This window comes from Ranitomeya variabilis, chromosome 3 (genome assembly GCF_051348905.1).
Source record: "Ranitomeya variabilis isolate aRanVar5 chromosome 3, aRanVar5.hap1, whole genome shotgun sequence".
Taxonomy (NCBI): Eukaryota; Metazoa; Chordata; class Amphibia; order Anura; family Dendrobatidae; genus Ranitomeya; species Ranitomeya variabilis.
This window is the reverse complement of record NC_135234.1, coordinates 233,299,486-233,443,664: the sequence shown is the minus strand read 5'-3', so window position 1 is coordinate 233,443,664 and position 144,179 is coordinate 233,299,486. Positions and strand designations below refer to the sequence as shown.

General features: G+C 44.2%; 1 protein-coding gene and 1 long non-coding RNA gene across 3 annotated transcripts; one reads left to right on the top strand and one right to left on the bottom strand.

Annotated features, from left to right (window-relative positions):
• Positions 1 to 22,808: 22,808 nt before the first annotated feature.
• AMIGO1 (adhesion molecule with Ig like domain 1) lies at positions 22,809 to 30,011 on the bottom strand. Of its 2 annotated transcripts, XM_077295262.1 has the most exons (3): positions 29,827 to 30,011; positions 29,477 to 29,625; positions 22,809 to 24,954 (listed from the first exon to the last, which is right to left on the bottom strand). In XM_077295262.1, the coding sequence occupies exon 3, from the start codon at positions 24,663 to 24,665 to the stop codon at positions 23,145 to 23,147; it is 1,521 nt and encodes a 506-aa protein (XP_077151377.1). In that variant the 5' UTR covers positions 24,666 to 24,954; positions 29,477 to 29,625; positions 29,827 to 30,011; the 3' UTR covers positions 22,809 to 23,144. The 2 variants fall into 2 exon arrangements, with proteins under 2 accessions (XP_077151377.1, XP_077151375.1); XM_077295260.1 differs by lacking the exon at positions 29,827 to 30,011 and having other exon boundaries at positions 29,477 to 29,794.
• Positions 29,122 to 130,537, top strand: LOC143815721 (uncharacterized). The gene is made up of 3 exons (XR_013223788.1): positions 29,122 to 29,167; positions 50,941 to 51,062; positions 130,454 to 130,537. It is a non-coding gene; the product is annotated as an uncharacterized LOC143815721 (long non-coding RNA).
• The last annotated feature ends 13,642 nt before the right edge of the window (positions 130,538 to 144,179 follow it).

Here is a 144,179-nt window from a genome sequence, read left to right as displayed (position 1 = left end):
ACGGCCGCCTTGTCAGTGCACAGTCTAACGTACACACGGCCATGTCAGTGTACAGTCTTAACGTACATACGGCCGCCATGTCAGTGCACAGTCTAATGTACACATGGCCGCCATGTCAGTGCACAGTCTAGTGTACACACGGCCACCATGTCAGTGCACATTCTAATATACACACGGCCGCCATGTCAGTGCACAGTCTAACGTACACACGGCCACCATGTCAGTGCACAGTCTAATGTACACACGGCCACCATGTCAGTGCACATTCTAACGTACACACGGCCACCATGTCAGTGCACAGTCCAACGTACACACGGCCGCCATGTCAGTGCACAGTCTAATGTACACACGGCCGCCATGTCAGTGCACAGTCTAACGTACACACGGCCGCCATGTCAGTGCACAGTCTAATGTACACACGACCACCATGTCAGTGCACAGTCTAACGTACACACGGCCGCCATGTCAGTCTAACGTACACACGGCCGCCATGTCAGTGCACAATCTAACGTACACACGGCCGCCATGTCAGTGCACAGTCTAATGTACACATGGCCGCCATGTCAGTGCACAGTCTAGTGTACACACGGCCACCATGTCAGAGCACAGTCTAACGTACACACGGCCACCATGTCAGTGTACAGTCTAATGTACACACGGCCGCCATGTCAGTGCACAGTCTAACGTACACACGGCTGCCATGTCAGTGCACAGTCTAATGTACACACGGCCGCCATGTCAGTGCACAATCTAATGTACATACGGCCGCCACATCAGTGCACAGTCTAACGTACACACGGCCGCCATGTCAGTGCACAGTCTAACGTACACACGGCCGCCATGTCAGCGAACAGTCTAATGTACACACGACTACCATGTCAGTGCACAGTCTAACGTACACACGGCCGCCATGTCAGTGCACAGTCTAACGTACACACGGCCGCCATGTCAGCGAACAGTCTAATGTACACAGGGCCGCTATGTCAGTGCACAGTCTAACGTACACACGGCCGCCATGTCAGCGAACAGTCTAACGTACACACGGCCACCATGTCAGCGAACAGTCTAATGTACACACGGCCGTCATGTCAGTGCACAGTCTAACGTACACACGGCCGCCATGTCAGTGCACAGTCTAATGTACACACGGCCGCCATGTCAGTGCACAGTCTAACGTACACACGGCCGCCATGTCAGCGAACAGTCTAATGTACACACGGCCGTCATGTCAGTGCACAGTCTAACGTACACACGGCCGCCATGTCAGTGCACAGTCTAACGTACACACGGCCGCCATGTCAGTGCACAGTCTAACGTACACACGGCCACCATGTCACCGAACAGTCTAATGTACACACGGCCGCCATGTCAGTGCACAGTCTAACGTACACACGGCCACCATGTCAGTGCACAGTCTAACGTACATACGGCCGCCATGTCAGCGAACAGTCTAATGTACACACGGCCGCCATGTCAGTGCACAGTCTAACGTACATACGGCCGCCATGTCAGCGAACAGTCTAATGTACACACGGCCGCCATGTCAGTGCACAGTCTAACGTACACACGGCCACCATGTCAGTGCAAAGTGTAACGTACATACGGCCGCCACGTCAGTGCACAGTCTAATGTACACACGGCCGCCATGTCAGTGCACAGTCTAACGTACACACGGCCGCCATGTCAGTGCACAGTCTAACGTACACACGGCCGCCATGTCAGCGAACAGTCTAACGTACACACGACCTCCATGTCAGCGAACAGTCTAACGTACACACGGCCGCCATGTCAGCACACAGTCTAACGTACACATGGCCGCCATGTCAGCGAACAGTCTAACGTACACAGGGCCGCGATGTCAGCGCACAGTCTAACGTACACAAGGCCACCATGTCAGTGCACAGTTTAACGTACACACGGCCGCCGTGTCAGTGCACAGTCTAATGTACACACGGCCACCATGTCAGTGCACAGTCTAATGTACACACGGCCACCATGTCAGTGCACAATCTAACGTACACACGGCCGCCATGTCAGTGCACAGTCTAACGTACACACGGCCGCCATGTCAGTGCACAATCTAACGTACACACGGCCGCCATGTCAGTGCACAGTCTAACGTACATACGGCCGCCATGTCAGCGAACAGTCTAATGTACACACGGCCGCCATGTCAGTGCACAGTCTAACGTACATACGGCCGCCATGTCAGCGAACAGTCTAATGTACACACGGCCGCCATGTCAGTGCACAGTCTAACGTACACACGGCCACCATGTCAGTGCAAAGTGTAACGTACATACGGCCGCCACGTCAGTGCACAGTCTAATGTACACACGGCCGCCATGTCAGTGCACAGTCTAACGTACACACGGCCGCCATGTCAGTGCACAGTCTAACGTACACACGGCCGCCATGTCAGCGAACAGTCTAACGTACACACGACCTCCATGTCAGCGAACAGTCTAACGTACACACGGCCGCCATGTCAGCACACAGTCTAACGTACACATGGCCGCCATGTCAGCGAACAGTCTAACGTACACAGGGCCGCGATGTCAGCGCACAGTCTAACGTACACACGGCCACCATGTCAGTGCACAGTTTAACGTACACACGGCCGCCGTGTCAGTGCACAGTCTAATGTACACACGGCCACCATGTCAGTGCACAGTCTAATGTACACACGGCCACCATGTCAGTGCACAATCTAACGTACACACGGCCGCCATGTCAGTGCACAGTCTAACGTACACACGGCCGCCATGTCAGTGCACAATCTAACGTACACACGGCCGCCATGTCAGTGCACAGTCTAATGTACACATGGCCGCCATGTCAGTGCACAGTCTAACGTACACACGGCCGCCATGTCAGTGCACAGTCTAATGTACACACGGCCACCATGTCAGTCCACATTCTAACGTACACACGGCCACCATGTCAGTGCACAGTCTAACGTACACACGGCCGCCATGTCAGTGCACAGTCTAATGTACACACGACCACCATGTCAGTGCACAGTCTAACGTACACACGACCACCATGTCAGTGCACAGTCTAACGTACACACGGCCGCCATGTCAGTGCACAATCTAACGTACACACGGCCGCCATGTCAGTGCACAGTCTAATGTACACATGGCCGCCATGTCAGTGCACAGTCTAGTGTACACACGGCCACCATGTCAGAGCACAGTCTAACGTACACACGGCCACCATGTCAGTGTACAGTCTAATGTACACACGGCCACCATGTCAGTGCACAGTCTAACGTACACACGGCTGCCATGTCAGTGCACAGTCTAATGTACACACGGCCGCCATGTCAGTGCACAATCTAATGTACACACGGCCGCCACATCAGTGCACAATCTAATGTACATACGGCCGCCACATCAGTGCACAGCCTAACGTACACACGGCCGCCATGTCAGTGCACAGTCTAACGTACACACGGCCGCCATGTCAGTGCACAGTCTAACGTACACACGGCCGCCATGTCAGCGAACAGTCTAATGTACACAGGGCCGCTATGTCAGTGCACAGTCTAACGTACACACGGCCGCCATGTCAGCGAACAGTCTAACGTACACACGGCCACCATGTCAGCGAACAGTCTAATGTACACACGGCCGTCATGTCAGCGAACAGTCTAATGTACACACGGCCGTCATGTCAGTGCACAGTCTAACGTACACACGGCCGCCATGTCAGTGCACAGTCTAATGTACACACGGCCGCCATGTCAGTGCACAGTCTAACGTACACACGGCCGCCATGTCACCGAACAGTCTAATGTACACACGGCCGCCATGTCAGTGCACAGTCTAACGTACATACGGCCGCCATGTCAGCGAACAGTCTAATGTACACACGGCCGTCATGTCAGCGAACAGTCTAATGTACACACGGCCGTCATGTCAGTGCACAGTCTAACGTACACACGGCCGCCATGTCAGTGCACAGTCTAATGTACACACGGCCGCCATGTCAGTGCACAGTCTAACGTACACACGGCCACCATGTCACCGAACAGTCTAATGTACACACGGCCGCCATGTCAGTGCACAGTCTAACGTACACACGACCACCATGTCAGTGCACAGTCTAACGTACACACGACCACCATGTCAGTGCACAGTCTAACGTACACACGGCCGCCATGTCAGTGCACAATCTAACGTACACACGGCCGCCATGTCAGTGCACAGTCTAATGTACACATGGCCGCCATGTCAGTGCACAGTCTAGTGTACACACGGCCACCATGTCAGAGCACAGTCTAACGTACACACGGCCACCATGTCAGTGTACAGTCTAATGTACACACGGCCGCCATGTCAGTGCACAGTCTAACGTACACACGGCTGCCATGTCAGTGCACAGTCTAATGTACACACGGCCGCCATGTCAGTGCACAATCTAATGTACACACGGCCGCCACATCAGTGCACAATCTAATGTACATACGGCCGCCACATCAGTGCACAGTCTAACGTACACACGGCCGCCATGTCAGTGCACAGTCTAACGTACACACGGCCGCCATGTCAGTGCACAGTCTAACGTACACACGGCCGCCATGTCAGCGAACAGTCTAATGTACACAGGGCCGCTATGTCAGTGCACAGTCTAACGTACACACGGCCGCCATGTCAGCGAACAGTCTAATGTACACACGGCCACCATGTCAGCGAACAGTCTAATGTACACACGGCCGTCATGTCAGCGAACAGTCTAATGTACACACGGCCGTCATGTCAGTGCACAGTCTAACGTACACACGGCCGCCATGTCAGTGCACAGTCTAATGTACACACGGCCGCCATGTCAGTGCACAGTCTAACGTACACACGGCCGCCATGTCACCGAACAGTCTAATGTACACACGGCCGCCATGTCAGTGCACAGTCTAACGTACATACGGCCGCCATGTCAGCGAACAGTCTAATGTACACACGGCCGTCATGTCAGCGAACAGTCTAATGTACACACGGCCGTCATGTCAGTGCACAGTCTAACGTACACACGGCCGCCATGTCAGTGCACAGTCTAATGTACACACGGCCGCCATGTCAGTGCACAGTCTAACGTACACACGGCCACCATGTCACCGAACAGTCTAATGTACACACGGCCGCCATGTCAGTGCACAGTCTAACGTACATACGGCCGCCATGTCAGCGAACAGTCTAATGTACACACGGCCGCCATGTCAGTGCACAGTCTAACGTACACACGGCCGCCATGTCAGTGCACAGTCTAACGTACACACGGCCACCATGTCAGCAAACAGTCTAATGTACACACGGCCGTCATGTCAGCGAACAGTCTAATGTACACACGGCCGTCATGTCAGTGCACAGTCTAACGTACACACGGCCGCCATGTCAGTGCACAGTCTAATGTACACACGGCCGCCATGTCAGTGCACAGTCTAACGTACACACGGCCGCCATGTCAGCGAACAGTCTAACGTACACACGGCCACCATGTCAGCGAACAGTCTAATGTACACACGGCCGTCATGTCAGCGAACAGTCTAATGTACACACGGCCGTCATGTCAGTGCACAGTCTAATGTACACACGGCCGCCATGTCAGTGCACAGTCTAACGTACACACGGCCGCCATGTCACCGAACAGTCTAATGTACACACGGCCGCCATGTCAGTGCACAGTCTAACGTACATACGGCCGCCATGTCAGCGAACAGTCTAATGTACACACGGCCGTCATGTCAGCGAACAGTCTAATGTACACACGGCCGTCATGTCAGTGCACAGTCTAACGTACACACGGCCGCCATGTCAGTGCACAGTCTAATGTACACACGGCCGCCATGTCAGTGCACAGTCTAACGTACACACGGCCACCATGTCACCGAACAGTCTAATGTACACACGGCCGCCATGTCAGTGCACAGTCTAACGTACATACGGCCGCCATGTCAGTGCACAGTCTAATGTACACACGGCCGTCATGTCAGCGAACAGTCTAATGTACACACGGCCGTCATGTCAGTGCACAGTCTAATGTACACACGGCCGCCATGTCAGTGCACAGTCTAACGTACACACGGCCGCCACGTCAGTGCAAAGTGTAACGTACATACGGCCGCCACGTCAGTGCACAGTCTAATGTACACACGGCCGCCATGTCAGTGCACAGTCTAATGTACACACGGCCGCCATGTCAGTGCACAGTCTAACGTACACACGGCCGCCATGTCAGTGCACAGTCTAACGTACACACGGCCGCCATGTCAGCGAACAGTCTAACGTACACACGACCTCCATGTCAGCGAACAGTCTAACGTACACACGGCCGCCATGTCAGCGCACAGTCTAACGTACACACGGCCGCCATGTCAGTGCACAGTCTAACGTACACACGGCCGCCATGTCAGCGAACAGTCTAACGTACACACGACCTCCATGTCAGCGAACAGTCTAACGTACACACGGCCGCCATGTCAGCGCACAGTCTAACGTACACACGGCCGCCATGTCAGCGAACAGTCTAACGTACACAGGGCCGCTATGTCAGCGCACAGTCTAACGTACACACGGCCACCATGTCAGTGCACAGTTTAACGTACACACGGCCGCCATGTCAGTGCACAGTCTAATGTACACATGGCCACCATGTCATTGCACAGTCTAACGTACACACGGCCGCCATGTCAGTGCAGAGTCTAATGTACACAATGCCGCCATGTTTATTTTACAGTGCTGTCTGCCACCAAATTACTTTACAGTTGAGTGTAAATGTTGCGGCCAGGTTAGTCTACAATCTACCTTAGCTGTACATGCAGCCGAAACACGTTTTGTGCATATAGTTTTTATCAGTTTGAATAAAAAAAATTTTTACCTACAAGCATCCTGAAATTTCTGCACCTCGATTTCTCTCGGTGGCAAGGACAGAGCCATTCCCTGGTCCTCCTGTCTGGCATCTCAATAGTCTTTAGGATGATTGATTACAACCTTGTGGGTAGATAGTGTGGGACTGCAGTAGCCAGAGCCCACCACTGTAATCTATTCTAACGCCTGGCATCTACTTTGTGGGATACTCCTTTTTCAAGGTCCAATCCCTTCCCACCAGGTCGACAACAATCTCTTGCAAATATATCCATACCTCAAGCGGGAGTTGTGCCTCAGTTTGCATAACCGTATCCGGTGAGCAAATTCCTATAGATACTCAATAGATTATGTCTCACTACGCTTAGATAGCGCCACAGTTTTGTCACTTAGGAACTTCAACACTAAAGACTATGGAGGTGATGTTTACTGTAAAGCATCAAATCCAAACTCCAGACCCTTTGACCCCAATTCATCAAAGTGATTTCTGGTGTTAATCACTTTGAAAAGTTGCAAACTTTTTGTGCAAATTTCACTCAGCTGTGCTAAATTAGCGCAATGGAGGCGTGATGTCACAACTCATCTCATTGATGGTGAGCTGTGGCATACTTTACACCAGAACTCTTACCCCAGTCCCTGATTCATGGAGGCATACTTCGCTTTACAGACATGACTGATTCATTACGAGGCATGTGCACACTGTCCAGATTCCCCTGTATTCCCTGTGCAAGTAGGCAGTCACATGACCGCATGTATGCAGTTTGCAAGTTCTGAGATTCTCTCAACTCTCTTGTATTGCAACAAGGCAGATAAGTTGTAAAAGAAGACTATCAGTTACAGGGTGACAGTTCTTAAAATAGTCACAGGGGAAACTTTTCCTTCATCCTTTAACCCCTATATAGGGATATGAACTTATGCAGAGTTGCCTGGGTTGAGTCCTTGGAGTAGCTGCTGGCTGGTGGAGTGGGCTGGCAGATAATAGTCAGCATGCCAAGTCAGAGCCAGAAGGACAAGGATAGGATCATAAACTGATAGGCAGTCACGTTGTGACAATACAAACTGAGGGTAAGAAGTGGAATACTCAAGTCAGAGCTGCAAAGTATGATTGAACGAGAGTAAGTGTAACCCTTAACGGCAACTGGGGTATAAAATTGTGTGGTCCTGCCAAGGTTCAAAGTAGGAAGCTAATAAGATAACAATGCTCATGCATCAACCTACAAGCTCTGTACTTTGGCCCCACCACAAGTCCCAGAACTGCTCTAGTGTTGCCCCATGTCCGTAAAGAAGGTGCGGCACTGACTATCATCAGATACAGAAGTAAAAGGAGTGAAATCTGATATGGATGTTACATGAGTCTAGTCTGCATGTGAACGCAAATATACAAATTGCAACTGCCCACCCGCACCGTAAATACGAGGGAATCGTGACAAGTGTACTCATCACACACTATGCAAATTGCCTCTTCTGAGAAAAAGAGGACTTAACTCTATAGCGCCACCTGTTGGAAGTAGCGATCCTACAAGTCACAATCAATCCTTTAACGAGTCGTGCAATACGACTTAGGATAAAAGCCAAATCAGTATCTCAATTTGCAGACACGGTGTTTCGGGCTATTGGCCCTCGTCAGTGCGAAGCATGAGAACTGATTTGGCTAGGTGAGAGGCTCTGGACTGGGGTCTAAGGGGTAACGTTTCTCCTTATGGAGAGTGACATACCATCTGGCTTGTCAAGGTAAGGAGGCTTATTCGCCGTGCAATGCTCCTCTGGGAATTTAAATATGCAAATTCACACACTGTCATGATTTAGTAATCTGTAGACATATAGAGCAACCGCATACTTTCAATTTCAGCCTGGACAGTCCCTATAATTTCTTATATTAAAGCATCTTTTACTCCTTCACAACCGAATGATTTTCTGTTTTTTTTGTTTTCGTTTTTTTCTTGCCTTCTTCCCAGAGCCATAAGTTTTTTATTTCTCTGTCCACATAGCCGTGTAAGGGCTTGTTTTTTGTTGGGCAAGTTGTACATTTGAATGTCACCATTCATTTCATCTTGTGATGCACTAAAAAGTGGGTGGAAAATACAAATGCATTGAAATAGCAAAGAAAGTGCAATTTCACAATTGTTTTTTTTTTTTTTTTTTTTATTTGCATTTTTCACTACATGGTAATATGATTCTGCAGGTCAGTACAAGTACGCAAATATGACAGACAGGTGAGGGATATGGTCATTTTCTACTATTGTTTTAGTACAGGAGACCATGGCTTCAGTGGAATAGGTGATGATGTGAGTATGGTTTAAATTATATTCATTAAATGAGTCTGTGTCATTTTTTCAGTTAAAGGAATTTATTCTGGATGTATATTTATTTACAATACAACTATAGGATTAGTAATGGATAGGTGTCGTGTAGATGCCTCTCCATTACTAAGCCATGGGCTTGATGTCACCGGACAATACAAAGGTGACATCAACTGCACAAATATGTACCCCACTTGCCACCGCCACAGGGCAAGTGGGAAGAGCCAAGGAAAGTGCCAGAATTGGAGCATGTAATTGATGCACCTTTTCTGGGGTGACTGCGGGATGCTATTTTTAGGCTGTGGTGTCAATATCCATGGCCTCTTACCAGCCTGAGAATACCAACTCCCATCTGTCAGCTTTAGCTTGGCTGGTTGTCAAAAATGGGTTTGACCCAATGCTATTTTTTTCAAATATTTATATAAATAATTTAAAAAAATATGGCTTGAGGACCCCTCTATTGTTGATAACCAGCCTTGCTGGTGCTGACAGCTGTTAGTTTTGCCTGGCTGGTTATAAAAAAAAACAGGGGAACCCCAGGTGATTTTTGGGGGGAGATCCCCATTTTAATAACCAGAAAAGGCTAAGTATACAGCTGTGAGCTGATATTAATTACCTGGGAACCTTTATGAATATTGTCTCTTTCCCAGAATATTAACATCAGCCCCAAGCTGTTGTCTGTCCCTCTGCGGATTATGAAAATTATGTTTTTTTTCAATTTCTTTTTTAATTGTCAATAAGAAAGTAAGGTCACCTGAGTACATAGCAGCAGTTTCTCTTGCCAGTGCCGGACTGATGAGCGGCTGCGAGTCCGGAACTCGTCACTCCAGCATTCAACAGTCCGGGATTGGAGCTAACGTGAGACCCAGTGGCTTGTACTCAGGTAACCTTTCATGTTACCAGTGTTCAAAGCCACTGGGTCTCCTGGCAGCTGCGAGGCCCGGAAACCTCATATGAAACTTTGAGGGTCATTTTAAGATTACTGAAGTTTCCACCTGCTGGAGCACCTGAAAGCTGTAAACTAAGGTTGCCTTTGGTGTGTATTTTACTGCACATTTTAATAATTTAAAAAATAAATGAAAAAAATTAGTTGGGTCCCCAGTAATTTTCATAAACAGCTGCAGGAAAGCCGACAGCTGGGAGCTGATGTTAATATTCTGGGAAAGAGACAATATTTATAAAGGTTCCCAAGCTAATAATCTGAGCTCACAGATGTATACTTAGCCTTTCCTGGTTATTAAAATGGGGACCCCTGAAAAAATGGTGTAGGGTCCCCCTACATTTAATAACCAGCAAAGGCTAGGCAGACAGCTGTGGGCTGATATTAATAGCCTTGGATAGGGCCATGGATATTGGCCCCTGCCAGACTAAAAACATCAACTCCCAGCCACCCCAGCAAATGCGCATCCAGAAGATGCGCCAATTCTGGCACTCAGCTTCGCTCTTCCCACATTCCCTGGTGCGGTGGCAAGTGGGGTGATAGTTGGGGGGTTGATGTCACCTTTGTATTGTCAGGTGACATCAATCCCAGAGGTTAGTAATGAAGAGGTATCAATAAGACGCCCCCATTACTAACCCCATAGTCATATTTTATAAAAAAAACACACACCCTGAATAAAGTCCTTTAATTGAAAGAATGACACAGACTACTTTAATGAATCTAAATTGAACCATACTCATGCCATTGCCCAGTCCACAGAAGCCAATTTCTCCTGCAACAGAATTGAAATAATACATAACAATATTCCTCACCTGTCCGCAGAGAAGATAATAATCCATTTGTTCTATGATGGGTCTAGCTCTAGATGGCAGGCTGCATTCTGGCATGATGAGACTATACAGCCTGCTATCCAGCAGAGACACTGAGCAGCGTGTGCTAACACTGCTAAGTGTCTCACGGTGAACTTCTATGACCTGACTGATGTCACTGCGAGCGTGAGAAAGCTCCTCTCACGCTTGCGGTGCCATCAGAAAGTTCTTTTCCCACGGCGCATTTGCTCTTAACAGTTGAATAGAACTCTCAGCATTGTTCCCTGCTAGCCTCAAAAGAAGGGAGTTACAACCCAAAAATAAGGTAAAAGGAATTTTATTTTATTGATAACAATTTTTTAAAAAAAAACATATATTATTACAAAAGGGAGATTAATACACGGCAGAGTGAACTCACGGTAATCCATAAATGATTCTACATAGTAGGTTATAGAAAATAATTTTAGAAAGAACCAATATACTAAATATAAGGCAGAAGTGCACCAGCAAGCTCTGGATTGTAAAGAACGAGATTTTATAAACAGAGTGGGCACAAAGGCTGCCTAAACAATACGCAGGTGTCTAAAGATAGTTAGATAAATAGATGACACCCATACAAATAAATATATTTATACTCAATGTTAGGTACAATCTATACCAAAATAAATATTAATCAATAAAGTGCTGGTGCATCAATTTGAGCTAGATTAAGTATAGGTATACCAAAGGGGTGTACATTCTATGGTAGATGGATAGTAACATCATCTCATTACCTGCTGTTGAGTGGATCACCGCAAGAAAATAGGGGCCACTTTTTCTTGCGGTGATCCACTCAACAGCAGGTAATGAGATGATGTTACTATCCATCTACCATAGAATGAACACCCCTTTGGTATACCTATACTTAATCTAGCTCAAATTGATGCACCAGCACTTTATTGATTAATATTTATTTTGGTATAGATTGTACCTAACATTGAGTATAAATATATTTATTTGTATGGGTGTCATCTATTTATCTAACTATCTTTAGACACCTGCGTATTGTTTAGGCAGCCTTTGTGCCCACTCTGTTTATAAAATCTCGTTCTTTACAATCCAGAGCTTGCTGGTGCACTTCTGCCTTATATTTAGTATATTGGTTCTTTCTAAAATTATTTTCTATAACCTACTATGTAGAATCATTTATGGATTACCGTGAGTTCACTCTGCCGTGTATTAATCTCCCTTTTGTAATAATATATGTTTTTTTTTAAAAATTGTTATCAATAAAATAAAATTCCTTTTACCTTATTTTTGGGTTGTAACTCCCTTCTTTTGAGGCTAATGTTGATTTTGGAGATACACATTATACAAATATTGGTCTATGTTTTTGGATAATTGTTCCCTGCTAGCGCGAGCTGGGGACAATGATGTGAGCTGTCTTCTTCAGCATCCGGAACTGGGGAACAGCGCGAACAAGCACCTCTGATTCCCAGGCGCCGGTACGTGTCACACTGATGACACAGTCCTTATAGAAACCAAACAAAGAAAAAAAACACCTCCGCACCGCTGCAATACGTTAGACTCTGATATCTCAAACCCTTCTTATAATAGCCGTGATAACATTTCCCCGTATAACCTAAGGGTGCTGCATCCAAAAGAAAAATCCACAACAATCCATGGAAAAAGAGATAAAAGTGGAGCGCACTTACCCAGGTAAAGTTGTCACAATTTTATTAGGTCATATAAAAATACAGCAGGGAGGGATGTGAAAACCAGCGGACGACGGTTCTTTTACCTGTGCAGTCTAATAGACTCCTCCCACTTAACCTAGCGTCGCGGTGGATAACCACCCTTATCAGAATACAAGTGTGAATAACATACAACACATAAGTTAAAAACATTATAAATGAAGCACCGCATTACCCAGGAGCTATAAACCACCAGAAAACTTGTTATAGGAAGACGGACATATCAATCCTCTCATTGAGGCCGAGAGGTCCCAATGCGTCTGCGCGCAATATCCACCTCGCTTCTCTTTGCAATAGAAGACGGTGTAAGTCTCCTCCTTGTCGAGGTAAGGAGATCTTCTCTAATCCTGCAAAACGCAACATTTGAACATTACCTTCATGGTGATCTCTTATATGGTTAATCAACCTGGGAACCCCCTTGCCTGTCCGTACGGAGTTGAAATGCTCCCTTATCCTCACAAATAGGGGCCAGATCGTTTTGCCAATATAGAAAAAGCCGCACGGGCAAAAAAATTACATACACAATGTGTGTAGTCCTGCAAGTGATAAAATCATGTACCATGTGCCGAATTGGGCCAACTTTAATCTTATTACCTGTAAGATGGTATATACAAAAATTGCATTGGCCACACCTAAAATTCCCTTTGGGGACACCTCCACTCAACCAATTTTCTCGACCAGAGACAAACCGGTTACGCACCAGGTAATCTCGAATGTTTTTGCTCCGTCGACATGCGAATAACGGACCTCTTTCTACCATCTCTCTCAGGTCACTATCCTGTCCTAGAATCTGCCAATTTTTCCTAATGGCAGACCTAATGTGGGTATCCATGGGTCCAAACTTAAAACAGAACACAAATTTCTTATCCTCAGAAAAAAGGACACTCATGGAGAAAGAACAATAACAGAAAAGACTATCTCACAACTGATTCTGATTCAAGTGCAACCGAGGATCTACTGTAGGTGGTGCATCCGTGTCATCAGTTCCAGTACATTCTGCAGAGAAAACCGCATCCCCTTTAGACGCAGGACGCGTCGTGGGGGTAGGAGAAATGGCAGAAAGAAACAACCGGAAAAGGAAACAGGTCTCTTGGAGACCAATGCAATAGACAGTTCCTTGAATACAGTTGTGAATCTAACCGATCATGTCTTGGATGAAACGCATTTTTCTGTTCTATCAAAAGGGTTGAATTATTGCCTACCAGAGGAGTTCAATATAGTAGACTTTAGGATTGATTTATATAAAGCTGTCAGAAAAATTCATCTTTTTAAGTTATTTAAATCATCTAAAAGTACTGACGCATCGAAATCAGCTCCACTGGAGGTGTTTCCAGGAGAAGTGCCTTGCCAAGTGGGCCCTCTGGGTTTCATTATCACGGAGGACCCACTTGGTGATGTACAGGAGGATGCACAATTGCTCCTTAGTCTTACAAATCCCTTGCCGGTAACAACTACTCACAGGGATATGTCCATCGCACCTTTCATGGGGGGTATTAACTCCACATTCATGCCACCGGTGTCCCCTGGTAACCCCATCGATATTTTTGAAATCCAAGTGTTAAAAGATGTAGAAGCTTTGTTGTATAAAAAAGGGAACCTGTCACCTGAATTTGGCGGGACCAGTTTTGGGTCATATGGGCGGGGTTTTCAGGTGTTTGATTCACCCTTTCCTTACCCGCTGGCTGCATGCTGGCCGCAATATTGGATTTAAGTTCATTCTCTGTCCTCCGGAGTACACGCCCATATGACCCAAAACTGGTCCCGCCAAATTCAGGTGACAGGTTCCCTTTAAAGCACATTAAACTGTATGCTACATATGTGGACGACATATTCATGGTGTGGGACGGTCACCAGGAGACTTTCACACAGTTTGTGGAGCACCTGGGGATGTCCAATACCACGAATATGAGGTTGACTTCGCAATTTGGGGGTGATGATTTAGCTTTTCTGGACATTAGGTTAAAAGTAAATGAAGGCGTAATTCATACAGAGGTTTATCGAAAACCGTCCTCATCTAATTCTGTTACGTTTTAATAGTGCTCACCCTTTTTATACAAAACAGGCTTTGCCTTATAGCCAATTCTTAAGGGTTAAAAGGACAAATAGTAATATTACTGGATTTAGACAACAATCTAAAGAACTATATGACAGATTTACAAGGTGAGGTTATCCACAACCAATTTTAGATAGAGCATTTAACAAAGCTGCGGTTGCCGATGTTGGCAATACATCATCCAAAAAAGACTAAAAAAGAGGATAAGAAATTTGTGTTCTGTTTTAAGTTTGGACCCATGGATACCCACATTAGGTCTGCCATTTGGAAAAATTGGCAGATTCTAGGACAGGATAGTGATCTGAGAGAGATGGTAGAAAGAGGTCCGTTATTCGCATGTCGACGGAGCAAAAACATTCGAGATTACCTGGTGCGTAACCGGTTTGTCTCTGGTCGAGAAAATTGGTTGAGTGGAGGTGTCCCCAAAGGGAATTTTAGGTGTGGCCAATGCAATTTTTGTATATACCATCTTACAGGTAATAAGATTAAAGTTGGCCCAATTCAGCACATGGTACATGATTTTATCACTTGCAGGACTACACACATTGTGTATGTAATTTTTTGCCCGTGCGGCTTTTTCTATATTGGCAAAACGATCCGGCCCCTATTTGTGAAGATAAGGGAGCATTTCAACTCCGTACGGACAGGCAAGGGGGTTCCCAGGTTGATTAACCATATAAGAGATCACCATGAAGGTAATGTTCAAATGTTGCGTTTTGCAGGATTAGAGAAGATCTCCTTACCTCGACAAGGAGGAGACTTACACCGTCTTCTATTGCAAAGAGAAGCGAGGTGGATATTGCGCGCAGACGCATTGGGACCTCTCGGCCTCAGTGAGAGGATTGATATGTCCGTCTTCCTATAACAAGTTTTCTGGTGGTTTGTAGCTCCTGGGTAATGCGGTGCTTCATTTATAATGTTTTTAACTTATGTGTTGTATGTTATTCACACTTGTATTCTGATAAGGGTGGTTATCCACCGCGACGCTAGGTTAAGTGGGAGGAGTCTATTAGACTGCACAGGTAAAAGAACCCTCCCTGCTTCCTTTGGTCGTCAGGACCCGTTGAAGTGCTTTGGGCACGAAACGGCCATCGTCCGCTGGTTTTCACATCCCTCCCTGCTGTATTTTTATATGACCTAATAAAATTGTGACAACTTTACCTGGGTAAGTGCGCTCCACTTTTTTCTCTTTTTTTCTCTTTTTCCATGGACACTGATGACACAGTTGTCATGCGTGAGTCATCAGTGTGCACGTGTGCGAAACGTTTTACTGACATCTGACGTCTGAAAGATCCCTTAGTGAACTCGGTCATTTACCGAACTTTGACTGACTTTTGCTGATTTTTAGGAAAAAAACTCGGGAATCTGTACACAAATTTGTGCCGAATTTGAGATTGGAAAACATGTTCCATTCCATTCGCTTATCTCTTGTTATTACCATATAAATTGACACTGGTCAGATTTAAAAAAAATTTGGCCTGGTCATTAAGGTTACAATCGGCTCTGTCACTGAAGGGTTAAGTATCATGAGGCTGGATTACCCTTTTTAAATAGTATATTGACCAATCAACACATTTGCTTAAGAAAACAGGTTTTTCATGGAAAAAAAAAAAATCTCTTGATATGTAGACATGAACCTGCAGACAGGTCTCCTTGAAGTTGACTGTTTAAGTCACTTATGAAAATAAAAATCTTTCAGTTGTAATTTTGCATATTCCTTCCTGCATTTAGAAAAACATAGGGTACAGACAATGTAATCATATACTTAAATGTTTATTTCCAGAATCCAGACTATCATAACAATTCAGCCATGTGTTGGACTTAAATAAATAAAGTAAGATCTATATATATATATATTTATTTATATATGTATATATATATTCATATATATATTTCATACAGGGAGCAGATTTCACCTCTGCTTACAGGAGAAGACATACAATAAGACGAACAATAGTAAGGAGTAACAGAAAAGGCAGATTGTTGACATACAAGTCATATATTCTATATGGCATATTTCCAATTTTTAACATTAAAAACACACATCACTGTAAAGTGCCTGAATTCTCTAGTTGTGTTCATTTTTCACAACTGACAAACACGGTAAAAACGATGCATAAATTAATACTGTATATTTTTTAGGCTTTTTCTGCCGACGCAGCCACACAGAATATTTCACCCATATTTAATCATTATATCCAAATTAATCATATTAATGTGTAAATGAAAAACAAAAACACAGTATTCCAATAGTTATTTATGAATGTGGCCTTAGAAACTGCTCTGCCATGTTGGAGTTTCGTGATTTTCAGTACTCAAGTTTCTGTGATGAAATAATCATCAATTTTTGCAATGGAAAAATTAAAAAAAAAAAAATTCTGTGTGGCTTGCATCAATTTTAGGAGGCAATTTGGTCTTGATTGCATCATGCAACCAGACGAATGAAACAATGTGACACATAAGACATTTTTCTAGATAAACAGTATATAAAACTTCATTTGTAAGTTCTCCGACATCTAAGAAAACACAGAAGGCCCCAATTCTATAGGAAAATTAAAGTAATCAAATTTGTACCTGAAAACTAATTCTGAGACAAGCGAAGTGTGTCTGCCCTTCTAAAAATGACTTTATCGGTCAGTGTATGTTTTGCAATGGCTACACCATAGATTGATTTGGGAATACTGAAGATGAACTTAGTGCTTATATTGTGCTGTGTGACCTGAACGTAACACAAGTCGACAAGTCGCTGGATGTTTGTGCACCAGATGTACGGTATATCGGTTCTTGTGAGATGGCGTGTCTACCTTTCCTGAGTATATACAGTAAATATCATATTTATAGTTCCTTTTATTAAATATTTAGATCTAGAAGGTGGATTTATTACTATCATTCTCTAGATTTCTGTGCATTGATCTTTAGTTAAAGGTGATGGTCATTAAAGAGTAACTTATTTTTTATTTTTATTTTTTCATGAATCAATTGTACATGTGAAAATAAAAAAAAAACTATAATATATCACATCAGAGAAATCTGCTTCTTTCTCCTCCTGGACTGATCAATAATTTCTCAAAATTCTCAATCCATAGGTAAAATCTCTCTTGAGTGAATTCAGGATTTTCCCTCACTGAGATAGGAGATGACAGTTCGTGCTCATATAGTTCTCATATACAAAATCTGACTGCCTCCTTCTTCTAGGTCAGCCTTCCCTCACCTCTCCATGGAGCTGTAATCTCGAATCTCAGTAATGGGAAAATCTGTCTTCACTGAAAACAGATTTTGCACATGAAATAAGAGTTTTTTTTCTTAATTCGTCCAAGCTAGAATTAAAAACAAATGTCTTTGATAATATATATTTTAACGTTGTGTATTTTCATGTGTATTATTGATTCATGAAATAAAAATTAATCCTTTTTAAAGGATGTGCAAAAGTGTTCAATTTAATTCTTCTAAATACTTAAAAAAATGCTGAATAAGCTATAGCTTATTTCTTAGACCTCAGTAGGGCCTAAATAAGCAAAGGTGGCATGTCCATGTGTTTTAGCAATGTGTATCTAACCTACGCATTGCCAAATTAACCTTTCTCTCTCATGTGAACTTGTCATAAAGTCCCGCCTGTAATCCGTAAGGCTGCGGCCAAATGGTACAGCGGGTACATAACTGAAGTCCTGGGTACTTGGCTAATTGTTACACTATTTTGTTTCACAATTGTGTTGCCATTGACCACAGGTGTGTAGACCTCTAACCCACTTCATCGTTTGGCCATACCCTGAAGAAAGGAGCAATTATATTCCAAAACATATAAAGTGCTACAAGACTTATTGGCCAGATTACCCTCCATGAGAGACAATGCTCCTACTTTGGATTAATGTGAAATAATAGGTGCGATGCCCATCCAATCTAATCTTTTTTGGTGGAGGCCTCTCAACTGTCCCCGAACTGCAGGATGGAGCATTTTGGATTGTTGTCTGGAAGATAAAATCTGCTAAAAGTGTCTCACAGTTTGTCTTCCTGCCAATTCTCCCACTTTGTGTACCTATCTGAGGATGAGGAGATAGCTGTTGACGGGAAAAAATTTCGGCCTATTTAAGGTAACTTGCTACATAGAAGTATGGGATTTATGTCTAAAACATAAATCTTAAAATTAAGTATATTGTAGCGGCGCTAGTGCGAGTGCATGCGGTCAGCTGCAAGTATAATCCCCAACCACAGTGGGGAAAAAACTAAAGACAGAAGTATATATAAAGGTAATACCTGCGCTTGGATGTATGCACTTGTGAGAAGCCCCTCACTGCGAACAGTTAATGTGAATAATTACCTTTTTTGTTGTTGTGCAAATGAGCTGGCTGATGCTGTATGTTCAGGTAGGCAGTTTCAGGGGAATATCTATGAATACAACTAAGATAAAGCACAAGGAGTTCAATATAATCCCTTATTTATCGGAAAATATACAAAAGGACACAATTGGAATAAGAAACTTCTTTTTGCAAGTGTATGTGAAACTATGTATCATAAGCAATATGTGGAGCCACGGTGGTAGATCTATCTACCAAATCAGTGAAATAAACGCGGCAGGACTTATTAAAACAAAGTGGCAGGACTTATTAAAACAAAGTACCTGTGCTTAAGGTACACATTGTTTCCGGAAGCGAATGTCTTGGAGTGAGACAATTAGATGTTTACTTATCTCCTTATCTCCTTAATCCTGTGCTGGCGGCTTGCAGGAGAATTTCAGAGCACACTGTCCCGGCCGGTGACAGGCGCTCGAAGTTGCTTCACTAGTACTAGGCGGCAGATTGCAGCTTGCAGGACCTGCGTGAACATCTAATTGTCTCACTCCAAGACATTCGCTTCCGGAAACAATGTGTACCTTAAGCACAGGTACTTTGTTTTAATAAGTCCTGCCACTTTGTTTTAATAAGTCCTGCCGCGTTTATTTCACTGATTTGGTAGATAGATCTACCACCGTGGCTCCACATATTGCTTATGATACATAGTTTCACATACACTTGCAAAAAGAAGTTTCTTATTCCAATTGTGTCCTTTTGTATATTTTCCGATAAATAAGGGATTATATTGAACTCCTTGTGCTTTATCTTAGTTGTATTCATAGATATTCCCCTGAAACTGCCTACCTGAACATACAGCATCAGCCAGCTCATTTGCACAACAACAAAAAAGGTAATTATTCACATTAACTGTTCGCAGTGAGGGGCTTCTCACAAGTGCATACATCCAAGCGCAGGTATTACCTTTATATATACTTCTAAAACATAAATCTTACCTAATTTTCAGATGTTCACAACCATGTACAAGGCAGTAGATGAGCAGATTACTGAATCATTTATTTGCTTTGACAATTCAGAACCTAATTAAGTCTTATAATGAAGATCACTATCGGGCTCTCCAAACTCTCACCCAACTTATGGAGGCAGGTGACAAGGATTGGGCATGTTAAACTATAACATGCCAATCTTTGTTACTGCTGTTGCGACACTAGAAGGGTTCTGTGGTCGCTCATTCCTTTTTGTCCATTAAAAAGAGTCGGCTGTGAAGACCAGTCTATGGCTGCAAAGAAGTTCACGACTGTGGGGGACTTGGGAGCTGTAGCATCTAGAGTACATGGGCGGCTTAGAGTAACACTCGAAGAAATGTCTTTTCCCATATAATGCTGACTCACCAACAATATTCTAACAGTTTAGTTTGTTTCATCCCAGCTCAGTTACATCTACACATTTTTCACCGTTCAATTATAGAAATGTGGTGATGTGATCTCCAGTCTGACAACCAGGTTACTACCTAGTTTTCTGTGTGTAAACAGGAAGTCAGTCTCTGGATGACATCACGATGACATCACCACCTATCAAACCCCTTCCTGACAGCCCTCACTCTCCTCAGCTCCACACCCTGCACTAGTTTTCTCTCTGTATAATCCTCCATGCAGATAAAAAACAATTAGGGTACCGTTTTGAACCTGTCTAAAAGAAAAACTGTCATGGTTGCCCATAGCACACATTCATAAAGCACCTTTTATGTTTCAACAGCAGAATACACAAAAAAGCTGCACTGTGATTGTTACCAATACCAATGGTCACCAAAGACAGTTGTCCGTTTAGGCCACGTGCACACGTTGAATATTTTATGAGTTTTTTACCTCAGCATTTGTAAGCCAAAACCAGCAGTGGGTGATAAATACAGAAATGGTGACGTGTTTCTATTATACTTTTCCTCTGACTGTTCCACTCCTGGTTTTGGCTTACACATACTGAGGTAAAAAACTGACCGAATACTGAATACATGAACGTGGCCTTACAGTTTTACTACTCTGCTCAATCATTTCGGCTTTCTGTAAGGCCTCATTCAGATGTCAGTGAATTTTCATGTACTCAGATAACAGCATGAGTGCGCAATCAGTATTTTTGATCTACAGGGATCTAGTGGTATACACAAGGCATATACAAAAATGTCTACATTATTTTTTAACTGCTTCCTGTCCAGGCAGTTATCCATTTTTGCGCTTTCGTTTCTGAAATTCAGACAAATATTTTTTGCTTGTGTCGTCATATTCCAAGACTTGGAATGTTTTAATTTTTTTAATCAGTTTTGCTGTGTGAGGGCTTGTTTCTTGTGTGGCGGGCTCACATTTTTAATGATGCAATATTGGGATATAACGTTTTGATTGCTTCTTTTTGCTGTGTTGCAGTGCCTGTAATAATGCAATTCTAGCATTTGAATTTTTTATCTCTTCGCAGTTTTTACTGATCGGGTTAAATTAATTTTAGTTCTTAATAGACCTGACTTTTACTGATGCAGCAATACAAAATATGTTTATTTTTTATTATTTTCTTTATGTTTAATAAGGAAAATGGGGGTGACTTAAAATTGTATATTTGTTTATGCTTTTAAAAATATTTTTTTTAATTAATGTATTATTCCCTTTGGGGGACTTGAACCTGCACTCGTCTGATTGCTTATATTATATACTCCAATACTACAATAATGCATGTACAGTGGGGAAAATAAGTATTTGCAAGTTTTCCGACCAACAAAGAATGGAGAGGTCTGTAATTTGTAGGTGGGAAAACTTGCAAAATCGGCAGCGTATAAAATACTTCTTTTCCCCATTGTATATAGTAAAAGTCATTGTTTCCAATGAACACTAGCCACAGGCTGGTCTTCACAGGAGCACCTTCATGGCATTCTCATGCTTTAAATACTATTGTCATAGATTGACATTGGCATTTAGGGAATTAACAGCAGTGAGCGGAGCTTAACTCCACTCGCTGCTTTTAAAAATAGATGCCAGCTGTGTAGCACAGCCAGCGACTGCCAGATATGCTGCAGGCTCAGCTCAGCTACCAATATGTCCAACTTAGGAAAAGGTTTAATATGTATTAATGTACTGCACAATAGAGGTATGAAAAGATTTGTGTACTGGATTTCTTTTTTCAATAGTTCTAAGTCCTATGGAATAAAGTAAATAATTCTATATGATTCATCTTTTGGCAGATTTTTAAATTTTCAAACAGGAGGTGGGGAAATAAAGTAAAGAAGGAAACAATATAGACCATGGGTTGTAGTAATGATTCATCATCCAGCAGTGACTATTATCACTTTATATTAATAACAATGCATCTGGGGATATAGAGGGTATCACATATGTAGAGATAATGGAACGTGGCGGAGTGGTGGAGTGTGCTTATGCAGCTGCTTCACTTTACAGAACAGTCAACAGTTTTCAGTCAGTCCTACACCATTGACATCAAATTCCCAGAAACTACAAATTCTAAAGTACTACAGAATGTGACATATTGGGATTAAATGCATGATGGGCACGTTGGATACATACATGAAAGCGTGTGTTATATATGATAGTCACCATTAAGTGAACAGTGTATATGTAGCTTTCTATGACATCCACTCTACTCTAGAAACTTGTGCTTATCATTACTGACACCAACCATGGTCACTGATCGGTACTGATGCTGTGGTGTTCCTACACGTGTGGAGTGCCTCTTTGTGTCATCCGTACTTTACAGCTATAGGGTGTACTTTCATTAGTGTTTTAACATTGCAGTTATGGGAAAAAAATATTATCCCGATTTTTTTTAAAATTTTGGATCTAGTTTCTGCTCCTCTTTCTCCATTTCTTTAGAATGCTTTCAGCTAGAATAGATCTAACAGATGTATTCAAAAATATGTCTACCTTACCTCAAGGTTCTGGTGGTCCTTCTACTTTCTACTCGCTAAGTGTTTGGTACTTTTCTACTTTTTTCTATATAGCCTTACCATTCAATTCCTTTTTTTCGCTCCGTCTCATCTTTCTCCTGGTCTTTGAGCACTAACCTGACATGCACATGCGCTTTCAGGAGATTTTTTGGAATGAGTATTCTAGAGTTGGAGGTTACTAATGAGATCTTTGCAATCATTCTGATGATTTCCCCCCACCTCACACTACAATAGGGGTGTCAGAAAACACAGAGCTTATTGACCCAGGATCGGACAGCTTTCTTTGTGGAGATGATGGTTGTAGTGAGTTGTTTTTTATTCCAGGTGTATCCTGAGAACCATTTGGTTTAAGTTTTCCATTTTGGCCCCGAAGGTCTCCCGGGGGCTCCAGAAACGCCACATGACGACTGAGAGCTGCTTTGTCACTGGTAGTCTCATGGTTGGGTGTTGCACTGAGGACCGAGGAGCGAATACTGTCCCTGTCCTCTCCTTGGCCTCTATCGCCTGTCCTGCACCAGCAGCGGCATGGTGTCATGTATAGATAGATCAGGACTAGGATGACACTGGCAACACATCCCACAAGAGTAGTGTACGCGGTATTAAGTGTATCCGGGTGCACGTGTCTGGTCAGGTTAAAGACACTGAGGGTCACATAGAGGGTCTCATTGAGGACGTCGCTTTGAGCATAACACGTATATGTGCCCCTGTCCTCCAAACGTATGTGTCGTATTTGCAGACTGCCATTATTCAGAATGGATATGCTGCTGTTTGTTTCCTCGCCGTCATAATGTTTGTGTATTTCATTTCCAGGCGTCACCCACACCTGGCTCACATCTCGTTGTTTAGTGTCACAGTTTAAAATCACGTTATCCTCCAGATAAACTTCCATGCCACTCTCCCGCACGATGCTGCAGTTCATGTATTCACTATCGTTGAGGGAAAATACATTTATAGAAACAGTCCTTTGCTGGGAGGGGGGATAACATCGTAACTGTTCTCGGAAGTCCACAGTGGATGCCAGCTGGCGGACGTGCCAATTCCAGTACAGTCCATACAATTCACAGTTGCAGGTCAGTTGATTTCCATGTAAGTAGAGCCTGTTGGCCAGCCAGGCGGGCAGCACCCGGAGTTGTGGCACTGGGAGACTCTTGATTTGATTAAAAGAGAGATCGAGTAGTGACAACTCCGGCAGTTTTTCTCCATCTTTTACCAGTTCTACAGGGAAGCGTGTCACTAAATTGTAGCTCAGATACAGTTTCTGCAGATGCTTCATCTCATCAAAAGCACTGCGATCAATATCCATAATTGAATTTTTAAAGAGAACCAGAACCTCTAGGTTTTCCAACGCACTAAATGCATTCTCATCGAGGGCCCGCAGTTTATTACAGGACAGGTCCAGGTGACGTAGGTTTGGGGTCAGATCAAACGCCTCCGATGACACAAAAGTGATATGATTGTGTGATAGCAGTAAAGTGTGCAACTTATTAAGTGGAACTGGAGTCCATTCGGCCCTCAGACGTGTCAAGTTGTTATGTGTGACGTCCAGCATTGCTAAATACATTGGTAGACCACTAGGGATCACTGACAGGTTCTTTCTGGAGCAAGAGATGACATCGCTTGCACATACACAAGTACCTTGGCAGTTTAGTGGAGATGCTTCTAACACTGTCATCATTTCTCCAAGAAAGCAAAGACTGAAGGCCCAAAACAGCTGTGGCCAGAAGACGCAGGATAGCCACATAGTGAGAGATGGGTCACAGGTAGCAGACACTTAACTCTGTTGCATTGTACCAGACCGAGGATGGCAGCGCTTCACTGGCACAGAGCAGTAGAGACGCTTCAAACATACTTATATGTCTCTTACCCAGGGTATGATGGAGGTAAGTCTTCAGAAATGATGGGTTAGCCCATACTCTTTGGGTTCAAATAGGTTTTAAAATCTTTCCGTGTCCATCTCCATTATATCACATTAGGAATCAAAGGCAGATTAAAGGTGCCAGAGATTAAAGGCTAATAATTCCACAAAATTCCTGTTAGAGAAAAACACAGTAAAAAATGTAAAACGATTTGAATAATTACAATATGTCACAACACAACAAATAGTAATCGACGTTTTAACTATTTTTCATAAATCAATAGTATTCTTGAAAACAAGCAACTTTGGAATATATCGTATTGGAGAATTCGCTTATTTCCGCCCTACTAGCTAAAAAATAAAGCTTAATCATTGCATAAATGCAGTTTTATTGCATCCCTTTATAATTTATGACTCAATTCCTCGTCATTTTCAAGATATTAGATTGCTGGAAAATCAAGCACTGCTACAGTTACCGTAATCGAAAAAGACAATTTGTAGAGTCTGACCGATAAACTTCATCAAGAGTAAATCATTTTAAAAGACTCTTATTACAAGACTCATAGTACCGTCATTTTACACCCACCATTAAAAGGAATCTGTCACTAGGAAATCCCCACAAGAAAGCAGCATGATGTAGGGGTAGAGACCTGGATTTCAGTGAAGTATCACTTATTGGGCTGCTTGCTGTAATTTTGCAGTTTTATCTGCTGCAGATCTATCAGCTCTCTGAATCTTGAGCTCTGTTTACCCCCCACACCTCTGATTGAGAGATTTCCGTGTACATTATGCATAGGCATAAAGCTGTCAATCAGTGGTGGGGCGTGGTAATACAGAGCTCATGAATATGGAGGACTACATGAGAGCAGCTTTACTAGTCCTCGAGTGATAATCTGCTGATAAAACTATGATTTTATCAAAATTACAACAAGCAGCCCCGTAAGTGACACATCGCTGGAATCAGGGTCTATGTTTCTACAATATGCTGTTCTCAGATTATGCGGCCAAAACCTGGTGACATATTATCTTTAAGCAATTGAGAAACTTTTGAGTAACTCTCTCCAATGTATATATATATATATTTATATTTATAAGGAGCGATTTCACAATTTAGTAATCCCATTGGATGTCCCATTACACACCCTTTGGAAACAATGTGGGATCTTACTCCTGGGTCCACTACAGTCGGCTGTTATTTAAGAGAGTACTTTTCTGTAAGTGTTGATTTTTCTTTTTGTTCGTTGTCAGGAAAATAATAATAATGGGCATGAGTAAATGTGGGATGTAGCTAATTATAGGGGATCCCTAATTATTCAATATGACATTAATAGGGGCACCCTATTTTGAATAAAGTTAACACTTATATACTGTGATTTGATGTTTTTGTTGCGTTGTTCCCTTTTCTCTTGTAAATATAATTTTCTAAATTCTAGACGCAGAATAATTATTTATTCAATGAATATAAGCCACAATTTTGAACTGATAATAATAATAATATCACACTGTTCTATAATTTTTAGTAATACTATAATTAAGCTTTATTTATGTAAAACTGAACACCCCCCTTTAAGAATATATTTCCTATGGCATTGAAAAAAAGTCTTACCGACTGTTGGGGGCGCTCACCAGTTTCTTTAGGTCTCGCATGATTATATAACATTGTCGAATATTTTAATGTTTTTTAATCTAGCAGCATAAATACATCCTATTACATAACAAAATTGTGTCCCTAAAGAGGATATGGAGATTATGTTTAATGGACTTGATAAATTCTGAAGATTTCTTAGCAGATCCTGCATTATTTCTTCACTTATAAAGTCTAGTAGTAGTGCTTGATTTTCCATTTTTATTCTAGATTAGTATGTGACTGACAGCTCCAAGACTATTATCTGGAGAGATAATTGGTGCGTCAGTCACTGAGATGGGGGATGATCTGGTGATGTTGGGGCTGGCAATCACATAGGACTATTCTTTCTTGGACTGGAAACAGGGAGCTTCAGATAAGACTTTTTATGGGGTTTTCTGTGAACAAAAACTGAAATCCTATATTAAAGTAAATGTCCTTTTAATTCTGGGAGCAGAAATGTACCAGATAATGCAATAGCAAGGCCATTTCCAAATCCGAACAACATTTATTATTCTTCATAGCAAGTGACTCACCTAATTTGGCGTCAACCATATAACTGATGAGTATGACTAGAACGCTTTTGTTCTGACCATGTACCGGCAACTTTCCCATTTAGCAATAATATATTCAGTTTTATTGGAAATATTTTAATTTATCTAGGAAAAGTTCTAACATTCTGTACTATAGGTCACAGGCCATTTATTGCAAGGGTTGTCTTGTCCACCTTTCAGGAAAAATTTTTACTTACATGCACTTTGGGCTAAAAATCACTTTCGCAACTGGGCTTCATTAAAAATCTGCCACCGTTTGCCTTCCATAGCATCTGCTGGCTGCAGAATGAGTTAATGTCTATAATGGCTGCAGAATGAGTTAACTGAGAATCTGTCAGTCTGATAGGGAACTTTTAACTCTTTTATCTGTTTGTTTGTTTGTTTTTAGCTCCTCTCTGCTAATTTATGACCACAGACCAGATTAAAGTAGGATGCGGAAACAAAGAGTCAGTAAAAGCCAAATTTTCAACAAAACCCAATTGTAAAAATGTATTCATTTAATAAAAAAATAAAGAAAAATTTGCCCCCAAAGTATACATACCCTTTAAGCCACACAGTATATGAAAAGATAAAAAGCCTAATAAAAATATTACTTTAGTGGCTTTGTTTTAACGTAAGCACCAAGGGGATCCAAAAAAAAGATTCTTCTTTGGACGCAGTTCCTATTCTGGTAGCTTTGTTCTTGTATTACATGGACAGCCCTTTATATGAATAGCTGCCATGAAGTACTTTGCATGGCTGGTTGTGACGTCACCCAGCTAATCTATTCCACGTATTAAGGCTTGGGAACCTATATCTATGCACCTCCTCTTTTAGGCTGTGCTGAACATTTTCTATATCATCGTCACCCAGCTAATCGTCACCGCCATACCTGCATTTTGACAACCTGTCAGTGATATGGTCTTCACCCATGTAGTGCCACGTGTAGCATTGGTTGATCATAAATAACATTATGTACAACAGCTGTCAGGATTCTATAGAATTTCAGCTTTTAGTATAAACGGGGTCCATATCTTTTTCTACAATGCCAAAAAGTGACAAAAGTAACTTTTTTATAAAAGTTACCAACTTCTCGTGGCTGTGCATTCTAGAATACCCGATGCGTTAGAATCGGGCCACCATCTAGTGATGTAATAAACACCAAAATCCCATCCGGTAATACATGATTGTAAAAGGGATCTTCCATAATTACTGAGCGTAGGCTCCACGGACACTTATCGTCTCCACTACATTTCTTGCCATCTTTCAGGCGCATTGGTCACAAATGACAACACAGGGAGAATGATATAAAACAGTCGCTTGAACTTTTATTTCACCTATCTAGTCCACAGTGAAATGCATCGTTGGCAATTTTTTTGTTTCTTTTTGTTGGTACTTGTTTTTTTACCTAATATTACACATAGGTGGCAGCAGAGGGGAACATACACAGCCTATATGACCCAAGCACCTTCTAGTTAAGCTTTTATGGTATTATTATTATACATTTTTATACCGCCATTTATTCCATTATATGGGGCATGGTGAGTGTTTCGGCAAATAAATCAAATCGCCACTCGGTGGTGTCTATAAGCCGCAAACCCATTATGTAGACTGTACAGACTATACATACAGGCCCGGACTGGCCCACAGGTGAGCAGGTGAATCCACCGGTGGGCCTCTGTGAAAAAGTGATAATACATTTGATTTGGTATTTACAGCTAAAGGCATCATCTACTCATTAGTTCTACAAACTATTCAGCTTAAGATAAGTGTTATTTGAGGTGTGCGCTAGGGTCAGGTTATTTTTACATGTCGCTGAACATTGGCCCCCAGATTCAGTGCTACTGCTGGGCCCTTGCTACCTCAGTCCGAGGCACATGACAATGACCCATCCTGACTGCCGGATGGCTAGTCATGTATTTATAGAGCCTCAAAGCTCAAAACTCGACTCATTTGAGCAGATCCACCTGATTAATTCCATACGTCATGTCGTCATCTATAATGTGGCTTTTCTATTCTCGTTTGTAGTGCCATGTCGGCATCCATATGTGGTCCGCGTCCCCGCGGTCATACCTGGAGGGCTGCCTGTACTCTTGTCATATTCTGTGGGTGAGTAAGTGCAGCTTTTAGTCCTAGCCCTGATGGGAGGGGGTTGTATGTTTACGAGGATGATGCAGATAAACTGCAGGTCCTCGGGATGGATGGCATTGTGCTGCTGATGAGAGATGAAGGTGTGTTTGTGTCCAGTCATCTGCGTCTAGGGACAGTCTGACCTCTGCAATCAGACTGGTCATTATTCCGCCCTCTGTGTATGAGCAGCCTCATGTGTCTTTTTTCCCCATGTTGTCGGTGCATTACTATACCCGCATGAATGAATGAATGTCTGTTTTGGGGTCTGTAGATTTCCGCCTGTATGTCAGCATCCTATCAGTATGTGTAGTAGTGTTCTTCAGGACCACCCCATCGGCAGCACTCTTGGCATACCTTTGTCTCTTCGTGCACCTGTCTATACTATGTCAATGTCTTGTATTTCTCCGTACCTGTCTTTTTTTTGCTCCTGTGAGTTCCTTGCTTTTTCATGTCTCTCTGTGTCGCAGGCAAGATGCAGTTCTTCTGTGTCCTCCGCATGCAGAAAGCTTCGTCCGCTGCAGCCACTGCTGATCTCCCTCTTGTTATTGGTGCCAGCGAGCTGGGGGAGGAGAGAGAGAGTGAGAGAGAGAGTCAAAAGGAGGAAAAAAGAGAGAGGGAAGAGGGTGGAGAAAGAAAGGAGGGAGAAAAAGACAAAAGGAGGAGGGAGACAAGGGGGGTAAAGAGGATAAGGGAGGGAGAAATAGGGTAACAAAGGGAAGGCGGTTGTGTTCTGCTGCCGTCCTGGCTGATGCTCACTGACTCATTGCCCTTGTTGGGCTGGATTGGCTTCTTCATCAATACTTGGTGTAGATCTGCAGTAAATGTCGGCTGATTCTCATTCCTCCTTGCCTTTTATTATATTTACTCAGGCTCTTTCCCTTGACATTTCTATTACTGCTGCTTCTCATAACCTTTCAGTGATGTCCTTGAATCCTACACTCCTCTCAGTTATCCTCTGCACCCGGCCAGACTTATTCTTCTCTCCTGCACACCCAGCACTCTCACCCTGTTGATTTTGCATCATTAATTTCTCTGCCTGGGGGATCTCCGCTGCGCTGTATATTGCTTTTATCGAGGCATTAAAAAAATTAGTGTCATGAATTATTTGTTGCTATCTTTACCGACAGAGCAGACTTTTTCCAAAGTGCAGCATTATAGCGGTACTATGCTAGTGCACAATATCCAACTGTTTATATGCCACTCCTTATACAGTATGTACTAATTAACTCACAAGACTTCATACAGTATATATGAAGGATTTATTTTACCTCCTCTTTCCCCCTGCTGTTTCACTATTTACTCCTTTTAATAGTGGTTCAGGAACTTAAAGGGCTTGACCTCTATTGGACAGCTCCTTTTTAATGTGCTTAGTGTACTGAATCAAATAAAAATAAAGCATGCTCAGAGTGCTGTGTCCCCTGGAGATTTTGGGACATTGTTTGTCATGTGAGTGCTGCATCCCATCAATGGCCTCGGATAGGCTGCAGCACTTACAGTTCAGTCTACTGGAATAGAAGTAGAAAACCGCATAAAGAGAACCTTCAGTATATATTGCATTTTATTCATTGAAATCCCTGGTGTTTGTTTACATGAGTCCAGTGGGCGGTCCTACCAGCGATTGCATATAAGTCCAGTGGGCGGTCCCATTTCGTGATTGTATATGAGTCCAGTGGTTGGTCCTATTCCACAATTTACAGTCTTCCTTGTATGACTGCATGCAAAGATAACTGTCTATCACTAGTAGGACCGCTCACTGGACTCATATGAATACAAACACCACGGATTTCAATGTATAAAATACAAAATGTGTTGCATTGTAATGTGAATATCTTGCATCAATTGTATATACTGTGTCATGTGAATAGTGTTATAATGTATAGAGTGTGATAAGGTATTATAGTGACTGGCCCATAGTGGGAGGGGTAAGAGTTGGGAGAAAGAGATTGCCTACTGTTAGTTAGGCAGATAGGGTTTGGAGTGTATAGTAGCCATGCTGCAACTAAAGGGTGACCCTGAGTGAGAAGAGACAGAAAAAGGAGAGATAGTATCAACCTAAATAAAGTAATCAACGAGACAGAGTGGCCTTCCAGAAACAGGTCCTAGGGGAGGATGCCTAGCCACAAAACCTAGAGCTTGTCATGCAAAAGTAAATGCAAAAATGTGTCTATATAAATTTACAGAGCATGGGAAATAAACAAGGAGATTTGAAATTGCTACACAGGAAGAGAGTTATGATGTCACTAGATGGAGGCCCGATGCGCGGTAATGTCACGATGGGGGCAGGCTTTGCAGCGTTGAGAATCTCTCCCCCCATGTGCTCACCCACCTATCAACTCTCTCTTTCCCCATGTGCTGATTTCTCCCATCCTGTGCTCTCTTCTTTGACCTGACTACCCCATGTGCTATTCCCCTTGTCTGCTGTCTCTCTCCTTCCTGTGCTGTGTTCTCCCCTCAAAGGCAATACTGACATTACAGCAGGAGATCGCAGAGGATACATTTTGTGAGGTAAAATATTGTTTAAAAACAGTCAGTGAAATATTTTACCTGACATAAGAAATCCCCTGTGATCCCCTGCTGTAATGTCAGTATTGTCTTTTGCTTCCTCCCCTGCCCAGGAGATGTGGTATGCTCTGTACATGGTCAGACACAGTCAATTTTTAAAATGAACTTCCGTTCGTGGGAAAACCCTTTTAATGTGACCGGCTTCCTCTGCCTGTGGACACGTCGCGCATCTGCCGCCGGGATCAGCCGAATGATTCACTGCACCTGCGCGGAATTCATGCTGGCGCAGTAAATCAGATCGCTGCTATCTTTGTGCAGACAGATAGCAACGGTCACATTAAAACTCTGCATGCGCTCCTCCAGTACAAAGATGGCGGCGGTCAGTGAATCATTTGGCTGATCCCAGCGGTGGCGTGTTCGCGACGGTGTTCCGCTGGTGGTACCGTGCAAGAAGCTGCATACGGCATATACAGTGTGTGTGTGGTGCGTACGGCGTATACAGTGTGTGTGTGTGTGTGTGTGTGTGTGTGGTGCGTACGGCGTATACAGTGTGTGTGTGGTGCGTATGTGTTTGGTGCGAAGGTGTTCCGCTGGTGGTACTGCGCAAGAGGCTGGTACCACCAGCAGTTTCTATATTGAGACACGCATCACTTGGGTGTCCCAATATAGAGGTCTGTGAACTTCCGCTGCTTGGAATTCTGGGATCCGGACACATCTGGATAGAACAGGATGTGAAGACTGTTATGGTTCTCAATGGCAAGAGAACATAGCCCAGCATACATATGAACTAGCTCTTGGAAGGATGGAAACTTAAACTGACCATGAACTAAACCTGCCGCACAACTAACAGTAGCCGGGTAGCGTGCCTACGTTTTATCCCTAGACGCTCAGCGCCAGCCGGAGGACTAACTAATCCTGGCAGAGGAAAATACAGTCCTGGCTCACCTCTAGAGAAATTTCCCCGAAAGGCAGACAGAGGCCCCCACATATATTGGCGGTGATTTTAGATGAAAATGACAAACGTAGTATGAAAATAGGTTTAGCAAAATCGAGGTCCGCTTACTAGATAGCAGGAAGACTGAAAGGGCACTTTCATGGTCAGCTGAAAACCCTATCAAAATACCATCCTGAAATTACTTTAAGACTCTAGTATTAACTCATAACATCAGAGTGGCAATTTCAGATCACAAGAGCTTTCCAGACACAGAAACGAAACTGCAGCTGTGAACTGGAACAAAATGCAAAAAACAAACAAGGACAAAAGTCCGACTTAGCTGGGAGTTGTCTAGAAGCAGGAACATGCACAGAAAGGCTTCTGATTACACTGTTGACCGGCATGGAAGTGACAGAGGAGCAAGGTTAAATAGCGACTCCCACATCCTGATGGGAACAGGTGAACAGAGGGGATGATGCACACAAGTTCAATTCCACCAGTGGCCACCGGGGGAGCCCAAAATCCAATTTCACAACAGTACCCCCCCCTCAAGGAGGGGGCACCGAACCCTCACCAGAACCACCAGGGCGATCAGGATGAGCCCTATGAAAGGCACGGACCAGATCGGAGGCATGAACATCAGAGGCAGTCACCCAAGAATTATCCTCCTGACCGTATCCCTTCCATTTGACCAGATACTGGAGTTTCCGTCTGGAAACACGAGAGTCCAAGATTTTTTCCACAACGTACTCCAACTCGCCCTCAACCAACACCGGAGCAGGAGGCTCAACGGAAGGCACAACCGGTACCTCATACCTGCGCAATAATGACCGATGAAAAACATTATGAATAGAAAAAGATGCAGGGAGGTCCAAACGGAAGGACACAGGGTTAAGAATCTCCAATATCTTGTACGGGCCGATGAACCGAGGCTTAAACTTAGGAGAAGAAACCCTCATAGGGACAAAACGAGAAGACAACCACACCAAGTCCCCGACACAAAGCCGAGGACCAACCCGACGCCGGCGGTTGGCAAAAAGCTGAGTCTTCTCCTGGGACAACTTCAAATTGTCCACTACCTGCCCCCAAATCTGATGCAACCTCTCCACCACAGCATCCACTCCAGGACAATCCGAAGATTCCACCTGACCGGAGGAAAATCGAGGATGAAACCCCGAATTACAGAAAAAAGGAGACACCAAGGTGGCAGAGCTGGCCCGATTATTGAGGGCAAACTCCGCTAAAGGCAAAAAAGCAACCCAATCATCCTGATCTGCAGACACAAAACACCTCAAATATGTCTCCAAAGTCTGATTCGTCCGCTCGGTCTGGCCATTAGTCTGAGGATGGAAAGCAGACGAGAAAGACAAATCTATGCCCATCCTAGCACAGAATGCCCGCCAAAATCTAGACACGAATTGGGTTCCTCTGTCAGAAACGATATTCTCCGGAATGCCATGCAAACGAACCACATTTTGAAAAAACAGAGGAACCAACTCGGAAGAAGAAGGCAACTTAGGCAGGGGAACCAAATGGACCATCTTAGAGAAACGGTCACACACCACCCAGATGACAGACATCTTCTGAGAAACAGGAAGATCCGAAATAAAATCCATCGAGATGTGCATCCAAGGCCTCTTCGGGATAGGCAAGGGCAACAACAATCCACTAGCCCGAGAACAACAAGGCTTGGCCCGAGCACAAACGTCACAAGACTGCACAAAGCCTCGTACATCTCGTGACAGGGAAGGCCACCAGAAGGACCTTGCCACCAAATCCCTGGTACCAAAGATTCCAGGATGACCTGCCAACGCAGAAGAATGAACCTCAGAAATGACTTTACTGGTCCAATCATCAGGAACAAACAGTCTACCAGGTGGGCAACGATCAGGTCTATCCACCTGAAACTCCTGCAAGGCCCGCCGCAGGTCTGGAGAAACGGCAGACAATATCACTCCATCCTTAAGGATACCTGTAGGTTCAGAATTACCAGGGGAGTCAGGCTCAAAACTCCTAGAAAGGGCATCCACCTTAACATTCTTAGAACCCGGTAGGTATGACACCACAAAATTAAACCGAGAGAAAAACAACGACCAGCGCGCCTGTCTAGGATTCAGGCGTCTGGCGGACTCAAGATAAATTAAATTTTTGTGGTCGGTCAATACCACCACCTGATGTCTAGCCCCCTCAAGCCAATGACGCCACTCCTCAAAAGCCCACTTCATGGCCAAAAGCTCCCGATTCCCAATATCATAATTCCGCTCGGCGGGCGAAAATTTACGAGAAAAAAAAGCACAAGGTTTCATCACGGAGCAGTCGGAACTTCTCTGCGACAAAACCGCCCCAGCTCCGATTTCAGAAGCGTCGACCTCAACCTGAAAAGGAAGAGCAACATCAGGCTGACGCAACACAGGGGCGGAAGAAAAGCGGCGCTTAAGCTCCCGAAAGGCCTCCACAGCAGCAGGGGACCAATCAGCAACATCAGCACCCTTCTTAGTCAAATCAGTCAATGGTTTAACAACATCAGAAAAACCAGCAATAAATCGACGATAAAAGTTAGCAAAGCCCAAAAATTTCTGAAGACTCTTAAGAGAAGAGGGTTGCGTCCAATCACAAATAGCCTGAACCTTGACAGGATCCATCTTGATGGAAGAGGGGGAAAAAATGTATCCCAAGAAGGAAATCTTTTGAACCCCAAAAACGCACTTAGAACCCTTCACACACAAGGAATTAGACCGCAAAACCTGAAAAACCCTCCTGACCTGCTGGACATGAGAGTCCCAGTCATCCGAAAAAATCAGAATATCATCCAGATACACAATCATAAATTTATCCAAATAATCACGGAAAATGTCATGCATAAAGGACTGAAAGACTGAAGGGGCATTTGAAAGGCCAAAAGGCATCACCAAATACTCAAAGTGGCCCTCGGGCGTATTAAATGCGGTTTTCCACTCATCCCCCTGCTTAATTCGCACCAAATTATACGCCCCACGGAGATCTATCTTAGAGAACCACTTGGCCCCCTTTATGCGAGCAAACAAATCAGTCAGCAGTGGCAACGGATATTGATATTTAACCGTGATTTTATTCAAAAGCCGATAATCAATACACGGCCTCAAAGAGCCATCTTTCTTAGACACAAAGAAAAAACCGGCTCCTAAGGGAGATGACGAAGGACGAATATGTCCCTTTTCCAAGGACTCCTTTATATATTCTCGCATAGCAGCATGTTCAGGCACAGACAGATTAAATAAACGACCCTTAGGGTATTTACTACCCGGAATCAAATCTATGGCACAATCGCACTCCCGGTGCGGAGGTAATGAACCAAGCTTAGGTTCTTCAAAAACGTCACGATAGTCAGACAAGAATTCAGGAATCTCAGAGGGAATAGATGATGAAATGGAAACCAAAGGTACGTCCCCATGCATCCCCTTACATCCCCAGCTTAACACAGACATAGCTTTCCAGTCGAGGACTGGGTTATGAGATTGCAGCCATGGCAATCCAAGCACCAACACATCATGTAGATTATACAGCACAAGAAAGCGAATAATCTCCTGATGATCCGGATTAATTCGCATAGTTACTTGTGTCCAGTATTGTGGTTTATTACTAGCCAATGGGGTGGAGTCAATCCCCTTCAGAGGTATAGGAGTTTCAAGAGGCTCTAAATCATACCCACAGCGTTTGGCAAAGGACCAATCCATAAGACTCAAAGCGGCGCCAGAGTCGACATAGGCGTCCGCGGTAATAGATGATAAAGAACAAATCAGGGTCACAGATAGAATAAACTTAGACTGAAAAGTGCCAATTGAAACTGACTTATCAAGCTTCTTAGTGCGCTTAGAGCATGCTGATATAACATGAGTTGAATCACCACAATAAAAGCACAACCCATTTTTTCGTCTAAAATTCTGCCGTTCGCTTCTGGACAGAATTCTATCACATTGCATATTCTCTGGCGTCTTCTCAGTAGACACCGCCAAATGGTGCACAGGTTTGCGCTCCCGCAGACGTCTATCGATCTGGATAGCCATTGTCATGGACTCATTCAGACCCGCAGGCACAGGGAACCCCACCATAACATCCTTAATGGCATCAGAGAGACCCTCTCTGAAATTCGCCGCCAGGGCGCACACATTCCACTGAGTAAGCACAGACCATTTACGGAATTTTTGGCAGTATATTTCAACTTCATCTTGCCCCTGAGATAGGGACATCAAGGCTTTTTCCGCCTGAAGCTCTAAATGAGGTTCCTCATAAAGCAACCCCAAGGCCAGAAAAAACGCATCCACATTGAGCAACGCAGGATCCCCTGGAGCCAATGCAAAAGCCCAATCTTGAGGGTCGCCCCGGAGCAAGGAAATCACAATCCTGACCTGCTGTGCAGGATCTCCAGCAGAGCGAGATTTCAGGGACAAAAACAACTTGCAATTATTTTTGAAAGCAAGATCTATTCCCCGAGAAAAATTCAGGCAAAGGAATTCTAGGTTCAGATATAGGAACATGAACAACAAAATCTTGTAAATTTTGAACTTTCGTGGTGAGATTATTCAAACCTGCAGCTAAACTCTGAATATCCATTTTAAACAGGTGAACACAGAGCCATTCCAGGATTAGAAGGAGAGAGAGAGAGGAAGGCTGCAATATAGGCAGACTTGCAAGTGATTCAATTGAAAGCACACTCAGAACTGAAGGAAAAAAAAAAAAAAAAAAAAAAAAAATTTTCAGCAGACTTCTTTTTTCTCTCCTTTCTCTGCCAATTAATTTAACCCTTTGTGGGCTGGTCAAACTGTTATGGTTCTCAATGGCAAGAGAACATAGCCCAGCATACATATGAACTAGCTCTTGGAAGGATGGAAACTTAAACTGACCATGAACTAAACCTGCCGCACAACTAACAGTAGCCGGGTAGCGTGCCTACGTTTTATCCCTAGACGCTCAGCGCCAGCCGGAGGACTAACTAATCCTGGCAGAGGAAAATACAGTCCTGGCTCACCTCTAGAGAAATTTCCCCGAAAGGCAGACAGAGGCCCCCACATATATTGGCAGTGATTTTAGATGAAAATGACAAACGTAGTATGAAAATAGGTTTAGCAAAATCGAGGTCCGCTTACTAGATAGCAGGAAGACAGAAAGGGCACTTTCATGGTCAGCTGAAAACCCTATCAAAATACCATCCTGAAATTACTTTAAGACTCTAGTATTAACTCATAACATCAGAGTTGCAATTTCAGATCACAAGAGCTTTCCAGACACAGAAACGAAACTGCAGCTGTGAACTGGAACAAAATGCAAAAAACAAACAAGGACAAAAGTCCGACTTAGCTGGGAGTTGTCTAGAAGCAGGAACATGCACAGAAAGGCTTCTGATTACAATGTTGACCGGCATGGAAGTGACAGAGGAGCAAGGTTAAATAGCGACTCCCACATCCTGATGGGAACAGGTGAACAGAGGGGATGATGCACACAAGTTCAATTCCACCAGTGGCCACCGGGGGAGCCCAAAATCCAATTTCACAACAGAAGACATTACAAGGTAAGTATATATATATTAGAACAGAACTAGGCAACATGTTTGTATGGGAAATCTAAAACACAGAATCGTGCCAGAATAACCCAAAGTCCCAAGGACAAAGAAAACTCCATGAAAATGACAGAAACAAGGAGAAAAACAGAGAAAACAAGTACTATAAATAATTTTATTTAATCATACAAAAGTTAATACAAATAAGTATAATAGCAGTAAAGAATGGATGGTAAGAATAGAGTGAGTCCCCACCAGTATAATCCACCACCTAAAAGATACAGTTAAATTGCTAATAGTAGGAAGGCAGCCGCCCATATGCATAAGGTTAGCCCTAGGAGACGCAAATCCATCCCCCTATACCAAGAATATTGGCAACCAAAACGGGTGCTTACCGACAAACTATAGAGGTGGTGTATACCGGGTGGGATTCAGTCCAGCGGGACCCGCTGGACTGAATCCCACCCGGTATACACCACCTCTATAGTTTGTCGGTAAGCACCCGTTTTGGTTGCCAATATTCTTGGTATAGGGGGATGGATTTGCGTCTCCTAGGGCTAACCTTATGCATATGGGCGGCTGCCTTCCTACTATTAGCAATTTAACTGTATCTTTTAGGTGGTGGATTATACTGGTGGGGACTCACTCTATTCTTACCATCCATTCTTTACTGCTATTATACTTATTTGTATTAACTTTTGTATGATTAAATAAAATTATTTATAGTACTTGTTTTCTCCGTTTTTCTCCTTGTTTCTGTCAAGTATATATATATATAGATATGCATCACTGAACCTTATTGGGATGATGCTATGCTTGCGCAAGGATCATGGATCTATTGTGCCATGGACCTAGGAGAGCATGGAGGGGCGTCGCTAAGCGAACACCAAACTCTTTGCTAGAGCCCCTTATCATGCGGCTAGACTTGGCTCCTGATGGACATCAGGTGCTACTCCAGTACAGACCTCGGACGCACGGCAGCTGAACCCCAAAGGGACAAGAATCTGTAATAACAGATAATGGCAAGAACAGCAGGGATACAGGCAAGAACAGCAGGGATACAGGCAAGCACAGCAGGTACAGGCATGGTGCAGTTATACTGACTGGCACGGCTGATTCACAGGCAGACAGGTACTGGCAAACACAGCTGATATACACATCGGTAGGTGCTGGTGGTCACGGCTGATATACAGACAGGCATGTACTGGAAGACAAAGTTGGTATACAGGCAGGCAGGTACTGGCGGGTACAGCTGAAATACAGGCAGACAGGTGCTGGTGGGCATGGCTGATGTACAATCATGCTAAAGCATGTCAATGTGAAATACATAAATATATAAATAGCAATACGGCTTTTGAATATTAGGAAATAATGAATGAGACGCTTTACACAAAATTTGGCCAAATAATATCTGCCCATCAACCAATGTCAAGGTGGTCTCAAAGACTGATGGGTCACTAACGAATGTGAACACCTCTCAAAGGCTACTTTCACACTAGCGTCGGTACGGGCCCGTCGCAGTGCGTCGGGCCGACGTACCGACGCATGCTCTCATAGGGGTGGAGCCGCATATTCATCACTGTAATGAGCGGTACCACGTGACCGCTCACACAGGACAAGCTGCCGGCGCTGAGAGGAGGCATCGCGGGAGCTGGGAGAGTATTTTAATGCAAGCGGGCAGGCGCACAGGGGGTGGGAGGCGGGAGGTGACCACAAACTTTATTTTAAACACAAATAAAATTAAAAAACCTTGATTTTTCATTCCTTCTCTCCAGCGAACACTGCTGGGGAGAAGGAATGAATGCCGGCTTCAGCACCAAATGCAGGGGACAGCGCTTAACTCTAGCGCTGTTTCTCCTGCGGCGGTAGGTGCACACGGAGGAGAGTGCACACTGTTCTCCGTGTGCACGTGTGCGGGACGCTTTGCGGACCGTGCTGCCAGAGAAACGTAGACATGTCTCTGTGTTTTGCACACGGACACACGGTCCGTGAAAAATCACTGACATGTGCAGAGACACATTGATTTTAATGTGTCTACGTGTGTCAGTGTCTCCGGTACGTGAGGAAACTGTCACCACACGTACCGGAGCCACTGACGTGTGAAACAGGCCTTAGTAAGCTAACATAGAAACAACAAAAAACTGACTGGCATATCCAAGCTATTCTGAATAGGTGCATTCAGAGAGTAGCTAACTCCATATACAATATACAAAAAAAGGTTGTACAATCGTGATAAATCATGTCAATGTGAAATACAAGGATATATGAATAGCAATATGGCTTTTGAATATTAGGAAATAATGAATGAGACGCTTTGCACAAAATTTGGCCAAATAATGTCTGCCCATCAACCAACGACAAGGTGGTCTCAAAGACTGATGGGTCCCTAACCGATGTGAACACCTCTCTTAGGCCGGAGTCACACTAGACCGTAATACGGATGAGTGCAATGCGATAAAAAATCGCATAGCAATCGGCCCAATGTTAATCTATGGGGCAGCTCCTATTATCCGTTGTTTTCTCAGCCATATTCAGGATCCAAGTGAAATCACAGCATGCTGCGATTGTCAGCGTATCTCGGCCGAGAATGGGTGCGAGAAAAAAAGGGATTACACACGGACCATCAGTGTGACTTGCGAGAAATACGCACCGGTGTTCTATAGAAAAGCCGTCAATTCAGTGCGGTGTACAGTAAAATCACACTGAAAGGTTAGAATAGAACAGATAAAATTAATGTCTGCACATAGTAAGTCTACGATGCTACGTTCCCCTGCATTCCATTAATTCCCCACTTTTTACAGGCAGGGGTAACAGCTGCATTAGCAGGCTCCTGCTTGTAAAATTATTTAACCCCTTCTGATGGATTTACAGCGTGGGACTTGACTGTAACGCCGGAGAGGTATGGGATATTGTTGTTTTTTTATTTTAACTTTGTTTCAGGTGACAAGGGTCTTCAATTAGATTGAGCGTTTAATAAACTATTACAACACCCTGTGTCTTTATTTCATTAAAATACTTGTTTCCTAATGTGTGTGTGTTTTTTTAACCCTTTAAGAATATAGGATTAATAATGGATAGGTGTCTTATTGACATCTCTCCATTATTAACCTGGCTTAATGTCACCTTACAATAGCAAGGTGACATTAACCCTTTATTACCCCATATCCCACCATTACAGGGAGGTGGGAAGAGAGAGGCTATAGGTGCATCTTACAGATGTGCCTTTTCTGGGGTGGCTGGGGGCAGATGTTTTTAGCCAGGGGGGGCAATAACCATTGTCCCTCTCTAGGCTATTAATATCTGCCCTCAGTCACCGGCTTTCCCACTCTGGCGGAGAAAATTGCGTGGGAGCCCACGCCAGTTTTTTCCGTGATTTAACCCTTTATTTTAACAGCTAGAACTCCCAAATTTTGCACACATACACTTCTAACATTACTAGTGAGGAATATGTAAAAAAAATAAGGGATATGAAATGGCTTACTGTATGTAAACCATGTCTCATATCCTGTCGGGTTTGATAAGGAGATAGCAAAAGCCGGCAATTGAATTACCGGCTTTTATGCTATCTCGCGCTATATGAAATATAAATATATGTATATATATGTGTCTCACTGACATATATATATATATATATGTATAGAGTGTATATATATTTTTATGAATATTTGAGGCCATGGATCCATTCTATGTCCATTTTGCAAGCCAGTGAGAAAATCTCGCCGTACGGATGCCATACGGATGACACACGAATAATTTTTGGAGAAAAAATCGTATCCTCGCATTGAATACGGATCACTGTTCAGGAAAATTTCTGCGTATCTCGGCCATCAAAACCGGACCGTATTTTTATACGTTGTGTGTGACTCCGGCCTTAGGCTGATGTCTGAATTTCTGGGTGAATGTGGACACCTCTCTCAGCACAGCCTGCATTTATGGGTAGGTAGGAACCTGCTGCAATTAAAATCACCACATGGTGAAGGGCGGAGTGCACAGTTGGCACATCCAAGCTAGCCTGAATAGGTGCATAAAGGGAGTAGCTAACTCCATATACAATATACAAAAAAAGGTTGCACTATCGTGCTAAATCATGTCAATGTGAAATACAAGGATATGTGAATAGCAATATGGCTTTTGAATATTAGGAAATAATGAATGAGACGCTTTGCACAAAATTTGGCCAAATAATGTTATTCCATATCAAGTGATGCAAATATGAATACTTTTTTTACCTGACGTCTGTAGATTTGTTTTATTTTTTTTTATGACAGTGCAACTTTAGTTACTTACAAATTAAAAGTTTTTAATTTTTTTCTTTGAAAGTTTTGAAAAAGCGCGAGTTTTTGCCTGTTATGGCCTTACATTTTTTATCATATCTCGGGCTAGAATTAAGATAAAGAGGTGGGAGAGGCATCATTTTTCTCACAACGGTACCGGCTTTCATTTGATATGTCACAAGACTATGTTTCTCTATATTTTGTTTTAGAGAAATCAAATTCAAAATTTGATGCGCAATTGTGAAAAACACGTATGTTTTAAAATTGTGAAAAAATGCATGTGTGTTACCTGCGTTCTTGTTTATATTTGTACAGGGATTCAACTTGTGACCTTTCAAAATTGTTTTTATTTAAGCCTTGAATTATCTGATTTTATGTTTGTGTGAATTTCTTCCTTTTTTCTTTTCAAATTATAAATTGAAGCAAAAAAATGGTCAATTCTGTACTGTAATATCCCATATCCTGGTATATATGGTCCCATCATCCCCGTTCTGATACTCATGGCTCCTCATCCCTACCCTGGTGTGCATGGCCCTCTCATCCCTATACCGGTATGCATGGTTCCCTCATCCCTATCCTGGTATGCATGGCTACTCATCTCCTATCCTGGTATGCATGGCCCCCTTTATCCCTATCCTGGTGTGTATGGCCCCATCCTTATCCTGGTATGATTGGCACCATCCCGGTCCTGGTATGCATGACCCCATTCCAGTCCTGGTATGATTGGCCCCATCCTTTTTCTAGTATAAATGGCTCCATCCTTTTCCTGGTATGATTGGCCCCATCCCGTTCCTGGTATGCATGGCTCCATCAGGAAAGATTAAAAAAAATCCATTACACTCACCTACATGGCGCTCCCTCGCATCGTCCTGTTCCGATGCCATCAGCTGCTTAACCCCCTCACGACCTTGCCCTTTTCCATTTTTGCTTTCTTGTTTTTCGCTCCCCTCCTTCCCAGAGCCATAACTTATTTATTTTTCCGGCAACATGGTCATGTGAGGGTTTGTTTTTGCGGGACAAGTTGCACTTTTCAACGACATCATTGGTTTTAGTATGTCGTGTACTAGAAAACAGGAAAAAAATTCCAAGTGCGGTGAAATTGCAAAAAAAGTGCAATCCCAAACTTGTTTTTTGTTTGGCTTTTTTGCAAGGTTCACTAAAAAAAAAAAAAATTGCGCAATTTTCCAATACCCGTAGCGTCTCCATTTTTCGTGATCTGGGGTCAGGTGAGGGCTTATTTTTTGTGTGTCGAGCTGGCGTTTTTAATTATATCATTTTGGTTCAGATACGTTCTTTTGATCGCCCGTTATTACTTTTTAATGCAATGTCACGGCGACCAAAAAACCATAATTCTGGCGTTTTTTTCTCGCTACGCCGTTTAGCGATCAGGTTAATACTTTTTTTTAATTGATAGATCAGGTGATTCAGAACGCGGCGATACCAAATATGTGTAGATTTGATTTTTTTATTGTTTTATTTTGAATGGGGCGAAAGGGGGGTGATTTAAACTTTTATATTTTTTTTATTTTTTTCATATTTGTTTTAAACTTTTTTTTTTTTACTTTTGCCATGCTTCAATAGCCTCCATGGGAGGCTAGAAGCTGGCATAGCCTGATCGGCTCTGCTACATAGCAGCGATCATCAGATCGCTCCTATGTAGCTGAATTGCAGGCTTGCTATGAGCGCCGACCAGAGGGTGGTGCTCACAGCAATCCGGCATCAACAACCATAGAGGTCTCAAGGAGACCTCTGGTTGCTATGCCGACGCATCGCTGACCCCTGATCATGTGACGGGGGTCGACGATGCGCTCATTTCCGGCCGCACGCCGGAAGCGCCGGTTAAATGCCGCTGTCAGCATTTGACAGCGGCATTTAACTAGATAATAGCGGCGGGTGAATCTCGATTTCACCCGCCGCTATTGCGGGTACATGTCAGCTGTTCAAAACAGCTTACATGTCCCGGCTTTGAGGTGGGCTCAGCGCCGGAGCCCACATCAAAGCAGGGGATCCGACCTCCGCAGTAATAGTATGGCGGAGGTCGGTAAGGGGTTAATGCTTGTAAGCAGCAACTGGCAGGGATGTCATGCGCTGCTCACAAGCAGAGCACCGCTGCCAGATTACTCACCTGGACCGTTCATCGCAGAGAGAGGTGAGTAACCATTCCTCTTCAGTAGCGCGCAGTGTCAGACAGATTTTTTAAATCTTTCCTGATGGGGCCATGCATAACAGGAACGGTATGGGGCCAATTATAAAAGAAAAAGGATGGGACCAATCATACCAGGAACAGGATGGGGCCATTTATACCAGGATGCCAGAAAAATTAATATGCATTGCCCTCCACACCCATGAGCGTGGAATGCAGTGCATATTCATTTTTCTTTAGCAGCGGGCACAGGAGTTAGCCGGAGCCACCGGTTCCAGCCTCCTGTGACCCGATGCTCCGCCGAAACAGCTCCCCCACCTCCCCACCACAGCCAGAGCCCATACATCCGGACTATAAGATGCATCCCCCATTTTCCTCCACATTTTGGGGGGGGAAAGTGCGTCTTATAGTCCGAAAAATACGGTACAACTTATTGAATTCAACATTTGTATGCAACAATAAAGAAACACAAAAAACAAATCCCGTAAGTGCCAGAATAAATACATCTTAATCATCATTCATAACACAACTTGCTCAGCATTTTCAACCTAAATGCATTGAACAAACCAAAGGAAAAAGGGTGATCATATCCTCAAGTGTGATTTTCTAAATACAGTCTGATCCTAATTATATGTTAAAAACAAGATTAAAAGAACCAATATTTTTACCACCTATTTATACATGTAACAATTTTTTTCTATTGTATCACTAAACATGTTATTTATGAAGTGTTTAAGAAGAATTGTACAGTAAATACTCGCTCTATAAAATATGAACTAATCATACAATTAATAGTACGTTTTTAAACTGGCCTTTTATCATCAATTTGTCCGTTCTAGTGGGTGAAATGTAATCTTGTCCATGAGCGCTTACTAGCAATGGCCATTTCCAAAGAGTATGTGTCAAAGAGTATGCACGTCTTGTCATGGTGTTTGGCTCCACTTGAGTTAATATCTGAATTTTATTAACTTTTAACATGTCTGGTTTTCTTGGATACACAAAGGATGGCGCTGGACCAGATGTATGCAAAAAAAAGTCAATTCTACTTCCTCATTTTCACAGTCTTTGGAGAGTACAGTAGCCACCAGCGCCAATCATATTCACAGGTCACATAACCAGTTATGTCATCCATTGCCAATCCTGTGCCGCCTTCTTCCACTTCATGGACTTCACTGTCTTTGCTGAATAAAAAAATCATTGTTTTTATTTCTGTTTCACTACATGGAATGAAAGTGTGGTATTGCTGAGTCCCTTTGATGGGTTCTGCTTCCTGTAACCGATGTTTTAACAAACGCTCCTCCTCTTCGTAGTCATGGTTTGTACAATACATGAACTAGATGTTAAGAATATTTTCCACACTCCATTTGAAAAGTTGCATGGGTGTTAAGATTTAGTCTGGATATGGCCTCTGGATGCTAGCTCGAGCTGCAAGGCATTTCACGGTGCCTCCTAAACCATCACATACACCTTTGCCATGAGCAGTGGCAAAAAAATGCCATTCAGCTTCCACTCCAAAATCTTTCTTGTGATGGCATACATCTGGAGCGCCCACAAGGGCTGTGGGGTACTTGAGCTGGGTCCAACGGTACTTAACCCCTTAAGGGTGGTTTGCACGTTAATGACCGGGCCAATTTTTAAAATTGTGACCACTGTCCCTTTATGAGGTTATAACTCTGGAACGCTTCAACGGATCCCGGTGATTCTGACAATGTTTTCTCAAGACATTTTGGACTTCATGATAGTGGTAAAATTTCTTTGATATTACCTGTGTTTATTTGTGAAAAAAACAGAAATTTGGCAAAAATTTTGAAAATTTCGCAATTTTCCAACTTTGAATTTTTATGCCCTTAAATCACAGAGATATATCACACAAAATACTTAATAAGTAACATTTCCCACATGTCTACTTTACATCAACACAATTTTGGAAACAAAATTTTTTTTTGTTAGGGAGTTATAAGGGTTAAAAGTTGACCAGCAGTTTCTCATTTTTACAACACCGTTTTTTTCAAGGACCACATCACATTTGAAGTCAGTTTGAGGGGTCTATATGATAGAAAATAACCAAGTGTGACACCATTCTAAAAACTGCACCCCTCAAGGTGCTCAAAACCTCATTCAAGAAGTTTATTAACACTTCAGGTGTTTTACAGAAATTTTTGGAATGAACATTTATTTTTTTTTCACACAAAATTTACTTCAGCTCCAATTTGTTTTATTTTATCAAGGGTAACAGGAGAAAATGGACCCCAAAAGTTGTTGTACAATTTGTCCTGAGTACCCCGATACCCCATATGTGGGGGTAAACCACTGTTTGGGCGCATGGCAAAGCTCAGAAGGAAAGGAGCGCCGTTTGACTTTTCAATGCAAAATTGTCTGGAATTGAGATGGGACGCCATGTTGCATTTGGAGAGCCACTAATGTGCCTAAACATTGAAACCCCCACAAGTGACATTATTTTAGAAAGTAGACCCCCTAAGGAACTTATCTAGATGTGTGGTGAGCACTTTGACCCACCAAGTGCTTCACAGAAGTTTATAATGTAGAGCCGTAAAAATAAAAAATAATATTTTTTCACAAAAATGAACTTTTCACCCCAAATTTTTTATTTTCCCAAGGGTGCCAGAAGAAATTGTACCCCAAAAGTTGTTGTGCAATTTGTCCTGAGTACGCTGATACCCCATATGTGGGGGTAAACCACTGTTTGGGTGCATGGCAGAGCTCGGAAGGGAAGGAATGCCATTTGACTTTTCAATGCAAAATTGGCTGGAATTGAGATGGAAAGCCATGTTGTGTTTGGAGAGCCCCTGATGTGCCTAAACATTGAAACCCCCCACAAGTGACACCATTTTGGAAAGTAGACCCCCCAAGGAACTTATCTAGATGTGTTGTGAGATCTTTGAACCCCCAAGTGTTTCACTACAGTTTATAAAGCAGAGCCGTGAAAATAAAAATTCTTTTTTTTTCCACAAAAATATTTTTTTTGTATTTTCCTAAGGGTAATAGGAGAAATTGGACTCCAAAAGTTGTTGTGCAATTTCTGAGTACGTAGATACCCCAAATGTGGGGGGTAACCACCGTTTGGGTGCATGGCAGAGCTCGGAAGGGAAGGAGCGCCATTTGGAATGCAGACTTCGATGGAATGGTCTGCAGTCGTCACATTGCTTTTGCAGAGCCCTTAATGTACCTAAACAGTAGAAACCCCCCACAAGTGACCCCATATTGGAAACTAGACCCCCCAAGGAACTTATCTAGATGTGTTGTGAGAACTTTGAACCCCCAAGTATTTCACTACAGTTTATAACGCCGAGCCATGAAAATAAAAAATAATTTTTTCCCACAAAAATGTTTTTTTATCCCCCCAAATTTTTATTTTCCCAAGGGTAACAAGAGAAATTGGACCCCCGAAGTTGTTGTTCAATTTGTCCTGAGTACGCTGATACCTCATATGTTGGGGTAAACCCCTGTTTGGGCGCACAGGAGAGCTCGGAAGGGAAGGAGCACTGTTTTACTTTTTCAACGCAGAATTGGCTGGAATTGAGATCGGACGCGATGTCGTGTTTGGAGAGCCCTCGTGTGCCTAAACAGTTGAAACCCCCAATTCTAACTGAAACCCTAACCCAAACACACCCCTAATCCCAACCACACCCCTAACTCCAACACACCCCTAACCCTAATCCCAACCATAACCCTAACCACACCTCTAACCCTGGCACACCCCTAACCCTAATCCCAACTGTAAATGTGATCCTAACCCTAGCCCCAACCCTAACCCTAGCCCCAACCCTAACCCTAGCCCCAACCATAACCCTAGCCCCAAACCTAGCCCTAACCCAAGCTTAACCCTAACCCTAGCCCTAACCCTAACGGGAAAATGGAAATAAATGTTTTTAATTTTTTTATTTTTCCCTAACTAAGGGGGTGATGAAGGGGGGTTTTATTTACTTTTATAGTGGGTTTTTTAGCGGATTTTTATGATTGGCAGCTGTCACACACTAAGAGACGCTTTTTATTGCAAAAAATATTTTTTTGTGTTACCACATTTTGAGAGATATAATTTTCCATATTTTGGTCCACAGAGTCATGTGAGGTCTTGCTTTTTGCGGGACGAGTTGACGTTTTTATTGGAACCATTTTTGGGCACGTGACATTTTTTGATTGCTTTTTATTCCGATTTTTGTGAGGCAGAATGACCAAAAACCAGCTATTCATGAATCTCTTTTGGGGGGGGGGGGCGTTTATACCGTTCCGCGTTTGGTAAAATGGATAAAGCAGTTTTATTCTTCGGGTCAGTGCGAATACAGCGATGCCTCATTTATATCATTTTTTTATGTTTTGGCACTTTTTTATACGATAAAAACTATTTTATAGAAAAAAGAATTATTGTTGCATCTCTTTATTCTGAGGACTATAACTTTTTTATTTTTTCGCTGAAGACGCTGTATGATGGCTTGTTTTTTGCGGGACAAGATGATGTTTTCAGCGGTACCATGGTTATTTATATCTGTCTTTTTGATCGCGTGATTACCCCAGGGGGGGCATCATGTTATAAGGTCAGATCGTTGATCTGACACTTTGCAGAGCAAAGTATAGCTCCTCACAGGTAGAGCTTAGTCCCCAGGGCTACCGGTACAGTTAGTAAGAGGGATGATTAACGGTGGAGTGCAGAACTGAGGGTGCAGGAAATAATTGAAGGACACAGGAATAGCAGTTTCCTTTACCTTTTTACTGATGAAATGCAGGTACAGTCCAGAGTACAGGTAGCAGGTGGTGATGGGGTCCGGGCAGCCTGGACATAGCTTGGGATCCACCTAACCAGGTGGGTTCGGAGGCCTTCCTTCTGAGCTTTGTACTCTGACCCTTGCTGCCAGAAGCTCTGCACAAGTCCTCTCAGTGTCTGTACTTCCAACCCGTATGGATGACAGCCTGAGCCTGTCTTGGGCACTGCCTTCTCACTGGCAGCCCCAGGCTCCTTACCTGCTGTGTTGCCTGCGGATGTTAGTTGGGGCCTGGAGACTTGGAATCTCCTGCCATCCGGATTCGGTAGCAGAGTATGCAATCCTCTCACCACCACGGACTCCGGTGTCCGGTCTCCTTGCGCTTTATCTTGGGGTGAGCCCAATCACAGCTCCAGACCCCAGGTTCCTCTCCTCATGTGCTTCCTTTCCTTTCAGTGTCTCACACTAAACTCACTAACCCTGCCTCCAGACCAGAACTTATAGGGAAGCTACCCTGAAACCGGGCTTATAGCCCCCTCTTCTGGACTGGAGTTAGGAAGGTGTTGCATGATTGTATTACCTGATTAAGGGATCCCTCCTTGCGTCCAGGCATGACATACCCCCCCCCCCCCTGTGAGGAAGGCGATGCCGTTGTGGCAACCGGAATCCTGGGATGCCACACATTTATAACGCTTTCCCTGTTTTTATACTGTGCAGAAGAGCCATCCGAGAAGTAGTAGACCTTGCTCAAACTTGGTAGGATGTCCGTTTTTATCACTGAAATCATTTTTTTAACAAATGAACAGCTATTGAATCATGAAGTAAGCACTCAGATATCATAACTACACTTTTGTACTTTATGTCTCCATTCTCATTGTAATAGATCGCAAAAGGGTGCACAGTTGATTGTTCATTGTTCCAGCAAATTGACTGTGCTTCATCCTGAACAACAAAGGAATAGTTCTCTGAAAAGTCTAAGCTTATTACTGCCTCATTCCGTTTGATGCTTTCTTTGAGATGATTGTAGTAGTCAGACTGTTGGCGAGATATAAATGAGTGTTTCTTAAGGACTATCAGCTGTTCCCAAAAACATTCTATAAAATGTTCTGCACTTTTAAAAACAGTGTCAAAAGTACATCTGTCAACAGATATCCACTGTTTGTAAGTTATATCATCTACTATAGCCTCTTCAAAATAATTTAATATTTTTTCTTTGAGAGGCAATACTGAAGGACATTTATTGCAAATATTGAGGTAACAACTCCAACTCTTTTCTGAACACAATATTTGAGACAGACATACTTTGTAATCGCCAAGGTTGGACTCGCCAATCTGAATATCTTTAAGCTTACCCCCTTCAATCATGAACTTAGTTGTCATGCCCTCAGCTGCAGGTCCAGTGTCCGCTGCGAAGGGAGACGGCAACTTTCACGCAGCTCCACTGGTACTACTCACCCTGTCCGTGGCTCCAGACGATCAGCGGCTCCTTTCTCTGCTAAGAACCTGCATCCTCTTGGCAGGTCTCCTGTAAATGCTCTTAGGAGGTGCGCCCCGCTCCCTGCACATACTTAAAACAGCAGAGCACCTGTTCTCTATTAAGGCTCTCTGTGCTATGATGCTCTGTGCATAAAAGGCATCCTCCCATTATGGGAGGTGCCTGGGCAATGTGTTCATTCTATTGTTTGTGGCCTTCTGCTCAGGCCACACTCTGCGGTGCTCTGCAAAGTGTAGTTCATTACTTTTGGTTTTCTAATCCCTCTGTCTCTTCAGAATCCTCCGCTAGCAGTTCCCTATTCTGGATCCTTCTGGACTCTCCGGTTTCCACTCCAGGCTGACTAAGCTGTTCCTCACAGAACCATCCAGATATTGCTGCCGGCTGGATCAGCCTTTCCGTAAGTACACAGAGCTTCCAGGATTCTCTTCACTGACAGAGCCTGAATTCCACCGTCTTGTTAATACGGTCTGTACGGGTCATCCCTCTGGTCTGGGTACTGCGGCATTTAGGCTATCTGGTGTTGTGATGGGGGAATCCCTGTATAGGGGTACACCTTGCCCGGTGCTCCACTACGTGGTTCAGTGTTGTGGTCCAGAGGGTTCTTCTCGCAGGCACCTCTTTCTGTTTGTTTAAGTTTCATTTAAATAAATCCCTTTGCTTTTTGGAAGCACATTCTCCTGTCTCTTGTGTACCGGGTATACAGCTACCACTGCTCCATCAGTGGTCTAGTGAGTCCACTATATTTCCCCACGCCCTGTGGGCGTAACATTAGTGTTCTGTTGTGTTGTACATATGCATACTGAGTGTGTACCACTACCATCAGCCAGGACACAATTCTTCGGTCGCAGTTTAGCTAATTTTTAAAATCCTATTTTGGCAGAAGTGGAATTTTTTCTTTAAAAAGTTCATTGGTTTCTTTTAAATTGGTAAGAACCACCCTCTTCTGGACATGAGTTTTCTTAGGCCACTGTCACACTAGCAGTATTTGGTCAGTATTTTACATCAGTATTTGTAAGCCAAAACCAGGAGTGGAACAAATAGAGGTATAATAGAAACATATGCACCACTTCTGCATTTATCACCCACTCCTGGTTTTGGCTGAGAAATACTGATGTAAAATACTGACCAAATACTGCTAGTGTGACGGCAGCTTTACCGTTCACTTTCATAGACACACAATCTTTCTTGCCAGGCATAATTCGGCTCACTTCATCACTATTGCAAACATCTTTCACTTTACCCACTATAGCTTTGTCACGGATCCCACTGTGCTGCCACCAATTTATCACGTACCCGCTCTCAGCACGCGACTTGGGGTTGTGCCTGCAAGGGTTAATCTATCTCCCCTCTCTCAGCCCAGCATTCAACCTCTGTCCTATGCTGTAATGGAAGCATAAATCACACACCGACTCAGGCCACACATCCGCTCATTCATGCTGCCACCACTCACCGAACACAAGGGCTCTGGGTCCTGGAAATATTACTACTACTGTCTGCCAATCATAAGGATCAAACACTTTAAGGGATTCTTTAGAACATACAATGTTCAGCTTGTTAAAGTTTTATGCTTTAATACAAAAAGGTACAGTGCTTACAATAAGAAAAAGGTACAAAAATATGATAATAAAAAGACATAGAAATATGCAAAACAGTTATAAAATAAACAGGAGGAAACTTACAGAAATAGCCAACTTTGTAGTCTGCTTTCTGCTCCCTGAGGGGGGGTGAATATGGACTGGAACACATCGGCTAGGTGCCCCTCAATCTGTGAACACGATTCTATGTATACAAGCCTAATTTATAGAGTTACTATGGAGGTCAAATTTCTAGAACAGCCTCTCAGGTTAATATTATAATTGCGTGCTTTTTCTTTGGCCCATGGTCACTCCACCAATGAATATATTATTTTCTCTGAAATTCTTGGTGTAAAGTTTCACACAGATAGATAGTGTCAGGCTGTAATTGACATCTCTCTTCAAAAGAGCTATAAGGTGTGAAATGTTTCCCCTTCTTCCTGGTTCCCAGCAGACCCCCTGTCGAGATTGGAGACATTAGACTGCTTGCTCAGAATACCATATGTTGTGACCTTTGTGAGACCTACAGTTTCAGGGCAGATGTTAAACTACTGCTGGTCACACATATAAACCTATATACTGTATATTTCACTACATACATATATACCTGTACATATTTCACCACAAGCTTCTTCTAATGTTTTGCCTGGCTTAGGATCAGGACAAGACATGAAACCTTTTTGTTCAATTAGAGATTTAGCTTTTCTAGCCATTCTATTGCTAACATTAAATTCATTTTCTATTCTTTTGCATGTCCAACTCTTTGGTAGTGTATTCAGTATCATGAACTGTTAACTTCTGGATTTCAATTTATCTTTAACCTGCAGAATGATCTCTGAATCAGTGTCATTTTTTCCTTCAACTTCTACTGTTTCACCTACCAGCTCAAGGGTCAATTTTTTGTAACTTTTTCCAATTTTTTTTGGCAATAACCTGGATAATGGATTCTTTTTTTTGCAATGGATGATTCTTCGATGTTAGAAAGTGATTTATTCAAATACTCTATTGTTAAATCAGGATTTACAAAATCCTCTGTGTTGGAAGTTACAGGTTCTTCAAAATTTTCTGCCTGCAGAGTATTTTTCTCTTTTGCAAGTTGCTTTCTACAACTGTCACAAATTTTCATGCCTGCATTAATTGATGGATTTATATGAAACATCCAATCTTGTACGGCTTAGATTTTTTCTTGTTGTGTGTTCAGTTTTTTAAAAAGGATTGCAACAGCATATATTATAAAATGCTGCTCCTTGAGAAGTATAAAATATTAGATATTAAAACAGTAATACATTTCAAATAATTGGTGTTTTCCCAGTCAAGCACAAGAAGGGGAGTTCCCCCCTAAAAATTGCCCCCATATATAGGTACATAAGTAAACGTAAGAAACAAGTCCCCTACGATAAAAAGGTGGAGCTAAATACACCAGGGTATAGCTTCTGCTAGTGCAGTAACCCAAAAGAGTTGTCCCAAAAGTGCATAGTGCATAGTAATAATAGTAGATACCACCGATGAACTTACCAATGGAGAGGGCAATAAAGGGGGTCCCACCGGAACAAAGAAGCACCCCAACGCGCGTTTCGCGGCTAGACCACGCCGCTTATCCCCTTGTGTGAGAAAAATGCAGTTAATATTAAGTAAGGAAGATGGGTAATAAAAATAAAGATTTACAGTACACTTGAGATATAACTGTGTTACTATAAAATCAGTATTAGGGCTAGCGCACACACACCTTTTTCTGTCTGCGGATAAAAGCTGCGGTTTTGGTAGCATTTTTCTACTGAGTTTTCACTATATCTGCATTAGTTTTTTTTAATCGCTAGTTAAAACGATGGTGGCTTTTTTTTATATAAATAGTGATAAATGCTGTGCTTATTGCAGTGATCAAAAAGTAGTGCAATCAGTGATTTACTCACTCTGTGAGTATTTCCAAAAACACTGCATGTGTTTAACCCCATTGAAATTAAGGGGGGTGTTTTTCTGAATGATGATCACTCAGAATAGCGCTGTGTGTGTATTAGCCCTTAATAAGAAAAGCATTAAACTATTAAAATAAATTTACACAAACTTTAAAAACACTCACCAATATTGTAGCACACCAACTCCCTTGATGCCTGTGTAGAGACTATTGTTTGTTCAAGAGTGAACATGTCCAGGCATATCAGGAAATGAAAGCTATGAAGCTCTGTCTTAGGCTAAGTTCACATTTGCGTTGGGCAGAGCTGCGGAGGGCTGCGTACTTCCTCCGTTAAACCCTGCCCACTGCTGCACCCCTTCCATTCAGCTCCACCTACGTCTGCATGCGTCCTGCGTACCAATCTTTAACATTGGGTACGCAGGTCATGCAGATGTATGCGGATGTTGCGCCAACTGCAACAAAATGCAACAGGTTGCGTGCGACGCAGTACGGCGCAGCATCAAAATGACGCATGTGGACGCATCCGCATATGAGTTGCCCACCAGGGCAATGGGGATACTCGGTACCGGATCGGTCGCTCTTAAAGGGGATGTCACGGTAGCTGCGGCCCGGTCCATGGCCCTGAGCGCTCACTTAAAAGGGGAAAAGTCTTTAAAGGGTATTTGGAAATAAAGTCTATTCGTGACGCCTCCTGTGGTTCTCGGTCAAGGGGGACCGACGCTGCTTAAAGGGTTACTCTGGGGTGATGTTGTTGCAGCAAGATGGTGACACTTCCCACAGGTGAAGCAGCATCCCCAGGGCTTCTAAGGTGTATGGCAAGGATGGTGGGTTGCTGGTAAATAATGGAGGACACAGTGTTGTAAAGTCTTTACCTGGTTTACTGATGGTAGTAGTCGACCTCAGTCCAGGGTATCAGGTACAGATGTAGCTGTGGTCCGACCGGCTTGTAGGCAATAGGCAAATTCCCTTTTCCAGGTGAGGTCCGTAAGCCTTTCCTACTTGCGCTGATGTGCGAAGTCCCTGCTGCCTGAAGCTTGCTGGCAAGGTACTCCTTTCCTCTCCTGTCCTGGGACAGGTGCCTGCACGGTGGGCAGTGTGAGCCGTTTTACAGGGTCTCTACCATGACCCGGGCTCTTAAGATACTGCTTCACCTCAGACTTGGTGTGGGCAAGTAACGTACAGTCTAATGCCCTCCGCTTCTGCTTTGTGTCCTAGAGTACAACAAAGCCTCGGGCTCCCGGTGCCCAGTTTCTGCGCTTCGGCTCTGAGGATGCCCGGTCACAGTTCCCCTCTGAGCCCCTTGCTTTCTCCACTGTGCTTCTTCCCTCTTTGGCTCCACCACTTTCAACCCCTCGGGTTCTCCTCCTATCCTGGAGCTGCAGCTCAAAGCCTGGCTGCACTGCTCTTCACTCCTCAGTGTCTCTCACTAACTGCCTAACTCCTCCTCCAGACCAGGATATATCTATCTGAGGGAAGCTCCCCTGAAGCCAGGTTCAGAGCTCCCCCTTCTGGCCTGGATTCGGAATGTGTTGCCTTGCCTCCAAGCATGATATTACCCTCCCCTAAAGGAAGGCAACATCACTGTAACAACCGGTTACCTGGGATGTTTCAAATACATCTGAATGGCCTGCCTACCCAATGTTAAAGATAGGTACGCAGGACCCATGCCGATGTAGGAGGAGCTGAATGGAAGAGGTGCGGCAGTGGGCGGGGCTTAAAGGAGGAAGTACACAGCCCTCCGCAACTCTGCCCAACGCAAATATGAACTTAGCCTTACTTCCTGACTCTGCGGTGGGCAGAAACTTAACATGACTGACAGAGCTGCTGACCTGTCATCTGCTCTGCATTCACTGTCTACCCCTGTTCATTCTCAGATTGAGCCCTAACAAAGCTTTCTCCTCTGTCCTCTCTTGCTTCTAAGCTATAACATAATAAAATAATACAGTAATATCTAAAAATCATGGATTATTTGGTAAATATAGACCCCACACTTTTAGACCACAGGCTGAACAGATCTGAATTCAAGATTTTCGAATTTACACTGTAATAGTTATTTGTATTTTTAACTATGATTTCATTGCAATCCCAACTTGTATTTTGTAAATTTTATGAGTTCTATGATGACTAAAAACATATCAGTTAAAACTATAGGTCTGGTTTTTCATGTAGCCATTGTGTAGGATAGGGGTTGTGTTTAATGTTGCAAACCTACATACGGTTTGTAGAAAATTGCTGGGGATCAGTGGCAAGTACATGTGAAGCTAATAAAAACGATGTGCTTTTGCTGTACTTGCTGCAGATTGACAGCAATTTGTGGTGTACCTCTATTGCTTCACAGACCATCGGATCCACAGACGGGTGGTCTGCCTGAATAGTTAGTAGCTCCCTGTATACCACTACCCCTTGTCCACATTATGTGAATTTAGCCCTTCATATAGATTGCGTGCAATAATCTCCTGCCATTTTGCTAGGTACAAACTAATCAGGTTTAGTTGCTATCTGATGGTAATGAGGTAATATGACTTAGGGTACTGTCACACAGTGGCACTTTTGTCGCTACGACGGTACGATCCGTGACGTTCCAGCGATATCCATACGATATCGCTGTGTCTGACACGCAGCAGCGATCAGGGACCCTGCTAAGAATCGTACGTCGTAGCAGATCGTTTGGAACTTTCTTTCGTCGCTGGATCTCCCGCTGTCATCGTTGGATCAGTGTGTGTGACACCGATCCAACGATGCGTTCGCTTGTAACCAGGGTAAACATCGGGTTACTAAGCGCAGGGCCACGCTTATAACCCGATGTTTACCCTGGTTACCATCGTAAAAGTAAAAAAAAAATATTATCTGCTTCCCGCTCTGACTGACTGCCGGCCGGAATGTAAGAGCAGAGCACAGCGGTGACGTCACCGCTGTGATCTGCTTTCACTTTATGGCGGCACTCAGTCAGAGCGAGAAGCAGACTGCAAGGGACCTGACGGACACCGGAATGTGAGTATGTACTGCGCTTAGTAACCCGATGTTTACCCTGGTTACCTGGGGCCTTCGGCATCGTTGGTCGCTGGAGAGCTGTCTGTGTGACAGCTCCCCAGCGACCACACAACGACTTTCCAACGATCACGGCCAGGTCGTATCGCTGGTCGTGATCGTTGGAAAGTTGCAGAGTGTGACAGTACCCTTAGGCTCTATTCACTCTTCCGCTAGTTCCTATCTGATGGTTATGATGTAATATGACTTAGGCTCCATTCACTCTTCCGCTAGTTCCTATCTGATGGTCATGATGTAATATGACTTAAGCTCTAATCACTCTTCCACTAGTTCCTATCTGATGGTCATGATGTAATATGACTTAGGTTCCATTCACTCTTCCGCTAGTTCCTATCTGATGGTTATGATGTAATATGACTTAGGCTCTGTTCACTCTTCCGCTAGTTCATATCTGATGGTCATGATGTAATATGACTTAGGCTCTGTTCACTCTTCCGCTAGTTCCTATTTGACGGCCATGGTGTAATATGACTTAAGGTACCGTCACACTCAGTGACGCTGCAGCGATATAGACAATGAGCCGATCGCTGCAGCGTCGCTGTTTAGGTCGCTGTAGAGACGTCAAACACAGCAACTCCACAACGATGCAGGAGCGATCCTGTGACATAACGGTGACGCACTTATCGTTTTCACAGGTCGTTAGCTCCATGTAAAACATTGCTGACATCGTTGCTTTTGCTGTCAAACATGAGGATACACGCCGACCTGACAACCAAATAAAGTTCTGGACTTCTAGCTCCGACCAGCGATATCACAGCGGGATCCAGATCGCTGCTGCGTGTCAAACACAACGAGATCGCTATCCAGGACGCTGCAATGTCACGGATCGTTGTCGTTCTCGTTGTAAAGTTGCTGAGTGTGAAGGTACCTTAAGGCTCTATTCACTCTTCCGTTAGTTCCTATCTGATGGTCATGATGTAATATGACTTAGGCTCTATTCACTCTTCCACTAGTTCCTATCTGATGGTTATGAACTAATATGACTTAGGTTCTATTCACTCTTCCACTAGTTCCTATCTGATGGTCCTGTTGTAAAATGGCTTAGACTCTGTTCGCTCTTCCTCTAGTTATTTCTGTATTTAAGTTCTGTTAATATGAAAATTATGTCAGGGCCAGACCCCTATCCCAGCAACTCCCCTGTCTCTTCCCCACTATCCCATAGAATGTAAGTCCGCAAGGACAGGGTCCTCTCCCCTCTGTACCAGTCTGTCACTGTAAATGTGTCTACTGTAAACTATATCTGTAACTCTGTATGTAACCCCTTTCTCATGTACAGCACCATGGAACTAATGGTGCTATATAAATAAATAATAATAATAACTCCCAAAGGGCTTTATAGGTCTTCTCATTTTACCAGACAAAACAGCACAGCATACTGTTACACTGACCTGTTGTGAATTAGACTTTTTTGGCTCCCTCTTGTGGTCACTAGTGATATGACTCTGGGATTGTCTTTCCTCGGTTTGGCACCCACCTGGGTCGTTAGTCCAGGGGTGTTGCTATATAAACTTCCTGGTTTCTCAGTCCAGTGCCTGGCATCGTTGTAATCAGTTCCTTTCTGTTTGCTCCTGTCTGCTGGTCTTGGATCTTGCAAAATTAAGCTAAGTCCTGCTTCCTTGTTTTTTGGTTATCTGCTTTGCTGTTATTTTTTGTCCAGCTTGTACTAAATGTGATTCCTGATTTTGCTGGAAGCTCTAGGGGGCTGGTGTTCTCCCCCCGGGCCGTTAGACGGTTCGGGGGTTCTTGAATATCCAGCATGGAAATTTTGATAGGGTTTTTGCTGACCATATAAGTCATCTTACTATATTCTGCTATTAGTCAGTGGGCCTCTCTTTGCTAAATATCTAGTTCATTCTTACGTTTGTCTTTTCTCCTTACCTCACCGTTATTATTTGTTGGGGGCTTGTATCCAACTTTTGGGGTCTTTTCTCTGGAGGCAAGAAAGGTCTATCTTTTCCCTTCTAGGGTTAGTTAGTTCTCCGGCTGGCGCGAGACGACTAGAACCAACGTAGGCACGTTCCCCGGCTGCTGCTATTTGTGGTGCTAGGATTAGATATATGGTCAGCCCAGTTACCACTGCCCCATGAGCTGGTTTTTTGTGTTTGCAGACTTGGTATGTACTTTTGAGACCCTCTGCCATTGGGGTCATAACAGTATGCCAGGCCAAGGTTGAATGTTTAATGCATTGCAGAAGTGAAGTGGGATTATAAGAAAGGAAAGTCTGAGTTTTTTTTTTTTTTTTCTTTCCTCTCTTTTTTCCTCCCCTTTACCTCTGAGTGGCTTGTGCTTGCTGCAGACATGAATGTCCAGACTTTGATTACAAGTGTGGATCAGCTTGCTGCTCGTGTGCAGGGCATACAAGATTTTGTTACCAGTAGTCCAATGTCTGAACCTAAAATACCTATTCCTGAACTGTTCTCTGGAGACCGATTTAAGTTTAGGAATTTCAGGAATAATTGTAAATTGTTTCTATCTCTGAGACCCCGTTCATCTGGAGACTCAGCTCAGCAAGTAAAAATTGTTATCTCTTTCTTACGGGGCGACCCTCAGGATTGGGCCTTCTCGCTAGCGCCAGGAGATCCGGCATTGGCAAATATTGATGCGTTTTTTCTGGCGCTCGGATTGCTTTACGAGGAACCCAATCTTGAAATTCAGGCAGAAAAAGCCTTGCTGGCTATTTCTCAGGGTCAGGATGAAGCTGAAGTGTATTGCCAAAAATTTCGGAAATGGTCCGTGCTTACTCAGTGGAATGAGTGTGCTCTGGCCGCAAATTTCAGAAATGGCCTTTCTGAAGCCATTAAGAATGTGATGGTGGGTTTCTCCATTCCTACAGGTCTGAATGATTCCATGGCGCTGGCTATTCAAATTGACCGGCGTTTGCGGGAGCGCAAAGCCGCGAATCCTCTGGTGGTGTTGTCTGAACAAACACCTGATTTAATGCAATGTGGTAGAATTCAGACTAGAAATGAACGGAAAAATCATAGACGTCAGAATGGGTTGTGTTTTTACTGTGGTGATTCTACACATGTTATATCAGCATGCTCTAAACGCCTAACTAGGGTTGTTAGTCCTGTCGCCATTGGTAATTTGCAACCTAAATTTATTTTGTCTGTGACTTTAATTTGCTCATTGTCCTCCTACCCTGTTATGGCGTTTGTGGATTCAGGTGCTGCCCTGAGTCTTATGGATCTGTCGTTTGCCAAGCGCTGTGGTTTTGTTCTTGAGCCGTTGGTAAATCCTATCCCTCTTAGAGGTATTGATGCTACGCCATTGGCGGAAAATAAACCGCAGTTTTGGACACAGGTAACCATGTGCATGACTCCTGAACATCGGGAGGTGATTCGTTTTCTTGTTCTGCATAAAATGCATGATTTGGTCGTTTTGGGTCTGCCATGGTTACAGACCCATAATCCATTCTTGGATTGGAAGGCAATGTCTGTGTCAAGTTGGGGCTGTCAGGGAATTCATGGTGATTCCCCGCCGGTGTCTATTGCTTCCTCTACTCCTTCGGAAGTTCCTGAGTATTTGTCTGATTACCAGGATGTATTCAGCGAGTCCAGGTCCAGTGCTCTTCCTCCTCATAGGGACTGTGACTGTGCTATAGATTTGATTCCAGGTAGTAAATTTCCTAAGGGAAGATTATTTAATCTGTCTGTACCTGAGCATACCGCAATGCGTTCGTATATCAAGGAATCTCTGGAGAAGGGGCATATCCGTCCATCCTCTTCCCCTCTTGGTGCGGGATTCTTTTTTGTGGCCAAGAAGGACGGATCTTTGAGACCTTGTATTGACTATCGGCTTCTGAATAAAATCACTGTTAAATTTCAGTATCCTTTGCCTCTGTTGTCGGACTTGTTTGCCCGGATTAAAGGTGCCAAGTGGTTCACCAAGATAGATCTTCGTGGTGCGTACAACCTTGTGCGCATTAAGCAAGGAGATGAATGGAAAACTGCATTTAATACGCCCGAAGGTCATTTTGAGTACTTGGTGATGCCTTTCGGGCTCTCTAATGCTCCTTCAGTATTTCAGTCCTTTATGCATGATATTTTCCGGAAGTATCTGGATAAATTTATGATTGTTTATCTGGATGATATTCTGTTTTTTTCTGATGATTGGGACTCGCATGTAGAGCAGGTCAGGATGGTGTTTCAGGTTTTGCGTGAGAATGCTTTGTTTGTTAAGGGCTCAAAGTGTCTCTTTGGAGTACAGAAGGTTCCCTTTTTGGGTTTTATTTTTTCCCCTTCTGCGGTGGAGATGGACCCAGTCAAGGTCCGAGCTATTCATGATTGGACTCAACCCACGTCAGTTAAGAGTCTTCAGAAGTTCTTGGGTTTTGCTAACTTCTACCGTCGTTTTATCGCTAATTTTTCTAGCGTTGTTAAACCTTTGACGGATATGACGAAGAAAGGTTCTGATGTTGCTAACTGGGCTCCTGCAGCCGTGGAAGCCTTTCAAGAGTTGAAGCGCCGGTTTACTTCGGCGCCTGTTTTGTGCCAGCCTGATGTCTCACTTCCCTTTCAGGTTGAAGTGGATGCTTCTGAGATTGGGGCAGGGGCCGTTTTGTCGCAGAGAGGCCCTGGTTGCTCTGTAATGAGACCATGTGCTTTTTTCTCTAGGAAGTTTTCGCCTGCTGAGCGGAATTATGATGTTGGCAATCGGGAGTTGTTAGCCATGAAGTGGGCATTTGAGGAGTGGCGTCATTGGCTCGAGGGTGCTAAGCATCGTGTGGTGGTCTTGACTGATCACAAAAATCTGATGTATCTCGAGTCTGCTAAACGCCTGAATCCTAGACAGGCCCGCTGGTCATTGTTTTTCTCCCGTTTTGACTTTGTGGTCTCGTATTTACCAGGTTCAAAGAATGTGAAGGCTGATGCTCTTTCAAGGAGCTTTGTGCCTGACTCTCCTGGAGTCGCAGAACCAGTTGGTATTCTCAAAGAGGGAGTTATCCTGTCAGCCATTTCTCCGGATTTGCGACGTGTGTTGCAGAGATTTCAGGCTGGTAGACCTGACTCTTGTCCACCTGACAGACTGTTTGTTCCTGATAAGTGGACCAGCAGAGTCATTTCCGAGGTTCATTCCTCGGTGTTGGCAGGGCATCCGGGAATTTTTGGCACCAGAGATCTGGTGGCTAGGTCCTTTTGGTGGCCTTCCTTGTCACGGGATGTGCGGTCATTTGTGCAGTCCTGTGGGACTTGTGCTCGAGCTAAGCCTTGCTGTTCTCATGCCAGCGGGTTGCTCTTGCCCTTGCCTGTCCCGAAGAGGCCTTGGACACACATTTCCATGGATTTCATTTCAGATCTTCCGGTGTCTCAGGGCATGTCTGTCATCTGGGTGGTATGTGATCGCTTTTCCAAGATGGTCCATTTGGTATCTTTGCCTAAGCTGCCTTCCTCTTCCGATCTGGTTCCTTTGTTCTTTCAGAATGTGGTTCGTTTACACGGCATTCCTGAGAATATTGTGTCTGACAGAGGATCCCAGTTTGTTTCCAGGTTCTGGCGATCCTTTTGTGCTAAGATGGGCATTGATTTGTCGTTTTCGTCTGCCTTTCATCCTCAGACTAATGGACAAACGGAGCGAACTAATCAGACTCTGGAGGCTTATTTGAGGTGTTTTGTTTCTGCAGATCAGGATGATTGGGTGACCTTCTTGCCGTTGGCTGAGTTTGCCCTTAATAATCGGGCTAGTTCCGCTACTTTGGTTTCGCCATTTTTTTGCAACTCTGGTTTCCATCCTCGTTTTTCCTCGGGACATGTGGAGCCTTCTGACTGTCCTGGGGTAGATTCCGTGGTGGATAGGTTGCAGCGGATCTGGAATCATGTGGTGGACAACTTGAAGTTGTCACAGGAGAAGGCTCAGCGTTTTGCCAACCGCCGCCGCGGTGTGGGTCCCCAACTTCGTGTTGGGGATTTGGTATGGCTGTCTTTGATTTGTTCCTATGAAGGTCTCCTCTCCTAAATTTAAGCCTCGCTTCATCGGTCCTTACAAGATATTGGAAATCCTTAATCCTGTGTCCTTTCGCTTGGATCTTCCGGTGTCGTTTGCCATTCACAACGTGTTCCATAGGTCTTTGTTGCGGCGGTACGTTGTACCTGTGGTTCCTTCTGTTGAGCCTCCTGCTCCGGTGTTGGTTGAGGGCGAGTTGGAGTACGTGGTGGAGAAGATCTTGGATTCTCGTCTCTCCAGGCAGAGGCTTCAGTATCTGGTCAAGTGGAAGGGCTATGGTCAGGAGGATAATTCCTGGGTGGTTGCCTCTGATGTGCATGCGGCCGATTTGGTTTGTGCCTTTCACGCTGCTCATCCTGATCGCCCTGGTGGTCTTGGTGAGGGTTCGGTGACCCCTCCTTAAAGGGGGGGTACTGTTGTGAATTAGACTTTTTTGGCTCCCTCTTGTGGTCACTAGTGATATGACTCTGGGATTGTCTTTCCTCGGTTTGGCACCCACCTGGGTCGTTAGTCCAGGGGTGTTGCTATATAAACTTCCTGGTTTCTCAGTCCAGTGCCTGGCATCGTTGTAATCAGTTCCTTTCTGTTTGCTCCTGTCTGCTGGTCTTGGATCTTGCAAAATTAAGCTAAGTCCTGCTTCCTTGTTTTTTGGTTATCTGCTTTGCTGTTATTTTTTGTCCAGCTTGTACTAAATGTGATTCCTGATTTTGCTGGAAGCTCTAGGGGGCTGGTGTTCTCCCCCCGGGCCGTTAGACGGTTCGGGGGTTCTTGAATATCCAGCGTGGAAATTTTGATAGGGTTTTTGCTGACCATATAAGTCATCTTACTATATTCTGCTATTAGTCAGTGGGCCTCTCTTTGCTAAATATCTAGTTCATTCTTACGTTTGTCTTTTCTCCTTACCTCACCGTTATTATTTGTTGGGGGCTTGTATCCAACTTTTGGGGTCTTTTCTCTGGAGGCAAGAATGGTCTATCTTTTTCCTTCTAGGGTTAGTTAGTTCTCCGGCTGGCGCGAGACGTCTAGAACCAACGTAGGCACGTTCCCCGGCTGCTGCTATTTGTGGTGCTAGGATTAGATATATGGTCAGCCCAGTTACCACTGCAATATGAGCTGGTTTTTTGTGTTTGCAGACTTGGTATGTACTTTTGAGACCCTCTGCCATTGGGGTCATAACACTGACCTTTTTGACCAAATTTGCAACTGAGGCTCTGAACAAAATCACTAACTCAGATTTCAACAGATCCTAAAAATGGTTATCATTGTAACTTCTTCCATATGGGGATAGAGTTATGTTGTGTAAAATTTCATAACGACTGGATAAAAGGGTTAGCTGGCAGTGTGCATCATCGACCACAAGCCCTCCTCATAGGCTGACCTAGGAAGATGGGAATTGCCCTTTCAAATAAACTTAATGCTGGCGTCTATAGAAACAATGGTCTATTCACACTATAATGGCTCCAATTGGGGACCCAATCCAATTTGGTTTGTGTAGTCTGCCCACGTTCCTGACTAGACTTTACCACGTGGAATTTCTAAGTTCATTGGACTTTTCTACTCTTTTTCTTTTTCATTTTTAATACTCGTTTACTAATTTGTACATGTGCATATGTCTCCTAATTGTTTTTTGTTGTTTAACTATTGGGCAGGTACCCTTGCATAGTAAGGCCTAATATAAGTAATATAAGAGTGTAGAGTACCATTAATGTTGTGTGTGTTTGGACCTACCACCTATATTCACCAAATGGTGGCAGGGCAGCATTGATATTCCTATATTCCTATATGTGTTGACTATGTTGGATATGTTACATTTTTAGCCTGATTGAGGGGGTAGGTGTGAAATTAGGCTAAGGAGTGGATTTACCCTTTAACTTCAAACCTAAATTCACTATTTCAAAAACAAAACTTTACTAATGTTAATCTTTAGCTCAGTACTAGTTGAGGACTTATGTACATACCACTCTCAAACACCAAAGCCGATGATCATACACTCTGGTAGTAGACATTAATTGACTGCAAATCATTTCAAAGTCTCAGACATGAGTGTTTAGCATGAGCTGATTTTGATACGACACAATTAATGCACAACCCTTTGAAGAACTATATAAATATCAAAGCTTAATATTTTTGGCAGTTGGAATGGTTTTTTTTTTAGATTTGGCTATCTTGGAATCTGTTTGTGCAGGTAATTATTACTGTGCAGAATTATTAGGCAACTTAAAAAAACAAATATATTCCTATCTCTATTGTTTATTTTCACCAAGTAAACCAATATAACTGCACAAAAATTAGAAATAAACATTTCTGACATGCAAAAACAAAACCCTAAAAATTAGTGACCAATATAGCCACCTTTCTTCATGATGACACTCAACAGCCTTCCATCCATAGATTCTGTCAGTTGCTTGATCTCTTTACGATCAACATTGCGTGCAGCAGCCACCACAGCCTCCCAGACACTGTTCCGAGAGGTGTACTGTTTTCCCTCCCTAAAGATCTCACATTTTATGAGGGACTACAAGTTCTCTATGGAGTTCCGATCAGGTGAACAAGGGGGCCATGTCATTATTTTTTCTTCTTTGAGACCTTTACTGGCCAGCCACGCTGTAGAGTAGTTGGAAGCATGTGATGGAGCATTGTCCTGCATGAAAATCATGTTTTTCTTGAACGATACTGACTTCTTCCTGTACCACTTCTTGAAGAAGTTGTTTTCCAGAAACTGGCAGTAGGTCTGGGAGTTGAGCTTCACTCCATCCTCAAACCGAAAAGGTCCCACAAGTTCATCTTTGATGATACCAGCCCATACCAGTACCCCACCTCCACCTTGCTGGCGTCTGAGTCAGAGTGGAGCCCTTTACTGATCCAGCCTCTGGCCCATCCATCTGACCCATCAAGAGTCACTCTCATTTCATCAGTACATAAAACTTTTGAAAAGTCAGTCTTAAGATAATTCTTGGCCCAGTCTTGATGTTTTATCCTATGTTTTTTGTTCAAAGGTGGTCGTTTTTCAGCCTTCCTTACCTTGGCCATGTCCCTGAGTATCGCACACCTTGTGCTTTTTGTTACTCCAGTAACCTTTCAGCTCTGAAATATGGCAAAACTGGTGGCAAATGGCATCTTGGCAGTTTCACGCTTGATTTTCCTCAATTCATGGGCAGTTATTTGCGCCTTTTTTGCCCAACACGCTTCTTGCGACCCTGTTGGCTATTTGCCATGAAACTCTTGATTGTTCGGTGATCACACTTCAAAAGTTTGTCAATTTCAAGATTGCTGCATCCCTCTGCAAGACATCTCACAATTTTGGACTTTTCAGAGCCCGTCAAATCTCTCTTCTGACGCATTTTGCCAAAGGAAAGTAAGCTGCCTAATAATTAAGCACACCTTATATAGGGTTTTGATGTAATTAGACAAAACCCCTCCTCATTTACTTAATTGGTAGTTGGCTCTCAAGCCTGAACAGCTTGGAGTAGGACTTGCCTAATAATTCTGCACACAGTGCATCACTATATATATCATTATGTATTTGTGTCACTGTTATTTTGATATGCCAGAAATGTGTGATCAGTGGAGGCCATCCACTGGGATCACCACTGATCCTGAGTATAGCGATATCCAATCTTTCTTCCCCTATGAAGAATTGGGCACATGCGTGCTGTCACTCCACATTCACAGGAATATGGGAGTCCAGCTGCATAACTTTTTTATACTCATAAATGTCAGTTACTTTTCTGACTTTTCCATGAAGGACATTGCTATAAGTAGAAAATACTTATATCAGGGGGCATGCTTAAATACTTAAAGGGGTTTTCCCATGAAAAAAGTTAATTGTAAAGTTGATTTTAATCAATAGATCTTGAAATGATAATAGACTGCTCAAAAAATAAAGGAAACACTAAAATACCACATTCTAGATATCACTGAATTAAATATTCCAGTTGCAAATTTTATTTATTACATAGTAGAATGCATTGAGAACAATAAAACATAAGAATGATCAATGTAAATCAAAATTAATAGCCCATGGAGGTCTGGATTTGGAATGATACTTAAAATCAAAGTGGTTAATCAAATTACAGGCAGATCCAACTTCAGTGGAAATGCCTCAAGATAAGGAAATTATGCTCAGTAGTGTGGTGGCCTCCATGTGCCTGAATGAACTCCCTAAAACATCTGGGCATGCTCCTGATGAGGCGGCAGATGTTTTCCTGAGGGCTCTCATCCTAGACCTTGATTAAAGCAACAGTCAACTCCTGGACAGTCTGTGGTGAAATGTGGAATTGGTGGATAGAACGAGACATGATGTCCCAGATGTGCTCGACTGGATTCAGATATGATGAACGGGGAGACCAGTCAATAGAATCAATGCCTTCATCATACAGGAACTGGCTGACATAATTCAGCCACATGAGGGCTAGCATTGTCATGCATCAGAAGGAACCAAGAGCCCACTGCACCTGCATATGGTCTCACAATGGGTCTGAGGATCTCATCCAAGTACCTAATAGCAGTCAGGGTACCTCTGGCGAGCACATGGATGTTGTGAACTCTGTTTTCGGGCTCCCTCTTGTGGTCACTGGTGGTATGGTTTGACTTTTGCTTTGGGCTCCCCCTGGTGGCTTTGTTTGTTATCCTGCTGGTCTCTGGCCATTAGCTGGTTCGTTATCCTCTGGGAGGTTCCTATATAGCTCTGTTTTACTTCCACTTGTGGCCGGCTGTCGATGTAATCAGTGCTACTCAGATTCCTTCTGACTACCTTGCTCCCAGTCCATCCAGGATAAGTTAAGTTTTGTTTGCTCATTTTTTGATCAGCAGTGTTTATCATGTTTTCTGTTCCAGCTTGCTAAAATGTAATTCCCTCGCTTGCTGGTTGCTCTAGTGGGCTGAGTTTCTCCCCACACACCGTTAGTTGGTGTGTGGGTTCTTGAAATCTCAGGATGGATATTTTGTAAGAGTTTTTTATTGATCGCATAGACCCCTGCTCTATTTTCTGCTTTCTAGTACTAGTGGGCCTCTTTTGCTGAATCTGATTTCATCCCTATGTATGTGCCTTCTTCTTACTTCACCGTTAATATTTGTTGGGGGCTTCTATATCTTTGGGGATTATTTCTCTGGAGGCAAGCAAGGTCTTTCTTTCTCTTTAGGGGTAGCTAGTTCCTCAGGCTGGCTCGAGACGTCTAAGAATTTTTTAGGCACGTTCACCGGCTACCTCTAGTTGTTTTGGATAGGTTCAGATTTGCGATCAGTCCAGTTACCATCTCCCTAGAGCTCGTCCTTAGTTTAATCACTTGCTGATCTATTTGTGATCCTCCGCCACTTGGGATCATAACAGTACAGCCGGTCCCAAAAGTGTTAATTGCATGGCAGAAGCAGGAGAAAAGAAGCCTTGAGAAATTTTTTTTTTTTTTGTTGTTGCCATGTGTCTAGCTGCTGTTGCTGCTTCTCTCCTCCTCTTAATCTTGGTGTGGCTCTGATTTCAGCTGCTGACATGGATGTCCAGAGCTTGGCTTCCAGTCTGGATCATCTTTCTGCTAGGGTTCAAAGTATTCAGGATTTTGTTGTTCACAGTCCTATGTCAGAGCCTAGAATACCTATTCCGGAGTTGTTTTCTGGAGATAGATCTAGGTTCCTGAATTTTAGGAACAATTGTAAGTTGTTTCTTTTGTGATAAGCTATGGCCTAGATAAACCAAGCCGTTGCTAACTCTTGGGGATTATGACGGATGACAGCTAGAAGAGTATGTCCCAATAATTTAAAACATAACCTTTACTTAGATATTAAAATAGAACAAACAATGTACAACAAACTAATAAAGTGCTCACGCCGAAAACTGTGCTCAAGATAAAAAACTGGTTTGGTCTCACCAATTGTGGACGAAGGATCCCCGCATGGATAAATAGGGTAATCCTAGGGAGGGTCCAAACTGTAGGGTGATAGAAGGGGACAGGGACCTGTCTCTAATCCCCTGTCGTGCCCCAGCAAAAACTCATGTCCTTACAAGGACAGGCCCAAGTATGCCCTACTATGGACACCCCCAAAGGGAGGCGTTAACTACATCATATTTGGTGGGGGGTGTCCATAGTAGGGCATACTTGGGCCTGTCCTTGTAAGGACAGGAGTTTTTGCTGGGGCACGAAAGAGGATTAGAGACAGGTCCCTGTCCCCTTCTATCACCCTACAGTTTGGACCCTCCCTAGGATTACCCTATTTATCCATGCGGGGATCCTTCGTCCACAATTGGTGAGACCAAACCAGTTTTTTATCTTGAGCACAGTTTTCGGCGTGAGCACTTTATTAGTTTGTTGTACATTGTTTGTTCTATTTTAATATCTAAGTAAAGGTTATGTTTTAAATTATTGGGACATACTCTTCTAGCTGTAAGTTGTTTCTTTCTTTGAAACCTCGTTCCTCTGGTGATGCCGTTCAGCAAGTTAAGATTATCATTTCCTTTTTGCGTGGTGACCCCCAAGATTGGGCCTTCGCATTGGCGCCAGGGGATCCTGCATTGCTTAGTGTAAATGCGTTTTTTCTAGCCCTTGGATTGCTCTATGAGGAACCTAATCTTGAGAACCAGGCTGAAAAAACATTATTGGCCCTCTCGCAGGGGCAAGATGAAGCAGAGGTGTACTGCCAGAAATTTCGGAAATGGTCGGTGCTTACTCAGTGGAATGCAGGGCCGGACTGGCCATAGGGCACTTCTGGCAAATGCCAGAAGGGCCGGTGCCAGTGGTGGGCCGCTCAATCCGCCGCCCCCGCCGTCGCATTCAACTACACCGGCGTATAGACGCCGGTACAGTTGAATGCAATGATGGAGGAGAGCGTCTACAGACGCTCCTCTCCCATCATTCCCCGCTCTGCCTCTGACACTGCGGGTGCGCGATGATGTCATATCATCGCGCACCTGCTGTGTCCCGGGCAGACTGCAGCTGCTGAGACAGGAGCAGGAACCAGGAAGCAACGCTGGGCACGAGGAGAGGTGAGGAGAGTTTTTTTTTTTTCTGGACTGTGGGGCCATTCTCGGAGGAGGTGAGGGGAGGAAGAGAAGAGATGTGGGCTGTATATAGTTCTCTGTGGGCTGTGCTCTGTGCTGTATACTACTGTGGGCTGTATATAGTTCTCTGGGCTGTGCTCTGTGCTGTATACTGCTGTGGGCTGTATATAGTTCTCTGGGCTTGCTCTGTGCTGTATACCACTGTGGGCTGTATATAGTTCTCTCTGGGCTGTGCTCTGTGCTGTATACTGCTGTGGGCTGTATATAGTTATCTGTGGGCTGTGCTCTGTGCTGTATACTGCTGTGGGCTGTATATAGTTCTCTGGGCTGTGCTCTGTGCTGTATACTGCTGTGGGCTGTATATAGCTCTCTGTGGGCTGTGCTCTGTGCTGTATACTGCTGTGGGCTGTATATAGTTCTCTGGGCTGTGCTCTGTGCTGTATACTGCTGTGGGCTGTATGTAGTTATCTGTGGGCTGTGCTCTGTGCTGTATACTGCTGTGGGCTGTATATAGTTCTCTGTGGGCTGTGCTCTGTGCTGTATACTGCTGTGGGCTGTATATAGTTCTCTGTGGGCTGTGCTCTGTGCTGTATACTGCTGTGGGCTGTATATAGTTCTCTGGGCTGTGCTCTGTGCTGTATACTGCTGTGGGCTGTATGTAGTTATCTGTGGGCTGTGCTCTGTGCTGTATACTACTGTGGGCTGTATATAGCTCTCTGTGGGCTGTGCTCTGTGCTGTATACTACTGTGTGCTCTGTGCTATATATAGTACTCTGTGGGCTGTGCTCTGTGCTGTATACTACTGTGTGCTATATATAGTTCTCTGGGCTGTGCTCTGTGCTGTATACTACTGTGGGCTGTATATAGTACTCTATGGGCTGTGCTCTGTGCTGTATACTACTGTGGGCTGTATATAGTACTCTGTGGGCTGTGCTCTGTGCTGTATACTACTGTGGGCTGTATATAGTTATCTGTGGGCTGTGCTCTGTGCTGTATGCTACTGTGGGCTGTATATAGTTCTCTGTGGGCTGTGCTCTGTGCTGTATATAGTTCTCTGTGGGCTGTGCTCTGTGCTGTATACTACTGTGGGCTGTATATAGTTCTCTGTGGGCTGTGCTCTGTGCTGTATACTACTGTGGGCTGTATATAGTTCTCTGTGGGCTGTGCTCTGTGCTGTATACTACTGTGTGCTGTATATAGTTCTCTGTGGGCTGTGCTGTATATAGTACTCTGTGGGCTGTGCTGTATATAGTACTCTGTGGGCTGTGCTGTATATAGTACTCTGTGGGCTGTGCTGTATATAGTACTCTGTGGGCTGTGCTGTATATAGTACTCTGTGGGCTGTGCTGTATATAGTACTCTGTGGGCTGTGCTGTATATAGTACTCTGTGGGCTGTGCTGTATATAGTACTCTGTGGGCTGTGCTGTATATAGTACTCTGTGGGCTGTGCTGTGTATAGTACTCTGGGCTGTGCTGTATATAGTACTCTCTGGGCTGTGCTGTATATAGTACTCTCTGGGCTGTGCTGTATATAGTACTCTCTGGGCTGTGCTGTATATAGTACTCTCTGGGCTGTGCTTTATATAGTACTCTGGGCTGTGCTGTATATAGTACTCTGGGCTGTGCTGTATATAGTACTCTGGGCTGTGCTTTATATAGTTCTCTGTGGGCTGTGCTGTATATAGTTCTCTGTGGGCTGTGCTGTATATAGTTCTCTGGGCTGTGCTGTATATATTACTTTGTGGGCTGTGCTGTATATATTACTTTGTGGGCTGTGCTGTATATATTACTCTGTGGGCTGTGCTGTATACTACTGTGTGGACTGTGCTGTATACTTCTACGTGGGCTGTGCTGTATACTACTGTGTGGTCTGTGCTGTATACTACTGTGTGGTCTGTGCTGAATACTGCTGTGTGATCTACTACGCGAGCTGTGCTATAGTATGCAGGCTGTGCTGTATACTATGCGGTTTGTGCTATATAATATGCGGGCTTTGCTATATACTATGGGGAGTATATTATATTCTATGGGGGAGGCCATGTTATGTACTATGTGGCTGTGTTATATACTATTGTGGGGGTATATTATATTCTATGGGGGAGGCTGCGTTATATACTATGGGGGGCTGCATTATATTCTATGGGGGGCTACATTATATATTATGGGGAGGTGGGCTGTATTATATTCTATGGGGGTTACATACTCTGGGGTGGCTGCATTATACTCTGTGGGGTGGCTGCATTATACTCTGGGGTGGCTGCATTATACTCTGGGGTGGCTGCATTATACTCTGGGGTGGCTGCATTATACTCTGGGGTGGCTGCATTATACTATATGTGGGCTGCATTATACTGTATCGAGGACTATGGGGAATACGTTATACTATATGAAGAACTATGGGGTGCATTATACTATGGGAAGTGAATTGTACTACATGGATGACTGTGGCGGTGCATTATACTATATGGAGCACTATGAGGATTGTATTATGCTATATGGAGGACTATGAGGATTGTATTATGCTATATGGAGGACTATGAGGAGTGTATTATACTATGTGGAGGACTGAGCAGTGTATTTTAATATATGGAGGACAATAGGGAGTGTATTATACTATATGGAGGACTATGGAGCACATTATAATATATGGAGGACTATGGGGTGTATTTTACTAAACAAGTAAAATGCTGCATATTCGGATTGTTTTTGCTGGAACTAAAAGCCTTGTTGTCAGCAGCACATTGCCAGTGTAAACTGTAGATGTGCTGCTGAAAACATGATACTGTATGGTGATCTGTTAGTGATCTATTAGTGATCGTTCTGTCTCATCATTATTCCTCAGCTGGTGGAAAGAGGCCGGGAAACAAGCGTTGAACAACTTCAGTATTGTCGATCAAACTTGTTTAGCGGCCTGAACTCAGCGCACGTAAATACAACAGAAAGGCTTCTGTGTGATGTGCAATATGTTAGCATTTGGGGACCCATTTTAAACTTTGCCTAGGGCCCCACTTTGCCTAAAACCGGCCCTGCCTACAAGTGTACAAAGGTATTATACAGTCACCATGTGACAAGTGGGCCTGTGTAACTTCAAATGCCAGGGCTGAATTTTAGTCCCAGTCCGGCCCTGGTGGAATGAGTGTGCCCTGGCTGCAAATTTCAGAGAAGGTCTTTCTGAAGCCATTAAGAATGTCATGGTGGGGTTCCCTACGCCTGCAGGTCTGAATGAGTCAATGACTCTGGCCATTCAGATTGATCGGCGTTTGCGGGAGCGCAAACCTGTGCACCATTTGGCGGTGTCTTCTGAACAGACACCTGAATCTATGCAATGTGACAGAATTCTGACCAGAAGTGAACGGCAAAATTATAGACGGCAAAATGGGTTGTGCTCTTACTGTGGTGACTCAGCTCATGTTATCTCAGCATGCTCTAAGCGCAAAAAAAAGGTTGATAAATCTGTCACCATTGGTACTTTACAGCCTAAGTTCATTTTGTCTGTTACCCTGATTTGTTCCCTGTCATCTTACCCGGTTAATGCTTTTGTAGATTCAGGTGCCGCCCTGAGTCTGATGGATTGGTCATTTGCCAGGCGCTGTGGTTTTGATTTGGAGCCTTTAAAATTCCCTATTCCACTAAGGGGAATTGATTCTACACCATTGGCTACGAATAGACCTCAGTACTGGACACAAGTGACCATGTGCACGACTCCTGTTCATCGGGAGGTGATTCGCTTTCTTGTACTGCATAATTTGCATGATGTCGTCTTGTTGGGTCTACCATGGTTGCAGACTCATAATCCAGTCCTGGATTGGAAAGCTATGTCGGTGTCAAGTTGGGGTTGTCAGGGAATTCATGGTGACGCTCCTGTGGTGTCAATTGCTTCGTCCACTCCTTCTGAAGTCCCTACGTTTTTGTCAGACTACCAGGATGTATTTGAGGAGCCCAAACTCAATTCTCTACCTCCTCATAGGGACTGTGATTGTGCTATAAATTTGATTCCTGGTAGTAAGTTTCCTAAGGGACGACTTTTCAATTTATCTGTGCCGGAGCATGCTGCCATGCGGAGTTATATAAAGGAGTCTTTAGAGAAGGGACATATTCGCCCGTCCTCATCCCCTCTTGGTGCAGGATTCTTTTTTGTGGCTAAAAAGGATGGTTCCCTGAGACCCTGTATTGATTATCGCCTTTTGAATAAAATCACAGTCAAATTTCAGTATCCTTTGCCATTGTTAACTGATTTGTTTGCTCGCATTAGGGGGTCTAGTTGGTTCACCAAGATAGATCTTCGTGGTGCGTATAACCTTGTGCGTATAAAACAGGGTGATGAATGGAAAACTGCATTTAATACGCCTGAAGGCCATTTTGAGTACTTGGTGATGCCTTTTGGACTTTCTAATGCTCCTTCAGTCTTTCAGTCCTTTATGCATGACATCTTCCGTGAATATCTGGATAAGTTTATGATTGTGTATCTGGATGATATTCTGTTTTTTTCGGATGATTGGGAGTCTCATGTTAAGCAGGTCAGGATGGTCTTTCAGGTCCTACGTGACAATGCTTTATTTGTGAAGGGCTCAAAATGTCTTTTTGGAGTCCAGAAGATTTCTTTTTTGGGTTTCATTTTTTCTCCTTCTACTATTGAGATGGACCCAGTCAAGGTTCAGGCTATTCATGACTGGACGCAGCCTACATCTGTTAAGAGTCTTCAGAAGTTCTTGGGTTTTGCTAATTTTTACCGTCGCTTCATAGCTAATTTTTCTGGCGTTGTAAAGCCTTTGACGGATTTGACCAAGAAGGGTTCTGATGTGACTAATTGGTCTTCTGCGGCTGTGGAGGCCTTTCGGGAGCTGAAGCGTCGGTTTTCTTCGGCTCCGGTCTTATGTCAGCCAGATGTCTCACTTCCCTTCCAGGTGGAGGTTGATGCTTCCGAGATTGGAGCGGGGGCTGTTTTGTCGCAGAGAAGCCCCGATGGCTCTGTGATGAAGCCATGTGCTTTCTTTTCAAGAAAGTTTTCGCCTGCCGAGCGGAATTATGATGTCGGTAATCGGGAGCTGTTGGCTATGAAGTGGGCATTTGAGGAGTGACGACATTGGCTCGAGGGAGCTAAACATCGTGTGGTGGTCTTGACTGACCACAAGAATTTGATTTATCTCGAGTCGGCCAAGCGGCTGAATCCCAGACAGGCTCGTTGGTCGTTGTTTTTCTCTCGTTTTGATTTCATGGTCTCGTACCTGCCGGGTTCGAAGAATGTGAAAGCTGATGCTCTTTCTAGGAGTTTTGTGCCTGACTCTCCTGGAGATTCAGAGCCGGCTGGTATCCTTAGAGAAGGGGTGATTTTGTCTGCCATCTCCCCAGATTTGCGACGTGTGCTGCAAGAGTTTCAGGCGGATAGACCTGACCGCTGTCCACCGGAGAGACTGTTTGTCCCGGATAGATGGATGTTGTGAATTTACCTTTTGGCTCCCTCTAGTGGCTACTAGTGATTTTACTCTGGGTATGTCTTTCATCCCTTGTATGCTCACCTGGGTCGTTAGGTCAGGGGTGTTGCTATATAAGCTCCCTGGACCTTCAGTTCAATGCCTGGCAACGTTGATATCAGAGCTAATCTGTAGTGCTCTTGTCTACTGATCCTGGTTCCTGCGTGATTAAGCTAAGTCCGCTTTCTTGCTTTTTGCTATTTGTTTTTGTTTGCATTTTTGTCCAGCTTGTTCATTATCTGTATCCTTTCCTTGCTGGAAGCTCTAGGGAGGCTGGAGTTCTCCCCCCGGGCCGTTAGACGGTTCGGGGGTTCTTGAATCTCCAGTGTGGAATTTTGTTAGGGTTTTTGTTGACCATATAAGTTATCTTACTACATTCTGCTATTAGTAAGCGGGCCTCTCTTTGCTAAACCTAGTTCATCTCTGTGTTTGTCATTTCCTCTTACCTCACCGTTATTATTTGTGGGGGGCTTGTATCCTACTTTTGGGGTCTATTCTCTGGAGGCAAGAGAGGTCTTTGTTTTCCTCTTCAAGGGGTAGTTAGTCCTCCGGCTGGCGCGAGACATCTAGCGACCAACGTAGGCATGTTCTCTCATTTTTTTTTTCTTTTCCCCTTTAACTCTGAGTGGCTTGTGTTTGCTGCAGACATGAATGTCCAGACCTTGATTACAAGTGTGGACCAGCTTGCTGCTCGTGTGCAGGGCATACAAGATTATGTTATCAGAAATCCTATGTCAGAACCTAAGATACCGATTCCTGAACCATTTTCCGGAGACCGATTTAAATTTAGAAATTTCAGGAATAATTGTAAATTGTTTTTGTCCCTGAGACCCTGTTCATCTGGAGACTCCGCTCAGCAAGTAAAAATTGTTATTTCTTTTTTACGGGGCGACCCTCAGGATTGGGCCTTCTCGCTGGCGCCAGGAGATCCGGCATTGGCTGACATTGATGCGTTTTTTCTGGCGCTCGGTTTGCTTTATGAGGAACCCAATCTTGAGATTCAGGCAGAAAAAGCCTTGCTGGCGATGTCTCAGGGCCAGGACAAGGCCGAAGTGTATTGCCAAAAATTTCGGAAATGGTCCGTGCTGACCCAGTGGAACGAGTGTGCATTGGCTGCAAATTTTAGAAATGGCCTTTCTGAAGCCATTAAGGATGTGATGGTGGGTTTTCCCATTCCCACAGGTCTGAATGATTCTATGGCCCTGGCTATTCAAATCGACCGGCGGTTGCGGGAGCGCAAAACCGCAAATCCTCTCATGGTGTTGTCTGAACAGGCACCTGATTTAATGCAATGTGATAGAATCCTGACTAGAAATGAGCGGAAAATTCATAGACGCCAGAATGGCTTGTGTTACTACTGTGGTGATTCTACACATGTTATCTCAGCATGCTCTAAACGTCTTACTAAGGTTGTTAGTCCGGTCACCATTGGTAATTTGCAACCTAAATTTATTCTATCTGTAACTTTGATTTGCTCACTGTCATCGTATCCTGTCATGGCGTATGTGGACTCAGGTGCTGCCCTGAGCCTTATGGATCTGTCATTTGCCAAGCGCTGCGGATTTGTGCTTGAGCCATTGGAAAATCCTATCCCTCTTAGGGGCATTGACTCTACGCCATTGGCAAAAAATAAACCGCAGTTTTGGACACAGGTTACCATGTGCATGACTCCCGAACATCGGGAGGTAATACGTTTTCTTGTTCTACATAAAATGCATGATTTGGTTGTTTTGGGTTTGCCATGGTTACAGACCCATAATCCAGTCTTGGACTGGAAGGCTATGTCAGTGTCAAGCTGGGGCTGCCATGGAATTCACGGAGATTCCCTGCCCTTGTCTATTGCATCTTCTACGCCTTCGGAAGTTCCGGCGTATTTGTCTGATTATCAGGATGTCTTCAGCGAGTCTAAGTCCAGTGCACTGCCTCCTCATAGGGAATGTGACTGTGCAATAGATTTGATTCCTGGCAGTAAGTTTCCTAAGGGGAGACTGTTTAATCTGTCGGTACCTGAACATACCGCGATGCGTTCATATATCAAGGAGTCTCTTGAGAAGGGGCATATCCATCCTTCTTCTTCCCCTCTTGGTGCGGGATTCTTTTTTGTGGCCAAAAAGGACGGATCTTTGAGGCCTTGTATTGACTATCGGCTTTTAAATAAGATCACTGTCAAATTTCAGTATCCTTTGCCGCTGTTGTCAGATTTGTTTGCCCGGATTAAAGGTGCCAAGTGGTTCACCAAGATAGACCTTCGTGGTGCGTACAACCTTGTGCGCATTAGGCAGGGCGATGAATGGAAAACCGCATTCAATACGCCCGAAGGTCATTTTGAGTACTTGGTGATGCCATTTGGGCTCTCTAATGCACCTTCAGTTTTTCAGTCCTTCATGCATGACATTTTCCGGAAGTATCTGGATAAATTTTTGATTGTTTATCTGGATGATATTCTGGTTTTTTCTGATGATTGCGACTCGCATGTGGAGCAGGTCAGGATGGTTTTTGAGATTCTGCGTGAAAATTCTTTGTTTGTAAAAGGCTCAAAGTGTCTCTTTGGTGTACAGAAGGTTCCCTTTTTGGGGTTCATTTTTTCCCCTTCTGCTGTGGAGATGGATCCAGTCAAGGTCCGAGCTATTCATGATTGGACTCAACCCTCGTCAGTTAAGAGTCTTCAGAAGTTCTTGGGTTTTGCTAACTTCTACCGTCGTTTTATCGCAAATTTCTCTAGCGTTGTTAAACCGCTGACGGATATGACCAAGAAAGGCTCTGATGTAGCTAACTGGGCTCCTGCTGCCGTGGAGGCTTTCCAGGAGTTGAAACGCCGGTTTACTTCGGCGCCTGTTTTGTGCCAGCCTGACGTCTCACTTCCCTTTCAGGTTGAGGTGGATGCTTCGGAGATTGGGGCAGGGGCCGTTTTGTCGCAGAGAGGCCCTGGTTGCTCTACTATGAGACCTTGTGCCTTTTTCTCTAGGAAATTTTCGCCGGCAGAGCGAAATTATGATGTGGGCAATCGGGAGTTGTTGGCCATGAAGTGGGCATTTGAGGAGTGGCGTCATTGGCTCGAGGGTGCTAAGCATCGTGTGGTGGTCTTGACTGATCACAAAAATTTGATGTATCTCGAGTCTGCTAAACGCCTGAATCCTAGACAGGCCCGCTGGTCATTGTTTTTCTCCCGTTTTGACTTTGTGGTCTCGTATTTACCAGGTTCTAAGAATGTGAAGGCCGATGCTCTGTCTAGGAGCTTTGTGCCTGATGCTCCTGGAGTCGCTGAACCTGAGGGTATTCTTAAGGAAGGAGTTATCTTGTCAGCTATTTCTCCAGATCTGCGACGTGTGTTGCAGAGATTTCAGGCTGGTAGGCCTGACTCTTGTCCACCTGACAGATTGTTTGTGCCTGCTAAATGGACCAGCAGAGTCATTTCCGAGGTTCATTCCTCAGTGTTGGCAGGGCACCCGGGAATTTTTGGCACCAGAGATCTGGTGGCCAGGTCCTTTTGGTGGCCTTCCTTGTCAAGGGATGTGCGGTCATTTGTTCAGTCCTGTGGTACTTGTGCTCGAGCTAAGCCTTGCTGTTCTCGTGCCAGCGGGTTGCTCTTGCCCTTGCCTGTCCCGAAGAGACCTTGGACACACATCTCTATGGATTTCATTTCGGATCTTCCGGTGTCTAAGGGCATGTCTGTCATCTGGGTGATATGTGATCGTTTCTCCAAGATGGTACATCTGGTTCCTTTGCCTAAGCTGCCTTCCTCTTCTGATCTGGTTCCTGTGTTCTTCCAGAACGTGGTTCGTTTGCACGGCATTCCTGAGAATATTGTGTAGGACAGAGGATCCCAGTTTGTTTCCAGGTTCTGGCGATCCTTTTGTGGTAGGATGGGCATTGATTTGTCGTTTTCCTCCGCTTTTCATCCACAGACTAACGGACAAACGGAACGAACTAATCAGACTCTGGAGGCGTATTTGAGGTGTTTTGTCTCTTCTGATCAGGATGATTGGGTGACCTTCTTGCCGTTGGCTGAATTTGCCCTTAATAATCGGGCTAGTTCTGCCACCTTGGTTTCGCCATTTTTCTGCAACTCCGGTTTCCATCCTCGTTTTTCCTCGGGACATGTGGAGCCTTCTGACTGTCCTGGAGTGGATTCTGTGGTGGATAGGTTGCAGCGGATCTGGAATCATGTGGTGGACAACTTGAAGTTGTCACAGGAGAAGGCTCAGCGTTTTGCCAACCGCCGCCGCGGTGTGGGTCCCCGACTTCGTGTTGGGGATTTGGTATGGCTGTCTTCTCGATTTGTTCCTATGAAGGTCTCCTCTCCCAAATTTAAGCCTCGATTCATTGGTCCTTACAGGATATTGGAGATCCTTAATCCTGTGTCCTTTCGCCTGGATCTTCCGGTGTCGTTTGCCATTCATAACGTATTTCATAGGTCCTTGTTGCGGCGGTACGTTGTGCCTGTGGTTCCTTCTGCTGAGCCTCCTGCTCCGGTGTTGGTTGAGGGCGAGTTGGAGTATGTGGTGGAGAAGATCTTAGATTCTCGTCTCTCCAGGCGGAGGCTTCAGTACCTGGTCAAGTGGAAGGGCTATGGTCAGGAGGATAATTCCTGGGTGGTCGCCTCTGATGTGCATGCGGCCGATTTAGTTCGTGCCTTTCACGCCGCTCATCCTGATCGCCCTGGTGGTCTTGGTGAGGGTTCGGTGACCCCTCACTAAGGGGGGGGTACTGTTGTGAATTTACCTTTTGGCTCCCTCTAGTGGCTACTAGTGATTTTACTCTGGGTATGTCTTTCATCCCTTGTATGCTCACCTGGGTCGTTAGGTCAGGGGTGTTGCTATATAAGCTCCCTGGACCTTCAGTTCAATGCCTGGCAACGTTGATATCAGAGCTAATCTGTAGTGCTCTTGTCTACTGATCCTGGTTCCTGCGTGATTAAGCTAAGTCCGCTTTCTTGCTTTTTGCTATTTGTTTTTGTTTGCATTTTTGTCCAGCTTGTTCATTATCTGTATCCTTTCCTTGCTGGAAGCTCTAGAGAGGCTGGAGTTCTCCCCCCGGGCCGTTAGACGGTTCGGGGGTTCTTGAATCTCCAGTGTGGAATTTTGTTAGGGTTTTTGTTGACCATATAAGTTATCTTACTACATTCTGCTATTAGTAAGCGGGCCTCTCTTTGCTAAACCTAGTTCATCTCTGTGTTTGTCATTTCCTCTTACCTCACCGTTATTATTTGTGGGGGGCTTGTATCCTACTTTTGGGGTCTATTCTCTGGAGGCAAGAGAGGTCTTTGTTTTCCTCTTCAAGGGGTAGTTAGTCCTCCGGCTGGCGCGAGACATCTAGCGACCAACGTAGGCATGTTCCCCGGCTACTTCTAGTGTTGGCGTTAGGAGTAGATATATGGTCAACCCAGTTACCACTGCCCTATGAGCTGGATTTTTGTACTTCGCAAGACTTGCTGATATCTCTGAGACCCTCGCCATTGGGGTCATAACAGATGGACCAACAGAGTCATCTCCGAGGTTCATTCTTCGGTGTTGGCGGGCCATCCTGGAATATTTGGTACTAGAGACTTGGTGGCCAGGTCTTTTTGGTGGCCTTCCTTGTCACGGGATGTGCGTTCCTTTGTGCAGTCTTGTGGAATTTGTGCTCGGGCGAAGCCTTGCTGTTCTCGTGCCAGTGGTTTGCTGTTACCTTTGCCTGTCCCGAAGAGGCCTTGGACGCACATTTCCATGGATTTTATTTCAGATCTCCCTGTCTCTCAGAGAATGTCTGTCATCTGGGTGGTGTGTGATCGTTTTTCTAAGATGGTCCATTTGGTGCCCTTGCCTAAGTTGCCTTCCTCCTCCGAGTTGGTTCCACTGTTTTTTCAAAATGTGGTTCGTTTGCACGGGATTCCTGAGAACATTGTTTCTGACAGAGGATCCCAGTTTGTGTCTAGATTTTGGCGGACCTTTTGTGCTAAGTTGGGCATTGAATTGTCTTTTTCGTCGGCCTTCCATCCTCAGACGAATGGCCAAACCGAGCGAACTAATCAGACCTTGGAGACTTATTTAAGATGTTTTGTTTCTGCTGACCAGGACGACTGGGTTACTTTTTTACCGTTGGCCGAGTTTGCCCTTAATAATCGGGCTAGTTCTGCTACTTTGGTTTCTCCTTTTTTTTTGTAATTCGGGGTTTCATCCTCGTTTTTCCTCGGGTCAGGTGGAGCCTTCTGACTGTCCTGGAGTGGATGTTGTTGTGGATAGGTTGCATCAGATTTGGAATCATGTGGTGGACAATTTGAAGTTGTCACAAGAGAAGGCTCAGCTCTTTGCCAACCGCCGTCGCTGTGTGGGTCCCCGACTTCGCGTTGGGGACTTGGTGTGGTTGTCTTCTCGCTTCGTTCCTATGAAGGTCTCCTCTCCTAAGTTCAAGCCTTGGTTTATCGGTCCTTATAAGATTCTGGAAGTCCTTGGCCCCATGTCATTCCGTCTGGACCTCCCGGCATCATTTGCTATTCATAATGTGTTCCATCGCTCGTTGTTGCGGAGGTATGTGGTACCTGTGGTTCCTCCGGTTGAGCCTCCTGCCCCGGTGCTGGTTGAGGGAGAATTGGAATACGTGGTGGAGAAGATCTTGGATTCTCATGTTTCTAGACGGAGGCTCCAGTATTTGGTCAAGTGGAAGGGCTATGGTCAGGAGGATAATTCTTGGGTTGTCGCCTCTGATGTTCATGCGGCCGATTTGGTTCGTGCCTTCCATGTGGCTCATCCTGATCGCCCTGGGGGTTTTCATGAGGGTTCGGTGACCCCTCCTTAAGGGGGGAGTACTGTTGTGAACTCTGTTTTCGGGCTCCCTCTTGTGGTCACTGGTGGTATGGTGTGACTTTTGCTTTGGGCTCCCCCTGGTGGCTTTGTTTGTTATCCTGCTGGTCTCTGGCTATCAGCTGGTTCGTTATCCTCTGGGAGGTTCCTATATAGCTCTGTTTTACTTCCACTTGTGGCCGGCTGTCGATGTAATCAGTGCTACTCAGATTCCTTCTGACTACCTTGCTCCCAGTCCATCCAGGATAAGCTAAGTTTTGTTTGCTCATTTTTTGATCAGCAGTGTTTATCATGTTTTCTGTTCCAGCTTGCTAAAATGTAATTCCCTCGCTTGCTGGTTGCTCTAGTGGGCTGAGTTTATCCCCACACACCGTTAGTTGGTGTGTGGGTTCTTGAAATCTCAGGATGGATATTTTGTAAGGGTTTTTTATTGATCGCATAGACCCCTGCTCTATTTTCTGCTTTCTAGTACTAGTGGGCCTCTTTTGCTGAATCTGATTTCATCCCTACGTATGTGCCTTCTTCTTACTTCACCGTGATATTTGTTGGGGGCTTCTATATCTTTGGGGATTATTTCTCTGGAGGCAAGCGAGGTCTTTCTTTCTCTTTAGGGGTAGCTAGTTCCTCAGGCTGGCTCGAGACGTCTAAGAATTTTTTAGGCACGTTCACCGGCTACCTCTAGTTGTTTTGGATAGGTTCAGATTTGCGATCAGTCCAGTTACCATCTCCCTAGAGCTCGTCCTTAGTTTAATCACTTGCTGATCTATTTGTGATCCTCCGCCACTAGGGATCATAACAACTATCCCGTGGTGCTAAGCAGGGAAGGACTACAACACACAAGCGCTAGAAGGTAGGCACAGATTTCCACCTGCAAAGGGAATTCTGGAAGTGCCATCGGACCGGCCGGTCTCAGACAGCCCTGTTAACCATACTCCGGATTGAGGATCCTGAAGCCTTCAGTAAAGAGGTAAAAAGACTGCAACCTGGTGTCCTCGTTATTCATCGCGACCTGCACCACACCACATCATTCTCAACTTTTACTGGACGCCCCTCAGCAGGGACACGGACCGGGTCTAGCCACCGTGACAATCCCCGAATCGAGACAGAGAGGCCCGGTACCGGGTACCCCTCGGCCCTGCGACAGTGGGGGCGCTCCAACTTGGCGTCACGAACAGGATCTACTTAAGCCTGAAGAATCAGGTCATGTGTGCCTTGGATGTTGTGAATTTGGTTTTTGGGCTCCCCCGGTGGTCACTGGTGGTACTGGACTTGTGTGCTTCACTTTCTCTGTTCACCTGTTTCCATCAGGATATGGGTGTATCCTATTTAGCCTTGCTGCTCAGTTATTCTAGTGCCGGCCATCAATGTAACCAGAGCCTTTCTGTTGCATGTTCCTGCTTCTAGACTACTATCAGCTAAGTTGGACTCTTTGTCCTAAGTTTGTTTTGCATTTTTGTTCCAGTTCACAGTTATGTTATTTTTCTGTAGCTGGAAGCTCTTGTGGGCCGAAATTGCCACTCCGGTGTCATGAGTTGACACATGAGTCTTAAAGTAATTTCGGGATGGTATTTTAATAGGGTTTTCAGCTGACCGTGAAGTTCCCTATTGTATCTTCTTGCTATCTAGTAAGCGGACCTCGCTTTGCTGAACCTACCTTCATACTACGTATGTCTTTTCCTCTGAACTCACCGTCAATATATGTGGGGGGCTTCTGTCTCCTTTTTGGGGGAATTTCCCTAGAGGTAAGCCAGGTCTGTCTTTTCCTCTATTAGGGTTAGTTAGTCCTCCGGCTGGCGCTAGGCGTCTAGGGATAAAACGTAGGTACGCCACCCGGCCACTGTTAGTTGTGTGGTAGGTTTAGCTCACGGTCAGCTCGAGATTCCATCACCCAGGAGCTAGTCTGTAGTTTAAGTTCTCTGACGTTTCCTTGCCATTGGGAACCATGACAGTATGGCCGGCCAAGGGTTAAAACCGTTGGCAGAAGAAAGGAGAGAAAAAGAAGTCTGCAGATTTTTTTTTTTTCTTCTGAGCTTGCTTTTTAGTTGACTCAGTTGCATTTCTGCTCTAATTGCAGCCTTTGTCTCTCTCTCTCCTTCTAATCCTTGAATGGCTCTGATCTCACCTGATTAAAATGGATCCTCAGAGTTTGGCTACAGGTTTGAATAATCTTGCTATGAAGGTTCAAAATTTACAGGATTTTGTTATTCATGCTCCTATATCTGAACCTAGAATTCCTATACCAGAATTTTTCTCCGGGGATAGATCTCGTTTCCTGAATTTCAAAAATAATTGTAAATTATTTCTTTCCCTGAGATCTCGCTCCGCTGGAGATCCCGCACAGCAGGTTAAGATAGTAATTTCCTTGCTGCGGGGTGACCCTCAAAACTGGGCATTTGCATTGGCACCCGGGGATCCTGCGTTGCTCAATGTGGATGCGTTTTTTCTGGCTTTGGGGTTGCTTTATGAGGAACCTAACTTAGAGATTCAGGCTGAAAAAGCCTTGATGGCCCTATCTCAAGGGCAAGATGAAGCTGAAATATACTGCCAAAAATTTCGTAAATGGTCTGTGCTTACTCAGTGGAATGAGTGCGCCCTGGCGGCGAATTTCAGAGAGGGTCTCTCTGATGCCATTAAAGATGTTATGGTGGGGTTCCCTGCACCTACAGGTCTGAATGAGTCCATGACAATGGCTATTCGGATTGATCGGCGTTTGCGGGAGCGCAAACCTGTGCACCATTTGGCGGTGTCTTCTGAGAAGGCTCCAGAAAATATGCAATGTGATAGAATTCTGTCCAGAAGCGAACGGCAGAATTTTAGGCGAAAGAATGGGTTGTGCTTCTATTGTGGTGATTCAACTCATGTTATATCAGCATGCTCTAAACGTACAAAAAAGGTTGATAAGTCTATTTCAATTTGCACTTTACAGTCTAAGTTTATTCTGTTTGTGACCTTGATTTGTTCATTATCGTCAATTACCGCGGATGCCTATGTCGACTCTGGCGCCGCTTTGAGTCTAATGGATTGGTCCTTTGCCAGGCGCTGTGGGTTTGATCTAGAGCCTCTGGAAGTTCCTATACCTCTGAAGGGTATTGACTCTACACCATTGGCTAGTAATAAACCACAATACTGGACACAAGTGACTATGCGTATGAATCCAGACCATCAGGAGATGATTCGCTTCCTTGTGTTGTACAATCTACATGACGTTTTGGTGCTCGGATTACCATGGTTACAATCTCATAACCCAGTCCTTGACTGGAAAGCTATGTCTGTGTTAAGCTGGGGATGTCAGGGGGCTCATGGGGACGTACCTTTGGTTTCCATTTCGTCATCTATTCCCTCTCAGATTCCGGAATTTTTGTCTGATTATCGTGATGTTTTTGAGGAGCCTAAGCTTGGTTCACTACCTCCTCACAGAGATTGCGATTGTACCATAGATCTGATTCCGGGCAGTAAATTTCCAAAGGGTCGTTTATTTAATCTATCTGTACCTGAACATGCTGCTATGCGAGAATATATTAAGGAGTCCCTGGAAAAGGGACATATTCGTCCTTCATCTCCCTTAGGAGCCGTTTTTTTCTTTGTATCTAAAAAAGATGGCTCTTTGAGGCCGTGTATTGATTATCGACTCTTGAATAAAATTACAGTCAAATATCAGTATCCTCTGCCACTGCTGACTGATTTGTTTGCTCGAATAAAGGGGGCTAAGTGGTTCTCTAAGATTGATCTCCGTGGGGCGTATAATTTGGTGCGAATTAAGCAGGGGGATGAGTGGAAAACCGCATTTAATACGCCCGAGGGCCATTTTGAGTATTTAGTAATGCCTTTTGGTCTTTCAAATGCCCCTTCAGTCTTTCAGTCCTTTATGCATGACATTTTCCGTGAATATTTGGATAAATTTATGATCGTGTATCTGGATGATATTTTGATTTTTTCGGATGACTGGGATTCTCATGTCCAACAGGTCAGGAGGGTTTTTCAGGTTTTGCGGGCTAATTCCTTGTGTGTGAAGGGTTCTAAGTGTATTTTTGGGGTTCAAAAGATTTCTTTTTTGGGGTACATTTTTTCCCCCTCTTCCATTGAGATGGATCCTGTCAAGGTTCGGGCTATTTGTGATTGGACGCAACCTTTTTCTCTTAAGAGCCTTCAGAAATTTTTGGGCTTTGCTAATTTTTATCGTCGATTTATAACTGGTTTTTCTGATGTTGCTAAACCTTTGACTGATTTGACCAAAAAGGGTGCTGATGTTGCTGATTGGTCCCCTGCTGCTGTGGAGGCCTTTCGGGAGCTTAAGCGCCGCTTTTCTTCCGCCCCTGTGTTGCGTCAGCCTGATGTTACTCTTCCTTTTCAGGTTGAGGTCGATGCTTCCGAGATCGGAGCTGGGGCGGTCTTGTCGCAGAAAAGTTCCGACTGCTCCGTGATGAGACCTTGTGCGTTCTTTTCTCGAAAATTTTCGCCCGCCGAGCGAAATTATGATATTGGTAATTGGGAGCTTTTGGCTATGAAGTGGGCTTTTGAGGAGTGGCGTCATTGGCTTGAGGGGGCTAGACATCAAGTGGTGGTATTGACCGATCACAAGAATTTGATTTATCTTGAGTCTGCCAGGCGCCTGAATCCTAGACAGGCGCGCTGGTCGTTGTTTTTCTCTCGGTTTAATTTTGTGGTCTCATACTTACCAGGTTCTAAAAATGTGAAGGCGGATGCCCTTTCTAGGAGTTTTGAGCCTGATTCCCCTGGTGATTCTGAACCTACAGGTATCCTTAAGGATGGGGTGATATTATCTGCTGTTTCCCCAGACCTGCGACGGGCTTTGCAGGAGTTTCAGGCGGATAGACCTGATCGTTGCCCACCTGGTAGAATGTTTGTTCCTGATGATTGGACCAGTAGAGTCATCTCGGAGGTTCATTCTTCTGTGTTAGCAGGTCATCCCGGGATCTTTGGTACCAGGGATTTGGTGGCTAGGTCCTTCTGGTGGCCTTCCCTGTCTCGAGATGTACGAGTTTTTGTGCAGTCTTGTGATGTTTGTGCTCGGGCCAAACCTTGTTGTTCTCGGGCCAGCGGATTGTTGTTATCTTTGCCTATTCCGAAGAGGCCTTGGACTCACATCTCTATGGATTTTTTTCTGATCTCCCTGTTTCTCAGAAAATGTCTGTCATCTGGGTGGTGTGTGACCGTTTTTCAAAGATGGTCCATTTGGTGCCCTTGCCTAAGTTACCTTCCTCATCCGAGTTGGTTCCTCTGTTTTTTAAAAATGTGGTTCGCTTGCATGGTATTCCGGAGAATATCGTTTCTGACAGGGGGACCCAGTTCGTGTCTAGATTTTGGCGGGCGTTCTGTGCTAGGATGGGCATTGATTTGTCTTTTTCGTCTGCGTTCCATCCTCAGACTAATGGCCAGACTGAGCGAACTAATCAGACCTTGGAGACTTATTTGAGGTGTTTTGTGTCTGCGGATCAGGATGACTGGGTTGCCTTTTTGCCGTTGGCGGAGTTTGCCCTCAATAATCGGGCTAGTTCTGCCACTTTGGTTTCTCCTTTCTTTTGCAATGCGGGGTTTCATCCTCGTTTTTCTTCCGGTCAGGTGGAGTCTTCGGATTGTCCTGGAGTGGATACTGTGGTGGATAGGTTGCATCGGATTTGGGGACAGGTGGTGGACAATTTGGAGTTGTCCCAGGAGAAGACTCGGCATTTTGCTAACCGCCGTCGTCGTGTTGGTCCTCGTCTTCGTGTTGGGGACTTGGTGTGGTTGTCTTCTCGTTTTGTCCCTATGAGGGTTTCTTCTCCTAAGTTTAAGCCTCGGTTCATCGGCCCGTATAAGATTTTGGAGATTCTTAACCCCGTGTCCTTTCGATTGGACCTCCCAGCATCTTTTTCTATCCATAATGTCTTCCATCGGTCATTATTGCGCAGGTATGAGGTACCGGTTGTGCCTTCCGTTGAGCCTCCCGCTCCGGTGTTGGTTGAGGGTGAATTGGAGTACGTTGTGGAGAAGATCTTGGACTCCCGTGTTTCCAGACGGAAACTTCAGTATCTGGTCAAGTGGAAGGGCTACGGTCAAGAGGATAATTCTTGGGTGACAGCCTCTGATGTTCATGCCTCTGATTTGGTCCGTGCCTTTCATAGGGCTCATCCTGATCGCCCTGGTGGTTCTTGTGAGGGTTCGGTGCCCCCTCCTTGAGGGGGGGTACTGTTGTGAATTTGGTTTTTGGGCTCCCCCGGTGGTCACTGGTGGTACTGGACTTGTGTGCTTCACTTTCTCTGTTCACCTGTTTCCATCAGGATATGGGTGTATCCTATTTAGCCTTGCTGCTCAGTTATTCTAGTGCCGGCCATCAATGTAACCAGAGCCTTTCTGTTGCATGTTCCTGCTTCTAGACTACTATCAGCTAAGTTGGACTCTTTGTCCTAAGTTTGTTTTGCATTTTTGTTCCAGTTCACAGTTATGTTATTTTTCTGTAGCTGGAAGCTCTTGTGGGCCGAAATTGCCACTCCGGTGTCATGAGTTGACACATGAGGCTTAAAGTAATTTCGGGATGGTATTTTAATAGGGTTTTCAGCTGACCGTGAAGTTTCCTATTGTATCTTCTTGCTATCTAGTAAGCGGACCTCGCTTTGCTGAACCTACCTTCATACTACGTATGTCTTTTCCTCTGAACTCACCGTCAATATATGTGGGGGGCTTCTGTCTCCTTTTTGGGGGAATTTCCCTAGAGGTAAGCCAGGTCTGTCTTTTCCTCTATTAGGGTTAGTTAGTCCTCTGGCTGGCGCTAGGCGTCTAGGGATAAAACGTAGGTACGCCACCCGGCCACTGTTAGTTGTGTGGTAGGTTTAGCTCACGGTCAGCTCGAGATTCCATCACCCAGGAGCTAGTCTGTAGTTTAAGTTCTCTGACGTTTCCTTGCCATTGGGAACCATGACACTTGGAACTGTGATTTATTGTGCTTGGACTGTGACTTCTTGCAAAGACTGTGTATTGCTACCTGCCGCCAAGAGTTCCCGCCAAAACCGCCGCCATTACAGCGCTAAGGAGAGCGCAGGAGAAGAAGAAGGGCGTGGAAGTGGGCGTGAACAAGCTGAAGAGCGCGAAAGACAATGGCCGCCCAGTCTAAATATTTCGGCCCCTTGAGGACGTGTCCATCAGCAGCCGAGATCCGCCTCCTGATCCTCAATGGTGGGCAGAGACAAAGAAAATGAAACCGCCCATGAAGGAGAGAGCGGGAAAAGGACGAGGAAGAAGAAGTGAGCCACGTGGGAGACGCCATGGTGAGCTGCCCGGAACCGGAGCGTGGGGTCGGAGCAGAGGACTCCCCCAGCTACCCGGAGGGACACCATGACCGGGCCTCCACCGCTGATACTGACTTCCTGCAGGCCGGAGTGGATGAGCTCAGCGACCAATTCCGGCGGACGCAGCTGAGCACTGAGGCCGGGTGGAAGAAGACCTTTATCGGGAGCCTCATCAGACGTCTGTCAGCAGCCTCGTCTGGTCCGGAGCAAGAAAGAAGTTCCAGCGCTCCGAAGCCAGAAAGCAAGGCCCTGCCGGAAAGCGGGATGCTGCAAGCAGAGATGACAACGTCGCAGCACAAGGCCCCGCAACCAGCGTTCCAGACCCCAGCGGAGACGGAGCAGACCGGCACTGGAGGGACCGCATCTGAAGCAGGTATGAAGGACGACCCTGCCCTGACGACCGACACCACTCCAGTGACTGCTAGTGCCACAGCTGCTGACTCCATTCCAGTGACTGATCTTGCAGCAGCCGCTACCTCTGCGGCAGCAAATGCCCATACTCAAGCTGCGCAGACCTCCATCGCTGCGCATGATTTAACCATACATGAAAGACGGATTAACGGCGTTTGTCCAGCACTGGGTGTAACCCTGGACCTCACTTTTCCCAGGCCGAAAAGGGGTAAGTGCCAGGTGCAGCCCTGGAAGCCGTCCAACTAAACCTCGGAAACCTGAACCTGTAAATAGTTAACTGTTTGTCTTCCTGATGTTTTGCTGCTTTAAACCCGTCTAGTGTTATTCTTAAAGGGATCCCTTTGTTTACCCGGGATCCCTATTGCTTTTTATTTCTGCTTTTGTTTTCCCTTTTTGTTCCTTTAAACCCCCTATTTGAAAAGAACTGCTGGATCATGAACACTGCATGATTACAAACTTATTGTAAATAGTTTGCACCTTCTTAAAGGTGCTCCCTACTGGTTTTACAAGGGAAAGGACTCTTTGCAAAGAAACTGTTCCTGGAAACAGTACAGGAATCCCTGCCTTACACGAACTCGCAGCTTGAGAAGTTGCACTACCTCCAAGAGACTTGGTCCCCTCTTAAAGGGAACGTTCATCAATAGCACTTAAAGCATAATGTTGCCTTAAAAGAAGTAATGATAGTATTTATATGTAAAAGTTATATGTTATATGTTAGTTAGTTGCTTGTAGGAAATGTTTAATAATGTGTTAAAGAATGAGGACAGAAAGTGAACCCATACGGGGTTAATTGGTGAGTCCTCCTAGGAGCCATGCAGAGATGGCTCAGTGATCTTGTGCTGAGAGAAGGTTGATAAGTCCTATACTGTGTATAGAAAGAGAAAGACAGAAGGCCCAGACGAGGAATGGGGCGGTCCTGCAAAAGAGCGAGAGGCAGTAGGCCTGGGGCAGATAGACAGGCGGTCCTGCAGATGTAAAGTTGGAAAATGAAGAAAAGTTGATTAACATTGTAGTGTTTTATGAGTAAGCCTTTAGTGGATTCAGCTTATACGTCCTTAGAGGCAAAGTTAAATTATTGTTCAGTGATTGCACTAAGTAGAATACCCGGTTGGGTAATAGAAGTTATTTATAGTCTGTTATTTAAAATATTTAACCATGTTTGTAACGTTCAAGAGTCCTCACCTCCCATAAAGGGAAGCACTGTTCTTATTACTTATTACTTGTTACTGCATTTCAAAAATTGTGTGTCTTTTTGCTGACGTGTATTGTTGTTTTCTTCCCAGTCCAGGAGTACTGGATTTAACTGGGGGGAGCGCAGCGCCCCAGAGTCCTGGTCGTTGCAGTACTGATGCTCCGCCGCTAAGGGGGTGTTGGTACGTCTGATGGCACTGAAGGAGTTCACCTGACCAGGTATCACAGACACCAATACACTTCACAGTCTGGCCTCCAGGGGGAGCTAAGGGTGCTATGTATTAGGCCACTCCTCACAATCTGGTAAAACTGGGGGTTAGATAGGAAGTCAGACAGAAAGCTGACTGGGTTGGAACCAGGCAACATCCTGTGGCAGAGGGTGTTGCAGGGGAAGATTCAGGGGGGTCCCTGTCAGGGGTGGGATCCTGACAGAGGCCTAGCGAACAGAAAGAACGTTACGGGACCGCGCCTGCACTTCATTGCGGCGGTACCCCAAGAAAGGACAAGAAGCGAGGTTTATTGTGAAGAGTGAGAAACAGCAAAACACAGCCAAGTAAGTGACATATCACTGTAGTCAAGCTCTCTTCCTCTACATCATGCTGCTGTCAGATTGCATAGCAAAAACCTGAGGACAGATTTCATTTAAGAACGTGGGGTAATGACTTTTGCAGCACTTTAGTACCAGAAGTACATTGGTTTCAGGAATGGACAACTCCATTTAAGATTCCTAAGCAAATGCAATGTAACAGTATGTCTCCTGTTATACTGTCATGGACGAAAGTTTTGGCACCCTTGAAATTGTTCCAGAAATTGTAGTATTTCTCCCAGAAAATTATTGCAGTTAAGCATGTTTTGTTATACACATGTTTATTTCCTTTGTGTGTATTGGAACAACAGAAATATAAGAGAAAAAAAGGCAAATTGGATATAATTTGTCACAAACACCAAAAATGGGCCAGGCAAAATTGTTGGCAGCCTCAACTTAATATTTTGTTGCACCACCTCTGGAATAAATACCATACTTTTCGGACTATAAGACCCATCTAAGAAGGAAAATAGAAAAAATAAATTTGAAGCAAAAAATGTGGTCAATTCTGTACTTATATCATCCATCCTGGTATATACAGTTGTGCTCAAAAGTTTACATGCCCCTGCAGAATTTTTGCTTTCTTGCCCTTTTTTCAGAGAATATGAATGATAACATCAAGACTTTTTCTCCACTCATGGTTAGTGGTGAAGCCATTTATCGTCAAACTACTGTGTTTTCTCTTTTAAATCATAATGACAACCCAAGACATCCAAATGACCCTGATCAAAAGTTTACTTACCCTGGTGATTTTAGCCTGATAACATGCACAGAAGTTGACACAAATGGTTTCAAATGGCTACTAGGTAACATCCTCACCTGTGACCTGTTTGCTTGTAATCAGGGTGTGTGCATAAAAGCTGAGTGAGTTTCTGGGATCCAGACAGACTCTTGCATCTTTCATCCAGCCATTGACGTTTCTGGATTGTGAGTCATGGGTAAAGCAAAAGAATTGTCAATGGATCTATGGGAAAAGGTAGTTGAACTGTATAAAACAGGAAAGGGATACGAAAAGATATCCAAGGAATTGATAATGCCAGTCAGCAGCGTTCAAACTGTGATCAACAAATGGAAAATCATGGGCTCTGTAAAAACAAAACCACGGTCAGATAGACCAACAAAACTTTCATCCAGAACTGCCAGGAAAATTGTTCGGGATGCAAAGAAACCCCCATAAATAACATCAGCTGAAATACTGGATTCCCTGAAAACTAGCGGTGTGGCTGTTTCAAGATGCACAATAAGGAGGCACTTGAAGAAAAATGGGTTGCATAGTCGAGTCACTAGAAGAAAGCCATTAATGCGCAAATGCCACAATGTATCTCAACTACAATACACAAAACAGCACAGAGACAAGCCTCAAAACTTCTGGAACTAGGTAATTTGGAGTGATGAAACCAAAATTGAACTTTTTGGCCACAACCATAAATGTTACATTTGGAGACCGGTCAACTAGACCTATGATGAAAGAAACACCAGTCTTACTGCAAAGCATGGAGGTGGATTGCTGATGTTTTGTGGAAGTGTGAGCTAGAAAGGCACAGGAAACTTGGTCAAAGTTGAAGGAAAGATGAATGCATCATGTTATCAGCAAATACTGGAGGCAAATTTGGAATTATCAGCCTGGAAGCTGCACATGGGACGTACTTGGATGTTCCAACATGACAATGATCCAAAACACAAAGCCAAGTCAACCTGTCATTGGCTACAGCAGAACAAAGTGAAGGTTCTGGAGTGGCCATCTTAGTCTCCTGACCTCAATATCATTGAGCCACTCTGGGGAGATCTCAAGCGCGCAGTTCATGCTAGACAGCCCACAAATTTACAGGAACTTAAGGCTGTTTGCCAAGAAGAGTGGGCAGTTTTACCATCTGAGAAAATAAAGAACCTTATCCACAACTACCACAAAAGATTTCAAGATACCATTGAAGTTAGAGGAGGAAATATACAGTATTAAGAAATGAGTTATGTGAACTTTTGATCAGGGTCATTTGGATGTTTTGGGTTGTGATTATGATTTAAAAAGAGAAAACACAGCAGCTTGACAATAAATGGCTTCACCCAACCACTAACCACGAGTGGAGAAAAAGTTTTGGTGTTATCATTTAAAGTTGCAAGGTTTTGAGCACAACTGCATATGTCCCCAATCCAGGTATATATGGCCCATCATCACCATCACTGGCTTCAGTGCATAGAGGTGGGAGGGACTATGGTAGTGGGGAGCAGTGAATATTCATTTCTCTTTAGCAGCAGGCACAGGGGTTAGCCTCAGCAACCGGCTTCCTGTGACCTGCTGCTCCGCCACTGCCTCTCACCCACCTCCCCATCCACAGTGACAGCAGGTACATCCGGACTATAACACGCATCCCTGTCCGCTGAGGTTAACAGTTCAATGGAGAAATATCTGCAGGTCTGGAGTCCTTGGATTTTGTATATGGACTCTCAGGACTTTCAATCCCTCTTTTCTAAGCCATAAGGAAGGTAGATTGAACAATACGGGTTAGACGGACGTCAGTATAGGGGTGCAAGTTGCCCCCTTCTATATCAGACTCCATGGTTCCTCCCCCTCCCCCCTTTTTTTCATCCTTTCTCCTCCCCCATATTCCTCTTCTTAGTCTCATTCTTTCCGTTCGTGTTTATACCATAATTACTTGGAGTGATCTAGCTCCTCTTGTTTGGGTCGCTCTCTTTCAGAGGATACCTCATATGTATCACCAAAGGTCATACAGTCTCCCTGGATAGGGGATACCTACATCCGCCATGGATTTTTTTTTTTCTTTTCAGATCTTGTTGGACTTGATTGAAAATGATTTTGACCTGAAATTTATACTATTTCAGGACTTCTTGGTTACAGGTCTTGATATACAGTTGTATATGAGATTTCTTTTTGTACTCAATACTTTTTATGTTGTTGAATCCTTTGTTCCTTGTTTGTCTTGAAGTTCTTTTCAATAAAAACCAGATTAAACATAACACGCATCCCCCATTTTCCTTCAAATTTTTGAAGGATAAAAGTGCATCTTATATTCCGAAAAATATGGTAGCTACAATCAATCGCTTCTTATAACTATCAACAAGCTTCTTACATCTCTCAACTGGAATTTTCAACCCAACCACTCTTCTTTTGCTCCAGGTCTCTCATGTTTGAAGGGTGCCGTCTCCCAACTGCAATTTTAAGCTCTCTCCACAGGTGTTCAATGGGATTTAGATCCGGGTTCATTTCTGAACTTTAGAACTCTCCAGCTTATTTCCATACATTTCTGGGTGCTTCTTGAAGTCTATTTGAGGTCATTGTACTACTTGAAGACCCATGACATAGGACACAAGCCCAGCTTTCTGACATTGGGCACTACACAGCGACCCAAAATCCTTTGGTAATGTTCAAATTTCATGATGCCTTGCACACAGTCAAGGCATCCAGTGGCAGAGGCAGCAAAACAACCACAAAGCTTCTTTAAACCTCCAGTATATTTAACTGTAGCTACCGAGTTCTTTTCTCTGTAGGCCTCATTCCGGTTCTGGTAAACAGTAGAATGATGTGCGTTATTAAAAAAGCTTTATCTTGGTATCACCTGTCCACAAGACACTTTCCCAGAAGGATGTTGATTTACTCAAGTTCATTTTGGCAAACTGCAGTCTACATAGCGAAACCCCCCAAACCCTTGGTTTTTACATAACAGGGTAATCTCCTCAGAATGAACATATATATTAACAACTTAAAGGATACTCTAAAAAATAACTTTTCTTTACCCTAGTTAAAAACTATTGTATCTAACAAAGTGACAATGATCCAAAAGGACTTCTAATAATGTCGGGAAATAACAATTGATTCTAATTCTAACCACATAATACTCTTTCCATTAATGTGATGATTGTCACCAAGATACATATTACATTGATTAATTCCTGAATATTAATGATAGGACTAAATGACAATTAAGTGCCCAAGTGCAACAAAAGTGAAAGGAAAAGAAGAAAATGTGTGTATCTTACCCAATTCATATGCAGACTGGCATCTGGGTCACGTTCATATGGATAGAAACATACCTCAATTTACCATGTCGTGCCCCCCTGCATTAGCTCCTGCCCCAACGATGCAAGTACCCAGTTATGGCTATTTCCCCACAAAAAAATCCCTTACAAAGAAGGCGAGGCGAGCTGCAGAATAGGAGTGCCTGGAGCAATAAATAGAATTGTGGGAGCAGCATTTGTCACATATAACACTCTGAAATTACTACAGGTATAAAAAACAAGGAGATTGATGGTGTAACAATGGTGGGAGCTGATGAATTGCTCCCTGACACCCAAAAGATAAATGTATTTGATACCCATGTATGTCATAAAGGTATTATACCCACTCGGGCTGTGATTAGCTGGGACAGGGGTAACTGTAGTGGCCAACCCAATTTGGGAGGGGAAACTGAGTGCTAATGGCAAGTGCAGGAAATTACTGTCAGTCAGTGTGAGAGCAGCAGTGAGACATGTAGCAGTACTAAGGCTGCTAGGGACAGCGTGAGCTTAACCCCTTTCTGACCTTGGACGGGATAGTACGTCTGAGGTCAGATCCCCCTCTTTGATGTAGGGCTTCGGCGGTGAGCCCGCATCAAAGCCGGGACATGTCAGCTGTTTTGAACAGCTGACATGTGCCCGCAATAGCGGCGGGTGAAATTGCGATTCACTCGCCGCTATTAACTAGTTAAATGCCGCTGTCAAACGCTGACAGCGGCATTTAACCGGCGCTTCCGGACGGAAATTAGCGCATCGCTGACCCCTGTCACTTGATCGGGGGTCAGCGATGCATCAGAATGGTAACCATAGAGGTCCTTGAGACCTCTAAAGTTACTGATCCCGGCTAGCTGTGAGCGCCACCCTGTGGTCAGCGCTCATAGCAAGCCTGTTATTAAGCTACGTAGCAGCGATATGATGATCGCTGCTATGTAGCAGAAGCGATCGAGTTGTGCCAGTTTCTAGCCTCCCATGGAGGTTATTGAAGCATGGCAAAAGTAAAAAAAAAAAATTAAAAAAATGTGAAAAAATAAAAAAATATAAAAGTTTAAATCACCCCCCTTTCGCCCCAATTCAAAATAAATCAATTAAAAAAAAAATCAAACCTACACATATTTGGTATCACCGTGTTCAGAATCGCCCGATCTATCAATAAAAAAAAGGACTAACCTGATCGCTAAACGGTGTAGCGAGAAAAAAATTAGAAACGCCAGAATTACGTTTTTTTGGTTGCCGCAACATTGCATTAAAATGCAATAACGGGCGATCAAAAGAACGTATCTGCACCAAAGTGGTATCATTAAAAATGCCAGCTCGGCATGCAAAAAATAGGCCCTCACCTGACCCCAGATCATGAAAAATGGAGACGCTACGAGTATCGGAAAATTGCACAATTTTTTTTTTTTTTAGCAAAGTTTGGAATTTTTTTTCACCACTTAGATAAAAGAGAACCTAGACATGTTTGGTGTCTATGAACTCATAATGACCTGGATAATCATAATATCAGGTCAGTTTTAGCATTTATTGAACCTAGTAAAAAAGCCAAACAAAAAACAAGTGTGGGATTGAACTTTTTTTGCAATTTCACCGCACTTGGAATTTTTTTCCTGTTTTCTTGTACACGACATGCTAAAACCAATGATGTCGTTGAAAAGTACAACTTGTTTTGCAAAAAATAAGCCCTCACATGACCATATTGATGGAAAAATAAAAAAAGTTATGGCTCTGGGAAGGAGGGGAGCGAAAAATGAACACGGAAAAACAGAAAATCCCAAGGTCATGAAGGGGTTAATATTGGGAGCAGTTGATTGCCATAAATACCCTTCTGTGTGATTCCGTGTGTTGCCTGGGGCAACCTCGAGATGGACGTCGGGGGCCAGAGGCACACTCAGCTTGTGAAGCTACAGGGAAAGATGGACTCAGACTACATGGGGCGGAAGATATTGCCAGAGGCACACTGAGCTTGTCTGTAGGATGCCAGAGCGAGTAGGGTCCGAAGCTCGCCTACGACTACCTCACTTGGGCATCTTATAATGGTATGCCCCAGAAAACAAGTATGATAGGAAGTTACTGGAGTGAGGAGCTCTCAGAGTAGTCAAGTGAGACACATAGGTCTTAAAATATCACATTGAAAAGGTAAATTTTGACATGCTACGTAGGACATGTGCTATTTTACCCCTTTATGATGCTACCTTCTTATGATTCGGCAGCGTATTAGATGGGAAACTGTAAATGGCCCCAGTGAAGAATCTCTATTAAGACATCATTGGTGTAAAGGGAAATTTGTTTATTGGGCACCCTAAACTGCAAAAGCCCATATCTTAGCAAGAGTGGATAGAATTTAAAAATACAAAAAAAACTAAATGTTTAAATCAGGTCTTCAGACCATATTTTTAATTATCTATCCAGATTAAAATAAAAGAAATATGTGAAATATCCTCAAGTTGTTAAAGAGAACACTTTAAAGCAGTAGTAATAATCTTCAAGGATAGTGTTTTCTTATTTTCATTCTTTATTAGGGGGTTCTCTTCACTGCATACGTGTTTGAACGGAGTTGTGATTGATAATGCGCCTTCTATTCCTTTCAATTTCTGAAATAGCCACAGCCCCATTTCATGAAAAATTAAAATGCTACGGATCTCAGAAAATAGCTACAAAAAGCAAAAAAAAATTTCAAACAAATTTACAATTTTGTATAAAACAAAAAAAATGTAGAAAAAAGAAGAGTGCACAATCAGCCTGTTACACCTGTTTCACCTCCCCTGGGCTAAGAAGCGTACTTCATCCACTCTGGACTACGGGTGCTCATTCAGAAGAAAACAACTGTTGCAAGTGATGAAAAACATGAAGAGAAAGAAGAGCACTCACCGTCCGTACAAAAGGTCCGTTCTTTATTAATTTATGGCTTCACAATAAAATAGCAGGACATGGCAGGGAGAAACAGTGGAGAAGGACGATGGCCGTTTCGCGCTCCTGTGCTTCTACGGGTCCGATGGTAACAACAGGTGGGTAATCTATTTAAGCACATCCGCTCTGGGAGTGTTTACCCACCTGTCCACGTCACCACTCTTTCACACTCCTACTAATGAATAAAACTTTAAAAACAAACAATATAGAGCATAACGTTCTTAAACCAGAGATTAATTAATAATAATCTTTATTTTTATATAGCGCTAACATATTACGCAGCGCTTTACAGTTTGCACACATTATCATCGCTGTCCCCGATGGGGCTCACAATCTAAATTCCCTATCAGTATGTCTTTAGGATGTGGGAGGAAACCGGAGTACCCGGAGGAAACCCACGCAAACACGGAGAGAACATACAAACTCTTTGCAGATGTTGTCCAAGGTGGGATTAGAACCCAGGACGCCAGCACTGCAAGGCTGCTGTGCTAACCACTGCGCCACCGTGCTCAACGAGCATTTACAATAAACACCGATTCCTTAACAACTTTCCGTGAACAACTCCTGGTGCGCAACAAAATTAAGTCCAATCGTGATAACTGGTTAACTACTGGGATTCCACAATGTAATGTAAAGTGTGGACATTGTAATTTTTGCACATTTCATATTACAGGCATGCCAAATTTACAATTTTTTCTTCACCAATTAAATTCGAAAAACCTGTACATGTTTGGTATCTCTGTACTCGTACTGACCTGGAAAATCATATCGCCAGGTAGGTTTTACCATCTAGTGAACATAGTAAATAAAAAAAAACTATTGTGGAATTGCACTTTTTTGAAGTTTCACAGCAGTTGGAATTTTTTTCCCATTTTCCAGTACACTATGTGGTAAAATCAATGGTGTCATTCTAAAGTACAACTCATCCCGCAAAAAACAAGGCCTCATACTGCTGAATTGACAGAAAAATAGAAAACTAAAAAAAAGGAAAATGGCCGGGGGGTGATTGGGTTAATGTGACTATATAATGGTGTGGTGCAGAACATATTTCCTGTAATAGATTACAGTATAGTTATAGATAGAGAGTTACAGGTAACTTTCTTTTTCATGGAGTTGTTCACTTTTTCCGTCTTTCCTATCTGGCCCTGACCACCATGACTTCTTCAAGCCACGACACAGACACATTTGATTTCTCACATTTCCAGCACCGTCCTCATCAATTCCCATACCCATGTACCTCATCTTACCGTCACCCTTAGGCTATGTCCACACAGCAGTATTTGGTCAGTATTTTATATCAGTATTTGTAAGCCAAAACCAGGCATGGGTGATAAATACAGAAGTGGTGACTTGTTTCTATTACAGTGGGTACAGAAAGTATTCAGACCCCTTTACATTTTTCACTCTTTGTTTCAGTGAAGCCATTTGGTAAATTCAAAAAAGTTCATTTTTATCTCATTAATGTACACAGCCCATCTTCACTGAAAAAAAAAACAGAAATGTAGAAATTTTGTAAATTTATTAAAAAGAAAAACTGAAATATCACATGGTCATAAGATGAACAGTGCCTTGTTTTCTCCACACATACCGCTTAGAATTATCACCAACAAGGTCTATCTTCATCTCATCAGACCAGAGAATCTTATTTCTCATAGTCTGGGAGACCTTCATGTGTTTTTTAGCAAACTCTATGCGGGCTTTAATATGTCTTGCACTGAGGAGATGCTTCCGTCGGGCCACTCTGCCATAAAGGCCCGACTGGTGGAGGGCTGCAGTGATAGTTGACTTTCTCCCATCTCCCTACTGCATCTCTGGAGCTCAGCCACAGTGATCTTGGGGTTCTCCTTTACTTCTCTCACCACGGCTCTTCTCCCACGATTGCTCAGCTTGGCTGGACGGCCAGGTCTAGGAAGACTTCTGGTTGTCCCAAACTTCTTCTATTTAAGGATTATGGAGGCCACTGTGCTCTTAGGAACCTTGAGTACTGCAGAAATTCTGTTGTAACCTTGGCCAGATCTGTGCCTTGCCACAATTCTGTCTCTGAGCTCCTTGGCCAGTTCCTTTGACCTCATGATTCTCATTTGGTCTGACATGCACTGTGATCTGTGAGGTCTTATATAGACAGGTGTGTGCCTTTCCAAATCAAGTCCTATCAGTTTAATTAAACACAGATGGACTCTAATGAAGGAGTAGAACCATCTCAATGAGGATCACAAGGAAATGGACAACATGTGACTTAAATATGAATGTCTGAGCAAAGGGTCTGAATAGTTATGACCTTGTGATATTTCAGTTTTTCCTTTTTTATTAAATTTGCAAAAATCTCTACATTTCAGTTTTTTTCAGTCAAAATGGTGTGCAGAGTGTACATTAAAGTGAAAAAAATGAACTTTTTTGAATTTAGCAAATGGCTGCAATGAAACAAAGAGTGGAAAATTTAAAGGGGTCTGAATACTTTCCGTACCCACTGTACATTTCAGTAGGCCAACATTTCGTATTTTAAAATCATTTTTCAAGCTTGTGTTATAAAATATTCTAATTTACTGAGATAATGACTTTTGGGTTTTCATTGGCTGTAAGCCATAATCATCAACATTAACAGAAATAAACACTTGAAATAGACCATGCTGTTTGTAATTACTCTATATAATATATGAGTTTCACTTTTTGTATTGAGGACTGAAATAAATTAACTTTTTGATGATATTCTAATTTTGTGAGAAGCTACTGTATGTTATGCTATATATTTTGCATTATAATTAACTTAGCATAACAATAGTAATTGTATGTTAAATTACGTAGGAATATGTCATACTCAAAAATGTTCATTGCTTTGATGCTTTGCCTGTATCATGATACAAACTTTGACTTACAAGTCTGTTGGTGCTTTGTTGATGTCACTATCATGTTGATGTCAAGGATAATGTTGCAGCTGTGCATTATAGCCAACAAAACTACTGACATCATATGGCGGTGTGAGCGTAGCCTAATTTTGGTTTACATAACTTGCCCATAGACTGTTATGTGTTTCAGTCAAAACCACTGGCGTTCAAATATATTTCATTATAAATCTGAGTTTTATGGCATTTTAATAACATGGCATATTCAATAACTGAAAGTTTGTTAGCAAACAAAGGGTTAAGTGGTGCAAAAGGGAATGTGGGATTGGAAAACAGCTGGGGATATTCCAAGCCGGCATGTCAGAGCCCAACTCCGAGCATTGTAATTTCTCAAATGTCAACAGCAAATTGCAGCTTCTCTAAAAGGGAGGAGGGGAGGAGAGAAATGAAAAAGATCAAGGGAATACAGCAGAAAGTGAAGAGTGAGAGGACTGGAGGAACATAGCACAGGAGCCAATGAATAAGTCATGTTTTCCATCCGAGCTTATGCCTAATGATTTGTAGATGCCTGGTTATATGTGCATTAATACACTGATGTATGCATGTATAAGAGGTCTGCGGAAAAGCAATGAGTTCTGACAACCTTGATCAAAGACCAGATTTAGAAATGAGTGGCTGCAATTGTAAAAAATTAGAGCAAGATCTGAAGGCAAAGCACCTTGGTTTCCAGCTATGGTTTGATTCTCATATCCCTTCCCTTTCTGTTCATAATGTTATCTGTCGCAGGCAGGAGAGGAAATCATTCTTTCCCTACTGGTCAGGTCAGCCACATTTGCGACATTGTTTGTAATCAGCAAAACAAGATGGTGTTCTGTGAAGGGAAATGGATAGTGCCCGGCGGCTTTATTCAACAGTAGAATGATTGCTGATTTCTGGGTTAGATAAACACTAGTAATGAGCGAACGTGCTGGGATAAGGTGTTATCCGAGCATGCTCGTGTGCTAACAGAATGTCTTCAGCATGCTCGAATAATATGTTCAAGTCCCCGCGGTTGCATGTTTCGTGGACAAAGACAGAAGAAGTCCCCGTGCGAGAACAGTATAAGTGCCCTTTTGCATTCCAATAGCTCATCATAATGTACTATTCCACCTGCTTTGAAGGACAAAATGAGCCTAAGTACGTCTTGGGCCCCTATGAAGCTCCACAGGTTGCACCAATGATATGTCTGACCCAGGATACAGGGTCAATCTGCAGGTTAATAATGTTAGAATGTGCCTGACCACTTTACTGAAAGTTCAGCACCCGGGATAAAATTAAATATATTCCTCCCAGGAGCCATCAACTTTCAGTCATTCAGGAGTGTACAGCGAGGCTACAGTCAATGCTGACAACACTGTGCGTCAGTACAGAGCCGTCATTCAGTCAGTGTCAGGGTGTGCTTACAGCCGCGTACAGACCAATGCCAGGGAGTTTGGCCTTGGTGCTGTGCTTAGCCAGGTCGACTCGGAGAACCAAGAGCACCCCGTGTTGTACCTAAGCCTGACGCTCCTGCCTAGGGAAGTGGCCTATTCCACTATAGAGAAGGAGTGCCTGGCCGTGGTATGGGCCCTGCAAGGCTTTCAGCCCTACTTGTATGGGCGCACCTTCACTGTCGTGACCGACCACAACCCCCTGACTTGGCTGCACGCTGCTCTCTCCTGTGAAGTTGCCTGGTCACCACACTGAAAGTTCATTCTTTCAAATATTAATTCCAGTTGCCATAACGCACACTCAGATGGACTGTCTACACAGTCAATGGGGCATATTTATCAATCAATCGTTCCATTTCAGCTAACTATCCCATACATGACCATACGAGTGCTCGTTTTTTCTCTATGGGAGACAATATTTGTCCTGGCAATCCATTTTCTCAGGGCTTCCATACACATTTCAGGTGAACCCATTAATATCTGCAGGTTCAGCCAACATTAGTCTAAACTTCTTGGGGGCTTTAAACTGACAAAATCCTAAAATAATGGCTGCTGAGCAAATAAAATATATATTTTTTCTTTTTAATTTTTCTGCTCCATTGCACAGAGATATTAGCTTGTAAAGTTTAAGCTATAATTTATGTTATGTCTAAGGTGGCGTTACCAGAGATATTTCTCTGGGGGCATGTAGTTTTTACCCTGTATGATGTTGACCAATAATATTTAGTAGATATATGGCACACTTGGTAGTCGGGTGCCAAGTAGCTTAGGTAAAACTAGCTCTTCAGGTATTCATATAACGCACATGAGTTAGAGCAAGCCCACTTTTTTGGAGGGTGGGTGACCTAAAAGCAGTAATATATATATGCAGGTGAATATATATACTAGGAAAGAAGCAACACACAGTCATAGAGTCCAAAACAACCAATAATTTATTAATAGACACAATAAACACAATAAAATAACCAGACAAATAGTGCAAAACAGGGCTAAAAGATGACAAGGAGTGCTATTAACACCATGTTCAAGCCCAGGAGACGGTTATCCCTATACAATTATAGGCGCAAACACATATAGGTGAACTCTAAAGTGCAGCATGCAATACATGGCAGCAGTTGTAGTTGCCAACCAAAGGCAACGCAACCAGTGTAACCAAGTCTGCAATCATATGATGAACACTAAAACAGCCATGAATATATAAGAGAGTAGAAGCGTGCACATCACCTGAGAAGTAGTAGTATGTAGCCTAGGGACACCGGTCCACCCCGACGCGCGTTTTGGTTGAATACTTTTCTCAAGGGGCGCAAGGTGAATATATATGTATATACACTATATTGTGAGACAGTGACCGGCATTGTTGTAAATGGCTGGTATGTGTCGCACAGGAGGAGGTCCTCTGCGCTGTAAACCTGAAATGTTGCTCTGGGACCTGTAGTTCCACAAGCCTTGTTTTTGTTTACAAAGGAGGGCTTACAGGGTTAGTCAGAGAGCTGGGTGGAACGGGCTAACCACACACACCTTCCACCTACAGGGGCGGTTTCAGCTACATAATGTGACCGTGGTTTGGTCACATGATCAGTGTTGTAAAGTCCTAAAAGACGACAGGCCTCTGTGTGTTGGAAGGTAATGAGAGTGGACCGATTCCTGAATAGCACATGGGGACCATGTACCTGCAGAGTCTGTGATGCATAACTGCATCGGGGAAGCAATGGGGAAGTGCAGCGCCCCAGAGTCCTGGTCGTTGCAGTACTGATGCCTCCGCCACTAAGGGGGGCTATGGTACGTCTGATGGCACTGAAGGAGTTCACCTGACCAGGTATCACAGACACCAATACACTTCACAGTCTGGCCTCCAGGGGGAGCTAAGGGTGCTATGTATTAGGCCACTCCTCACAAACTGGTAAAACTGGGGGTTAGATAGGAAGTTAGATGGAAAGCTGACTGGGTTGGAACCAGGCAACATCCTGTGGCAGAGGGTGTTGCAGGGGAAGATTCAGGGGGGTCCCTGTCAGGGGTGAACAGAACAGAACAGCGAACAGAAAGAACGTTATGGGACCGCGCCTGCACTTCATTGCGGCGGTACCCCAAGAAAGGACAAGAAGCGAGGTTTATTGTGCTGAGTGAGAAACGAGATCAACGCAACAAGGAGAAACACCAGTAGGAGTCGTGCTGTAAGACGAGGCAACATCCTGCTGAGGCGCGAAGCCGGTGGCTGGAAACGCCGAGGAAGTATTGAGCTCCAGGCCTTACTTCAAACCTACGGCAGGACAGTCAGTTATAGGCGGGCTGTCTCACTCAAATCACCTAAGCAGACATAGGGGGCAACAGTTGGAGAGGGGCGACACTAGGATCCCGTAAGACCTCCGAGCCTACCCGTCATACGGGTGCGTCCTAGCCATATCATCTGGGGGATGAAGAAGAACATCAGAATTAGTTGTGAGGAAACTTCAGAAACAGACACAACAGTTGTGAGGACTATCCCGTGGTGCTAAGCAGGGAAGGACTACAACACACAAGCGCTAGAAGGTAGGCACAGATTTCCACCTGCAAAGGGAACTCTGGAGGTGCCATCGGAGCGGCCGGTCTCAGACAGCCCTGTTAACCGTATTCCGGACTGAGGAGCCAGAAGCCTTCAGTAAAGAGGTAAAGAGACTGCACCCCTGTGTCCTCGTTATTCACCGCGACCTGCACCACACCACCACATCATCACGTTCTATCTTCACTGGACGCCCCTCAGCAGGGTCACGGACCGGGTCTAGCCACCGTGACAACCCCAGAACTGAGACAGAGAGGCCCGGTACCAGGTACCCCTCGGCCCTGCGGCAGTGGGGGCGCTCCAGAAGCATGGGGTGGCAACATCATGCTTTGGGGCTGTTTCTCTGCAAAGGGTCCAGGACGACTATCCAACTTTAGTGGAAATGCCTCAAGACAAGGAAATGAAGCTCAGTAGTGTGTGTGGCATCCATGTGCCTGTATGACCTCCCTACAATGCCTGGGTATGCTCCTGATGAGGCGGCGGATTGTCTCCTGAGGGATCCCCTCCCAGACATGGACTAAAGCATCCGCCAACTCCTGGACAGTCTGTGGTGCAATGTGACGTTGGTGGATGGTGCAAAACATGATGTCCCAGATGTGTTCAATCGGATTCAGGTCTGGGGAACGGGCGGGCCAGTCCATAGCTTCAATGGCTTCATCTTGCAGGAACTGCTGACACACTCCAGCCACATGAGGTCTGGCATTGTCCTGCATTAGAAGTAACCCAGAGCCAACCGCACCAGCATATAGTCTCACAAGGGGTTTGAGGATCTCATCTCAGTACCTAATGGCAGTCAGGCTACCTCTGGCGAGCACATGGAGGGCTGTGCGGCCCACCATTACTGACCCACTGCCAAACCGTTCATGCTGAAGGATGTTGCAGGCAGCAGATCGCTCTCCACGGCATCTCCAAACTCTGTCACGTCTGTCACATGTGCTCAGTGCTTTCATCTGTGAAGAGCACAGGGCGCCAGTGGCGAATTTGCTATTCCTGGTGTTCTGTGGCAAATGCCAAGCGTCCTGCACGGTGTTAGGCTGTGAGCACAACCCCCATCTGTGGACGATGGGCACTCAGACCATCCTCATGGAGTCGGTTTCTAACCGTTTCTGCAGACACATGCACATTTGTGGCCTGCTGGAGGTCGTTTTGCAGGTCTCTGGCAGTGCTACTCCTGCTCCCCCTTGCACAAGGGCTGAGGTAGCAGTCCTGCTGCTGGGTTGTTGCCCTCCTACGGCCCCCTCCACATCTCCTGGTGTACTGGCCTATTTCCTGGTAGCACCTCCAGCCTCTGGACACTACGCTGACAGACACAACAAACCTTCTTGCCACAGCTCACATTGATGTGCCATCCTGGATGGACTGCACTACCTGAGCCTCTTGTATGGGTTGTAGAGTCCATCTCATGCTACCACAAGTGTGAAAGCACAATCAACATTCAAAAGTGAACAAAACATCAGCCAGAAAGCATTGGCACTGAGATGTGGTCTGTGGTCCAAACCTGCAGAGCCACTCCTTTATTGAGTGTGTCTTGATAATTGCCAATAATTTTTATCTGCTGTCTACACTGTGTTCCAAATTATTATGCACATAGAGTTTAGGAGTGATAAGGATAGAATTTTTTTGTTTGTCATTGAAACTCATTGATGGTGATGTGTGTCAGGGCTCTTTATATCACTGAAAGCAATTGCAGATACCTGTGCAAATTAGTTTGGCAGGTGTGTCCAAATAAAGGCAAGACTACTTAAGAAGGCTGTTCCACATTATTAAGCAGCCTACATTTTTTTGCCAAAATGGGAAAGAAAAAGGATGTGTCGGCTGCTGAGAAGCAACAAATTGTGGAGTATTTAGGTCAAGGCATGACTACAATCAACATTGCCAAGACACTTCATCGTGATCATCGCACAATCAAGAAGTATGTAGCTGATTCCCAGCACACACGTGTGCGTGCTGATAAGGAAAAATTGAGGACTCTTTCCAACAGGCAATTGTGTAAGGTTAAAAGAGCAGCTGCAAAAATGCCTTGTCATAGCAGCAGACAAGTTTTTGAAGCTGCTGGTGCCTCCAACATCCCCAGAACAACAAGATGCAGGGTCCTTCAGAGGTTTGCAGCTGTGCGTAAGCCATCCTGTCGACCACCTCTATCCACTGCAACAAGCAGAAACGGCTCCAGTGGGCCAAACGATACATGAAGACTGACTTCCAAACTGTTTTGTTCACCGATGAGTGCTGTGCAACGCTCGATGGTCCAGATGGATGGAGTGGAGGATGGACACCCCATGAAAACACGGCTAAGGTGCGAACAAGGAGGAGGTGGAGTAATGTTTTGGGCTGGAATCATGGGGAGAGAGATTGTCGTCCCCTTTATGATCCCTGAAGGGGTAAAGATGAACTCCATAATCTATGTGGAGTTTCTAAAACAACACTTCCTGCCATGGTTCAAGAGGAAGAACCGTGCTTTCCGCAGCAAGATCATTTTCATGCATGATAATGCACCGTCTCATGCTGCAAAAAACACATCTGCATCTCTGGCTGCTATGGGCATAAAAGAGGACAAACTTATGGTGTGGCCACCATCTTCCCCTGACCTCAACCCCATTGAGAACCTCTGGAGCATCATCAAAAGGAGTGTCTATGATGGCGGGAGGCAGTTCACATCTAAGCAACAGCTCTGGGAGGGTCTTCTGTCCACATGCAAAACAATTGAAGCAGAAACCATCCAAAAACTGACAAATTCAATGGACGAGAACGTTCAGAAGCTTCTATTGAACAAGGGGTCCTACGTGCAAATGTAACATCACCTAGAATAAAGTTTTCACTTGAAAACTGTTTGATTTCATTTTGTAATAAGCTGATAATGCTTATAACTTCACAATTGACCATTTTTTTGTTCAAAATTAAAAAAAAAGGTTGAAAACTCTGCTGTGCATAATAATTTGGAACATGCATTTTGAGTGTTTATTTTTTTTTTAAAAGATACTGTTTTCATAGGCAGTTCTTTCCAAAACATTGCAATTACACTAGAATAGTAGATAACTGGAAAATAACAATGACTGCAATTCCGATAGGTAATTTAGAGAAAATATGAGGAAATGTTATTTGCATAATAATTTGGAACACAGTGTATTCCATTTGCACAACAGCATGTGAAATTGGCTGTCAAACAGAGTTGCTTCCTAAGTGAACAGTTTCATTTAACAGAAGTTTGATTTACTTGGAGTTACAGTATATACTGTTGTTTAAGTGTTCCCTTTATTTTTAGAGCAGTGTATATCTACTATATACTGTAATTGTCTAAGGGGTACTTCCGTCTTTCTGTCTGTCTGTCTGTCTTTCTGTCTGTCTGTCACGGATATTCATTGGTCACGGCCTCTGTCTGTCATGGAATCCAAGTCGCTGATTGGTCTCGCCAGCTGCCTGTCATGGCTGCCGCGACCAATCAGTGATGGCCACAGTCCGATTAGTCCCTCCCTACTCCCCTGCAGTCAGTGCCCGGCGCCCGCTCCATACTCCCCGCAGACACCACTCACACAGGGTTAATGCCAGCGGTAACGGACCGCATTATGCCGAGGGTAACTCACTCCATTACAGCCACTATTAATCCTGTGTGACCAAGTTTTTACTATTGATGCTGCCTATGCAGCGTCAATAGTAAAAACATCTAATGTTAAAAATAATTAAAAAAATAAAAAATCATTATATACTCATCTTCCGCCGCCTTTCCCGCTCCTCGTGACGCTCCGGTGACCGCTCCATGCAAGTGGCAGGTTCCGGTGGCAAGGATGGTATGCGAGAAGGACCTTCCATGACATCACGGTCATGTGACTGCGACGTCATCACAGGTCCTGCGCGCCTGCGCGAGAAGGACCTGCCATGACGTCACAGTCATATGACCGCGATGTCATCACAGGCCCTGCGCGCCTACGTGAGAAGGACCTGCCATGACGTCACGGTCATGCGACCGTGACGTCATCACATGTCCTGCGCTCATGCGACCGTGACGTCATCACACGTCCTGCGCTCATACCAACCCTGGGACCGACAGGACTACAAGGGGCCCTCGGAAGGTGAGTATATGTGACTGGCAAATATACTACGTGGCTGGGCAATATACTACGTGGCTCTGTGCTGTATACTACGTGACTGGGCAATATACTACGTGGCTGGGCAATATACTACGTCGTTGGGCAATATACTACGTAACTGGGCAATATACTACGTGGCTAGGCAATATACTACGTCGCTGAGCAATATACTACGTGGCTCTGTGCTGTATACTACGTCACTGGGCAATATACTACGTAACTGGGCAATATACTACGTGGCTGGGCAATATACTACGTCGCTGGGCAATATACTACGTAACTGGGCAATATACTACGTGGCTGGGCAATATACTACGTCGCTGGGCAATATACTACGTAACTGGGCAATATACTACGTGGCTGGACAATATACTACGTCGCTGGGCAATATACTACGTGACTGGGCAATATACTACGTGGCTGGGCAATATACTACGTGGCTGGGCAATATACTACGTGGGCTGTGCAATATACTACATGGACATGCATATTCTAGAATACCCGATGCGTTAGAATCGGGCCACCATCTAGTATATATATATATATATATATATATATATATATATATATATATATATATATATATATATATATATATAAAAATATATATATATATATATATATATATATATATATATATATATATATATATAAATATATATATATATATACAGTACAGGCCAAAAGTTTGGTCACACCTTCTCATTTAAAGATTTCTCTGTATTTTTATGACTATGAAAATTGTAAATTCACACTGAAGGCATCAAATCTATGAATTAACACATGTGGAATTATATACTTAGCAAAAAAGTGTGAAACAACTGAAAATATGTCTTATATTCTTCAAAGTAGCCACCTTTTGATTTGATGACTGCTTTGCACACTCTTGGCATTCTCTTAATGAGCTTCAAGTGGTAGTCACCGGAAATGGTCGTCCAACAAACTTGAAGGAGTTCCCAGAGATGTTTAGCACATGTTGGCCCAGTTGCCTTCATTCTGCAGTCCAGCTCACCCCAAAACAACTCGATTGGGTTCAGGTCTGGTGACTTTGGAGGCCAGGTCATCTGGCGTAGCACCCCATCACTCTCCTTCTTGGTCAAATAGCCCTTACACAGCCTGGAGGTGTGTTTGGGGTCATTGTCCTGTTGAAAAATAAATGATGGTCCAACTAAACGCAAACCAGATGGAATAGCATGCCGCTGCAAAATGCTGTGGTAGCCATGCTGGTTCAGTATGCCTTCAATTTTGAATAAATCTCCAACAGTGTCACCAGCAAAGCACCCCCACACCATCACACCTCCTCCTCCATGCTTGACAGTGGGAACCAGGCATGTAGAGTCAATCCGTTCACCTTTTCTGCGTCGCACAAAGACACGGTGGTTGGAACCAAAGATCTCAAATTTGGACTCATCAGACCAAAGCACAGATTTCCACTGGTCTAATGTCCATTCCTTGTGTTCTTTAGCCCAAACAAGTCTCTTCTGCTTGTTGCCTGTCCTTAGCGGTGGTTTCCTAGCAGCTATTTTACCATGAAGGCCTGGTGCACAAAGTCTCCTCTTAACAGTTGTTGTAGAGATGTGTCTGCTGCTAGAACTCTGTGTGGCATTGAACTGGTCTCTAATCTGAGCTGCTGTTAACCTGCGATTTCTGAGGCTGGTGACTCAGGTAAACTTATCCTCAGAAGCAAAGGTGACTTTTGGTCTTCCTTTCCTGGGGCGGTCCTCATGTGAGCCAGTTTCTTTGTAGCGCTTGATGGTTTTTGCCACTGCACTTGGGGACACTTTCAAAGTTTCCCCAATTGTTTGGACTGACTGACCTTCATTTCCTAAAGTAATGATGGCCACTCGTTTTTTTTCTTTACTTGGCTGCTTTTTTCTTGCCATAATACAAATTCTAACAGTCTATTCAGTAGGACCATCAGCTGTGTATCCACCAGACTTCTGCTCAACACAACTGATGGTCCCAACCCCATTTATAAGGCATGAAATCACACTTATTAACCTGACAGGGCACACCTGTGAAGTGAAAATAATTTCCGGTGACTACCTCTTGAAGCTCATCAAGAGAATGCCAAGAGTCTGCAAAGCAGTCATCAAAGCAAAAGGTGGCTACTTTGAAGAACCTAGAATGTAAGCCATATTTTCAGTTGTTTCACACTTTTTTGTTAAGTATATAATTCCACATGTGTTAATTCATAGTTTCGATGCCTTCAGTGTGAATTTACAATTTTCATAGTCATGAAAATACAGAAAAATCTTTAAATGAGAAAGTGTGTCCAAACTTTTGGTCTGTACTGTATATATAGTACAGACCAAAAGTTTGGACACACCTGACTCATCATGACTATGAAACCATACATATATATATATATATATATATATATATATATATTTAAATACAAAATTCAACAGGTGGGCTAAGTTACATGCTAACTTGCTAGTTTTATAGTTTAGTGGCTTAACATATAGGGCGGAATCAAATATGTATACTTATTTTGTATTTAATAATACAGAACTTATTTCATATATTTTCCCCCTTCATTTACAGTCCTACTATTGTTTTTTAATATTTCACTTTTTGTTTGCTGATTACTTATGTGTTGCCGTGTTTTATCCCTCTCCGTTTCACACTGACATCCAGTCTATTAGCATCTGCTGTTGGCAAAGCTTAAATGCATTTTGTAGGTGGCAGACGCAAATGCGACTGTTAAAGAGGACCTTTCATGTTCAACTGGACACAGGATGTAACAGTGGCTGTTTGATATTCGCAGTCAAAGTATTTGCCATCTAATGAGTTAACTTTTTTTAATTCATATGGGTGTTTTCAGACAGTTTTTACTGGGGACGTATACTTCTTTTCCCCGTATGTTGCTGGCAAATCACAGGCAGGTAACAACAGTCAAAGGAAAGCAGTACACACCCTCACCATAGCTTAGAGCAGATTTCTAAGTTTGTGAGATATAATGATACAACCCCTGATCCTGTGGTCTAACCTACTGCATGAGTCAGTGTGGGGGAGAAGTAGCAGAGTTTAGCTGTGTCATATTACAAACCCTTCTGTCAGCTCTCCAGATTACTGAGTGTGTCAGTAACCACATGTCTGCTATGCTCAATCATCTTGTAATTGTTCTGCAGTGAAATCAGAGCAGGCTGTCGTTCCTTCTCACATAGGATAAACCTGGTTCTTCTGGACTACATCAGAGTGAGATTTATAAAGACACCCTGCAGAGAGAGTACAAGCTGAACGCAACAAACAAAAGTGTGATACTGACACATATCTGGACGGACAGTGTGGGGGAATGGGCAGTACAGCAGAGATGACACTGCAAAAACTTTTTTTTGTGTTTATAGCAGTTTTGCTATCCTGCCTTAGGCCTTATTCTAACATCCGTGTTGCACGTACGTGTTCTATCCATATTTTTCAAGAATAGAACATGTAACAATTACAATCTATGTTGTTATTCACATGTCTGTGTTTTTCAAGGTTTGTGTGTTCATGCAAAAAAACATGGAGACATGTCCATTTTTTTCCAGTAGCATGGATACAAAGTGCAACACAAGTCAGCAGGTTCCTAAAAACACATTCAGCACACTGATAGCATTCGTGCGCAGTCTGTGTGCCATCGATGTATCCATTTTTTTAACTCCTTTTGATCTTAACTGTATTAGAAATTATTGACCTGTGTTATCCATTTCCTGTGTGGAGAGTTGGCATTTTTTGTATGAACACAAGTGATTTTAGACCATGTGTTGAGACCATATTTTGATTGAATGAGGCTGGCTGCAAATAGGTGTGGAGTTGTACTTTAGGCACATTTGGGAGGCCTTTCCACCTACCAAACAAGCAATCCATGGTTGTTCGTTCCTTTTGGCTGAGAAAATGTATTTTGTCTTTTTTGGGCAAGTCCTTGGTTAACTTTAAGTAAAAAACCAAGCTCCGAATAGGATACAACCAAGAAAACCAAAAGCAGAGAATAATAAGTAATAAAAGTATATTTTATTTCATCTCATATTATAAATGACAATAGAACATTATATAATAAAATTGTGCACGTATCCAAATTACAACAAAAAAGTTAATAACCATATATAAAGTATATATAAAATCAAGGATTGATCTATCCAATAGCAAGGTATAGCTAATATATAATTTATCTCATATCCCACCACATTTATAGCCTCATAGATTCACAAATAGATGAAACACACATGTATATGTGAAACCATAAAAAAATGTGTAACAAACTCCAAAGTTGTGTATAGCCAAATGGCTACTAAGCTAGTGCAAGTGTGTACAAAAAAATAGTATATAAACTAGTGGGTAAAGTGAAAAGGGAACTCCAGATATTGAGTTATGCTCATATACAAAATGTGTATTAAGTAAAAGAAATTCTAGTAAAGTGCCATGTGCATGATGCATAAAAGGATTATGAAGCGGGGGGAATAAGACTATACCTTTCAATATGCCCGGTCCGGATACTGCGCACCCCGACGCGCGTTTCAGAATAAAAATTCCTTCGTCAGGGGGTAGTCTTAGGTTAGATCCATGGGTTTATATATATGTGCAGGTAATTTAGAAATGAACGCCGATACCTGTGACCTCCGATATGCACGGCGTGTGCGTCGTCCAAGAACCCGGAAGTGAAGACCACACATTCATCATGTGACCGGACACACGGGATGAGTCCCCGGTAGGGTTGAGCGAAACGGATCGGACAATTTCAAAAGTCGCCGAATTTTTGCAAAGTCGGGTTTCGCGAAACCCGACCTGATCCCACTGTGGGATCAGCCATGCGGTCGGCGATTTTCGCGCCAAAGTCGCGTTTCGTATGACGCTTTAAGCGCCATTTCTCAGCCAATGAAGGTGCACGCAGAGTGTGGGCAGCGTGATGACATAGGTCTCAGTCCCCACCATCTTAGAGAAGGGCATTACAGTGATTGGCTTGCTTTCTGCGGCATCACAGGGGCTATAAAGGGGTGTGCACGCCGACCGCCATCTTACTTCTGCTGATCGTAGCATAGGGAGAGGTTGCTGCCGTGTCGTCAGAAAAAGGGATAGCGTTAGGGAGGGAAGATTAACCCCCAAACCGCTTGTGCTGTAGCGATTTCCACTGTCCAACACCACCTTTTCTTTGCAGGGACAGTGGAGGCTAGATTTCTGTGCATCAGCTCTGTAGCTTATAAGGAATTTTCTTTTCTTTTTACATCTACTAATCAATTTTCTCCATTTATTCATTGGTATGGCAGATATATCGACGATACATTAATCATATGGAAGGGCGATGTATCTGCCATACAATTGTTCATTAACTATATCAATAGTAACAATTATAACATAAAATTTACTTATGTTCACGAGAGATCCATTATTTCTTTTCTTGATTTGGAGTTAACTGGCACTCCTGACCATTTTATTTCTACGAGAACGTATTCCAAACTTATCTCTGGCAATACAATTTTACGTGCTAACAGTAGCCATCCCAGGCACACTGTAAAGTCTATCCCAGTAGGTGAATTTACTAGGCTTACACACAATTGTAACAATAATGACCATTTCAAAGATGATTTAATTAAATCCTGTAATAAATTTCATGAAAGGGGGTATCCAAATTGGATGCTGAATAGGGCATTCAACATAGTCTCAAATAAAAATCAAAGTGATCTGATTTTACCTCACTCTCATCATAAGTCGCATAGGCAAACGAAAGGATTTTCCAATAAACCATTTGTATACTTGCAGTACAGCCCTCAATTTTATGCTATTAAAGCTATTATTAATAAATCAATACCCAATTTATATGAACATCCCATTCTAGCCAAAATACTGGATGGGGGCTGTAATATTGTGGCAAGGCGAGCACCAACATTGGGCAATATATTATCCCCTAGCATGTTTATTTCCAAAAACAATAATAGATCGGGGACCTGGTTAGACTGTAAAGGCAGCTATAAGTGTGGTACAGTTAACTGCACCACCTGTAAACGAATGGTTACAACTAAAATTTTTCACAATCATAATAATACTAATTTTTTCAATATTCATGAATTCATTAATTGTAATACCCGATACGTAGTCTATAAAATTGATTGCGGTCTTTGCCAGAAATCGTATATAGGATGCACTATTAGAAAATTAAAGACTCGTATCACTGAACATTTGTATGACATTTCCAATACTAGAAATAACAATCGTAATATCTCTTCTGTGGCTAAACATTTTATTGAACAACATGCGCGTAACATTAACTCTTTAACAATTACCGGTATAGAAAGGATAAATAAACCTCCTCGCGGCGGCGATATCGGCAGAGCTTTGCCTACTTGCGAAGCATACTGGATTTTCAACCTGGAGACTAGGTTTCCCGACGGGCTAAACAAAAGGAATGAAATCATGTTCCACTATTGAGCAAAATATGACTTTGATGTATATATATTATGTATTCATGTTATTAACTTTTATGTATTTTTGTATTTATTTGTTTTTGTATTTAGCAATATATTAATTGTTCAAGTGTTTTTATGGATAACAGAACCTTCGAACATGTGACCTTCTTTGAGCTGCCGGATTGGCAGGTAGATTCCATTTATTTCAATTGGAATAATGGTAGTTGAGCTTTGACAAAGACCATGATATAGTCGAAACGCGTTGCTTCACTCACTAGGGTCATGGCGTTGTCTGTACGGAGCTTTTGTTCATTCTGCTTTTAACATTTTCATTAAAGTTTTTCATTTTACTAATTTGGAGCTGGAACATGCTGTGTTTTTCTACTATTTCGCATCTCGTCAGGATCAAGTTACGCGCTCCTTCGGAAATGGTGAGCTGGCTCTTTCTTTCTTTTTTTAGCTTATAAGGTTCCCTGATAGCTGTGTTGCTGTGTGTACGCCGCTGTGCAAACCAACTGCTTTTTTAAAAGCAAAAATCCTGTTGCTCTTTCCTTTCTGCACAGTTCTCTTGTTTATTTGGCCACACTTTTGTGTGCAGCAGTCCTTTATACTGCTGGCTACCATACTTGTCCTGAGATCATTGTAGGGAGATTGTTATTGTAGCACAGTCCCTTTTTTTTATATATCTGCTAGCCACTTTCTGCCACTCAAACTGTGTAGTGTAATACAGTGGGCCTGATTTTTTCTGCATTCTCCCACACATAAAAAAGGGAGATTTATATTGCCACTGAGTGCATCTGCATCAGTCCTGTTTGTGGCATATCTGTCAGCCACTTTCTGACACTGAAACTGTGTAGTTTAATACAGTGGGCCTGATTTTCCCAGCAGTCTCCCACACCTATAAAGGGAAATTTCTATTGCCACTGAGTGCATCTGCGTCAGTCCTGTTTGTGGCATATCTGTCAGCCACTTTCTGACACTGAAACTGTGTAGTTTAATACAGTGGGCCTGATTTTCCCAGCAGTCTCCCACACCTATAAAGGGAAATTTCTATTGCCACTGAGTGCATCTGTGTCAGTCCTGTTTGTGGAATATCTGCCAGCCACTTTCTTCCACTCAAACAGTGTAGTGTAATACAGTGGGCCTGATTTTTTCTGCATTCTCCCACACATAAAAAAGGGAGATTTATATTGCCACTGAGTGCATCTGCATCAGTCCTGTTTGTGGCATATCTGCCAGCCACTTTCTGCCACTCAAACTGTGTAGTGTAATACAGTGGGCCTGATTTTCCCAGCAGTCTCCCACACCTATAAAGGGAGATTTTAATTCGCAACAAGTTTACGTACACCTTCTACCTGGTTTTACAGTACCATATAATGGTTGTTAGTTTGGTTACAGTTTTCCAAGAATGAGGAAGTCTGGTGGAAGAGGTCGTGGCCATGGGCGGTCATTGCCAGCTGGTAATGTTGGTAGTGGTGGTGGTCGTGGAGCATCAGGTGGTCGTGGGAAAAGCAATATAGCACCTAAGTCTCGAGTTGTTGAGCCAGCGTCATCGTCTGGCTACACAAGGCCTCGAACGCTTCCTTTTCTGGGAGTAGGAAAACCGCTTTTAAAGCCGGAGCAGCAGGAAAAAGTTTTGGCTTTCTTTGCTGCCTCTGCCTCTAACTCTTTCGCCTCCTCTTCGGAAAGTGCAAAATTTAAAAGCAGCGCGTCGTCAGTGGATGCTCCGGGTCAGGTACAAGTCGCTTCCTTGTGTCCTTCACCCAGTACAACAGTGAAGGATGTGTCAGGTGACACAACAGGTTACTCCATGGAGCTCTTTACACATACCGTGCCTGGGTTAGAAAGGGAAATTGTTAACAGGCCATGCCCATTACAAGATGAATTGGACATGGAGTGCACAGATGCACAGCCACAGCTAGATCATTATGCTGTTCTATTGACTCAGATCACAACATTGCCCTCGCAGTGTACTGAGCCAGAATCTGACCCTGATGAGACTATGGTGCCCCGTCCCGAACGCTATAGCACCGGCTTACACGATGACACAGAGGAAGGTGCACAGGACATAGAAGAGGAGGTGATAGATGACCCAGTTGTTGACCCTGATTGGCAGCCATTGGGGGAAGAGGGTGCCGCTGCCTGTAGCTCAGAAGCAGAGGAGGACGATCTGCTGCATCCATCTACATCGCAAAAGCTGTCATCTGGCAGGCCTGCATCATGCCCAAAACGTGTGTCAAAAACCACAACAGGTGTAGGACAGCGTTGCAATCCGGTGATAGTAGCACGGCGTGCAAAGCCTGTAAAGGTATTCCATAGTAGGACGAGTGCAGTGTGGCAATTTGTTAACCAAGATCCGAATGATCAGTCCAAAGTAATATGTAAGAAATGTTCCAAGACCTTTAGCAGAGGGAAGAATCTACAAAGTTTAAATACAACGTGCATGTGTAGACATCTAACCAGCAGGCACTTGGAAGCATGGACTAACTACCAAACTTCCCGTACCGTTGATGCACCTCCTCATATTGAAGTTAGTCAGCAACGCAACTTTGCTTCCCTCACTGGAAGCCCAGTAACAAATGGCACCACCAGTAACAAATGTGGAGGTATTGTCGCAAGGCCAAAGCAGTCAGGGTCTGGAAATCACAAGGTTCTTGGCTGGAAACACTGTAGGTAGGCCCACATCAAGAATACCATCACCAAGCCTCTCTCAATCTGCCATGTCCACCCCCCCCTTCCTGGCTAGTTCCACCATATGCAGCTCTCCAGTCCAGCTCAGCCTACAAGAGACTCTAGATAGGAAAAGAAAGTACTCTTCCTCTCATCCGCCTACACAGGGTTTGAACGGCTACATTGCTCGACTAATCTCGTTTGAGATGATGCCTTACCGGTTGGTTGAAAGCGAAGCTTTCAAAGCCCTGATGGCCTGCGCAGTACCATGCTATGACCTACCCAGTCGACACTTCTTTGCGAGAAAAGCCATCCCAGCACTCCACCAACATGTCAAAGAACGCATTGTCCATGCACTGAGGCAATCGGTCAGTAGAAAGGCGCACCTAACAACTGATGCATGGACGAGTAGGCATGGCCAGGGACGTTACGTGTCCATCACGGCACACTGGGTTAATGTGGTGGATGCAGGGTCCACAGGGGACAGCCATAGTGGCACAGTTCTGCCTAGCCCACGGTCTAGGAAACAGTTGGCTGTAGGCGTTTGCACCTCCTCCTCCTCCAGAAGCGAAAGCTCGTCCACAGAGCTCAGTCGCACGAACACTCCATCCGCTGCTGCCAGTGTTGCACCCGTGGTGTCCCATTATGGAACAGCTTGTGGTAAGCGTCAGCAGGCTGTGCTGCAAATAAAGTGTTTGGGTGACAATAGACACACCGCGGAAGTACTGGCCGAGTACTTGCAGCAAGAAACTCAGTCATGGCTGGGCAGTGTACATCTTGAGGCAGGCAAGGTAGTCAGTGATAACGGAAGGAATTTTATGGCTGCCATAGCCCTTTCCGAAATTAAACACATACCTTGCCTGGCTCACACCTTGAACCTTGTGGTGCAGTGCTTCCTCAAGAATTACCCTGATTTACCAGCCCTGCTCCTGAAGGTGCGCAGACTTTGCTCGCACATCCACCGGTCGTCCGTACACTCCAGCCGTATGCTTCACCATCAGCGATCGCTGAATCTTCCCCAGCACCGCCTAATAATAGATGTTGCAACAAGGTGGAACTCTACACTGCACATGCTTCAGAGGCTGTGCGAGCAGAGGTGTGCTGTCATGTATTTGTGGGAGGATACACATACACGGGCAGGCAGTTGGATGGCAGACATGGAGTTGTCGGGTGTGCAGTGGTCGAAGCTCCAAGACCTCTGTCAAGTCCTTCAGTGTTTTGAGGAATGCACACGGCTGGTCAGTGCGGACGACGCCATCATAAGCACAAGCATCCCACTAATGCGTCTGCTGATGCAAAGTTTGACGCACATCAAGGAGCAGGCGTCTGCGACCTAGGAGGAGGGAAGCCTTGATGACAGTCAGCCATTGTCTGGTCAGGGAAGTCTCTGGGATGAGGTGGTGGATGAAGAGGAGGAGCAGGAGGAGGAGAATGATGGGGCTGAATATTTATGGGAGGAGAATGCTTCTCAGGGGGCAATAGAAACTGGTGGCATTGCAAGGTCAGGTACAGGGTTTTTGCGGGCCACAAGTGAGGTAGATTTTCCAGAAAGTGCTCCTCAACCCAGCACAAGCAGTGAATTGACACATGGAACTTTGGCCCACATGGCAGAGTATGCCTTGCGTATCCTAAAACGGGACCCCTGCATTATCAAAATGATGACCGATGATAATTACTGGTTGGCCTGCCTCCTGGATCCACGATACAAAGGCAAATTACAAAATATCATGCCACATGAGAACCTTGAGCAAATATTGGCTACCAACCAAGCAACTCTTGTAGACCGTTTGGTTCAGGCATTCCCAGCACACAGCGGCGCTGATGGTTCTCACACGAGATGTAGGGGGCAACATGGCAGAGGTGCTAGAGGTGCACAAAGCCGAAGTGGCATTGGACAGAGTGGATTTCTCACCAGGTTGTGGAGTGATTTCGCAATGACCGCAGACACGGCAGGTACTGCTGCATCGATTCAAAGTGACAGGAGACAGCATTTGTCCAGTATGGTTACCAACTATTTTTCCGCCATTATCGATGTTCTCCCTCACAGGTCATTCCCCTGTGATTACTGGGCATCTAAACTAGACACCTGTCCCGAATTGGCAGAATATGCATTACAGGAGCTCGCTTGCCCAGCTGCTAGTGTGCTCTCAGAAAGAGTCTTCAGTGCTGCTGGTTCAATACTGACCGAAAAAAGGACATGTCTGGCTCCCCAAAATGTTGATGATCTAACCTTCATTAAAATGAACCCATCATGGATTTTGAATTATTTTGCCCCACCTTCCCCTGCTGACACGTAGCTTGCCAGAAAAATTTCTTGTTTTTGGCCTCCTCTTACTGACTGCTCCAATTCCACCATTTGCAGGTGCGGAATGACCACCATAGGCCATTTGTATACCTCCCTAAATGGGCTGACTCCCCCCACAGGGCCGTGGTCACAACGTGGCGCAAGCACCCGTGCGAGTGCTGTTTGCCTGGACAGGTGGGTGTGCCCACTCTTGGGCCATGGCACTGGCACAGGGTCCCTCATAGTACAATGAAGTGTCTCTGACGGTGTTGGTGCACAACCAACGTCAGACACACCGTCGTAATATGAGGGGCCCTGGGCCAGTACCGCCGCCCACGAGAGAGTGTTCCCCCCAGCTCGAACTGTGCTCTACCACTTGCAAAACTTTCCTCTCCCTGCCCCACCACTGTGTAGTCTGTGCTGTTAAATCCTTAAATGGCACTGCCACAACAAATTTGTTGCAATGATAGATGATAGTAAAAATATACAGGGGCCCTGGCCTCCATTTAGACCCCTTAATACTTTGCGCCAACTACCCCTGTCTGCAACTCTGCAGAGGACCCCACCCCTGTAGCTCGCTATGTCACCAGTTTATTTATGACCAATTACTTGGCTGACATTTAGCCCACTTTAGTATTTTGGCCTACTAACTGTGTCAGCCACTTCTAACAGTTGACCTCCGCTGAACAAAGCTATGCCACCTCTGTACTCCTGTTACCAATTGTGAACTGCATGTAGCCAACTTACTTATTTGTGCCTAGTAACTGTGTCAGCCTCTCATAACAGTTGTCCTCCCACGCTGAAACAAGCTAGGCCGCCAGGTTAGTCCTGCTAGCAGTTTAGAACTGCATGAAGCCACCGTTTTTTATCTTAGGCCTCTGTCTGTCTGTCTGTATGTCGGCGCCACACATTACAACAGTCCCCCCCTGAAACAAGCTAGGCCGCCAGGTTAGTCCTGCTAGCAGTTTTTGAACTGCATTTAGACACCTTTTTTTAGGTTAGGCCTCTGTCTGTCTGTCTGTCTGTCTGTCTGTCTGCGCCATACATTACAACTGTCCCCCCCCCACCCCCGAAACAAGCTAGGCCGCCAGGTTAGTCCTGCTAGCAGTTTTGAACTGCATTTAGACACCTTTTTTTAGGTTAGGCCTCTGTCTGTCTGTCTGTCTGTCTGTCTGTCTGTCTTCGCCACACATTACAACTGTCCCCCCCCTGAAACAAGGTAGGCCGCCTGTGTACTCCTCTTACCAATCTAGAACAGCATTTAGCCTACTTATTTATTTTGTCCTAGTAAGTGTGTCAGGCTCTCACAACAGTTGTCCTCCACCGCTGAACCCAGCAAGGCCGCCCGTGTACTCCTCTTACCAATTGTGTATATAGCCTTATTTTTTATTTTACGCCTACTAAGTGTGTCAGAGCCACTAATTACACTTGTCCTCCTCCGCTGAACCACGCTATGCCGACTGTGTACTCCTATTCCAAATTTTGAACTGCAATTAGCCACCCTTTTTAATTGTAGGCCTACTCTGTCTGTCTGAGCCACTTATTACAGTTGTCCTCCGCTGAACAAAGCTATGTCGCCTGTGTACTCCACTAACCAATTTTGAACTGCATTTTGCCTACTTTCTTATTTATGCCTACTAACTGTGTCTGCCTCCCATTACAGTTGTCCTCCACTCAACAAAGCTGAGCGTCAGTTTTCATCTGATGTCAGATATTTAACTGCATTTGGCCTACTTGTTTGGTTGAGCCCTAGTAACGGTGTCTGCTGCTCCTTGGTGTTCTCCTCCACTGAACAAAGCTGAGCTTCAATCTTCAGGCTTTCGGCCTATAGGAAATTTTAAACTGCATTTGGCCTACTACTTTGGTTGGGCCCTAGTAACGGTGTCTTCCGCTCCTTGGTGTTCTCCTGTGCTTTTTTCCTGAGCTTCAATCTTTAGGCTTTCGGCCTGTATTTAGAATTTTAAACTGCATTAGGGCTACTAGTTTGGTTGGGCCCTATTAACGGTGTCTGCCGCTCCTTGGTGTTCTCCTCCACCGATTAAAGCTGAGCTTCAATCTTCAGGCTTTCGGCCTGTATTTAGAATTTTAAACTGCATTTGGGCTACTAGTTTGGTTGGGCCCTACTAACGGTGTCTGCCGCTCCTTGGTGTTCTCCTGTGCTTTTCTCCTGAGCTTCAATCTTCAGGCTTTCGGCCTGTACTTAGAATTTTAAACTGCATTTGGGCTACTAGTTTGGGTGGGCCTACTAACTGTCTGCCACTCATTACAGTTGTCCTCCACTGAACAAAGCAATGCCGCCTGGTTAGTCCTGTTACCAATTTTGAACTGCATTTAGCCCACTTTATTATTTGGGCCTATATCTGTGTTTCCTCCTCATCCTGCCCATTGCCCAGCCACTGCTACATGAGTCTGCTGGTACATTGACCCAGACCACTGCATTCCCCTTGCACTCTACACAGCCAGAATCTGACCCTGCAGAAAGTTAGGTTCCCCTTCCTGCATACTATACCACCTTACACCGGGACAAAGAGGAAGGCGCATATGAAAGTGCAGGTTCCTTCATCAGGTGGGGAGGGCATACTCGTTGGCGACATCACTGTCACAGGGCCCCTCATAGTACGCAAAAGTGTCTCTGCCGGTGGGAGGCGCCCCCGCCGTCAAACACAACGCCGTACTTTGAGGGGCCCTGTGCCAGTGCCAATGCGAACGAGTGGGCCCCCCTGCTTGCTCAGGATCACAGCACTTGCAAAGTTGAAATACTGACCTCTCCCAGCTCCACCGTCGTGACGTAGTCCGCGTTTCCTGGGCCCACGAAAAACTTGAGCCAGCTCTACCCCCCCACAACTTTAGCCAAATGATCCCCAATTTTCAATGTCTAACTATTATTGTAAGGTAAATTAAGATTCACAAGCTTAAGTGACACGAATTGATGTTTTGACATTAAAATGGGCACTGTAGGTGTTTTCCTGTCCTCCACTCACTGCCGACTTTGCTCCCCCATTGACTTACATTGGGTTTCGGGTTTCGGTCGATCCCCGACTTTGCGTGATAATCGGCCGATTTCACTCGACTCGACTTTTGACAAAGTCGGGTTTCGCGAAACCCGACTCGATCCTAAAAAAGTAAAAGTCGCTCAACCCTAGTCCCCGGCATTACTAAGACCACAATGACGCCACGGCCCAGACGACAGGGCATCAGATGCGCATGCGCACTATCAAAGGTACGGTATGTGCGATATAAGAGCTACTATAGAAAAAAATATATAAATAAATAAGTAAAGCTGGAGGAGTATAATATGTACCCCACATATAATGGATATAATACATATGTGTTGATGAGGAAGTATGTGAGGAGTTATAGCGCCAATTAATCAGATATACTAAACAATCCAAGGTTGCAGAGACGCCACTACCAACATGGCATGGCAACAAATGTATCTGTTCACATATTAAGGGCTCCCTATAAGGCGGACCAAAATAGAGAAGTGTATAATATACTGTGAAATAGTACTTAAAAGGACATAAAAAAAATAATAATAATAATGTAATAATAAATAAATAGTAATACAACCTGGTAATTAATAATAAAAATTAAAATTAAATAATTAATTAGTGAACATATATAAAAGAGTAACAGAAAAATAATCATATAAAAAATATACTAAAGGAATTTTATATAGTAAATAAACAGCATCCATATCATGTATATAAAGTGCAATATTGTACAGTGAATAACAACTAAGTACATATATCAAATATAAAGTGCATCACAGCATTGTACAAGTTACATAATAGTCCACATCATTATATTCCTAGTTTCCATGTGTAGCGCCCCCACTGCCGCAGGGCCGAGGGGTACCCGGTACCGGGCCTCTGAGTCTCTGCTCTGGGGTTGTCACGGTGGCTAGACCCGGTCCGTGACCCTGCTGAGGGGCGTACAATGAAGGTGTTGGTGGGGGGGTGAGGTAATGGTGCGGTGCAGGTCGCAATAAATAACGAAGACACCAGGTTGCAGTCTCTTTACCTCTTTACTGAAGGCTTCATGATCCTCAGTCCGGAATACGGTTAACCGGGCTGCGCAAGTCCGGCCTGTCCGATGGCACCTCCAGAGTTCCCTTTGCAGGTGGAAATCTGTGCCTACCTTCTAGCGCTTGTGTGTTGTGGTCCTCCCCTGCTGTGCTTACGGGATAGTCCCCACAACTGTTGTGTCTGTTTCTGAAGTTCCCTCACAACTCGATTCTGATGTTCTTCTTCGTCCCCCAGATGATATGGCTAGGACGCACCCGTATGACGGGTAGGCTCGGAGCTCTTCCTGGACCCTAGTGTCGCCCTTCTCCTGTTGTTGCCCCCTGTGTGTTCGTAGTTGATTTGTGTGAGACAGCCCGCCTATAGCTAACTGTCCTGCCGTAGGTTTGAAGTACTGCTTGGAGCCTAGTACTTCCTCGGCGTTCCGGCCACCGGCTACGCGCCTCAGTAAGATGTTGCCTCGTCTTACAGCACGACTCCTACTGGTATTTCTCCTTGTTGCGTTTCTCACTCAGCACAATAGACCTCGCTTCTTGTCCTTTCTTAGGGCACCGCCGCTATCTCGTGCAGGCACGGTCCCGTAACGTTCTCTCTGTTCGCTAGGCCTCTGTCAGGATCCCACCCCTGACAGGGACCCCCCTGAGTCTCTCCCCGCAACACCCTCTGCCACAGGATGTTGCCTGTTCGATTCCCAGTCAGCTTCTTCTTAACTTTCTATCCAACCCCCAGTTTTACCAGATTGTGAGGAGTGGCCTAATACATAGTACCCTTAGCTCCCCCTGGAGGCCAGACTGTGAAGTGTATTGGTGTCTGTGATACCTGGTCAGGTGAACCCCTTCAGTGCCATCAGACGTACCATAGCCCCCCTTAGCGGCGGAGCATCAGTACTGCAACGACCAGGACTCTGGGGCGCTGCACTCCCCCCCCGGTTAAATCCAGTACTCCTGGACTGGGAAGAAAAAAACAATACATGTCAGCAAAAAGACATACAATTTTGGAAATGCAATAACAATAAGTAAGTTTGAACAGAGCTTCCCTTTATGGGAGGTGAGGACACTTGAACGTTACAAACCTGGTTAAATATTTTAAATAACATACTATAAATAACTTTTTCTTACCCAACCGGGTATTCTACTAAGTGCAAATTTTTGAACAATAATTTAACGTTGCCTTTAAGGACGTACACGCTGAATCCACTAAAGACCTTCTTATAAAACATTATAAGGCTAATCAACTTTTTCTTCATTTTCCACCTTTACATCTGCAGGACCGCCTGTCTATCTGCCCCAGGCCTACTGCCTCTCGTTCTGTTACAGGACCGCCCCTTTCCGCCCGGGCCTTCTGCCTTTCTGCTACTATACACAGTATAGAACTTATCTTCCATCTCTCAGTTCAGGATCACCGAGCCATCTCTGTATGGCTCCTGGGAGGACTCACCGATTAACCCCATCTGGGTTCACTTCCTGTCCTCATTCTTCTAGCAACATCATTAAACATTTCTTACTATCAACTGTCTGACTACATATAACTTTACATGTAAGGATTATCACTATTTCTCTTAAGGCATCATTATACTTTAAGTGTTATGGATGAACGTTCCCTTTAAGAGGGGACTAAGTCTCTATGAGGTAGTGCAACTTCTCAAGCTGCAAGCCCGTGTGCAGCAAGGACTCCAGTAATGCTTCCAGGAACAGTTTCTTCACAAAGAGTCCTTTCTTTTATAAAACCAGTAGAGGGCACCTTTAAGAAGGTGCAAACTATTTACAAGGAGTTTGTAATCATGCAGTGTTCATGATCCAGCAGTTCTTTCAACAATGATAAAACAGGAAACAAAAACAAAAAGCAGAAGAAGGGATCCCAGGTAAACAAAGGGATCCCTTTAAGAGTTAACCTGATCGTGTTTAAAGCAGCAAAAAGCAGGGAAACAAACAGTTAACTATTTACATATCCATGGTATCGAGGTTTAGTCTCGCTCTGGCGGCCGTAGCTCCGCATAGACCTCGCTCGGCAAGGTGATCGGCGAGATCGGGGCCTTTAAGAAGTGCTCCATACCCGTGGCCCGATCCCAAGGTGTAAGGCGCCGGAGTCTATAGGTCCCTGGGAGAGGGGGTGCCGCGACGGGTCCTATCAGCAGGTCCTCTGCTGGCGGGGCAGGGTCGTTCTTCATACCTGCTTCAGATGCGGTCCCTCCGGTGCCGGTCTGCTCTGCCTCCGCTGGGGTCTGGAACGCTGGTTGCGGGGCCTTGTGCTGCGACGTTGTCATCTCTGCTCGCAGCATCTCGCTTTCCGGCAGGGCCTGGCTTTCTGGCTTTGGAGCGCTGTAACTTCCTTCTTGTTCCGGACCAGACGAGGCTGCCGACAGACGTCTGGCGAGGCTCCCGATGATGGTCTTCTTCCACCTGGCCTCAGTGCTCAGCTGCGTCTGCAGGAGTTGGTGGATCAGCTCGTCCGCTCCGGTCTGCAGGAGGTCAGCGTCAACTGTGAAGGTCTGGCTGCGGTGCCTCTCCGGGTAGCTGGGGGAGTCCTCGGCTCTGACCCCACGCTCCGGCTCCGGGCGGCTGGCCATGGCGTCCTCCATGTCACTGACTTCTTCTTCCTGGTCCTTTTCCCGCTCTCTCCTCCGTGGGCGGTTTCGCTTTCTTTGCCTCCGCCCTCCATTAAGGATTAGGAGGCGGATCTCGGCTGCTGACGGACACGTCCTCAAGGGACAGAAATACTTAGACTGGGCGGCCATTGTCTTTCGCGCTCTTCAGCTTGTTTACGCCCACTTCACGCCCCTCTTCTTCTCCTGCGCTCTCCTTAGCGCTGCAATGGCGGCGGTTTTGGCGGGAACTTTTGGCGGGAAGTGGCAGTCCACAGTCTTTGCAATAAGTCACAGTCCAAGCACAATAATTCACAGTTCCAAGGCACACATGACCTGATTCTTCAGGCTTAAGTAGATCCTGTTCGTGACGCCAAGTTGTAGCGCCCCCACTGCCGCAGGGCCGAGGGGTACCCGGTACCGGGCCTCTGAGTCTCTGCTCTGGGGTTGTCACGGTGGCTAGACCCGGTCCGTGACCCTGCTGAGGGGCGTACAATGAAGGTGTTGGTGGGGGGGTGAGGTAATGGTGCGGTGCAGGTCGCAATAAATAATGAGGGCACCAGGTTGCAGTCTCTTTACCTCTTTATTGAAGGCTTCAGGATCCTCAGTCCGGAATACGGTTAACCGGGCTGCGCAAGTCCGGCCGGTCCGATGGCACTTCCAGAGTTCCCTTTGCAGGTGGAAATCTGTGCCTACCTTCTAGCGCTTGTGTGTTGTGGTCCTCCCCTGCTGTGCTTACGGGATAGTCCCCACAACTGTTGTGTCTGTTTCTGAAGTTCCCTCACAACTCGATTCTGATGTTCTTCTTCGTCCCCCAGATGATATGGCTAGGACGCACCCGTATGACGGGTAGGCTCGGAGCTCTTCCTGGACCCTAGTGTCGCCCTTCTCCTGTTGTTGCCCCCTGTGTCTTCGTAGGTGATTTGTGTGAGACAGCCCGCCTATAGCTGAATGTCCTGCCGTAGGTTTGAAGTACTGCTTGGAGCCTAGTACTTCCTCGGCGTTCCGGCCACCGGCTACGCACCTCAGTAAGATGTTGCCTCGTCTTACAGCACGACTCCTACTGGTATTTCTCCTTGTTGCGTTGATCTCGTTTCTCACTCAGCACAATAGACCTCGCTTCTTGTCCTTTCTTAGGGCACCGCCGCTATCTCGTGCAGGCGCGGTCCCGTAACGTTCTCTCTGTTCGCTAGGCCTCTGTCAGGATCCCACCCCTGACAGGGACCCCCCTGAGTCTCTCCCCGCAACACCCTCTGCCACAGGATGTTGCCTGTTCGATTCCCAGTCAGCTTCTTCTTAACTTTCTATCCAACCCCCAGTTTTACCAGATTGCGAGGAGTGGCCTAATACATAGTACCCTTAGCTCCCCCTGGAGGCCAGACTGTGAAGTGTATTGGTGTCTGTGATACCTGGCCAGGTGAACCCCTTCAGTGCAATCAGACGTACCATAGCCCCCCTTAGCGGCGGAGCATCAGTACTGCAACGACCAGGACTCTGGGGCGCTGCACATGTGTCCAACAAGACCACAGCTGGGCCCCAAAGAAAACGGTCCAATCTCAGAACAACCAGGGCTCATCCTCAGCCCTCACGCCCAGACACGATCTCCAGGTTCCCCGGCGTCAAACTCCACACCCATCAATGGTAAGTAACAACATCACTAGCTATATTGTAAATAGAAGAATAATAATTAAAATAACAGATAAAATTATGCAAATAAATAAAAGCACAACATATACACCTCACAATATAAAATTACCTAAAACTGAATCTAAAAAGATGGTATAGCTAAAAAGAGAAAAACTCATAAAAAAGGAATAAAGCTTAAATTTTCATTAAGCCCATTAGGGGAAACAGTGTCCAACATCCATATCCACTTTGTTTCCAATCTAGCCAGGGGTATACTGATCCCTCCTCCCCTTTCTTTTGGTTCAATCATGTCTATTCCTGTCACCTTCAGAAGGGAAGCATTCAAATTGTGATGTATCTTGAAGTGTTTAGGTATGGTCTTAAGTATAGCTACATCCTTAAAGGGACTCTGTCACCTGAATTTGGAGGGAACTATTTTCAGCCATAGGGGCGGGGTTTTTGTTACCCGCTGGCTGCACGCTGGCTGCAATATTGGATTGAAGTTTATTCTCTGTCCTCCATAGTACACGCCTGCATAAGGCAAGATATGCCTATGTGTTTAAATATGTGTTAATGAAGCTTTATTTAGACCGCCAGTACTAAATTAGAACTGTCATTAAAGGGGTATTCCAGCCTTAGGCTGGGATCATACATGCGAGAAATACAGCCGAGTCTCGCATATCAATACCCGGCATTGCCGCCGTCACTCTGGGGCGGAGCGTGCGGCCGCATAGCAATACATGCAACCGTACGCTCCTGAGTGACGGCAGCAATGCCAGGTATTAACATGCGAGACTCAGCCGCATTTCTCGCATGTGTGCCTTAGGGTACAAGTCTGAAGTCACTCTATGTAACTGCAGACTTGCGAATCCTCATATCACATGCACTGTGCATTGTGAGGATTCTCCAAGTGCGTGACTGCATGTATGTGATTTACATAGATGTTGGAATGTGGCCACAAGTACACAAATCGCATTCATGTGGTCATATGACCACCTTCTCCGTTAGCTGTAAAATTGCCCACATGCCACATAACTTATTTCCATCATGGAATGTTTACGTGGATGGTCAATAAGGCTTTTACTGGCAGAAATGTCAATAACACATTAATGGTCATTTAAAAAACACAAAAGTTCAAAACTGCAGTGTATCTGCTCTCTGTGACTTTACGACTCCCTTCATACTTCTCTTAGGTTTTATAGTAAGTGCTTGGATATAAAAGCTGAGATAAAATCGTCTGCTTCAACACAACCAGATGCTCTGGAAGATGGAAAAAGACATTTCATGGATAAAGAACATGAACCATTATCATAGTGTGACCTCATGAAATGAACAATGCTCTTTGCTGGGTAAGTTTATGTTTTATAAGTACACATTTTCTTATTTTCCATCATCATTGAGTAGTGCTTTGGCCTGAGAAATATCCTTAAAAATGAAAAAGAATGTGTTTTACCCTTGTATTGTGTGAGAAATATTTTAAAGACACACCTCATATAACAATTTTGGTAATTATCCTGTAAAACAGTGTTCCCCAACTCCAGTCCTCAAGGCCCGCTAACAGGCCATGTTTTCAGGATTTCTTTAGTATTGCCCAGTTGATAATTGCATCACCTGGACAGGCAAGCATTCAATCACCTGTGCAATACTAAGGAAATCCTGAATACATGACCTGTTGGAGGGCCTTGAGGACTGGAGTTGGGGAACACTGCTGTAAAGCACTCACATTATGGCATTTAAATCCAGATTCTACAGTTATTCCACTTTTAGGATATTTTATCTATTGTTTTGGTACTTAAACGCATGTATTTAGGGCTAAAAATAACTTTTCAATTGGGATTCTATAGCCTCTGTTTTGCACTACCTATTATTGCCTGCAGAATGTGATAACAGAATCCATCAGTGAGCTTGCTCTGATGGCCTGATGGGAGGCTGCATAAACCTGCATAAACCTTATCTGTCTTTTTTTCTGAGCTCCTCTTAGCTGATTTATCACCACAGACTTTATCAAATTTGAAGGTGCAGGAAAACAAAAGCCCCAAAATGTTACATTCTTAAAGAAACTCAATTGAAATAATGATTTTCAGCTCCAAATACATGGATTAAGTAAACAATAAATTTAAAAAATGTCTTTAAAAAGTGGCCATTTCTTTAACCCTTTTCCTGCCATGAATGGATTGCGTACATCCTTGCAGGGTGGCAACTCAGTAGCCAAAGACAAATTAAATATATCCTGGCTATTAATGGTCGTTCCTCAGCCTGAATCACAGTTACAGTAATTCAAAGCTCATTTTAAAGCTCCTTAGTTCCTCCTCCTCCTCAGTATCACTGTATTTGCAACTCAAAGCAAGATAGTAGTGATCAAAGTGAGAGCTAGAGGTGTGTGGCAGCTTGTACTCACTACTCTCACGTTAACTCATTATACTTATAGTTGGGTACAACTACAGTGGAGAAAAAAGTATTTAGTCAGCCACCAATTGTGCAAGTTCTCCCACTTAAAAAGGTGAGCGAGACCTGTAATTGACATCATAGGTAGACCACAACTACGAGAGTCAAAATGAGAAAACAAATCCAGAAAACACCTTGTCTGATTTGGCAAGATTTATTTAGCAAATTATGGTGGAAAATAAGTATTTGGTCACCTAAAAACATATAAAATTTCTGGCTCTTACAGACCTGTAACTTCTTTAAGAGGCTCCTCTGTCCTCCACTCATTACCTGTAGTAATGGCACCTGTTTGAACTTGTTATCAGTATAAAAGACACCTGTCCACAATCTCAAACAGTCACACTCCAAACTGCACTATGGTGAAGACCAAAGAACTGTCGAAGGATACCAGAAACAAAATTGTAGCGCTGCACCAGGCTGGGAAGACTGAATCTGCAATAGGCAAGCAGCTTGGTGTAATGAAATCAACTGTGGGAGTAATAATAAGGAAATGGAAGATATACAAGACCACCGATAATCTCCCTCGATCTGGGGCTCCATGCAAGATCTCACCCAGTGGGGTCAAAATAATCACAAGAATGGTGAGCAAAAATCCCAGAACCACACAGGGGTGAATGACCTTCATAGAGCTGGGACCACTGCAACAAAGGCTACCATCAGTAACACACTACGCCGGGAGGGACTCAGATCCTGCAGTGCCAGACGTGTCCCCCTGCTTAAGCCAGTACATGTCTGAGCCCGTTTCAAGCTTGCTAGAAAGCATTTGGTTTATCCAGAAGAGTATTGGGAGAATGTCATATGGTCTGATGAAACCAAAGTTGAACTGTTTGGTAGAAACAAAACTCATCATGTTTGGAGGAGACAGAATGCTGAGTTGCATCCAAAGAACATCATACCTACTGTGAAGCATGGGGTGGCAACATCATGCTTTGGGGTTGTTTCTCTGCAAAGGGACCAGGACAACTGATCCGTGTACATGAAAGATTGACTGGGGCCATGTATCGTGAGATTTTGAGTGCAAACCTCCTTCCATCAGCAAGGGCATTGAAGATGAAACATGGATGGGTTTTTCAGCATGATAATGATCCCAGGTACACCGCCAGGGCAGCGAAGGAGTGGCTTCTTAAGAAGCATATGAAGGTCCCAGCCTAGCCAGTCTCCAGATCTCTCCCCATAGAAAACCTTTGGAGGGAGTTGAAAGTCTGTGTTGCCCAGTGACAGGCCCAAAACATCACTGCTCTAGAGGAGATCTGCATGGAGGAATGGGCCAACATACCAACAACAGTGTGTGCCAACCTTGTGAAGACTTACAGAAAACGTTTGACCTCTGTCATTGCCAACAAAGGATATATAACAAAATATTGAGATGAACTTTTGTTAATGACCAAATACTTATTTTTCCACCATAATTTGCAAAATAAATCTTGCCAAATCAGACAAGGTGATTTTCTGGATTTGTTTTCTCATTTTGACTCTCATAGTTGTGGTCTACCTATGATGTCAATTACAGGCCTCTCTCATCTTTTTAAGTGGGAGAACTTGCACAATTGGTGGCTGACTAAATACTGTTTTTCCCCACTATATAACCATAATTATTGTATTATTTAAAGATGAATCTCAGCTTTAAAATAGGACCTGAATCACCTCTGTAGCTTCTATCTAGGCCAATACACACCTTGTTAAAATGACCCCCTTACCTTCCTGATTTAAGCCAGTGTGAAAGAGGAGATGAAGGACTACGGCGACAGGCAGCAGGGACAGGAGAAAGATTATGTGTGATCTCCTCCTGTTTCTATTTAAGACTGGGTTTCATGTACTACACTTGTATAGTTAAAAATTGTTTAGAAAACAAATGCAATCCCCCCAAAAAACTTAAAAAGCCATATTTATTTTAGGCCCTTTTACTAGTGAGAAACAAACTACACATATGTATGTTATCCCATAACTGCAAAGCTAGATTGGCACTCAGCTCTCCTGAAGAATATCATAAATAGAAAAATACAACTAGAATTGCTATTGTGGTCACTTTAGATTGAAAAATTAATTAAAAAGCAGTCAATAAGTCATGAGCTTAAAAATTATAAAAACTATACCAACTGAAATTAAAGTTTGCATAAAAAAAAATTAGCCCTTTTACAGGACTGCTGCTGAAAAAATCTAAAATTTATGGCTCCTAGAATATGGTGACAGAAACGAAAAAAAAATGTAAATGGGATTTTATTGTAAGCATAAATAAATACCGTATATACTCGAGTATAAGCCGAGATTTTCAGCCCAAATTTTTGGGCTGAAAGTGCCCCCTCGGCTTATACTCGAGTCACGGTCGGCGGGTGAGGGGGAGAGGGCGCCCGAGGCATACTTACCTAGTCCCGGCGATCCTGACGCTCCCCCTGCCCGTCCCACGGTCTCCGGGTGCAGCAGCTCTTCCCCTGTTCAGCGGTCACGTGGGACCGCTCATTAGAGAAATGAATAGGCTGCTCCACCTCCCATAGGGGCGGAGCCGCATAATTCATTTCTCTAATCAGCGGTGCCGGTGACCGCTGACAGAGGAAGAGGCTGCGGCACCGAAGACCAGCTGTCCGGGGGAAGGAGCGGGACGCCGGGAGCAGGTAAGTATTACATATTCACCTGTCCTCGTTCCACACGCCGGGCGCCGCGCCATCTTCCCGGCGTCTCTCCGCTCTGACTGTTCAGGTCAGAGGGCGCGATGACGCATATAGTGTGCGCGCCGCCCTCTGCCTGATCAGTCAGTGCAGAGAGACGCCGGGACGGGACGATGAGGAGCTGCAAGCAAGAGAGGTGAGTATGTGTTTTATTATTTTTATTGCAGCAGCAGCACAGCTATGGGGCAATAATGGACGGTGCAGAGCACTATATGGCACAGCTATGGGGCAATAATGGTGCAGAGCACTGTATGGCACAGCTATGGGGCAATAATGGACGGTGCAGAGCACTATATGGCACAGCTATGGGGCAATAATGGTGCAGAGCACTGTATGGCACAGCTATGGGGCAATAATGGTGCAGAGCACTATATGGCACAGCTATGGGGCAATTATGAACGGTGCAGAGCACTATATGGCACAGCTATGGGGCAATAATGGTGCAGAGCACTGTATGGCACAGCTATGGGGCAATAATGGTGCAGAGCACTATATGGCACAGCTATGGGGCAATAATGGTGCAGAGCACTGTATGGCACAGCTATGGGGCAATAATGGTGCAGAGCACTATATGGCACAGCTATGGGGCAATAATGGACGGTGCAGAGCACTATATGGCACAGCTATGGGGCAATAATGGTGCAGAGCACTATATGGCACAGCTATGGGGCAATAATGGTGCAGAGCACTATATGGCACAGCTATGGGGCAATAATGGTGCAGAGCACTATATGGCACAGCTATGGGGCAATAATGGTGCAGAGCACTATATGGCACAGCTATGGGGCAATAATGGTGCAGAGCACTATATGGCACAGCTATGGGGCAATAATGGTGCAGAGCACTATATGGCACAGCTATGGGGCAATTATGAACGGTGCAGAGCACTATATGGCACAGCTATGGGGCAATAATAGTGCAGAGCACTATATGGCACAGCTATGGGGCAATAATGGACGGTGGAGAGCACTATATGGCACAGCTATGGGGCAATAATGGTGCAGAGCACTATATGGCACAGCTATGGGACAATAATGGTGCAGAGCACTATATGGCACAGCTATGGGGCAATTATGAACGGTACAGGGCACTATATGGCACAGCTATGGGGCCATAATGAACGGTATGGAGCATCTATTTTTATTTTTGAAATTCACCGGTAGCTGCTGCATTTTCCACCCTAGGCTTATACTCGAGTCAATAAGTTTTCCCAGTTTTTTGTGGCAAAATTAGGGGGGTCGGCTTATACTCGGGTCGGCTTATACTCGAGTATATACGGTAAATGTTTGGAATTGTCATGTTGCATAATGACCCAAAAGACAAAATGAGCCCAATTTTTACCCCATCCAGCATAAAACATAACAAACTGAGGTCAAAATTGCTGTTTTATGATTATTTAACTTAAAAATGTGTTCTAAAAAGTGATCAAAAAGTCTCAAGGACCCCAAAATAGCATCAATATAAACTATAGTTTGTCGTGCAAAACTATCCCTCATACAGCCCTGTATTCAGAAAAATAAAAACATTTTGGCTAAAAGTATGGCAACACATAATAGCATTATTTTCTTTATTGGATTTTATTGTAAAAAAAAAGCTAAAATATTAATAAACTGTATATATTTTTCATCATTGAGCCTGGTCATATAAAATGAACATCCTGTTTATTTCACAGAGTGAAAACCATAAAAACAATTCATAATTGCTGTTTTTATTTCATGTTGTCATAAAGATGGAACAAAAAGTTATTCAAAAGTCACATTCACCCCCATTAAAGTACCAAAAGAAACAACAACTTGTTCTAATAATTAAGAAACCCTCAAGCAGTTCCATAAAAAAACAGAAAGGTAATGTCTTCCAGAATATTGCAATGCAAAACCATTTTTCTGTTTTTATACAGTATTTTTATAGTGCTGACATAGCAAAATATAAACAGGTAAGGCTAGTTTCACATTTGCGTTTAAAAACAGTGTTTAAAACGCAAACGCAGGTGGTGAAAAAAACGCATGTAAACGTGTGCAAACGCTGCGTTTTTTAGACGCATGCGTTTTCTCATGCGGTAAAAAAAAAACGCGGCGTTTTGACGCGTTTACATGCGATTTTTCCTGCGTTTGCGTTTTTGAAACGCATGCTGAGAAGTGTGTGACAGCTGCCAATCATCAAAATCATCTAGAAAACCCACTATAAATAGAAATAGCTAGGGTTGGGGTTAGGGTTAGGGTTAGGATCCCTAGGGTTAGGGTTAGGGGTAGGGTTAGGATCCCTAGGGTTAGGGTTAGGATCCCTAGGGTTAGGGTTAGGGTTAGGGTTTGGATCCCTTTATCACCTTGATGGTGGGGGGTGCCTTATCAGTGTGTATTCTTGTTTTTTTCTATTGAAACGCATGCGTTTAAAACGCAACCAAACGCATGTGCTTAAAAACGCATGCGTTTACATAGACAGCAATACGTTTTTTTGCCGCAAAAAAAGCTTCTAGAAATTACTACATGTTGCATTTCTGCAACAAAACGCAAGCATAGAAACGACGCATGCGTTGTCAAACGCGGCAAAACGCATACAAAAAAAACGCATGCGTTTTTCATGTTCATTATAGGAAAAAAAAGCATGCGTTTTTTTGCGCTAAAACGCAGCGGCAAAAAACGCAAATGTGAAACCAGCATAAGTTTTGCATTTTTTTTTCCGAAAAGGATAAATGGTCAAAATAAAAAAAAAGTGCTTTCAGTCCTCAAATAATGCAAAGACAACAAGTTCATAATCACTTAGAAACAACAATACTAATGTTTTACCTCAGGAAGAGTTCAGAAATCAATATTTTGTGGAATAACCATGATTTTTAATCACAGCTTTCATGCATCTTGGCATGCTTTCCACCAGTCTTTCACACTGCTTCTGGCGCAAACATTTAAGCAGTTCTTTGTTTGGTGGCTTGTGACTATCCATCATCCCCTTGATTACATTCCAGAGGTTTTCAATGGGGTTCAGGTCTGGAGATTGGGCTGCCCATGATAGGGTTTTGATGTGGTGGTCTCTTCATTTTTGCCAGAGTTGTACATATGGAGTACTGAAGTGCTTAACAGAAATTGGGTGAGGTGTTTATTTTTCTCTTTTTGCTCCTTGTGAAATGAAAAATGTGGGGCTAAAACTACATTTTAAAGGAAAACATGTAATTTTTTAGTTTTCTGTTCACTTTAGTTCATGGGATGATTTGTGCAGTGATTCTAATTTATTGTCCCCTAAATGGTACTTAAATGACCACTAAAAAAATAGGTTTTTGTTATAAGCTGAATTTGAAAAATTGCCGCTAAACCTATAAAAGTCTAATGTCCGAAATAATGAATTGAGAAATGAAAAATGACACCACCTTAGAAATAGATCTATGGGCATATGTTAAATATTAATTATTAGTTAACTATTAACAATTTTTTTGCAATGGCTATATATTCTAAGGCAAACACATTACAAGTTTGAAAAGTGAAATTAGTTTCAATTTTATTTAAAGTTTCATGTTTTATTCAAAACATATAAGTTGCTTGTTTTCCCACCCCATTTTTTTCTCAAACTATGGATGGTAACTCTGACTCTTGCACGTGATCTAATTAATTAGTTGACATATGGTAAATGTGGTCTGGCCTCTTTTACTCCAAGAATCATGCTCTATGACTAAGGGTGCAGTTAGCACCACAAACGCTTCAGAGCAGTTTCTGTACCACTATTCACATATGGACTTTTAAAGATATGGATTTATAATAAAGCTTGGCGAATTTTTTATCTTTGGATGTGCTTATCCACTTTTTTCATTAATATTAATATTAATTTTCCTGTTTGGTCAGCAGTCTTGGAATAGCACTCCAGAATATCAAGACAGGTGTTTCTAAAAATTGTGAGCACTATTGCAAATTTTTTTTGCTTTTGGTATAAATAATTTGTGGTCACTACTGTTCCATGTTTTTGCTATTTGCGGATAATGGCCCTCACTGTGGTTCGCAGGAGTCCCAAAGCTTGAGAAAAGGCTTTATATCCTTTTGCAGACTGATAGATCTCAAATACTTTGTTCCTCATTTGTTTCTCATTTGTTCCAGAATGTCTTTGGATTGAGGCATGATGTCTCACTTTTGAGAATCTTTTGGTCTGCTTCACTTTGTCAGGCAGGATCTATTTAAGTGATTTCTTGATTTAGAACAGGTGTGGCAGTAATTAGGTCTGGGTGTGACTAGGGAATTCGAACTTAGCTTCCCAAAGATGTGATAAACCATAGCTATTTATGTTTTACAGGCAGAGGGGCAATCACTTTTTCACATAGAGCCCTGTAGGTTTGGATTTCTTTTTCTCTTAAGAATGAAAACATTTATTTGATATCTGCATTTTGTGTTTACTTTTGTTATCTTTGTCTAATATTTAACCCCTTAACGACCGCCGATACGCCTTTTAACGGCGGCCGCTAAGGGTACTTAATCCACAGCGCCGTTAATTAACGGCGCTGTGGAAAAAGTGAATAGCGCCCCCCAGAGTCGGATTTTCTCTGGGGTCTCGGTTGCCGAGGGTAGCCGAGACCCCAGAGAACATGATTCGGGGGGTTTTTACCGACCCCCGAGTTGCGATCGCCGGTAATTAACCGTTTACCGGCGGTCGCAACAAAAAAAAAAAAAACGCGATTTGCCGTTTAATTTCTCTGTCCTCCGATGTGATCGCACATCGGAGGACAGAGAAATGTGGTCCCCGATGGCCCCCAATAGCCCCCCAATACTTACCTACCTCCCCCGGTGCTCCTCGTGTCTCCCCATGGGCGCCGCCATCTTTTTTCCGGGAAAAAATGGCGGGCGCACGCGTAGTGCGCCCGCCGCCCGGCACCCGGATGTTCTTTGGGGTCTCGGCTGCCGGGGGTAGCCGAGACCCCAAAGAACATGATCGGGGTCGGTTTGCACCGACCCCTGCTTTGCGATCGCCGGTAATTAACAGTTTACCGGCGACCGCAAAAAAAAAAAAAAAAAAAGCGATCAGTTATTTCTCTGTCCTCTGATGTGATCGCACATCAGAGGACAGAGAAATAGGGGGATTCGGGGACCCTATCATACTCACCCGGGGTCCCTGGGTCCTCTTCTGTCTTCTCCTGCCAGCCGGCTTTTTCATCATGGCGGGCGCATGCGCAGTGCGCCCGCCATCTGCTGCCATCTGCCGGCCGGCAGGAGAAGACAAGTTGGGGCTAAAATTAGGGTTAGGGTTAGGGTTAGGGTTAGAGTTAGGGTTAGAGTTAGGGTTAGGGTTAGGGTTAGGGTTAGAGTTAGGGTTAGGGTTAGAGTTAGGGTTAGGGTTAGAGTTAGGGTTAGGGTTAGGGTTAGGGTTAGAGTTAGGGTTAGGGTTAGGGTTAGAGTTAGGGTTAGAGTTAGGGTTAGGGTTAGGGTTAGGGTTGGGGCTAAATTTAGGGTTAGGGTTAGGGCTAGGGTTAGAGTTAGGCTACTTTCACACTAGCATTTTTTGGCTTCCGTCGCAATGCGTCGTTGGAGAAAAAACGCATCCTGCAAAAGTGCTTGCAGGATGCGTTTTTTCTCCATTGGCTTGCATTAGCGATGCATTGCGACGGATTGCCACATGTCGCATCCGTCGTGCGACGGATGCGTCATGCTTCGGCGGACCGTCGACACAAAAAAACTGCATGTAACTTTTTTGTGAGACGTGTCCGCCATTTCCGACCGCGCATGCGTGGCCGGAACTCCGCCCCCGCCTCCCCGCACCTCACAATGGGGCAGCGGATGCGTTGAAAAAACAGCATCCGCTGCACCCGTTGTGCGGCGCTTACAACGCTAGCGTCGGTACGTCGGCCCGACACACTGCGATGGGCCGAGTACGACGCTAGTGTGAAAGTAGCCTTAGGCTTCTTTCACACTTGCGTCGGTACGGGGCGGTCGCAATGCGTCGGCCCGATGTACCGACGCACGTTGTGAAAATTGTGCACAACGTGGGCAGCGGATGCAGTTTTTCAACGCATCCGCTGCCCAGTCTATGTCCTGGGGAGGAGGGGGCAGAGTTACGGCCACGCATCCGCGGAAATGGCGGACGCGACGTACAAAAAAAAGGTTACATTGAACTTTTTTTGTGACGACGGGGGCTAAAGTTATGGTTAGGGTTGGGGCTAAAGTTAGGGTTGGGGCTAAAGTTAGGGTTAGAGTTGGGATTAGGGTTAGCGTTTGGATTAGGGTTGGGATTAGTGTTACGTTTGGGATTAGGGTTGGGATTAGGGTTAGGGTTGGGATTAGGGTTAGGGGTGTGTTGGATTTAGGGTTTTGATTAGGGTTATGGTTAGGGTTGAGATTAGGGCTGTTTTGGGGTTAGGGTTGTGATTATCATTAGGGTTGTGATTAGGATTATGGATCGGGTTGAGATTAGGGTTAGGGCTGTGTTGGGGTTAGGGTTGGAGTTAGAATTGGGGGGTTTCCACTGTTTAGGTACATCAGGGGGTCTCCAAACACGACAGCCAATTTTGCGCTAAAAAAGTCAAATGGTACTCCCTCCCTTCTGAGCTCTGCCGTGCGCCCAAACAGTGGTTTACCCCCACATATGGGGCATCAGCGTACTCGGGATAAATTGGACAACAACTTTTGGGGTCCAATTTCTCCTGTTACCCTTGTGAAAATAAAAACTTGGGGGCTAAAAATCTTTTTTGTTGGAAAAAAATATATTTTTTTATTTTCACTACTCTGCATTATAAATTTCTGTGAAGCACTTGAGCTTTCAAAGTTCTCACCACATATCTAGATAAGTTCCTTAGGGGGTCTAGTTTCCAAAATTTGGTCACTTGTGGGGGTTTCTACTGTTTAGGTACATTAGGGGTCTGCAAACGCAACATAACGCCCGCAGACAATTCTATCAAAGTCTGCATTCCAAAATGGCGCTCCTTCCCTTCCGAGCTCTGCCGTGCGCCCAAACAGTGGTTTACCCCCACATATGGGGTACCAGCATACTCAGGACAAATTGGACAACAACTTTTGGTGTCCAATTTCTCTTGTTACCCTTGTGAAAATAAAAATTTGGGGGCTAAAAAAATCTTTTTTGTGGGAAAAAAAATATTTTTTATTTTCACTACTCTGCATTATAAACTTCTGTGAAGCACTTGGGCATTCAAAGTTCTCACCACATATCTAGATAAGTTCCTTGGGGGGTCTATTTTCCAAAATGGGGTCACTTGTTGGGGGTTTCTACTGTTTAGGTACATTAGGGGTCTGCAAACGCAACATAACGCCCGCAGACAATTCTATCAAAGTCTGCATTCCAAAATGGCACTCCTTCCCTTCCGAGCTCTGCCGTGCGCCCAAACAGTGGTTTACCCCCACATATGGGGTACCAGCATACTCAGGACAAATTGGACAACAACTTTTGGGGTCCAATTTCTCTTGTTACCCTTGTGAAAATAAAAATTTGGGGGCTAAAAAAATCTTTTTTGTGGGAAAAAAAATATTTTTTATTTTCACTACTCTGCATTATAAACTTCTGTGAAGCACTTGGGCATTCAAAGTTCTCACCACATATCTAGATAAGTTCCTTGGGGGGTCTATTTTCCAAAATGGGGTCACTTGTTGGGGGTTTCTACTGTTTAGGTACATTAGGGGTCTGCAAACGCAACATAACGCCCGCAGACAATTCTATCAAAGTCTGCATTCCAAAATGGCACTCCTTCCCTTCCGAGCTCTGCCGTGCGCCCAAACAGTGGTTTACCCCCACATATGGGGTACCAGCATACTCAGGACAAATTGGACAACAACTTTTGGGGTCCAATTTCTCTTGTTACCCTTGTGAAAATAAAAATTTGGGGGCTAAAAAAATCTTTTTTGTGGGAAAAAAAATATTTTTTATTTTCACTACTCTGCATTATAAACTTCTGTGAAGCACTTGGGCATTCAAAGTTCTCACCACATATCTAGATAAGTTCCTTGGGGGGTCTATTTTCCAAAATGGGGTCACTTGTTGGGGGTTTCTACTGTTTAGGTACATTAGGGGTCTGCAAACGCAACATAACGCCCGCAGACAATTCTATCAAAGTCTGCATTCCAAAATGGCACTCCTTCCCTTCCGAGCTCTGCCGTGCGCCCAAACAGTGGTTTACCCCCACATATGGGGTACCAGCATACTCAGGACAAATTGGACAACAACTTTTGGGGTCCAATTTCTCTTGTTACCCTTGTGAAAATAAAAATTTGGGGGCTAAAAAAATCTTTTTTGTGGGAAAAATTTTTTTTTTTATTTTCACTACTCTGCATTATAAACTTCTGTGAAGCACTTGGGCATTCAAAGTTCTCACCACATATCTAGATAAGTTCCTTGGGGGGTCTATTTTCCAAAATGGGGTCACTTGTTGGGGGTTTCTACTGTTTAGGTACATTAGGGGTCTGCAAACGCAACATAACGCCCGCAGACAATTCTATCAAAGTCTGCATTCCAAAATGGCACTCCTTCCCTTCCGAGCTCTGCCGTGCGCCCAAACAGTGGTTTACCCCCACATATGGGGTACCAGCATACTCAGGACAAATTAGACAACAACTTTTGGGGTCCAATTTCTCTTGTTACCCTTGTGAAAATAAAAACTTGGGGGCTAAAAAATCTTTATTGTTAAAAAATATATATTTTTTATTTTCACGACTCTGCATTATAAACTTCTGTGATGCACTTGGGCATTCAAAGTTCTCACTACACATCTAGATAAGTTCCATGGGGGGTCTAGTTTCCAAAATGGGGTCACTTTTGGGGGGTTTCTGCTGTTTAGGCACATCAGGGGCTCTCCAAACGCGACATGGCGTCCGATCTCAATTCCAGTCAATTTTGCATTGAAAAGTCAAATGGCGCTCCTTTGCTTCCGAGCTCAGCCATGCGCCCAAACAGTGGTTTACCCCCACATATAGGGTGTCGGCGTACTCAAGACAAATTGTACAACAGCTTCTGGGGTCCATTTTCTCCTGTTACCCTTGGTAAAATAAAAATTTGGAGGCAAAAAGATCATTTTTGTAGAAAAAATGCGATTTTTTTATTTTCACGGCTCTACGTTATAAACTTCTCTGAAGCACCTGGGGGTTTAAAGTGCTCACCAGTCACCACACATCTAGATAAGTTCCTTAAGGGGTCTAGTTTCCAAAATGGTGTCATATGTGGGGGGTCTCTACTGTTTAGGCACATCAGCGGCTCTCCAAACGTGACATGGCGTCCGATCTCAATTCCAGCCAATTCTACATTGAAAAAGTAAAACGACACTCCTTCTCTTCCAAGCTCTGCGGTGCGCCCAAACAGTGGTTTACCCCCATATATGGGGTATCGACGTACTCAGGAGAAATTGCACAACAACTTTTGTGGTCTAATTTCTCCTGTTACCCTTGTGAAAATAAAAATTTGGGGGCAAAAAGATCATTTTTGTAGAAAAAATGAGATTTTTTATTTTCACGGCTCTACGTTATAAACTTCTGTGAAGCACTTGGGGGTTCAAAGTGCTCACCACACATCTAGATAAGTTCCTTAAGGGGTCTAGTTTCCAAAATGGTATCACTTGTGGGGGGTTTCCACTGTTTAGGCACATCAGGGACTCTCCAAACGCGACATGGCATCCGATCTCAATTCCAGCCAATTCTGCATTGAAAAAGTCAAACGGTGCTCCTTCAATTCCAAGCTCTGCGGTGCGCCCAAACAGTGGTTTACCTCCACATATGGGGTATCGACGTACTCAGGAGAAATTGCACAACAACTTTTGTGGTCTAATTTCTCCTGTTACCCTTGTGAAAATAAGAATTTGTGGGCGAAAAAATCATTTTTGTGAAAACAAATGCGATTTTTTATTTTC

Excerpts from the sequence above, each read along its gene's own strand:
- AMIGO1 (XM_077295262.1), bottom strand. The coding sequence starts at position 24,665 with ATGTGGCTATCCTGCGTCTTCTGGCCACAGCTGTTTTGGGCCTTCAGT.